We start from the raw sequence: 121,599 nt of genomic DNA, 5'->3' as shown, positions 1-121,599 counted from the left end.
AATTACGGATTGTATATGAAATAGTTCGTTAATGTATCATTATTCTAGCAGTGTTTCGAATATTTTGTGTTCTAATCCTTGACTTCTTGCAATGATTCAGGCCTGTGATTTTCTGGTTTCTTCAAACATCCCAAATTATGTGGAATTTGGAGTTGCGAATCAAACAAGGAACACTTCCTGCTATGCTCCATATCTATGATGTATTAGAAGATTCGAAAAGGCATTAGCAGCATCCTGTGAAGTGACTGAACGATGGATTATAAATTATACTTAAACGATCCATGCACAAACATACTTAAAGTTTGTTATCTAGGTCAATTTTAGCGGAGTTTTGAACTGCAGTAACATCATTCCAAGAAAGAAAAAGAGTGTATGTGGTAATTTAATATGGTACACACATCTACACGACCAGTTTCGTGAACTGCAAATAAGGAATACAAACCGGATCAAAGGGACTTAGAAATGTTATACGCAAAAGTAGAGATTTTCTTTGTGTGCTTGCATGCATATATCTCAACCATCAAGTTGAAGCTTCCTCATTCAATCGTATTCTCTTGGCACCTTTCTCTTCTCCTTGGTTGCAGACCATGTTTTCCTTTGCCTCTACCGAACACCTTTTGTAAGGTTTAAACCCTGTTCGACGACTCTTCAGCTTTCCTTGTCCAAGACCTATGCTTAGCAATCCCTCCTCCTCCTCATTATCTTTCACAAATAACACACTTTTCTGCAGCCCATCACAATCAGGACTGCATTTTTTGGTTTCAAGGGCTTCTTCATCTTTGCAGTCTGCATTGTTTTTGATGCTGTGTACCTGATTATCTGCATTTATCAAAGCATGAGGAGGTGAAAAGCTCTGTGGCAACACCTCCCTGGAGAATAGCGCCTGAAAGGCAAGCCTTCCCTGAAAATAACAATGGCATGAGAAAAGAAAAAGCAATAGATACATCTAAATACATTGTTATCTCTAATTAACTATCAAGATTTTAACTACCACTTTTCTAGATTTTAAATTTGGTAGTAAAAAACTTCTAATCAGATATCAGTTTAAAATTTATTTATCAAGAAACTAATTTAAAAAATAATAATTATTTCTAGACTAGATAAAGAGTCATACCCCTTGAGAGACCTCCTTCCAAGATTCAGTAAGGTTGGTAATGCTTCTACTACGACGATTATTAGGCTCTGTACCTAAAAGGTTTGCATCAGGTGTGTTCAGCTCTTCCTTTTCTTTCTCATCCTTCTCTTGTATCTCAGTCTCTTCACTGCTAGAGGTTGTGTTAGAACCACACGAGGAACGGTCCACGGGTTTTCTGCCGTTCATTTTGTCGGAATCGGGATTCTCAGAAATTGCTTGGTTCATCTCAGGATTAGTAGTAGCCTTTGATGCAGTATTTACATTGGTATCTCCCTTATCCTGAGATTCTGATGAAGAAACAACTGGGTGTTGAGCTTGCAAAACTTCTGATTGTTCTGGATCCAGTATCTGATCTAGCAAATGAGGGTTTTGTGGCTTAACCTCTCCTTGTTGGTTTTTGTGTGGTGATTCGCCAATAGTCATGGATGGAGCTGTAGTCGCTGATGCAGGAGGAAACGCAAAGGGAGTACACAGAGGAAGCAGTCCATGGGCAGCCCACCATACAGTGGCGGCGGCTACTGTAGCAGCCGTAATAGCCGTCACAGTTGGAGGCGAGCCAATTCGTGCAGATGGAAAACCCTGAGTGCACACTGGAGAATCAGAGGAAGCTTCTGCATTTGCATAGGGCCAAAATGTAGCAGCAAAACTTGCTGCAGCATGAGCAGCAGGGTTTTGCAGTAAGGTAGAGACAATAAGATTTGAAAAGGTGGAAGACATGTGAAGAAATGAATGGTAATCATCCTGGTTATGCTGTGTGAAGGGAGGACAAGGAGGAAATGATTGATGAACAGAGGACCGTTCTGTGTTATTTTGACTTTCAGTTATATTTGATGCAACAGAATTGGGGAGAATCTTAGGATGCACATTGAATATAGAGTCTTGAACAAGCATATCTGGGGATGGATTTTGATTACTGGTTCCGAAGTTCTCATCAACAACGTGCACAGGGACATGTCTTGGGTAATTCTGATTTCCTTGCATCCCATCTATTGTTAATGCACAATGAGGAGCATCTGTGTTCTCAGTTTGAACCAATTTCAAAGCACCAGAATTCTCCAACTTAGAGACTTTGCAGATGCCATTAGTCTTTTGTGTGTGGTTTCCATCATCATGTAACTCCAACTTGTGATTTTGAAGCTCATCAGTAATAAAAGATTCATTTGTTTCATCTAGAGTTATTACCTCTTTTATTGAAGGTATAAACTCCCTTAAGGCACATGAATTTCTCTGCGGCAGTGATACTGATGAACAAGGTGCCTCCTGGAGAATGGTAAATGCTTTCCAGCTGCTTTCGTCCTTGTTTTCTTTTAGGTCCACACCATGCTTCTGAAGGAGCAAGCAAAATAATTTTATTGAAATGGGGAAAAACAGATAGTTTGAATTGCAATTGAAGTATAAAAAGTAAAACAATATAACCTCTGGAAGTGGTTCTTTCTCCAAGTCCAATGCTTGTTTACCATGTAAAGATGCAATTGAAATGAGAGACTTTCCATTCTTTGCTGCATTTTGTAAGGTTGGGACAACAACATTGGTCTTCCGGGGATAAGGATTGCTAGGTTTTCTTTTTGGCCTTGGAGGGGGTATGTCTATATCAAGAGCTTGTCCTATTGGAACACCCTTTACAAAGGCCTCTTTCTCCAACTGAAGATCAAATTTGCAGTATTAACATTTCAATGCATTCAATAAAGCATAAAGAAACTATGCACATGGCCTTTTAACCATCTACAACTTTCAAAGAAAGCTAAGAAAACATCCAAAATTTCTGCAATCAAGTTTCTATATCCATATTATATGAAAGTCTTGTACTAATAAAAAGATTTTTTTATGAATAAATTTTAAATTAAATATTTTGAAGGGTTAATGAGGCTAAATTTGAATTTCTGAAAAACTTAATAACTGGCTAGTGGATTGTTTCAATGGTTGCAACATCTTCACTAAGCTCTGCAGAAAAGGAAAGTTAAGATTGTGATCCCTGGGACTTCTAAAAATACTGCCTTGGATGAACCAACCAAAAATAACTTTGCTGATCTAATCAAGGGTTCTGAACAAGCTCATTGGAAATTACTAGTTACCTTCAGTGTTTTTTACCAAATTAGTGAAATTTCATTAGGATATTAAGTAAATAGACAAACTTTTAAAAATTTATAGAATAATAAATTCTTTTAACAGTCACGATTTGAAAACTTCTGTTATGAAATCGTGCATGTGACTCACCTTGTCACCAGAATATATATATTTTTTTGTTAAAAATTGTTTTAGTATTTTTAATTAACTTATTGATTCTTATTTATTTAAAAAATGGTATTTATTGTTATTTTGAAAAATTAAAAATTTACTTATGGTTTTTAATTTTAAATAAATTTATATATATGTATATATATTAATTTACATATTTTTTTTAATACTGCGGTCTATATATTAAAATAATAATATTAATTTGAATTTAACGTAATTTGGAAAATATAAAATAATAAGAATGTAATTGATGATAAAAGATATAGTTGAAGATCCGTATACAAAACAAATTTTGAATAAAATGGTGATTAGTTTTAAAGAATAACACTTAAAAAAAAGTAAACAAATATTTACATGTAAGAGCTTGTCCTACAAGTTGATTTTTTGCTTGTCTTTTAGATCTTCATTATAGCTTAATTCGTGTACAAATTTGTGGTATGATATTGTTATTATCTTTATTTTCGTCTTCATCATCCACAGTTTCATGATCGACCAATGTTAAAGCATTGTGACTTTATAAATGATCTATAAATGACATTGAGTTGTATGTTAAGGATGGTGTCATTCTAGAAATCACAAACATATTTGATACGGTAAGAAAAATATTTTGGTAGAAATGAAAAAATATTATAGGTGTATGGAATTTGTTGGTATGAAGATTGTGCAAGAATTTTATGATGAAGATCTACATATTTGAACATTGTAGATGATTGAAGACTAGATTAATAACCACTAATTTGAACTTTGTTAATTTTTAATTAATTGTTATTATTCTGAATTTTTTAATATCTCAAACTTAATGTTTATAATTATAATTATCCAAAAATTGGATGCACTTGATTAGTTTTTATATATGTTTTTTACAATTTTATTGAAATTCTCAAATTATGTAATAGATTGTGGATTTAGGATTCAATGAACAATTTTGCTTCCTAAAACTACTTCTTATGACTAGTCCGCAAGGTTATTCCCTTCCACCTCATGATTTATATGCAGATGGCATTTTTATGTTTTCTAGGAGAAATAAAAGAAATCTCAAGCAATTCTTTCATTCTTACAGTAGGACATATGAGCAATGATTGAACACTAATAAAAGTCATTTTACACTACTGATAATTCTGCTACTTTCAGTGGAACAATTCAAGCTTTATTGGGATTTGGAAGAGGTTCCACTCATTTTAATTACTTGCGAGTGTCTATCTTTCTTGGTGTCTTAGGTCTCACTATCTCCAATCTCTTGCTGATAATATTTGTATCAAACTTGCTTATTAGAAAGGAAAGTTGCTTAACATGATGAGTAAAATTCAATTGGTTAATTTTGTCATCATTGGTTCTTTTAACTATAGCTTCCAAATTTATAAATGGCTTGCTAGCCCGATTAAAGATGTTGATAGTTGTATTATAAATTTTATCTATATAGGAGCTAATTGTGTTCTAGTAAATATGAAGGTAGCATGTAAGTTATGAATAATGAGGAAGAAAGTAAAGCCTAGTTGCTTCGTCTCATATGGGGTTTTTCTTATAGTCATTTGCCTTAGGCTATTTTGGTGAAAACCAAATTCTTAAAAAACAAGTATAATAAACTTGTTATTTATAAGTCCTCTTCGATTTGGTGGTGGCATGGCACTATTATTGATAATACTCATTGGATCGTCTGCAATAGTAAGCAAATTGATTTTTGGAATGATAGTTGGTGTTTCAATCTTAACATTTCTGAGTTGACTGGAGTACCTAGTAATGTACAAGGCCAACTTACTTTTGATGATAACTCTTGGTAATACTACAAGAAAATAATTGAATAGAAACAAAAAAATTAATTAGTTGTTATAGTGACTGAATTAGAGACTATTTTAGTCTCTAAAATGGTCTCTAATTTAGTCATATAGCAACTAATTATTTTTTGTCTCTAAAATTGATTTATATTCAATGATTTTCTTGTAGTGTAACTCTGGGATGGTAATGTGAATGACCAACTTACTTCTAAAGTTGTTCATGCTTGGGATGGTAACTTTTGGATTATGCCCCTTTCTTTACAAGTCATTCTAGGTTTGGGCAATCTAAATAATTTGATTCTCACTTATCTCTCTGAGGCTCTTAATGGGTCTTTGGATGATTATGGTGTCCTTAGTCAAAAAGTGGTTAGGACAATTTTTCACACACCTCATGGTTATGTTGTCTAAGGAAATTTGATGTGGGTGAATTACATTCCACTTGCAAAAACTCTTGTGTTGTGGAAGTTGTTACATAATAAAATAGCTTCGAATAATGATGCTCAATTTAAAGGTGTTCATGTGTATTTTATGCAATTAATAGTACGAGAGTATTCCACATATACTTTTTAAGTCCACCATGGCTATTAAAATTTGGTTGTGGCTTCAACAAGCTCTTCGTAGCTTTTTTTCTTTTTTTCTTCTAATGATATTTTGTGGTTTGTTAATGTTGTAGGTAACCCTTTGGTGAAATAAGTTCATTCAATAGTTATTACTTATATTATTTGGATGTTGTGGAGGATGAAAAATCATGTTAAGTTTCAACAATGTTTGAATGTTATTATGGTTATGCATACAATTCAGTGACATATAAAAGTGTCAGGCAATTCTTCTAAGAAAAGTATAAATAATTATATTATTAACATTTTTTATGTGAAAGTTCTTTGATATTCAAACACGATCTGGAAAGAAGTTTGGTATAGTTAAGTTATTTAGAGGATGCCTAATGTTGGTTGGAGGAAGGTCAACATTGATGGTGTTACTAGGAGATGTCTTGGTCATGTTGTTTCTAGTGTCATTTTTAAAGGAGACATGACAAATACATTGGAAGTTTCACGTTTTACATTGGTATCAATAAATCCTTATATGCATAACTCATTGTTGTTCTTCTAATAATTAAGATTTTTTTGACTCGTGTCTTTAGACATCTATGATTGGAGTGTGATTCTACTTTGGTTTGTCAAACTTTCTCTAGTCCCCAAATTGTTCCTTGAGTTCTTAGAGATAGATGGCCAAAGTGTCTTAAAAGTTACAAAAATATGACTTTTATGGTCTCTCATATATATTGTGAAGGCAACCACTATGTTGACAGTCTTGCTAACATTAAGATGGAAAATAAATTAAACTTTACTTTATTAGATATTTTACCTTTTATCATCAGTTTATATTTTATTTCGTAATGTGTATCAATTTCTAGGTTTTAGATTTGTATAGTTTTTTTCTTTAAGAGGATTGTTGTTTTGACCCATGTTTTTTTGTATTTTTTTTCTTTTATACATCTTTTCTTGTAAAGACGTATACTATTGTTGAACCTTTGAGTGACAACCTAACTCGGATGTCAAGGTTCATAGTTATGCTTTGCATGTGATTTTTATTAAAAATCTAATTCTTAATTAACTCAAAGAGATCTTGAAGACTAACTGAGAAAGGTAGAAACATATAAAATTGTACTGGTCTGTACCAAAAGGTCAATACCATGTCTCGACTCTCACAGTTGGGCCGACTGAAAGTCTCACGCCCGTGTGGGCCGACTGACAGTTTCAGTCCAATTACGCTCAATCAAGGTCGGTAAAGCTAAGCCGTCAATAAGAACTAGGTAATACACCTTTAAGCACGATCTACCTCACTAATTCGGCCTAACAAGGTAGGTTCATTAAAATAATATAAATAACACACATTTAAGAAGTAGGTACGTCATTAATTACTATACTCTGGCATCTGAGTGTCGAACCCCCTTTGCTGACTAGAGCGTCGGAGTGCCTTCTGCAGGTTCCCCCATTCGGTATTCCCTAGAAGACCAAGTGATCGAGCAATCGAGATTGGAAAAAGTAGCAAGAAGTTTGGAAGAGGAAACTGAAGCATAGACCGATCGCCCGATAAGAAGGAGAAAGACGAAGCTTCTCAATAGTTCTCTAGGTACCATCTCCCTAGCAAGAACAAAAAACAATCTTTGTATTGTTCTTTGTAGAATCCAAAGCTATTAGTTTCCTGAGAAAACTTTACTTAGCTTTACCTTATACATATTATTTTTTCTATTTCTGTAAAACATAAAACTTTTTTCCCCAATCTTTGAATCTTTGACAATATGACAATAGTATGAAGAGATTTGTCATTAAATTAATACTTGAGATATTGTTCAGAAAAACAATTGAAAGACTACTTGGTCTAGTAGCTTACAATAGAATTCTTATATTTAATATATTTATCAAAACTTGAAAGAAACAAACTAATATAATATCTAGTGCAACAGTTTTTAGATTTATAAAAAGATAGGGAAGTTGTTTAAGTGAGAAAGGCTTTTTAAAAACAATATTTTAACTCCCTTATTTGCACTACAAGAAAATCATTAAATAGAAACCAATTTTAAGAAACCAAAATAATTAGTTACTATAGTGACTAAATTAGAGACCATTTTAGGGACTAAATAAATTTTTGGCTTCTAAATTAGTTTCTAAATTGGTGTCTAATTAGTTACCAAGGTTTTAACTACCAATTATTTAGTTTTTAAATTTGGTAGCAAAAACATTTGTTTCTAATTAGATACCAATTTAGAAACCATTTAACAATAATATAAACTAATTTAGAAACAAACAATTTTTTAGTCTCTAAAATAGTTTTTAATTTAGTCACTATAGCAACTAATTATTTTTTGTCTCTAAAATTGGTTTCTATTTAATGATTTTCTTGTAATGATTGTTGGTATATGAAAACATTCTTCAATCATAGCTATAAGATTGACCAAAAGACTTTTCTTTTAACATCAATGTTCTCATATTAAGTTTGTTGAAATTATTAGAATTATTGTATTCGAAATATGTCCATTATACCACTAAATGAATTTTTCACGATTTTTCTTCAAAATGTGTTTGAATGGATATAGGAGAAAGAGATTTATAAATTATTCTCAACATTGACTTTTAAGTGATATAAAATTTCAAGAATATAAAAATAATGTGTTTAGAATGGTAGAAAGATGGAAAGAAGGAAGAAGAAGAAAGAAAGGTAAATGATAAGAATGTTTATGATTTTGTAAGAAATAAAAAAAGAGAAGTTTTCAAAAAATTAAGTAAAATTCACATTAAATATTTTTATTTATAAATGCAACATAATTAAATATAATATGTAACATAATTAATTACATGCTAAGTAAGATATCACATTTTATTAGTAGATGAAATTAAAACAGAAAAGGATGGAGAGACAGAATGAGTCATTTATAATTTTCTAGTCGTGTGTGGAACTATATATTCGTAGGTGATCTGATAGCAATCTCATAGTGGTGTCACGATTGGTCCAACAAATCTCATTAGGATAAGTTTTAATATCATATTAAGAAGTGAATTTAAGTTGAGTTAATTATAAAACTGACTTGTAAGCTGGGGATTACCCTCACTCATATATAGTAAATTATTGGCCTTATCTCTAGTTAATGTCAAATCTCCCACACAGGAAAATCAAAAGTTCTTACACTAACTTTAGTTTTTCTCTTTATTTTTTGGTACCAATTCTAATCATGCTCCTTGTCAAAATTAATATTTGTGGGAAAAATGGATTCCCTATTTTCTGTAAATTTTGTACACACTAAATAACTCCACAAAGCTTTGGGAATGGGTTAAGATTATGGATTATATGTTTTTAAGGATTTATATCGATCCACAACTACATACAATCCCAACCATAAAAAAACACTCCAGCCTTATCATAATTTCATTTATAAAAACTAAAAATCAAATAATAATCATTTAATGGAAGAATTTCACATTCATTTTGAACTTTCTTGAATTATTTTTCCACTAGGGATAGATTAATAGTGATGTTAGGCTTTTCATATGTAAGGAAGGAGATCACTAGAAGCTTGTGATATGGTTATTTAAGGGTATAATTGGTATAAATTTGCCCATGGTATGACCCTAAATTGGAGCTAAAAGCATATAAACAATGAACATTTCTCTAATTGGGGATTCAATATTCACCATCACTACCCTGGGTTAACATCATTATATCCCAAAATCATGTTTTACCATTAAAGTTTATCCTTTGATCCATTCTTTCTACCATTATTGTTCAAATAAAGAAAATCTCATTCAGCTAAATTAACACTTATTTACGACAGTTAATATACAAGTTTGAAACACTGTCTATCAAAATGCAGTGACATTTTTTAAATTAAAACGGATAGAAAGAAAGAGGTTCCTCTCACAATCGCTGTCTATACCCTTGTTATTACCCTAATTCGAAGCTTTGCGCCACTTACACTTTTGTTCTCTGCATTTTCTTTCTTCTTCTTCTTCCTCGCGCTCTCTCTTCAACTTTTTTGAACGTTCTCTTCACTCGCTGCCTTTGTAAGTTCTCCTACCATCATTGTTGATTCCTCCTCCATTCTTTCTATTAGTTCATTGCTCATTCTTCCATTAGTTCATTGTTTAAGGTTTTTGTTCATTGTTCCACTACCGCGCTCCACTTTCCCTCCTCCACCGCCACTACTACCTTTGTAAGTTCTTCTTACCCTCATTGCTTATTCTTCCACTTTCGTTCTCATCTTATTTTTCCTCCATTCTTCCATTGGTTCATTTCTCATTCTTCCATTAGTTCATTGTTTAAGGTTCTTACACTCCATTTTCCCTTTACCGATGTCGTTGCTGGCCTTCACCACCAACGCTGCCATTGCCTTGAGGGTGGTGTTTTTTTTTTATACTTTTTTATGTCTATATGTGACTTATAAATGACGATTCTAGAACAACCACTGTCTATACCTCAATAGAATAAACTATGTGTTAATAGACAATGATTTCAAAATCGTTGTCTAATTGCTAAAAAAAATCGTTGTCTTTAACCTTTTTTGCATTAGTGATATTGTTAAAGATCTCAATACAAATAATATTTTAACATATGTATCAAATTCTCCAAATATACCTCTATCAGTCGTACTTATCATTGCTTTTATTTATGGTTGCATTCTAAATCCTACAAATGGCACAAATAATGGTGCAATTGAACAAAAAAAAGGGGACTAGTTTGACCAAGTAATTTGAGATATTACTTGGCCAAACTAGTCCCCGTTATCTTGTTAACACGTTTATCTTCTTTAAAATCAACACTATAAGAAAATCATTGAATAGAAACTAATTTAAGAGATAAAAAATAATTAGTTGCTATAATGATTACATTAGATACTATTTTAGAGACTAAAAAATTATTGGTTTCTAAATTAGTTTTTATTATTAATAAATAGTTTTTAAATTGGTATCTAATTAGCTATCCAATTTTTTTCTATCAAGTTTAGAATATAAATAATTGGTAGTTAAAACTTTGGTAATTAATTAGATACCAATTTAGAAACTATTTATCAATAATAGAAACTAATTTAGAAACCAATAATTTTTTTAGTCTTTAAAATAGTATCTAATTTAGTCATTATAGCAACTAATTATTTATAGTTTCTAAAATTGATTTCTATTCAATGATTTTCTAGTAGTGCAATTTGTTTCCATATCAAAGTGCAGTTTTCTCTTTTCTTGTTTTTCTCACTTAAACCAAAGTGCAGTTTTGTCTCTTCTTTTGTTTTTCTCACTTCAACCAAAGTGCAGTTTTGTTTCTTCCTCTGTTTTTTCTCATTGTAACCAAATGGAATTTTTTCCTTTGTTTTTCTCATTGCAACCAAGTGAAATTTTCTTTTTTTCCTCTATTTTTTTTTGTCACTGCAACCGAAACTACAGTCTCAAATTCTCATCATTAAAATAACTTTTATACCCGTGATAATGACTCCCAAAAATGCTCTAGGAAGTAAGAGTGATGTTGCTTGGAAGCATTGTATCTCAATTGTTGGGGATACTAGAAAACTTCACTTGGATGTTGGAGCATGCAAATACTGTCAAAAGGTATTAATAGGAGGACTTTATCGATTGAAGCATCACTTGGATGTTGGAGCATGCAAGGATGCTCATGATGAAGTTAAGAAGTAGATGTGGAAAATTGTTGTTGGTTTGCAACAAAAATTAAATAAGAAATCACGTCTTAGTTTGGATGATGAGGAAATGGCAAAAGCTGGTGAGAAAAGAAAAAGCAGTGAGGAGGAGTCCATTCAGTCGAGCAACAACCCCAATGACAAAAATATTTTAAGAATAGACAAGCTACCATCAACAACATGTTTAAGAAAGGTCTTAGAGAAGAGGCATGTCAATCAATTGCTAAGTTCTTTTATAACAATGTTATACCTTTCAATGTGGCAAAGGGTGAAGTATTCACTGTTATGTTTGATTTGATTTCAAGATATGGTCTTGGATTTAAACCTCCATCCTATCATGAGATTAGAGTCAAATATTTGAAGGAGGAAGTTACAAATACATCACTTGCTCTACAATCACATAGGGATGAATGGAAGAAAATGGGATATACGATTATGAATGATGGTTGGACTGATAAGAAAAGAAGGGCAATAATAAACTTCTTGGTGAACAACCCAAAGGAAACTGTATTTCTAAAATCCATAGATGCATCTGTTATATCTAAAACAGCTAAGAAAGTTTTTGAGATGATGGATAATATTGTTGAAGAGGAGGGAAAAGACAATGTCATAAAAGTTATCACTAATAATGCAATAAATTACAAAGTTATTGGTCAAATGTTGATGACAAAGAGAAAAAAGTTATTTTGGACACCTTGTGTTGCACATTGTGTGGACTTAATGTTGGAGGATTATGAGAAGAAAATCTCAATCCATGAGAAGACATTAAGGTGCCTCCACGAGAATAAGGGAGCTTTAATTAGAATGTTTACAAGTGATGATTGGAAGTCTAGCAAGTTTGCTAAAACAAATATGGAAAAATAGTTGAAGATGTGGTTTTAGACCAGAATTTTGGGAAGAATATCATAATGTGTTTGAAGGGTGCATTACCTCTCATTGAAGTGCTTCGATTGGTTGATTTGAATCAAAAGCCAGCCATGAGTTTCATTTATGAAGCAATGGACCAAGCTAAAGAGAAGATACAAAAAGCTTTCAATGGTGTCAAAAAAAGGTATTTTATGTATTTGTTTGTTGAGATAGTGATTTTGAAATTCAAAACAAAAAACTAACTCAATGTAATATATTTTGGTTAGCTATTTGCCTTTGTGGAACATCATTGATGAAAGGTGGGATAAACAACTCCATAGGTCTTTGCATGCTGCAAACTATTTTCTTAACCCTCAAATGTATTATTGTCCTGGATTTAAAGCAGATTTGGAGGTGAAACAAGGTCTAATGGAATGCATAACTAGGATGGTGGAGGATGAAGATGAACAAATTCTCTTTGATGTTCAAATTGATGATTTCAAAAAACGAGCAAAAAGTTTTGGTTGTCCCGTGGCTACCAGGTCAATCAATTTAAAGATTCCATCAGATTGGTGGGAGTCTTATAGTGATGAGTATCCAAAATTCCAAAATTTTGTCATTCATGTATTGAGCTTGACATGTAACTCTTCCGGATATGAGCGTAACTGGAGTTCCTTTAAGATGGTAAGTTAACTTAAAATATATCTCTAGAATAAAATTAGTAGTGTACTAATCCACTAATTAATTATAATATTTGTCTTTGCATTTGTTTAGGTCCACACAAAGAGAAGAAATAGGCTAAAGCAAAGCACAATGAATGATGTTGTTTTTGTTATGGCTAATTCAAAATTAGCTAAGAGGAAGCAAACAAGAAAACCAACTCAAATTAATATTGATGATTGTTCATCTGATGACGAGTTGATTATGGAAGATGAGCATGAGCATAATGAAACACTTGATTTGGATGAAAACTTGGTTCCTATCGAAGTAGAGGAGGATAAATCTTTACATCGTCATGACTGATTTGAATGATGAAGGAGATGGAAACCATGAAGCTGAATATGAATTTAACTTACAAGATTATTTGGTTTAGATAGATTATTATTTTCTCAATGTTTTGTAACTAGTAAATGGTTACTCTTATCATAGGATGTGTTGTTTATACCTAATTATGTACTCTTTTATATATTGTGAGGTTCAATAATGAATTTCATAAATTTTGTAAGATCTTACAATCTGTGTTACAATCTTTTGATTTACAATTCATGTTGTGGGTTATGACTCACCTTTCCGTTTTCTTAGCATAATTGGGAGGTTACTTGCCACAATAAATTGTAATCAAATGGAGGTTTCTTACTACAATTAATTGTCATCAAAGGGAGGTTAATTACCATTAATTGTCTTTATTATTGTTGTCTCCTAGAACCACTATATATAGTGACTTCCTTCAAGCAATGTAACACACAACAACATACACTTGCTTCCTCTTTCTTTTCCTATACTCTCTATTTCTTCTCTTGGGTGTAAGTGCTTAACCCATATAGAGAGAATTTGTTTTAGGGCTATTAGCCTAAGAGAAATTCTTTGTACTCTCAGTACCATTATAGTGGAAGTTTTGGCTCTCTCGCCAGTGGTTTTTTACCTCTATTTAAAGAGGTTTTCCACCTAAAAATTTCTGGTATCATTCTCATTTCCTTGTCACTTTTATTTCTCATAATTTTTGGTTGAAATTATCACGCTTCCGCACACGATATCCCTACAAATTGGCATCAGAGCTTTTTCGATAATTCAACCAGGATTTGTTGTTCAACAATGTTGAAATTTGATATTGAGAAATTTGATGGTAAAATCAGCTTTGCTATCTGGCGAGTCCAGATGCTAGCTATTCTCACCCAGAATGGTTTAAAGAAAGTTCTGGCAGGTAAAATGACGAGGCCAACCACTATGACGGAGGAGCAGTAGGATGAGATGGATGAAAAGGCATTGTCTGCAATCCAGTTATGCTTGTCCTGTGAGGTCATCAACGAGAAAACTACAGCAGGCATATGGAGTAAATTGGAGTCTCTATACATGGCCAAAAGTCTAGCAAACAAACTTCGGTTAAAGGAGCGACTCTTTACACTCCGAATGTCCGAAGGTACTCCATCTAATCTCACCTTGATGAATTTAATTCTATCAAAATTAATTTGAAAAATTTGGATGTTAAAATTGATGATGAGGATAAAGCTGTTCTACTTATTGTTTCTCTTCCACCCTCGCATCGACAATTCAAAGAAATTATGTTATACGGTAATTATCTTACCTTAAGTTTTGATGATGTCAAGACTAATTTACTAGCCAAAGAAAAATTTGATACTCAAATTCATTCTGAAAGTTCTAGTGAAGGATTAGTAGTTAGAGGGAGAAACCAAGAGAAAGGTAGGAACACTAAACATAAATCTAGGTCAAAATCTAGAGGCAAGAACTCCAAATATTGTCATTATTGTAAGAAAAAGGGACACGAGATTTCTGAATGTTGTAAATTGAAAAATAAGCAAGATAGAGAAGATAAGGGAAATGGTAAACAACCAAAAAAATTTGCAGAAGCTAGTATTGTTGAAACTGAATCTGATGGGGATTGTTTTGTAGCTTCCATCACTAAACAAAGGTCTAAAAATGAATGGATTATTGATTCTGGTTGTACTTTTCACATGTCTCACAATAGAGATTGGTTTACCACATATGAACCAGTTTATAATGGTCTTGTTTTGATGGGAAACGATGCTCAATGCAAAGTTGTTGGTGAAGGAATAATCAAAATCAAGACACATGATGGAATTGTTAGAACTTTAACAGGTGTCAGATATGTCCCTGAGTTGAAACAAAATCTCATTTCCTTAGGCACCCTTGAATTTCATGGGTGTAGATACTCAGCTGAAGGTGGAGTTTTAAAAGTGTCTAAAGGAGCTCTTGTGTTACTAAAGGCAATTCCATGTGATAGTTTGTATGTGCTGCAGGGCTCAACAGTTATAGGTTCTGCAGCTGTTGCCTCAACCAACAAAGATAACACCAAGTTGTGGCATATGAGATTAGGCCACATGAGTGAGAAGGGAATTCTAATCCTCAAGAAGAAGGGTCACCTTGGTAACCACTGTACTGGAAAGGTTGATTTCTGTGAACATTGCATTTTTGGTAAGCAGAAAAAGGTTAGTTTTTCTAAAGCCATACACAGAACCAAAGGTACTTTGGATTATATTCATTCGGATCTTTGGGGTCCGCCAAAAGTTTCCTCCAGAGGTAAATGTCGTTATATGATAACAATTATTGATGATTTCTCACGAAAACTGTGGGTGTATTTTCTCAAACATAAGAATGAAGCATTTTCCATTTTTAAAGAGTGGAAATTATTGATTGAGAATCAGACTGGCAAGAAGATAAAGAAGCTAAGGACAGACAATGGCCTTGAGTTCTGTTCGAATGAATTCAATGATTTCTGCAAGGAAGGCATTTCCAGACACCTCACCATCCCAAAGACTCCACAACAGAACGGGGTTGCAGAAAGAATGAATAGAACTATCCTGGAGAGAGTTCGTTGCATGCTCTCCCATTCTGGTTTGAGCAAATCTTTTTGGGATGAAGCAGCTTTAACGACATGTTATCTGATAAATCGCTTTCTTAACAGATCAATTGATTGCAACATTCCAGAAGAAGTTTGGTTAGGTAACCCTGTCGATTATTCTAATCTTAAAATATTTGGTTGCCCTGCTTATTCTCATGTAAACGAGGGAAAATTAGAACCTCGTGCTAAGAAGTGCATTTTCTTGGGTTATGGCTCAGGGATTAAAGGCTATCGTTTGTATGACCCAGAATCTCACAAAATAATTCACAGTCGGAATGTGACCTTTAATGAAAATGTTATGCTCTCTTTTGTAAAAGATACTGTCATTTCCTCAATTGATACAGGTGACCAGGAAGATGCTCGAGAGAAGGTGGAGTTTGAGATTAAAACACCCGCTCATGAGGAAAATGTTCCCAATTGCTCTAGTACTCAAGATGATCAAGCCACTGCTATTGATGGTACAAATGAACATGTGACTCCACATGAGCAATGTCCACCTCAACGACGAGGGTTACCACAACCGTGGTCTATGGCTCAAGAACTTTCACAACAAAGACCTAGAAAACCAACTCAAAGATTAATTGTAGAATCCACCAACATTGTTTATGCTTTAACTATCTCTAGTGATGACTCAACAAAGTGGATTGCTGCTATGCAAGAAGAAGTTAAGAGTTTCTAAAAAACAAAGTGGAATTGGTGAAGTTACCAGAAGGAAGACGAGTCATTAGTTGCAAGTGGATCTTTAAGAGAAAAGAAGGGATCCTTGGTGTTGAGAGTACAAGGAATAAAGCAAGATTTGTTGTAAGAGGTTTTGATCAAGAGAAAGGTATTGACTTTAATGAAGTATTTTCTCCTGTTGTTCGTCATACTTTAATACGTATATTACTTGCTTTAGTTGCCTTATATGATTTGGAGCTAGAACAGTTAGATGTGAAAACTGCTTTTCTTCATGGTAATCTTGAGGAAGAGATTTACATCCAGCAACCTGAGGGGTTTGTTGTTCCTGGAAAGGAGGACCATGTATGTCGTTTGAAGAAATCTCTCTATGGCTTGAAGCAATCACCAAGATAATGGTATAAGAGGTTTGATTCTTTCATGGCTGGACATGGCTACTCCAGAAGTAGCTATGATAATTGTGTCTATTTTCAAAAGACATCTGATGGGTCATTTATATACTTGTTGTTATATGTTGATGACATGTTGATTGCCGCAAGAGATAAATCTTTAGTTAACAAGTTAAAGGCCCAGCTTAGTAGTGAATTTGATATGAAGGACTTAGGTCCTGCCAAGAAAATTTTAGGAATGGAGATCAACAGAGATCGTCAAGCTGGAAAACTTTTTCTATCACAAAAAAAGTATGTTCTTAAGATGCTTGACAAATTTGGAATGCGAGATTGCAAAGCTGTTAATACCCCAATTGTCGCCCACTTCAAGTTGTCATCAGATCAGTGTCCAAAATCAGATGAGGACAAAAGGCGCATGTCACATGTCCCGTATTGAAATGCAATTGGAAGTCTCATGTATGCTATGGTATGTACTAGACTGATTTAGCTTATGTTGTTAGCATTGTTAGCAGGTTCAAGCATAATCCAGGCAAGGCACACTGGGAAGCCGTTAAATGGATACTTCGTTATCTGAAAGGTTCTCCAGATCTTGGTTTGGTATTTGATCAACATAAAGCCGATCTCGGAGGAGCAGTTGGCTATGTTGATGCTGACTATGATGGTGATTTAGATCGGAGAAGGTCACTTTCAGCCTACATTTTTACCCTATGTGGGTCTGCTATCAGTTGGTATTCTTCACTTCAAGACATTGCGGCTTTGTCCACCACTAAAGCAGAATATATCGCTGCTACAGAAGGTATGAAAGAGGCTATATGGCTTCGAGGCTTGGTAAGTGAACTTGGTCTTCAACAAGATGTTCTTGTTATATTTTGTGATAGTCAGAGTGTTGTCCACTTAACCAGGAACAACAAGTATCACTCAAGGACCAAGCACATTAAAATTAAGCACCATTTTATCCGAGACATGGTTGATACAGGAGATATAATTGTTGAAAAAATTCATACGGCTGAAAATCCTGCAGACGTGTTGACCAAGCCACTTCCATCGGCTAAGTTCGATCATTGCCTGAACTTAGCTGGTATTATCCATACTTAATCAAGGCTTCATGGCGAGAGAGTGTTTCAGTCAAAGGCAAGTCAAGGTGGAGATTTGTGGGTTATGACTCACCTTTCCGTTTTCTTAGCATAATTAGGAGGTTACTTGCCACAATAAATTGTAATCAAATGGAGGTTTCTTACTACAATTAATTGTCATCAAATGGAGGTTAATTACCATTAATTGTCTTTATTATTGTTGTCTCCTAGAACCACTATATATAGTGGCTTCCTTCCAGCAATGTAACACACAACAAACAACAACACACATTTGTTTCCTCTCTCTCTTCTTATACTCTCTATTTTTTCTCTTGGGTGTAAGTGTTTAACCCATATAGAGAGAGTTTGTTTTGAGGCTATTTATCTATTAGTCTGAGAGGAATTCATTGTACTCCCAATATCATTATAGTGGAAGTTTTGACTCTCTCGCCGGTGGTTTTTTACCTCTATTTAAAGGGGTTTTCCACCTAAATATTTCTGGTATCATTCTCATTTTCCTTGTTACTTTAATTTCTCATAATCTTTGGTTGAAATTATTACGCTTCCGCACACGATATCCCTACACATGTTTATCTTTTCGATCATAAGTAAGATCTAGATTTTGATTCCCTTGCTTTTACTTGTTTGATCTAGTTTTTAATGTGGTTCCTAAAGACAAACTAAAAATTAACTCTAATTGCATGTTTATGTAGAGGGTATAGTTTTTATTAAAGAATCAAGAGAAAGAGAAGTAATTAACTTTAAAATTAAGTTGTGGATATAAAAAACAAAGAGTTCTTGCTTAAGGAAAATATATACAATAAAAATTTTAGCGAGAGAAATATGATTGACATCAATTAAGGAGTCTTCCATGCAAGGTATCAGGTGGATTTTCCACACACAAGTGTTTTGCATTTGTTATTTACTATTTCGAGAGTTTAAAATCAACCAGTTAAGATGCAGAACTACTTTGTGCCATTGAATGGGAATTTCATGAATAAAAAAAAATACCAAATTGATTAAGGAATCAGCAGCAAATAAAAATGAAGCATAAATTCTAATTATAGGACCACAACTTTCAATGTAAAATCCAAGGAGAGAGGGTACGGATTTACCTTTGAAAAGAATTTCTGAGCGTGACTTCTGATTTGCACAGCAGTCTTCGTTCCTATGTGCTCTGCACAACAAAATTCAAACATCAAAAAGCCATTTATGTTAATATATATATACACACAAACACGTATAAGGATTGATGGTGAACAAAATATTGCCTTCTATTCGCTGCCATGCTCTCCCGTATAGCTTTAAGGCTTCTAGAAATCTATTATGTTCCTCCTCCGTCCATCGTTCTCTTTGCTTTGTGATAGTATATGGTTTTCGTGTCTGCAATTGCCAAATAGCCACTCAGATCATAATAACAATTATTTGATATTTTAGTTTCTACACTTTTTTCATTTATGATGTTACTGGAGCAAAGTATTTGTTAGTGTAAACCCACCAATAATTTTGAGGAATGATAGTTTCCATTAATACAGGAGAATAACTCAACTTACCTTAATAACCACTTCTTCTCCAGAGGAGTAGGCGTCCATTAGAGGACGTGTGGCGCTGCTTCAGATCTTCCCTGACAAGGAGTGGGTAAAAGGAATATCTCCTTTCGTTTTTTGTGACATGGAACACAGCAAATGGTAAAGCCGTAGTGGTGAAAGTAAGCAGAAGCTGGTCACAAAGTGATGCTTCTGCAAAAGAAACACAAAGCAAGAACAATAGGTAGAGATCCGTCTCTTTTTTATATCAGCTATAATATCTATAAATAACCATTCCAATTCACAAGCCACACGCACGATATATAATAGAGATTAGAAATGACATGAAAAAGGGGGAAAAAAAGGGTTCGATAAATTTTAAGAATCCACCGCAACAGAGAGTGACGCTTCTCCGAAAGAATAAAAGAAAACTCTTTAATCAGAATCCTCACCAAAAAGAACTCCACAGCGCCAAAACCTTTCAAACGCGGAAACAACTACAATTAGTATATAACAAGAACACTTCCAACTTCCACGTTCTAACTCATAATTTCACTTCAAAATTACAATCTATCACTGTAAATAAATAAATACATAAATAAATAAATAAATAAATAAATACACTACTCCTATTTGGTTGCCGAGAACAATTAATCACAGAGCATAGCAAGAAGAAGATTAACTCATACGCAAATTCGGAAAGTAATTCACTCAGTGAAGCACGTAGAGATGCAGAATTAATCGTTATTACAGTTTCCGGCGATTAAATTTTCTCGGTAACCAAAAAGAGGGGAAACTGAATCTTTTTCGAAAAGAATACACAGAGAAGGTAGACAAGTACCTTGAAAAAAAGCCACGGGTGTTGCAGGAGCGATCATGCATGTGAAGAAGAAGTGGAATTCATCGGACACTCGGCGGAGGAGTCATTTGCGGCAATGGCGAATCCGAGTCTTAGGGATCGGAGGAAGAATTGAATTGGAAGAGAAAAGAAGAAGCGGAAACGGTAGCAAAAGAAGAAGAAGAAGAAGAATTAGGAAGGAACTTCAACTACAACGAAGCAGAAGCATCCACACGAACTGTGAAACAGTGAGAAGCAATCTCAGCCACTAGAATTTTCTCAGGATTTTTATTTTTTTTCTTGTAAAAACGAGTAGTCGTTTTAATTTGAGGCTGCTAAAGTGCGGAAGACTGAAACTGCAGGGATGGCGACAAGTGGCATGAATTTAGTGGCTGGTGGTGGTAACACACATCCTTGCACTTTTCCTAATTTCTTTTTATTGCTCTTTTTCAATTTCTTTATTATTGTTTTTTGGGGCCTTTTCCCCGAAACTCAAATCTCATCCACAAACTCCAACGCCTTGGTTTTCAGTCCGTAAAAGCGTTGCCAGCTGTCACATGTGGGCCCCTCCAGTTGCGTGGCAACGGCTTCTTTCACTCACCGGCGCACGGAGCGGCTCGCCACCTACTTCCGTTTTCTTCCGCCACGTGGCTCAATGAGCACCACCACGTTCGTTCTGAGGCACACTGCCACACCCATGCCCTTCTTTCACTGTTTTCTCTTACAATTTAACCTTTTTAATACATGTGGTTCCAATAAAATTAATTTTTCAAATATTAACCATAAATAAAAGACATCGTATCAATGAAAATAATTATAGTCTTACTTTAATAGTTTTAATTATATATAATCATAAATAAATTTATTGTTTCATATGAGATTGATATAATTGAATTTATTTTTGTGTTAACTATTATTTTTGTTAATTTTGTGTTATTAATTAAAATAAATATATTAAACTGATTTGAATAAAGTGTCTCACACCAAAATAGGAAAAAATTTTGTGAGCAATATCTTAAGTATAATTTTATTTCTACATCCTTAAATAAAAAAAATTATAAAAAAAATATAATCTCTTTAGCATTGATTCTTTTGTAATTTGAAAATAAATTCTACGGTTTTGTACAATTAAAGTTATATTTTCAAAATCTTATTGTGCTAATTATTTGATATTTTTCTTAGTTTAATTGTTGCGTTGGATATTAATTTTGAACGCATGTTGATAATTTAATTTTGACTTTAGTTAAAATCTAGTTGAGTTTTATGAATTGATTAAAGAGGTAAAAGATTAAAAACCTTATGAGTAAACGCATAAAGACAGGTAAGATATTAAATAAATTAGTGGACACACGTTTCATTAATGAGATTCTATTGTCTTTGGTTGATGCATGTTTAGTCAATTTAATTTTATTTAGATTATTGAATGAATGATATATTTATCAACCGATGAAAAATTTGTTTGTTGTTGAAAAAAATTGGGAATCAACATGTTTACTTTTACTTATTTATAATTTCTACTTTATTTTTTTTATCTAGCAATTTCAAATATCCTTCTATTTTCATTATTATTTTTAACCCTTTTGATTACATATAAGTTTTGAATACTAATTTAATTGAATTTACTATTTGATTTATTATGAGATAACTTAAAATCATATAACTATAATTATACTGTCATTTCTTGAATATTAGACGATATAACACTATATTAAATAGTTTAGCAGTTCATTAAATAGTCTACAGAATCTAAAACTGCATTAGATAGTCTATTCTAAATATAATTTTAATTTAATTTAACAGGACAACAACAACTAATAACTATTAAAATTCTATGGAAATAATTTTTAAAGATAAAAGAAACTTAGTGGATATAATAATTTTTAGAAAAATTGGTTGTAGAAGAAAGACTTGTTTTGCATTTTTGTGGCGCATGAGGTGCCATGTGGCATCTAACGAAGGGGGTAGACAGATTGTTAGGTTTTCTTGTGTTCGTTCATAATCTAAATTGCTTCTTCGATTTGAACCCAAAGTTCGGTTCACAACATACAAACATGATTATTAGATGGATGAAATTAAATATCGGAAAAATAGGAAAAAATATAGATTACACACACATTAGAAGAAGATGAGAATCGGATTATTACATGCGGATTCTTCAAACAAAAATAAACTAAATCAAATTAGAATCAACAAGACTAAATTGCATTATAAACTGATTGAATCGTTTTAAATAAAAAAAAGCTAAATAATTTTATTTTATTTTATTTTTCAAAGTGAATTGTGTTAAAATTAAACCACTAATTCAAATTAAATGAATTATAATTTATGTGTTTTAAATTATTTAAGTAGTTCAAAGAAGTTATAAGTATTTTTGTGTAACTCAATTTATCGGAATTTGTATTTCCCATATAACATGATTATAAATAATAAAGTAAATCATTAAAAAAATAATTATTATATTAATCAAATTATTGACTATAATAGTTTTTATTATTAATAAATAGTTTCTAAATTAATATTTAATTAACTACCAAAATTTTAAGTACTAACTAATTTGGTTATAAAGTTGGTAACTAAAATTTTGATAGTTAAAAAATATTAATTTAAAAATTATTTATTAATAATAGAAATTATTTTACATACTAATAAAATTTTTAGTCTTCAATATTTAATGTATTGTCTTTTATTTTCTTTTGTGTTATTGTCATTCCTATCACCTACATTTTTAAAATGGTGTAGAATTGATTTACGTGTCCCACGGTGAATCAAAATGTTTTAATCAAGAAAGATGTTTTCCAACTAAAACATTGAGTTTAGTAAAAGAATAATAATTTTCAACTGAGTTGTGTTGGAGATCCCACATCGACTAGAGATTAGAGTCTTTCATTGTATATAAGTGGGTGCAAACCTCACCCCATTGAGCTGGTTTTATGGGGTTGAGTTAGGCTTAAAGTCCACTCTTTCGTAATAAGTTGTTTTGCTTTTTTTTATCATGTGTCATTTTTTTTATCTTTTATTTGTTCTCCTCTTTTTATATTTGGTTATGTCTTCGGTCTTTTTCAATATTAAAAGTTAATTTTTTTTAAGGTCAAGTACAATGATACGAAGAGAAAATAATAAAATTACTATATTGAATATTTATTATTATTATGTAAGATTACTTTTACATTGGGTTTATTCCTATTCACAAAAGTTTAAAGACTATTCAGACCTGAACTATGATAGCACGTATACTAATTCAAATCCTAAACTCAACAAGCCTAAAATGCTCTAGAAAACATTTTGAAAGCATACTTTATTTGCATGGTACAGAAATTCATAACTAAAGTAAACAATTGGGTCATAACTAAAGTTGAAGTGTGAAATTAACAACAACATCAATAATACAAATATCAATATAACTACCTATAAATATAGGTTTTTTTAATTGACAAAAAAAAATATATTAATACTAGAGTAATTGGAGTACTCTACCAACAATTTCAAAATCAATTATAGATCAAAATTTAAAATTAACTATCAAATAGTTTTTGTTCCTGCTAGGGAGATGAACCTAAAGAACTATTGAAGTCTTTGTCTTCTTTCTTCGATCGGGCAGGTTGTTAGGTGTTTGGCTGGGATCCTTCGCGTCTTTCGTGCTTCTTCTTCGGCTCTCAGTCTCGGGTGAACACCGAATCGGGGTACCTGCGGAAGGTACTCTGACGCTCAAGTTAGTAAAGCGGGTGGTCGGTATTCGGGTAGATGCACAGTAATAAATGACGTACCTTCCTCCTTACAATGTATGTTATTTATATTATTTTAATGGGCTTACCTTATTGGGCCTGATTAGTGGAATGGATCACACTTATGGATGTATTACATAATCCTTAATGGACAATTTCTTCCTGCACCCCTATATTTTTCTTCCTGCACCCCCACAATTTTGTAAATTCCGAAACTGACCCCCACAATTTCAGAATTTGGGAGTGTGCTACGGATTCATCAATCCAGAAGTGAATCATGTTGCATTCCGGATGAGGGGGTGTTCTGGAAGCAAATTTTGCATAAATTATTGATTTCTAGATTTCTAAATCTAGAAGCCCAATTTCTATTACGGATTGGTGGATCCGGAATGATTTTTTTCAATTATGGATTCTTGAATTTGGAATGCATATTTTGAATTATGGATTGACGGATCCGGAATGATTTTTTCAATTATGGATGTTTTGCATTTTTTTTATTTTGGATTAACATTATCATTCATGTACCACCGGAAGCATCAATCAAGGAGATTACCGGATGCGTCAATCCAAAAATTTTCCAGAAGTGTCAATCCAAAAATTTACCGGATTTCATAATCCGGAATACAAAAAAAAATGTACAATTTATATAGGGACATTTTTGTCTTTGTGCAACCTTGTGGGAGTGCAGGAAGAAAATTGTAGGGGTGCAAGAAGAAACTGCCTTCTTAATGATAGATTAACTTCACTCACCTTGGTTTGAGCGTTAGTGGATTTATGTGTCAGTCGATCGGGTCGTCTGTGGTGGTTTCCCTCGTCTTGACCAGATTTTCCTGATCTTGGTCAGGTTTCCCTGATCTCAATCAGGGAGACCGAATCTCGGTCTCGCCCATACAGTACAGTTTTATTTACCTAAAAGTTATTCAAATTCCAAACAATAACAAAAAGAATATAAAATACATTCACACTATTAGAAACTTAATGCAAAATATTAAAATAATCAAAATTCAAATCAAAAGATAAATTTTGAAAAAAAATATTATTTTTCAACTAAGCAGTAAAATCTCAAATTAATAATAAAATCTTACCATTAAAAGAATATAAAGTAATTATGTATATGATAATGATTGAATTTTGAATAACTTACTTTTATTCTAAAAAAATCTAGAAGAAGAAATAAAAAGATATAAAAAAAAGGAAGGGAGTGACATACACTCGACTTCACTAAAAATAGTTTGTTTAATAACTAATTTAAATACTATTTTATAAACTAAATATTATTGGTTACTAAAAATATCTATTATTAATAAAAATTATAATATAATTAGATATTATATTTTTGATAGCTAATAAAAAAAATAATTTAAATTAAATTTTTATAAATTAATTTAAATAAATATGCATACTTTTTAAAAAATTATTTAATTATTTAAAACTTGAGTAAATAGTATGAAAGTTTGAATTTCTAAGTTGATATTTCTTTTTTTAACCTTTTATACTCATCCCTCACACAATGCACTCTGCAATGAGCAACGCACGCAACAGAAACACTCCGCGATGGCGATGCACTCCGCGACGGCCTCACACTCCACGATGACAATGCAGACGACCAATGATGCTTCTCTGTGTTAGAAATAATCCAAATTAATAGTGCCTATAAATAGACAATTCTTTGTATTGTTTAAATAAGAAGAAATCAATAACAGAACAGACTCTCTTCTCATATTTCTCACTGTGAGTTCCATCTTTTGTGTGTCTGCTCTAACAAGTGGTATCAGAGCTAGGTTTTCTTCTTCGATCCAAAGGTGCTTTCTGTTTGATTGTCAATGGGGCAAACTGGTGCAAACTTCATTGCTAATTTTCCTATTCTTGATGGAAAGAATTGGGATAGATGGAGTATCCAAATGAAAGCAATTATGGGGTATCAAGAAATCAGCGAAATTGTGGAGAATGGCTACACAGATCTGGTTGAAAGAGCAACAGAAGCACAAAGAGCCACACACAAGGAAAATAAGAAGAAAGATTGCAAAGCCATGGTCCTTCTTCATCAATGTGTTGATGATGCGCATTTTGAGAAGATTGCGGCAGCAAAATCCTCCCATGAGGCATGGCAGATTCTTGAGAAATGTAATAAAGGGGCTGAACAGTTGAAGAAAGTTCGATTGCAGACATTGAGGCGTCAATATGAATTGATGCAAATGGAGTCACATGAAAGAATCGCTCAATTCTTCAATCGAATAATAAGCCACACAAACGCGATGAAGGCTTGCGGTGAAAAGATCTCTGATCAGTCAATGGTGGAAAAAATTCTTAGAACCCTAAACCCCAATTTCGATCATATCGTTGTGGCGATTGAGGAATCGAAAAAGATTGAAGACCTGAAAGTGGAGGACCTTCAAGGTTCCCTCGAAGCGCATGAGCAGAGGCTCATGGAAAGATCCACAGAGAAGCCTGTTGATCAGGCATTGGTGGCCCAGATTTCAAAGAAAGGGGGCTATAATGGTAGAGGTGGATACAAAGGTCGTGGTAAGGGAAAGGACTACAGAGGAGGGAATCCAAAAAATATCCAATATCAAGAACGTGAGAAGATTGATCATGCTGAAAGTTCCTCAAGAAAAGAGGGGAACAATTACTGGCGTGATGGCAAGAAGAAGGTTGACAGAAAACGTATTAAGTGCTTTAATTGTGGGAAAGTTGGTCACTTTTCCAATGAGTGTCAAGCACCTCCAGATCAGAATGAACATAGAGGCAACCATTATGATGAAGCACACATAGCTAAAGAAGACAGTGAGGTAATTTCTGAGGAAAAACCTCTTCTTCTCATGATGATAACAAACCATGATTCCAGCTGTGATGATAAGTGGTATATAGATTCTGGTTGTTCCAATCATATGACTGGAAATCGAAATTGGTTAGTGAACTTTGATGAAACCAGAAAAAGCAATATTAGATTTGCAGATGATAGAGTCATACAGGCAGAAGGGACTGGTGATGTTTTAATCAGTGGCAGAAATGGCAAGAAAGCCATACTTTCCTGATGTACTCTATGTTCCTACCATGAATAGCAATTTGATTAGCCTTGGACAATTGCTGGAAAAAGGGTTTTCAATGAATATGAATCAAGGATTTCTGGAAATTTTTGATGCTGCAAATAAGATGGTTTTAAAGGCTCCTATGGCACAGAACAGAACCTTTCAAGTGAATCTGAAAACTGTTGAATCACAATGTTTCTCTGTTTCAATGCTTGCTAATGATTCCTGGCTATGGCATATGCGGTTAGGACATCTAAATTTTAGAGACTTGAGTTTGCTTAGATCTAAAGAACTAGTTCATGGCTTGCCTTCAATTCAGATTCCAAGCAAAGTCTGTGACAGCTGCCAAGTGAGCAAACAACCCAGAACTGCATTCAGTTCATATACTCCCTCTAGAGCTAAAGAGTTTCTGCAAGTGATCTACTCTGATGTTTGTGGACCCTTTGATGTCCCATCATTGGGAGAAAACAAATTTTTTGTGATTTTTGTTGATGAACTGAGCAGGAAAATCTGGATATATTTGCTGAAATTAAAGAGTGAGGTGTTCCAAATTTTTCAAAACTTCAAGAGCCTAGTTGAAAAGCAATCAGGGAAATGCATTAAGGTACTCAGGACAGATGGTGGAGGAGAATTTACTTCTGGGGAACTTGAAACTTTCTGCATAGAACAAGGTATACTGCATGAGGTGACTACACCTTACACACCTCAACATAATGGGATAGCAGAGAGAAGAAACAGAACCATTCTAAATATGGTGAGAAGCATGTTAAAAGGTAAAACTCTTCCACATAATTTTTGGGGAGAGGCAGCAACCACTGCTGTCTATATCCTCAACAGATGTCCTACAAAGAGTTTACATTCTCAAGTTCCTGAAGAAGTCTGGTCTGGTCTGAAACCTTTAGTGAAGCATCTCAGGATTTTTGGCTCACTTTGTTATAGGCACATCCCTGATCAAAGGAGGAATAAACTTGATGACAAAAGTGAGCCTATGATTCTTGTTGGCTACAACTCAACTGGCTCCTACAAACTCTATAACCCTGTCACAAGGCAAGTGATTTTCAGTAGGGATGTGTATTTTGATGAGTCAAATTCATGGAAGGATTTCAAAGCATCAACACCATTAATGAGCAAATGGATACTTGACTTGGATGACAGCAACACGGTTTCTCAAGAGACTCAAGAGAATGTGGTGAGATCACCACCATCCGTGAACGTTAGGCCATCAAGGGTCAGAAATTTACCTCCACATCTCACAGATTATCAACTGTTCTCTGCTAATGCTATCTCTGCAGAAGGTGATCTTGTGCAACACATGGCTTTGCTAGCTGATTCTGAACCAGTTCATTTTGAGGAAGCCATTCGTAGTGATATTTGGAGAGCAGCAATGATTGAAGAAATCAAGTCCATAGAGAAGAATGACACTTGGGAATTGGTATCTTTACCTGCAAAGAAGACTCCAATTTCTGTTAAATGGGTGTTCAAGACTAAGTTGAAGTCTGATGGTACAGTGGCCAAGCACAAAGCTAAGCTAGTTGCAAAGGGTTTTATGCAAAAGGAGGGGATTGACTATTCAGAGGTATTTGCACCAGTTGCTAGACTGGAAACTGTGAGAATGCTAGTAGCCTTAGCAACATGGAAAAATTGGAAATTGTGGCATTTAGATGTCAAGTCAGCCTTTCTAAATGGACCACTTGAAGAAGAAGTTTTTGTTGTTCAACCTCCTGGCTTTATCAATAAAGGGCATGAGGACAAGGTGCTGAGGTTGAAGAAAACACTTTATGGGTTAAAACAAGCTCCAAGAGCTTGGAACAAGAGGATAGACTCCTTCTTATCAGGCTGTGGTTTTCAGAAATGTTTAGTTGAGCATGGTGTCTATGTTAAATCACTAAATCATAGTGATATCCTGTTTCTTTGCCTTTATGTAGATGATCTCTTAATCACGGGTAGTACCACAACAGGAATTGATAAGCTGAAGCAAGATTTATAAGGTGAGTTTGAGATGTCAGATATGGGAACATTGTCCTATTTCCTTGGTCTACAGTTTGTGCAAACTGATCAAGGCCTATTCATGCACCAGAAGAAGTACATTCTTGAGATTTTGAAGAAATTCCACATGTTAAACTGCAATGCTTCAGAAACTCCAGCAGAGGCAAATACCAAATTGGACAACTGCAAAAATGAACCTGCTGTTGATGCTACTATGTATAGACAAATGGTGGGGAGTTTGAGGTTTATTTGTCATACTAGGCCTGAAATTTCCTTTAGTGTTGGTGTGGTTAGCAGGTTTATGAGTGATCCAAGGCACTCACATCTAGTGGCAGCAAAAAGAATCTTGAGATACTTGCAAGGAACACTGACTTTTGGCATCATTTTTCCACAACAAGAAGAAAAGGTTGAACTACACCTTGTAGCCTATTCAGACTCAGATTGGTGTGGAGATTTATTGGATAAAAGGAGTACTATGGGATATGTTTTCACAATTGCTGGGGCACCTATATCTTGGTGTTCAAAAAAACAAATTGTGGTAGCTCTTTCCACATGCGAAGCAGAATATATAGCTGCCTGTTCTGCTGCCTGCCAAGCATTGTGGCTATCATCACTGATTCAAGAATTGAAGTTTGAAACTGGAAGTGTTGTTGAACTATTTGTGGACAATAAATCAGCAATCGATCTTGCAAAAAACCCAGTTTCACATGGCCGTAGCAAGCATATTGAAACCAAGTTTCACTTCCTTCGAGATCAAGTGTCCAAGGGAAGAATCAAGCTCACATATTGCAAAACTGAGTTGCAGTTAGCTGATATAATGACTAAAGCACTGAAGGGTGAGAGGTTTAAAGAACTAAGAAAGCTGATTAGAGTTGTGAGCTTGTAGTTTGAAATTTTTAAACAGATATGAAGGCAGTTTTCTATCGTGATCAGTAGTTTTATTTTTTCTGTCATGAACAGTTGTATTTTGGATTATGGTGGGGTGTTAGAAATAATCCAAATTAATAGTGCCTATAAATAGACAATTCTTTGTATTGTTTAAATAAGAAGAAATCAATAACAGAACAGACTCTCTTCTCATATTTCTCACTGTGAGTTCCATCTTTTGTGTGTCTGCTCTAACACTCTGCTCCGAAGGAGGCCAATCTCTTCAAATTGTTTTATTGTAAGTTTTGATTCGTACTCCATTATAGCATTTTGCTTTTATTTGTGTGCTTGCGCGCAACTTTACTATCTTCTTCATCTTAAAACCCTAAATTATGTTTTCATGTTCTATTCTTCATTTACAATCTCTAAGAATCTACATACATACTTGCATAGTATATACTCTTCGTGAAGAGTTTCCTGCCCCCAAAAATTTGCACCTACAATTACCATGGTTCCACATATTTCTTAGCAAATAATCTTGCAATGGAAATATAATAATGTAACTTTGGTCAATGTTGTGAATATTAGAGCTGAACTCTCAAATGCTTCTATGTATTTTCATGAATTTGTTATAAATTTCGCAACTGCAGCTAGAAACTCAAATCACGATTGTGATTGTTTAGATTACAGAGAAATGTGTTTGTTCGCGAAATACATCAACAAACCCAATTTCATCCTCTTGATACTTGGGTTCCCAGAAAGATCCTTGACCCTCATGCTCTATTTACCAAGTGCGCTAAATTATCTAGTTGTTGGTTTTTCCGTTTAGCACCATTACTGATGTTGTTTTACCAATTTTCTATATCCTTGAATTATATCATGCCCCAACATGGGTGTTGACATTGTTAATGTCCACTCACGCCTAAATTATTTATTTTCCTAGGTAAGAATTATAAGTGGATAAGAGAATATATAGTGAGAGAGAGATGGAGAGGTTTGAATGTTGAAATTGCAAACTTGATTTAAGCTAGGCTGATGAGTCGTCCGGGTTCAGATCGATATCGAGTTGAGCGGTCTCGGATCAATGTCGAATCGTTCGGGTCCGAACTGATTTCGAGTCGAGAGGCTCCGGGCTGATATCGAATCGAGCGAGTCCGGACCGATGTCGAGTCGTTCAAGCCCGAATCGATTTTGAGTCGTCCGAGCCTGGACCAATATTGAGTCGTTCGGGCCTGGGTCGATGTCAAGTCGTTCGGGCCCGTGTCGATGTCGAGTTGTCTGGACCCGGACCGATGTTGAGTTGTGCGGGATCGGGCCTATGCCGATTCGTTCGGGCCCGACTCGATGTCGAGTCGAGTTGGTCCGCGTCCCGGTTGAGTAGGCTTAGGTCCAGATCGAACCAAATTAGTCTGTGTCCATATCAAAATGGATTTAATGTAATTGACAAAGTGGATTTAATCTAATTAACAAAGTGGATTTAATCTAGATTTAATCCACTTTAAATGGATTTAAAAAAAATTTAAAATGTTTGGTCACTAAATAAGTTTCTATATATTTTTGTCACCAAATTAGTATCAATAAAATTGGTTGTTAGTTTAGTTTCTATATAATTGGATACTAAATTAATTTCTATATATTTGATCACTAAATTAGTTTTTATTTAATAATCACTAAATTAGTTTTTATGTACTTGATCATTAAATTATTAGTTTTTATTTAATAGTCACTAAATTAGTTTTTATATATATAGTCACTAAATTAGTTTTAATTAATGATCATTAAATTTATTTTAATTCATGTAAATTTATTATCCATATTTTTTTAATTAGATTCGATCTTATCGCTAAAATAAATTGACAAAACTTAGTTAATCTAAATTTTAATACAGTGTATCAATTTAAAAATAATTGTACTTGGACAGTGGATTTAAATAGTATTTAGAACTCTTTGAATAATTGCTGACATAAAGATTCTTCCGTCACTCGTTTACTTCTCACTTAAGTTTTCTTTTTTAAGTTGTAAGTTGGAGGTGCTTCATCTTTATAAAATCCTTCAACAATAAAAAAATGTTCAATATTCAAAGTGTATCTTAAAAACTCATTAAAAGTGTACTTTAGACTTCTATAAAAAAATTATTTATAATATTTAATCATAAATCACCTATCCCAATAAACCTAATCTATCACATAGGATCTTAATTTATTTACTCTCAACTGAGTTTAAAAAAAATTCTTGCAACTACTATTATAAATATTTTAAATATGGCTTGTGGCGGTCACTTTAACATGACTCCACAGATATAATAGTAAAGTGGTGCATCTAACCACCACTTTTTTCAAATTAAAGTGCTGTATACCCCTCTAACTTTTCTAAAATAGGCAAGAAGAAGAAGAAGAATATACATTGGTTTTAAGTGTACAAGCTACGTGGAGATGGCAAGCCTTCCAAATTCAAGGTTCAATGATGAAGAGAAGAGGAAGGAAGAACAACAAACACAAGATGAAGAAAGCTTCTCGCGTGCCATGCAGCTTGTGAGTTCGGTGGTTCTTTCCATGGCACTGCAATCGGCGACGGACCTGGGAGTGTTTCAGGTGCTCAAAGAAGCTGGAGAAGGTGCTAAGCTGTCTGCTAAGGAAATAGCATCAAAGATTAGTTGCAGTAACCCACAAGCAGCCTCAATGCTAGATCGTCTCCTCGCACTTCTTTCTTCTCACTCCATTCTTCACTCTTCCCTCGTTTCCGACCACCGTGTTCCTCCCTCCTTTCACCGCCTCTACACCATCACTCCCGTCGCCGCATTCTTTGCTCCCAATTCTGATGGAGTTTCGTTGGGACCCTTGATGGCCTTAGTCCAAGACAAAATCTTCCTACAAAGCTGGTTAAACTCTCTCTCTCTCTCTCAACTATTATTATCATTTTATCTACCTTTCCATCACAAACATATTGGTATGTTTTAAAATAGGAGTGAGCTGAAAGATGCAACTAGGGAGGGGGGTATTCCATTCAATAGGGTTTATGGCACTCATGCTTTTGAGTATCCACGTTTGGACTCAAGATTCAACAAGGTTTTCAACACAGCTATGATCAATCACACCACTTTGGTGATGAAGAAGGTTCTGGAATCCTACAAAGGTTTTGAGGGCATAAAAAGAGTGGTGGATGTTGGTGGTGGTCTTGGAGTCAACATTAACTTGATCACTTCCAAATACCCTAATATCCATGGCATCAATTTCGACTTGCCTCATGTCATTCGAGATGCTCCTTCCTATCCTGGTATCATCCTTACACATTCCAATCCTGTGGTTCTGCAAAATTAAGAAAAAAAAATGTTCTTTTTGTCTTTTGAAGACTTATTTGGTAAATTTAGAGTTTTACAAGATAATAACATAAATAGTGTGTAATATATTTACTTGCTTAGAGTACAAACACTAAAATATATTGATTAAAAATTAATTTTAAAATTAAAAATCAATTAATTGTTATAATGATTAAATTAGAAACTATTTTAAAGATTAAAAAATAGATTAATTTTTAAATTAATTTTTATTATTAATAATTAATTTTTAATTAGTTAAATTTGATAGAAAAATCTAGATACCTAATTACATATCAATTTAGAAACTAATTTAAAAATTAATAACTTTTTTATCTTTAAAATAATCTATAATTTAATCATTATAATAACTAATTTTTTTTATCAAAAATTAATTTTTATTTAATAATTTTTTATGTTGAAAATAATTTATTTGTTAATAATATATGCTATGAATAGGTTGAGTTTTAAAAGCAAAAGGTACCTAATATTGCAGGAGTGGAACATGTTGGGGGAGATATGTTTGAAAATGTGCCTAAAGGAGACGCCATATTTATGAAGGTAAGTGTGTCTGTGATAGTGGAGATTTTGGTCAATTCATAATGATGGGTGCTGGGAAAAATATACTAGTATTTAATTTTAAAGAGGAGAGGAATCTCTCCTTTTATCAAACACCTTTTTTATTTGTTTTTTTTATATAATTAATACAAATTATGAACGTGTTCCTTATCTTGAATATGAATAGATATTTTAATCATTTTTTTTTAAATTTTAATTATAACTTTTTTTATTTTTTAATTATATATATTGTTGCATTATCATAGTAAATTATCAAGTGAATATTTTTACTATTTCATGGTGCAAGTATTTTTCTGTTTTAAACACCTTTCTGACTTCAGTTTAAACTTCTAAACATTCTATTAAAACTTTATTTGGTTTTTTATATAATTAATACAAACTATGAATGTGTTTCTTATTTTTCAATTCTTCAGTGTGCCTGGTCGTTGTCGTTTTTTCTTTCTAATTTCAACTTTAAAGTAGACTCTAAGTCGTTGATTTAATGTTGCAGAGAACACTTTAATTAAAATGTGGTTAGAAACCTTTTTATAGTGGAAGGAGGGTAGAAATTTGTTTAAGTTTTGTATGAAATATACTTTTTTTTTTTGCTACAACCGGCTCATGGGGTGAGAGGTTTGCACTCATTTATATGTTATGAAATGTTCTTATCTCTAATCGATCGCCCGTGCGTGTAGATATATGTTATGGGTGGTCCGATAACGGCCCGATAGCGGGTGGACTGATAAACCCAATAAATACTCGCTAAGATAGGCTCGAAATGACTCTGATACCATGTTAAGAAATGGGTTTTAAGCGTAACTCAACCCCATAAAACCGGCTCATGGGAGTGAGGTTTGCACCCATTTATATATTATGAAATGTCCTTATCTCTAGTCAATGTGGGATTTCCAACCTATAAGAAATAGAATAAACCATTTGTGATTTTCGTGGTTATTCTTTCTTATTTCTCAATGAAAAAATGTCAAACAAACAAAGAAAACTATTAAAGATAACATCAAAACTATTAAAGAGTTTAATTCAATTATACCAATCTGCCCTTTGACATTAAGTAACTCTGCAGTGGATACTTCATGATTGGAGTGATGAACATTGTCTAAAGTTGTTGAAGAATTGCTATGATGCAATTCCTGATGATGGAAAAGTGATAGTTGTGGAGGCAGTTCTTCCAAAGATAACAGAGACTAATAATGCTTATAAGGCGATTTCACAAATAGATGTTTTGATGATGACTCAGAACCCAGGAGGTAAAGAACGATCTGAAGAAGAGTTCATGAAATTGGCAAGAGAAGCTGGATTTAGTGGCATAAGATATGAATGTCATGTCAACATTTTCTGGATTATGGAGTTCTTCAAGTAGACCACAACATATGCTATGTTCTATGTCCTATTACTTTCTCAGATTTATTTCTAATTGCTTGTTTATGTGTTTTATGTTTGTTTTTATGCATTTTGAAGTAAGAGAACAAGCTCATGGTATGTAATATATTATGTTATATGCACTTTCATATTAATAAAATATTTGAAATATGTAAAAGATGATATCAGAGTCCACAAGAGTCTTCACTTTATTTTTCATGAACATAATTTTTTTATATTTAAACTTATGATTTAAACACTGAATAATCCCTCCTTGTATTAGAAACATGAGTCGGAAAATTAGGATCAATTCATTACTTATTTGATTCGAAACATATATAACTATTAAGTTTACTTTTCTTTTTGAACCAATTTGAGTAACCTATTTTGAGTAATCCTTTTAAAAAAAATGTCCAAATTTCCTAAAAAAATTATAATTATTTTTTCTTCATTATTTCTTCTAGATTTTTAGATGCTTATTAACTTTTAGCATATCATGTTTTTTCACTAAATTTTTTCTAGTTCCTTGCTTTTCTTATGGCTTACTTAAAGAATTAAGTTAACTTTTTAATTTTTAAACCTCATTTTGTCTTCAACCAACACACTATTTAATTCATGCATATTTCATTTATTGATCACGATAATATCATTAAAAATAGTTATTCTAAAATAGTGACGAGTTTTTAATATTTTGTATAAGAAATTTTTTATTTATATAGACAATTCCAAAATCTTATAAATCTTGCTACAATTTTCTCATATATATAATATTCGACCCATAACACTTTATGGTGGTTAATATGCTGATTAATATTTCATTATTTATTTTATTTGAACGACATGATTCTCTTTATTCATTTAGAAGATTATTTTGTGCTAAATTATTATTAAAATACTATTTAATAATGACAATTTAAGTCTTCGTTAAACACCAAAACTTACAATGATGTTTTCATTAACAACTACTATAAAACCATTTTTTTAAATAAAATAAAAATATATTCGTTAAAAACATATTTAGTTATATATTATTAAAATAATAATGTTTTCGTTGGGGAGATGAGACCTAGAGAAATATTGAGAGGCTTCGTCTTCTTCCTTCCTGTCGGGTGGTCGGTGGTCTATGTTTAAGTTTCCTCTTCCAAGCTTCTCGTTACTCCTTCCAATCTCAACTGCTGGATCACTCGGTCTTCTAGAGTTTGTTTGGATTACGGAGTGAAAATGAGGGAGTGGATTTGAGATGACTTGAAGGAAAAGTGTGAAGAAATTGAGGTTGTTTGGATTAAGATAAATAGAGTAGAAAGTGTAAAGAAAGTTTATGAAAGTTTGTGAGTGATGGGATAAATGTGATTGAAATTATATTTTTTTAATTGATAAAAAATTAATTGGATTGATTTATTTATAAATTAAATAACTTTAATATTTTTATCTTTATTTTTTATAATTAATATAATTATTATATAATTTTTTTTTATTTAAAAATATATTTATTATTATTATTTATATTTATTCTTATAAATAATTAATTATGTTATTTTATAATAAATATTTTTTTACAGTTTTAATTATATTTTTATATTTAAATTATAATCTTATTTTAAATAAAAATAATAATAATTTTAGTTTAAAATAAAAAACTAATCTAAACTATAAAACAACTTTCGTCGCAATTCTTTCTTACCACGCGAAGAAAGTTTTAAGCAGGAAACCCTTTTCGTTTTTCATGTTTTATATTATTTAATACGTTGTTTTTTTATTTTTTTTACTCACACATAGTAAATCTTCTTCTTTCCGTTTCCAAAAATAAACTGAGGCCTAGTGAATTCCGAATGGGGTACTTACAGAAGACACTTCGACACTCAAGTCAGTAAAGGGTTCGACACTCAGTTGTCAGAACACAATAATAAATTATGTACCTGCTTCTTGTTAGAATATGTGTTATTTATATTATTTTAATAGACCTACATTGTTGGGCCGGATTAGTGAGGTGAATCGTGCTTAAATGTGTATTACCTAATTCTTAATAACGACTTAATTTCACTGATCTTAATTAAACGTAATTGGATCGTTGGTGTCAATCCACGCCACGCCACCGTAGGACATTCATTCAGCTAAGAGAATGTAAGGATGAACACAAAAGAGATTTTCAATAAGTCGCAATTAAAATTGTAGGTATGATTACATTCTACATATAATTTTCTTACGACTAGTGTTTGTATGTGTCGAAATAATATTTACAATATATAAAAGGAATAATTATCCTATCATTTCTGGATTTGAACTTAGCATTACGTGTACATTTAGAATTTATTCTTGGGTACACAACTATATGCTTGCAGTTAACATGTCTTGGGTCTGCAGAACTTAGAGGTTTTAAATTTAATGCAGGTAAATAGATAAAATATTTGTAAGAGGAATAAGAAGACTATGTCACTTTTTTAGTTGAACCTTCTCCATTCTTTTTTCTCTTTCTTCGAGGTGAAATTTCACATGCACTATTTCCATTATTATCCCCACAACAAACTATTCTTTTATCTCTATCTTTTAAATAAAATTAAATAATTTTTAAATTTTAAATAATTTAAAACAATTTATCATATTTTAAAACTAAATTATAATTTGTTTATTGTAAGTTTTAATTATAAACATATAATAGAGTACTAGTTATAGTTATTATTTTACAATTTATTATGAATAAAAATCATATTTAAAATTAATAATGAATGAAATTAGTGGATAAAGTGAATAATATTGGTTATCATAACATTAAATGTTTAAATCATTACCCCTAATTTAAATTTATCTTTTATAAAAAAAAAATCACCTACCACCGTTAAATTATATGGAATTTGGAGTTGCAAATCAAGCAAAGAACACTTCTTACTATGCTCCATATCTATGATGAATTAGAAGACTCGAAAAGGCATTAGCAGCATCTTGTGAAGTGACTGAACGATGGATTATAAATTCTTAAACGATCCATGCACAAACAGTACTTAAAGTTTGTTGTCTAGGTCAATTTTAGCGGAGTTTTGAACTGCAGTAACATCATTCCAAGAAACAAAAAGAATGTTATACACATCTACACGACCAGTTTCGTGAACTGATAAGGAATACAGACCCAGATCAAAGGGACATATAAATGTTATATGCAAAAGTAGAGATTTTCTTTGTGTGCTTGCATGCATATATCTCAACCATCAAGTTGAAGCTTCCTCATTCAACCGTATTCTCTTGGCACCTTTCTCTTCTCCTTGGTTGCAGACCATGTTTTCCTTTGCCTCTACCGAACACCTTTTGTAAGGCTTAAACCCTGTTCGACGACTCTTCAGCTTTCCTTGTCCAAGACCTATGCTTAGCAATCCCTCCTCCTCATCATTATCTTTCACAAATAACACACTTTTCTGCAGCCCATCACAATTAGGACTGCATTTTTTGGTTTCAAGGTCTTCTTCATCTTTGTAGTCTGCATTGTTTTTAATGCTGTGTGGCTGATAATTATCTGCATTTATCAAAGCATGAAGAGGTGAAAAGCTTTGTGGCAACACCTCCCTGGAGAATAGCGCCTGAAAGGCAAGCCTTCCCTGAAAATAATAATGGCATGAGAAAAGAAGCAGCAATAATATAAACACATACACTGCATTAACACTTGATTAGATAAACAGTCATACCCCTTCAGAGACCTCCTTCCAAGATTCAGTAAGGTTGTTAATGCTTCTACTGCGACGATTATTAGGCTCTGTACCTAAAAGGTTTGCATCAAGTGTATTGGGTTCTTCCTTTTCTTTCTCATCCTTCTGTTGTATCTCAGACTCTTCACTGCTAGAGGTTGTGTTAGAACCACACGAGGAACGGTCTACGGGTTTTCTGCCGTTCATTTTGTCGGAATCGGGATTCTCAGAAATTGCTTGGTTCATCTCAGGATTAGTAGCCTCTGATGCAATATTTACATTGGTATCTCCCTTATCCTGAGATTCTGATGAAGAAACAGCTGGGTGTTGAGCTTGCAGAACTTCCGATTGTTCTGGATCCAGTATCTGATCTAGCATAGGAGAGTTTTGTGGCTTAACCTCTCCTTGTTGGTTTTTGTGTGGTGATTCGCCAATAGTCATGGATGGAGCTGTGGTCGCTGATGCAGGAGGAAACGCAAAGGGAGTACACAGAGGAAGCAGTCCATGGGCAGCCCACCATGCAGTGGCGGCGGCTACTGTAGCAGCCGTAATAGTTGTCACAGTTGGAGGCGAGCCAATTCGTGCAGATGGAAAACCCTGAGTGCACACTGGAGAATCAGAGGAAGCTTCTGCATTTGCATAGGGCCAAAATGTAGCAGCAAAACTTGCTGCAGCATGAGCAGCAGGGTTTTGCAGCAAGGTAGAGACAATAAGATTTGAAAAGGTGGAAGACATGTGAAGAAATGAATGGTAATCACCTTGATTATGCTGTGTGAGGGGAGGGCAAGGAGGAAATGATTGATGAACAGATGACCGTTCTGTGTTATTTTGGCTTTCAGTTATGTTTGATGCAGCAGAATTGGGGAGAATCTTAGGATGCACATTGAACATGGAGTCTTGAACAAACATATCTGGGGATGGATTTTGATTATTGGTTCCAAAGTTCTCATCAACGACGTGCACAGGGACATGTCTTGGGTAATTCTGATTTCCTTGCATGCCATCTATTGATAATGCACAATGAGGAGCATTTGTTTTCTCAGTTTGAACCAATTTCAAAGCACCAAAATTCTCCAACTTAAAGACTTCACATGTGCCATTAGTCTTTTGTGTGTGGTTTCCATCATCATGTAACTCCAACTTGTGATTTTGAAGCTCATCAGTAATAAAAGATTCATTTGTTTCATCTAGAGTTATTACCTCTTTTATTGAAGGTATAAACTCCCTTAAGGCACATGAATTTCTTTGCAGCAGTGATACTGATGAACGAGGTGCCTCATGGAGAATGGTAAATGCTTTCCATCTGCTTTCCTTCTTGTTTTCTTTTAGTTCCACACCATGCTTCTGAAAGAGCAAGTAGAGTGATTTTATTGAAAGGGGGAAAAACAGATAGTGTGAATTGCCATTGAAGTATAAAAAATAAAAAGATATAACCTCTGGAAGTGGTTCTTTCTCCAAGTCCAATGCTTGTTTACCATGTAAAGATGCAATTGAAATGAGAGACTTTTCATTTTTTGCTCCATTTTGTAAGGTTGGGACAACAGCATTGGTCTTCCGGGGATAAGGATTGCTAGGTTTTCTTTTTGGCCTTGGGGGAGGTATGTTTATATCAAGAGCTTGTCCTATTGGAACACCCTTTACAAAGCCCTCTTTCTCCAACTGAAGGTCAAATTTGCAGTATTAACATTTTAATGCATTCAATAAAGCATAATGAAACTATGCACATGGCCTTTCAAAATCATCTACAACCTCCAAAGAAAGCTAAGAAAACATCCAAAATCTCTGTAATCAAGTTTGAGAAAAGAAAAATCAAGTTTCTTATCCATATAGTTTGTATATCCATATGTTTTCCTATTGAAGTCATGTTCTTGGTTAGATTAATACAACTATACTCCTTATTATTTTGTGTTTTTTTTTTTTATAAAAGCAATATATTAGGTATTACTGTGCAACTTCGTATATATTGGTATCTCAACTAGACTGATATCTCAAGTAACAACAATCCTTTGTTATCACATAAAAAAATATTATTAAAAAAAAGAAAGACAATTAAAAAACTTATGGAAGAACTAGACTAAAACTCCCATGTTAGACTATATCTATTCATAAAAATTCTAAGAACAAATTAGATAAAAGATTATTATCTCAATAAAATAATTCTCTTTTGAATAAATTTTAAATTAAATATTTTGAAGTGTTAATGAGGCTAAATTTGAATTTCTGTTTTGGTATTTTTAATTAACTTGTTGATTTTTATTTATTTAAAAATGGTATTTATTGTTATTTTGAAAAATTAAAAATTTACTTATGGTTTTTAATTTTAAATATATTATATATATTAATTTACATATTTTTTTAATAGTGTGGTCCATTAATTAAAATAATAATGTTAATTCAATGTAATTTGGAAAATATAAAATAATAAGAATGTAATTGATGATAAAAGATATAGTTGAAGATCCTTATACAAAACAAATTTTGAATAAAGGGGTGATTAATTTTAAAGAATAACACCTAAAAAAAAAAGTAAACAAATATTTATATGTGAAAGCTTCTTCTACAAGTTGATCTTTTTGTTTGTCTTTTAGATCTTCATTATTCTAGCTTAATTTGTATACAAATTTGTGGTAGGATATTGTTATTATCTTTATTTTCATCTTCATCATCCTCAGTTTCATGATTGACCAATGTGAAGGCATTGTGACTTTATAAATAATCCATAAATGACATTGGGTTGTATGTTAAGGATGATGTCATTCTAGAAATCACAAACACATTTGATACAGTAGGAAACAGATTTTGGTTGAAATGAAAAAATATTATAGGTGTTGTTATTCTGATTTTTTTAATATCTCAGACTTATATGTTTATAATTATAATTATCCGGAAATTGGATGCACTTAGATTAATTATTAAAATTTTAATTATCAACTAATTAGACATTAGATTATGGAGTTGGTAACTAAGATTTTAGTAATTAGTTAGATACCAATTTAAAAATTATTTATTAATAATAAAAATTATTTTATATAATAACATTCTTTTAATATATAAAGTAGTATCTAATTTTAATTTTGTTTTCAAAATTAATTTCTATTTAATAATTTTTTTTTATCATTATAACGTAACTTGCATCAAGTTTTTCGTATTATATTAAATTATATTATATTATATATATATATAATATAAGGACAAAATAGCGTATATATACTCAGAAATTGTTCATATATCTTTAGTATCATATGTACATGTCTTAATCATCATTATAACAAAAAAAAAACTATTTAACCATTTCGTTCTAAACATATTTATTTATGTACCGATCGGTACCGACACCGAAACAAGTAACAACATCAAGAGTATCATAAGTAAGTAAGAGGTGTTAGCATCGGTTACCATTAGCATTAAATAAGAAACAAGCATCATTAATAGCCTTGATGAGCGTTAAAGGAATAAAGAATATCACTAATAAGCGATCATTAGCATTGAATAAGGAAAGATGTGGCATCTCCAAGGTGTAACAGATGGACAGGAAATAGACACATATAAAGGGGCTAGAGAAAGGAGAAATGTAGTTTTCAAGATTCCACCATAACACATCCATAACTCGTCAGAATGCAATCGCACATACCCTCGACCGACCGACTACCAACTTCAGAAGAAGGAGACTTGTGGAGATTCGAACATCGCCAGCATGCCTACGCCAAGTTACTAGTACTGTCTGGGCCCCTTATTATCCATATAGGTACAATTTAAAAATGAATTTTAGTTATAGTTCTATATAGGTTAAGATAAGTTTACTTTACCAAGCAAGTATTTTCTTTCAAATTCTCATTATTTTATATATTAATCTATTATTTAAATAATCAATAAAATAGTTAATATTATAAATCACAAACTAGAGCAAGATATTGTAATCAAATTCAACCATATCATTAAAATTTCAATTAAATTAATAAAATTCACTATAATACTTATACATAGATTGCTTTTATTATTTTAGTTCATACAATTAAATCAAATATATTATTATGAAATAGAGTCAATTTAATGAGCGAAATTAATTAGATTAAATTAGAAAATTACTTTATTTGCTTTTGAGTTATGATTCAATGGTAAATCTTATTTATTCACTAAAATTGTTAAATCCACTCGATTTATCAAAATTATTTTAGAATAAAATTTAGAAAAACTGGTTCTCGTCAAGAAGAGTCTCATCCACTAAGTGTATTATTAAAAATAAATAGTTGTGTATAATTTGTTTAAATTATTCTAGTCAAGAAAGATGTCTTCCAACTAAAGTTGTTCTCCTCTCTTTTTCTAATCATATATGTCCTTTTGTATGCTTTACCTGTTCTTTATACCCTTCTATATTTGGTTCTTATTTTCAATATTTTTCAATATGAAATGTTAATTCTCCATTTAAGGTCAATTTTTGTTATTCTAGCTATTATAATAATATGAGGAGAAAATAATTGGATTATTACATTGAATGTTTATTATTATGTAAGATTGTTTCCACATAAGATTTATTCTTATTTGCAAGAGTATAAAAATTACTCAGACTCGTCGTATGATACCAAAAGCCCCCAGCCTCAAAGCGAGGCCTTAGAGGCTAACTAATCATAACTTTTTTAGACGTAATGGACCAAGTTGCGCTCAACACCATGTCAAGTTAAGACTTGTACATGATTTTTTCTTCTTCTATTTGAATGGATCGAGCTAAGAGGTTTGACACTATGTCAAGTTAAGACTTTTACATGGTTTTTGTCTTTGATATAATGGATCGAGCTATGGCTTGGCACCATGTTCAATTAAGACTTGTACATGGTTTTTCTTCTTCTATTTGAATGGAATGGATCGAGGGTTTGGGCTCAACACCATGTCAAGTGAATACTCATACATTTTGTTTATCAATGGATCGAGGCCATGTTTGTCACCACGTCAAATACTCATACATGGTTTCTTTATCAATGGACCAAGGTTGTGCTCGGCACCACGTCAAGTGAATACTTGTACATGGTCTTTAATCAAGGGATCAAGGTCGTGCTCGACACCATGTCAAGTGAATACTCGTACATGATTTTTTATCTTCTAGTTGAATAGACTGAGCTTGGGCTCGACACCCACTCGTACATGGTTTTTATCAATGGACCAAGGTCATGCTTGGCACCATGTCAAGTGAATACTCGTACATGGTTATTTTATCTTTATTTGAATGGACTGGGTTTGGGTTTGGGTTTGGCACCATATCAATTTAAGACTTAGACATGGTCTTTGGTAGTTCTATATTTCCTAAATCTGTACAATCATAACAAATTTTATTGATTTTGTAAAAATATGCCCAACTTCTCTATGTGTCAAGGACACATATCAAACCAGAATATTTTATATCACGAAATAACTATTAAATTATGTGTAAATCGACAAAAAATTTTAAAATAAACATTTTTTTAAATGATATGATCCCTAACTACTTTTAATTTTTAATATAATAATTTTTTTACAGATTTTAATATAATATTTTATTTGATGGAATACTTTGGAAAATATACTCAAACTAACTTTATGTCTACACAGGAAATAGTATATGTGAGTACATGATGAACAGGAAATAGTAGAGGAGGGGAATTTTCTCCTGAGCACAGTAAGTTGTGGAGGTGTAAAGCCTTGCCTTCTACTTTATTCACTGCTTGGAGGGTGGTGGAGAATAGGATTGTTTCAAGGGTTAATTTGGTAAGGCGTGGAGTGGCGGTGGAAAATTCCTTGTGTTGTTTGTGCGGGGAGGAGGAGGAGTCGTCGTGTCACTTGTTCTTTGTTTGCAGGTTTGCTTGGTGTATCTAGTGTCTGTGCTTTGAGTGGCTTGGAATGTCGTTTGTTTTTCAAAAGGACCCTGAGTCAAATTTTGCACAATCCAAGATGACTTAGGCTTCTGTTTCGGTTAACGACGTTTGGGGTTCAATTTGGGTTGGCATCATGGTTATCAAACTCGCGAGTCAACTCGTTGACTCGTCCGAGTTTACGTGCCCACTTTGCCTTACCGAGTTAACTCGGTAGTAAACTTGTTTTTGGGGTAAACTCGGTGGACTCGGCGCGGACTCGGTGAAATCGCGGTGGACTCGCGACTCTAGTCCGAGTTGGCGAGTCCAACTGGGTTTTTTTTTAAACCCAAAACGGTGTCGTTTGTGTTTGCGTGTGGACTGCGTCATCATGTTCTTCTGTGGAGTGCGGCGGTAGATCGAGCGGAGCGTGCGATGGTCGCGGGTTGCAGGTGGTGGCGTCGCGGTGGTTGCAGGTTGCTGCTTGAGATGGGTGGTGTGAAATTAGGGTAGGGAAGGGATTAGGGTTCTATTTTTTTTATTGGGCTGCTGCAAAATGAAGTGGGCTTGCTGCACATTAGTTTTTTTTGGGTAGAAGTTGAATTTGGAGGTGCAGTATATTTTTTAAGGAAGGTCTGGGAGGGTGTGGATCAAATTCAAGTGAGGTCAATAGAACTACATATTCTAATAGAAGTAAAAATGCTCTAAAAAACTATTAATTTTTTTTATTAATTTTTTTTAATAGGAAAGTAGATTCTTACGAGTTTACGAGTCGAGTCTGGGAGTCGAGTCTACGGAGCTCCCACGAGTCTACGTAGACTCGCGAGTTTGACAACCTTGGTTGGCATTGTTAGCAAAATTTGGGTTGGCATTGTGAGCAAAATTTGGAATATTAGGAACTCGATCATCTTTAATAGTGGAGTGGCAGATGTGTTTGAGGTGTTCGCTTCGGTGCAAGTTAAGGTATGGTCTTGGATTCATGCAAAATCTCGTTTTTCTTATTTCCCATATTCTAGTTGGGTTTTAAATCCTTTGGATTATATGAGGTTGATTATGTAATGTTGGGTAGTGTTGGTCTGGTAGCCCATTTGACAAACTGGTAGGCAGACGTTCTAATAGGAGTTATTGTCAGGTATTTATGTATAAGGGTTGGACCACCCCTAAAGTGGATCCTATTTATTTATTTATTTTATTGCTGATAAAAATAAAACATGATGAGTAAGTTCGATAATCTTCTTAATTTTTTTGGAGATTCTCCTGAAACCTATTTTACCAACTCACACTTTTTAAAAAAAAATTACAGTTTAAACATATATAATATTAATTTTAATATATTCTATCAAATAAACTCAAACTACCTCATCAAAATTTTGGATAAAATTAAAATAAATGTAGATAAACTTATCTCAAACATAAACATCTTAATTTAAGAAAATAAAAAATTTGAATTCAAATTTTAAAAAAAATTTAGGTGAATCATAAATACCCTAGTTTAAGAAAATTTAAATTAATTAAAAAATTTGGTTAGTTTGGAGAATTGCTGGTTGTCAACCATCATAATGCATTAAAATCACGAGGAATTGATATTAAAATAGTAAAAATATATAATAAAATAGAAAAGAAATAATGGAATACACAAAAGAAAAGAGTGCATAATAAACTAAAATTGAAACGAAAACTAGTCAAATTTCTTGTTTTTAGTATACAATCACTGGGCAATGATTCCAAACAATATATTTTCATTCCTATTACTTCACAAACACGATATGATTTCACTGAAAATATCAAACTCACATATGATAAACATATGATAATTATTTTCATTATGTCTCATTAAAAAGCTTACAAAAACAAGACATAAAAATATATAAGAAAAAAAGTACATAACTTAAACACGAAGATTTGCGATATTTCACATCCAACATTTGATGTATTGTCTTTCCTTTCTTTTATATCGTTGTCCTTCCTATCACATGCATTTGTAAAAATAACACATGATTGATTTACCTACTCCATAGTGGGCTTCAAAATGTTATAGCCAAGAAGGATGTCTTCCAACTAAAGCATTCAGTTTAATCATAAACAATGATTTTTAGCCGAGTTGTTCTGCCTTTTTTTATTATTATGTCATTTTTTATGTTTTACATGTTTTCCATACCCTTATGTATTTGGTCATGTTTTTAGTTATTTTTTTTCAATATTAAATATTAACTCCTCGTTTGAGATCAATTTCCTTTATTTCAACTATTATAATAATACGAGAAGAAAATAATGGAATTGCTATATTGAATGTTTATAATTATATAAGATTACTTCCATATCAACTTTATTCAATTCACAAGAGTCTTAAAAACTACGTAAAAGTTACCTATGATATCACATAAACTAATTTCAAATCATAAACTCAACAAGTCTAAAATACTCCAAAAACATATTCAAGTACAACAATTGGATCATAACAAACTAAAAGTTGAAATGTGAAATTAATAACAACATCAATTAATACAAATTTCAACATTACTACCTATAAATATAGTTGTTTTTAATTGACAAAAAGAACATATTAATAGTAGAAACATATTAATAGTAGAGTAATCGGAGTACTCTAGTAACAATTTCAAAATCAATTATACATCATAATTTAAAATTAACTATCGAATAGTTTATTTACCTAAAAGTTATTTACATTCAAAAAAATAAATTCACACTATTAGAAACTTAATGCAAAATATTAAAATAATCAAAATTCAAATCAAAAGATAAATTTTGAAAAAAAAAATATTTTTCAACTAACGGGTAAAATCTCAAAAACTCTAGTAGATAAAGTTGAAGAATTAATAATATAAAAATTTCAGAATAAAAGTAAGTTATTCAAAATTCAATCATTATCATATACATAATTACTTTATATTTTTCAATGGTATTACGAAGTGGACTTTATGCCTAACTTAACCCCATAAAACCGGCTCAATAAGGTGAGGTTTGCACCCCTCACGCCGAGTGATAGCGGGTGACACGATAGGTCCAACACAAATACTCGCTAGGATAGACTCGAAATGGCTCTGATACCATATTACGAAATGAACTTTAAGCCTAACTCAACCCTATAAAACCGGCTCAATAAGGTGAGGTTTGCACCCACTTATATACAATGAAAGACTCTAATCTCTAGTCGATGTGGGATCTCCAACAAATGGTGAGATTTTATTCTTAAAATAATAAAAACAAAATAAAATCTATAAAGAAAAGGGAAAAGAAGTGAAATTTGAGAGAATGAAAATTAAAAATCTATAAGAAGAAATAAAAAGATATAAAAAAAAGGGGGAAGTTATGAAGTTTTAATTTATGTCAACACTTGCAATAGTTAATTTGGTTTTGTCAAACTTTTTTATAGTTCATTTTTACAACAATTTATTTTAATTCAAGTAAATTTATTATCCATAATTTTTTTTATTTAGATTCGATCTTATGGACTAAAATAAATTGACAAAACTTAGTTAATCTAAATTTTAATACAGTGTATCAATTTAATATTATGTATGATTAAATTGCAAAATAAAAGTATAGAACTTAAATTACGATATATTTTATAAAAGATATTTTAAAATAGATAAATTTATTATAAATATAATGTTATACAAAAAATTATCTATTAATTTTTTTTATTAATATAATAATAACAAGATAATAAAATTGAAAAACCAAAATAATTGGAAAACGAAAAAAATAAATAAAAAGTCGTGCTTGTTAACAAATAAAAAAAATCAGAAGTAATCTTTGCAAACACACCTTCAATGTAAAATTAAAAAAGAAGAAGTTAGAATCCATTTTTAGAACACAACTTTTTTACAAAATAAATTGAAAGTATCTTTTAGTATAACTTCGGATTTAAAAATAATTTTACTTTTACGAAGAAAGTGGATTTAAATAATATTTGAAACTTTATGAATAATGATTGATATGTCCTTTGTTCGGTTGATCATTTACTTCACTTTAAGTCTCTTTCTTTTTCTTTAAGCTGTACGTGCTCAATCAGAAATTTCTATAAGATATTTCGATAATAAGTAAGTGTTGAGTATTCAAAGTGTATTAAAAATTCATTAAAAACATATCTTATATCTCTATAAAAAGTTTATTTATTTATAATGTATAGTTATATATAATAAAAGAAATCTATTATATATCATTCTTATTTTATTTCTAAAGAGATTCCGTGGTCTCTGGAACTATATCTATACGAATTTAAGCTTAACTCACCCCCTTACGTGCTCAACACAAACACTCGTTAGGATAGACTCGAAATGGCTCTGATACCATATTACGAAGTGAACTTTAAGCCTAACTCAACCTCATAAAACCGGCTCATGAGGTTGAGGTTGAGGTTTGCATACAGTGAAAGGCTCTAATCTCTAGTCGATGTGAGATCTCCAACAATTTCTAATTTTAAAAAATTATTGCAACTACTTTATCAACTATTCATAAATGTTTAAAATTTAGGTTAGTCAGTGACTTTGACATAGTTCGAGAGATATAATAATAATAATAATAATAATAATAATAATAATAATAATAATAATTTTATAGGAACAAAAGTGGTGCCTCTAACCACCAGTTTTTCAAATTAAAGTTGTCTACCCTCTGGCATTTACCCATAATTTTTTTAAAAACGAAATAAAATTGGACCAGCTGTAAATTTCCCAAGACGTCCCTATCTAACTAGGAATAAATCATTTTCAATGGATTATGGGGTTTAATGTATGGATAATGATACATCAACAACTTCAAATTTTTCTAAAATTATTATATTTATAAATTTATTTTTTATTATATATAATTATTTTTAAATTCATTCTTTATATATAATTTTTAAAAGTTGTCAAATTATATTTTTTCTTAAAATTTTTTTTATCCCAATAAATATTAATATTTTAATTATTTATAATTTTTTAAATTTTAAAAATTATTTTAATATTTTTGCATTTTGTTGATATTTTGATTAAGGAAATTTTTTAACTTTTTTAATTTTTTATTATAAATATTAATATTTTGTTCTAAATGTAAAATGAAGTTGATTGTAAATGAATAAGGAAGAAGAAGACTGTGTACAAGGTAAGTGTAGATGGCAAGCCTTCCAAATTCAAGGTTCAATGGTGAAGAGAAGAGGAAGGAACCAGAAGAAGTAGAAGATGAAGAAAGCTTCCTGCGTGCCGCACAGCTTACGAATTCCGTGGTCCTTTCGATGGCACTGCAAACGGCGACGGAGCTGGGTGTGTTTGAGGTGCTGATAGAAGCGGGAGAAGGTGCTAAGCTTTCTGCTAAGGAAATAGCATCAAAGATTAGTTGCAGTAACCCAGAAGCAGCCTCAATGCTAGATCGTCTCCTCGCACTTCTTTCTTCTCACTCCATTCTTCACTCTTCTCTCATTTCCGACCACCGTGTTCCTCCCTCCTTTCACCGCCTCTACACCATCACTCCCGTGGCCGCATTCTTTGCTCCCAATTCTGATGGAGTTTCCTTGGGACCCTTGATGGCCTTATGCCAAGACAAAATCTTCCTACAAAGCTGGTTAAACTCTCTCTCTCTCTCTCTCTCTCTCTCCCAACTATTATAATCATTTTATCTACCTTTCCATCACAAACATATTGGTATGTTTTAAATTATGTCATTGGAAGTAAATGTTTCGTAGAGGATTTATGAACTGTGCAGAACTTTCAGGCTATGAACTGAAATAAGTTTCTTTATACATTATTAGGAGTGAGCTGAAAAATGCAATTAGGGAGGGGGGTGTTCCATTCAACAGGGTTTATGGCACTCATGCTTTTGACTATCCACGTTTGGACTCAAGATTCAATAAAGTTTTCAACACAGCAATGATGAATCACACCACTTTGGTGATGAAGAAGATTCTGCAATCCTACAAAGGTTTTGAGGGCATAAAAAGACTGGTAGATGTTGCTGGTGGTCTTGGAGTCAATATTAACTTGATCACTTCCAAATACCCTCATATCCATGGCATCAATTTTGACTTGCCTCATGTCATTCAAGATGCTCCTTCCTATCCTGGTATCATCCTTACACATTCCAATCCTGTGGTTCTGCAAAATTAAAAAAAACGATGTTCTTTTTGTCTTTTGAAGACTTATTTGGTAAATTTAGAGTTTTACAAGACAATAACATAAATAGAACATGTTACTAATATATGTTATGAAGCTATGAGGTGTGCAGTGTTAAAGAGGTTGAGTTTTGCAGGAGTAGAACATGTTGGGGGAGATATGTTTGAAAATGTGCCTAAAGGAGACGCCTTATTTATGAAGGTAAGAAAGTTTTGGTCAATTCATAATGATGGTTGCTGGGGAAATATAGTAGTATTTAATTTTAAAGAGGAGAGAAATCTCTCCTTTTATCAAACACCTTTTTTATTTGATATTTTATATAATTAATACAAATTATGAACATGTTCCTTATCTTGAATATGAATAGATATTTTAATCATTAATTTTTTTAATTTTAATTATAACTTTTTTATTTTTTAATTATATATATTATTACATTATTATAGTAAATTATCTATCAAGTGAATATTTTTACTATTTCATGGTGTAAGTATTTTTCTGTTTTAAACACCTTTCTGACTTCAGTTTAAACTTCTAAACATTCTATTAAAACTTTATTTGGTTTTTTATATAATTAATACAAACTATGAATGTGTTTTCAATTCTTCAGTGTGCCTGGTCGTTGTCGTTTTTTTTTCTTTCTATTTTCAACTTTAAAGTAGACTTTAAGTCGTTGATTTAATGTTGCAGAGAACACTTTAATTAAAATGTTGTTAGAAACCTTTTTATAGTGGAAGGAGGGTAGAAATTTGTTTAAGTTTTGTATGAAAGATACCTTTTTTTTTTTGCTACACTAAGGAAGGGAATGAACCATTTGTGATTTTCGTGGTTATTCTTTCTTATTTCTCAATGAAAAAATGTCAAACAAACAAAGAAAACTATTAACTAAAAAAAAGAAAACGATCTCTTTAAAGATAACATCAAGAAGATACTGTAATTTCAGAAACTGAGTTGTCGTGAGGGTGGATTAGGGATGTTCATGTTGAATATGAATAACCGTTGGTTGAAAAAAGAGTTTAATTTAAACTGATGCATGAGTTATATCAACTTTATTGAATGAGCTTTGACATTAAGCAATTGTACAGTGGATACTTCATGATTGGAGTGATGAACATTGTGTGAAACTGTTGAAGAATTGCTATGATGCAATTCCTGATGATGGAAAGGTGATAGTTGTGGAGGCAATTCTTCCAAAGATACCAGAGAATAATAATGCTTATAAGGCAATTTCACAAATGGATTTTTTGATGATGACTCAGAACCCAGGAGGTAAAGAACGATCTGAAGAAGAGTTCATGAAATTGGCAAGAGAAGCTGGATTTAGTGGCATCAAATATGAATGTCATGTGAATAATTTCTGGGTTATGGAGTTCTTCAAGTAGACCACAACATATGCTATGCTTTGTGCCCCTACTTCCTCTGCTTTATTTCTTGTTTATGTGTTTTATGCATTTTGAAGTAACAGAACAAGCTCATGGTATGTAATATATTATGCTATATGCACTTTCATATTAATTAAATAATTGAAATATGCAAAAGATAAGATCAGTCCACAAATGTTGAAGAGATTTTTTTTATTTAAACTTATGATTTAAATACGGAATAATCCCTCCTTGTATTAGAAACATGAGTTGGAAAATTAGGATCAATTCATTACTTATTTGATTAAATTTGATTCGAAACATATATATAACTATCAAGTTTACCTTTCTTTTTTCTTTTTGAACCAATTTGAGTAACCTATTTTGAGTAATCCTTTCAAAAAAATGTCCAAATTTCCTAAAAAAAATATAATGATTGTTATTAATTATTTCTTCTAGATTTTTTAGATGCTTATTAACTTTTAGCATCTCATTGCCTATATCATGTTTTTTCACAAATTTTTTTCTAGTTCCTTGATTTTCTTATGGCTTACTTAAAAAATTAAGTTATTTGATGGGTTTCAATATCTTGTATAAGGAATTTTTCATTTAGACAATTCCAACATCTCATAAATCTTCTACAATTTTCTTATATATATATATATATATATATTAATGTAACTAACCTTGATTGAGTATAATTGGATCGATGGTGTCGGTCGGCCCACACGGTATTGACCATTCGACCCTTACCAGTACACTTTTCCCCAGACTCACTCGAACCTAAGTCCCAAATTAATACTTGAAGCAAATTGCAGTAGTTAGGAATTGAACCAAAGAAACTTCAACCACTAAACCATACAAGTTCTTTGGTCATATTACCATTTTTATTATACTTATTATTATTAATACAATTTATACATATTATTATTAATACAATTTATACATATTATTATTAATATAATTTATACTTATTATTATTAATATAATTTATACAATTTATAATAATAATAATATAAATTATATTCATATTATTAATATTATATTCAATATTTATATTCTTAATATTATATTCATTTTATTAACATTATTCATAATATTGTTAATATTATATTCATATTATTAATATTATATTTTATATTATTATGTTATTAATAATATTGTTAATATTATATTCATATTATTAATATTATATTATTATATTATTATATTATTAATATTATTAATACTAGCGGACACACAGGCGCTCTCGCGCCTGTGTATCCGCATTTTTTATGTGTTCATTTATATTGTATTTATATTTAATATTAAAATTAAAATAAGAAAAATGTTATTTTTCACACATTTATATTAACAATATAAATTTATAATACATTATGAATAAAAAATGACATTATCATCATCATTATGTAAAATCATTATACCTTGATGTCAATTGGCTTAACCAATGCGAATGATTGATCATCCTTATAATTAATCATCCTTATTCAGTAAAGTGTGTTACTTGGTGCTGCCTTGTTATTGTTTGATTCTTCAAATGTCAAGTTAAATGAAGGAATAAATAAAACTATATAAAAAAAATTAAAAATAATAGTTATGAAAAGTTAAATGTTTATATAACATTTTTGTTACCTGCATTATTGATTGATCGAGCCAAATGTCGAATTGATTTCAATCTTCTTTCTCTATAACTTCTGCTTTGTGTAGATAGTTCATTTGTCATTTGTTCCATGGTCATTCTTCGTCTTATGTTTGCAATATTTAGCTTCAAGTTTGGTTTTGTCGTTCTACTCTTCATCGGTATTTATATTTTCGATTTTGTTGTGTAATGTATTAAAATGTAGAAAACTAATAAACATTAGAAAAATTATTTAAAAAATTCTAAAATATAAATCAAAACTAAAAGCAAAACAAATTATAAAAACACTGTTGCAAACCAAGAATCACTAATGCAATGCAAACATACATACAGCAGCAAGAAAAAAAGATTAGTATGTGACAGAAAATAGATAGCTAAATTAAAAATATTTTCAGAAAATATTTTACAAAATGTGAAAATAAATATATAAAATATGATAATATTTAAAAAACACTTTGATCTATATATTAAATATTGTTTATATAAATGAAAAAATATAATTAAAAAATATCTTCATATAATAATTCGCAAAATGTAAAAATAAATATATAAAATATGAAATTATTTAAAAAAACATTTTAAATTTTAAATTTTATATTTTAAATTACCTATATAGGGGATCTCCTCTTAACTACCATTTAAAATTTAAAATTTTGAATTTTAATTTTAATGTTTTAATATTTAATTTTGAATTTTTAATATTTAAGTTTTAATATTTAATTTCGTATACGTTTTATGTACTAATAAATTTTAAATTTTAAATATTAAATTACCTATATATAGGGATCTACTTTTAACTACCATTTTAAATTTAAAACAGTGAATTTTGAATTTTGAATTTTAAATAACATATATATATATATATGGGATCTCCTCTTAACTACCATTTTAAATTTAAAATAGTGAATTTTGAATTTTAAATATTAAATTTTAAATTTTAAATTTTAAATTACTTATATATAGGGGATTTCCTCTTAACTACCATTTAAAATTTAAAATTTAAAATTTTGAATATTTAATTCTTAATTTTTTAAAAAACTAAACCCCTAAGAAAACCATAATCCCTGCAACTCACCCATCACTGCAATGCCTCTTAATCACTATCCTTTGGATGGAAATTTTCTATATGTTTTCTTATATAGTAATACTTTCATTGGTTCAGTTTTTTCAGGTACTTAATTTCTCTTTCAATTTTTTAATTGTTCTATTTATTTGTGTGAGCACAATAATTATAATATTGTCATCATATAATGCTAAAAACATTCATAAATGAATAATCAATAAAAGTAAAATCAGAATATATACTTTATAGTTGAAAAACAACACTATTTCGTGGTTCTGGAACGGAAGTGGTTATGGAACTTGCGACTTCTGGTAATTTGAATTTGAAAACAGAAAGTTTGATGGGATAAAAGTGAAGATGATCGGGAGAAAAAGATGATAGAAAGTTTGATGGGATAAAAGTGAAGATGATCGAGAGAAAAAAATGATAGAAAGTTTGATGGGATAAAAGGGAAGATGAATAGGAGAAAAAGATGATAAAAAGTTTAATGAAAAGGATAAAAAGATGATAGAAAGTTTAATGAAAAGGAGAAAAAGAGGATAGAAAGTTTAATGAAAAAGAGAAAAAGATGATAGAAAGTTTGATGGAATAAAAGTGGAAGATGAACTGGAAAAAAAGATGCAATTGTAGAATGTTTAAACTCTTTGAGATATAAAATTTAAACTCTTCACAAAATGACAAATAAAATAATAAGATATAAAGATAGAGATAAAATTAAAATAAAATAAGATGGTAGTTAAGAGGGGAATCCCCTTTATATATAGGTATAGATTATTAATATTATTAATATTATTAGTATTAGTAATATTATTAATGTTATTAGTATTATTAATGTTATTAGTATTATTAGTATTATTAATGTTATTAGTATTATTAGTGTTATTAATGTTATTAGTATTATTAGTATTATTAATGTTATTAGTATTATTAGTATTATTAATGTTATTAGTATTATTAGTATTATTAATGTTATTAGTATTATTAATATTATTAGTATTATTAGTATAATAAAAATCATAATAATACAAATGAAGTTGACTGTTGTAGTGGTTAAATTTTCCCTTTGTCATTGAAGGAACCTGTGTTTGAATCCCATTCCCGCTTCATGGCAACACAATTAGGCTTCTTTTGTTGACTACGGTTTAAATTAAAGGATAATGGTAATAAAAACTATTTTATTCTTTTAAATGTTTCTTTCCTTATATTTAATAATTTTACTACATTTATGCTTAGAAATTGCCAAAAAAAAAAAATAATAGAGAGAAGCAAGCATGATGGATCCAATAGCATTGCACGGAAGAAGGATGAGATCTGTTGTGTCCGAAGGTTTTGTTTTATTTGCCGCAAAATGAGCGACAAACAATCAGACAAAAACCTCCAACAATGTTACCAACCCCTCGGGCAAAGAGCTGATCCAATCCAACGTCGTTCCTATTAACGATCCTGCCAGCATTTTGCATCGGACAAGATCCGATCCTCCATGAATCAAAATTTGTGCCTTGGAGTTTTTAATGTGGGCATTCAGGTCCTGCTTTCCCGTGAACGAACTAATATTTGAAAATACATAGCTTGTTGGAAATGGTTCATTCAGAATTTCCCCTGAAAGTGGTGTGAAATCTGGCTCCACTTCCTGCAATTCCCACCTTTTTGTCCTCCGATCTTCCAACTGCCTCTGCAACTCCTCATTCCGTCTTTGAAGTCGCTCTTGTCCTCTTAACGTTTCCTCCATCCGTACCCTTGTTTCTTCCTGCCCCCTTCTAAATTCCTCTGCACGCTCTTCATTTTGCCTCCTCATGGTTTCCATCATCTCCATCAGCACACATGTTGCTTCAGGCGGGGGCTCCTCGTTGGAAACCCCAATTGGCTCCTCTTCTGCCATTGTTCTCCTGGTTCCTCTCATTTTTTTTCCTCTATTTTGATTTTCTGGCACAGGAATAATTTTTCCTGCCCCACTAATGTGATTCCAATAGCAAAGAAGAGAACGATTCTTGACATTCTTAGGAATCAACTTGAGTTGGACAATTGTTAGGCACTTTTTCTTAGAATTGGATCAATATTCTAAGTCAAGAACTCACCAAAACTAGCACCAAATCCAAACTCACATGGAAGTTCCACATATTGTCAAATTGAACCAACAAAAAGAGGTAAAACTTAAAAACACCGAACAGAATTGGATAAGAATCAAATTGAACCGAACAAAATGAAATTAAAAGGCAAAGAACTGAAAATGATTGCTGGAAAATAAGAACAACCGAACCATAAACTCAAGAACACAAGACAGAATTTCAAGGAAACAAGCTTAAACATGAACAATTGAAAGAGAAGGAAGGAAGGAGAAAAGAATGCTCATGAAGATGGATGCAAGGTTGGATGATCACGCCACTAGAAGGATGGTTGCTCCTAGATGAGTGTGCTGCTGCCACTTGAGGACACCATGGATCCTTCAAGATAAGACTAGAGAAGAAGGCTCAAAAGCTCTCCAATGCTCACTCAAAATTTGAGTATAGTTTCTTTACTCTAAATTCCAATCTGAATTTTACAAAGGGAGCACCTCTATTTATAGCCTAAGGTGCTGAAAATGCAAGCTACACAAATTCAAAATTCCCTCCTAAAAGGTTTCTAGAACCAGCGCCAATTACAAAGCATGAGGAAGGTGTGACCTCTTCCTTCACTTTGGCACCTCCTATTCTACTCCTACACCTATCTACTAACGCACCCCCCTCCTAAAGCTCCTAACTAAAGGCTTAAAGATGCTATAACAAAAGAGGTTTCTAATGTTTGCCTCTAAGCACCTTCAACCAAAGAAATTACAAAAAGAGAAAATAATTGTCCCCTAGCTCCTAAAGCTTTGAACATGCTTCTTGTAAGCCTTTGAGGTGGGCTTTGACCTCCATGGGCGTCCTCCATTTGTGCTTCTACCTCTTCTTGATCTTGTTGATTGGCCTCCATGTCCACTTGAGCTTGATCTCCATCACCCACGGTGGGCACCAAATGTTTTAGACAAACGTAGCAATAATCTAGCCGTAGAACATCAATCAATAGGCTAGGGTAAGTGTACCATTTACAAGTGTGTAAAAGATAGATCTTCCTACTGACGCTCCTTACATATATTGATACATCCTATGTAACGTAACCCGATTCTGTCTTTACTGAGCCATTAATTATGTGTGATTTAGTGTAATGAATAACGGATGACGCACGTTTCATGTTAATGATAGGATTTCGATTCTCATATTATGCATCGAGCCCAAACCCATCACTCTACTGCCCCTTAGTTTCTAACGTAAGCTATTGAGACTATTATTATCAAGTTGAACCAGTTCAAGTAACGACCACCCGATATGCGTCGGTCCATACCCATCACTCTACAGATAATAAGTCACCAATTTCAATATTAATTAACTTTATCTATTAATTTATTGTTACATATAGATTCTCTTTTATTTCTCATTTACTTATCCTCTCTTTTATCTCTCATCTATTATTAACTTCATTCTCCTATTAACTTCATTATTCTTAAGTGCTATAAAGAAATTGAGTTTTCCATGAAAACCGTAATTTACAAGTGTATTTGCCATTCATATCATCTAATCAATTATTTAAAATGATAATAAAGTTCTTATCTAGCTAGCACACCATAAACAATGTTTAACAACAAATGTTATTTATTACCTTCAAATATTAATGCTAGCTCTTTATTTAAATACGCTTCCGATCGGATCTGGAAATAATCCCTTAAAACCTAAAAAATCTAAAATAATATAGCCATGCACATGCACATACACATGCATTTCAACTTTAAATATTGGAGAAATGTCAATTAAACACATGAATAAGTATATTATAAATAATTACAGAAGTTGAGTCAACTAGAATGGTTTATTTTCACCCTAAAATCTAAACAAAAATGTTGATATCTATCTGTTTGTTGTTGAATAGAAAGTAAATGAAAACTATATTTATCTTACATTTTAATTATATAAGTATAACCTCAACTTAAAAGCAAAGTGTTAGAAACTTATAACAGAAATATTATGAATTTGAGTTAAATCTAAAGTTGATTTAAACGTGAATAATAAAGTATCCCAGATCTAGAATAATAAAATATAAAGGTTTTCAATGGATGGTTTAATATATAGTGGAGAAGTTGGTGAGTGATTGCACGTGTTGAAGTGGAGATGGCAAATCTTCCAGATTCAAGGCTCAATGGTGAAGAGAAGAGGAAGGAAGAAAAAGAAACAGAAGATGAAGAAAGCTTCTTGCGTGCCATGCAGCTTGTGAGTTCGGTGGTCCTTCCGATGGCAGTGCAATCGGCGACGGAGCTGGGAGTGTTTGAGGTGCTGAAAGAAGCGGGAGAAGGTGCTAAGCTTTCTGCTAAGGAAATAGCATCAAAGATTAGTTGCAGTAATCCAGAAGCAGCCTCAATGCTAGATCGTCTCCTCTTACTTCTTTCTTCTCACTCCATTCTCAACTCTTCCCTCATTTCCGACAACCGTGTTCCTCCCAGCTTTCACCGGCTCTACACCATCACTCCCGTCGCCGCATTCTTTGCTCCCAATTCTGACGGAGTTTCGTTGGGGCCCCTGATGGCCTTGATCCAAGACAAAATCACCCTAGACAGCTGGTTAAACTCTTTCTCTCTCTCAAGTATTATTATTATTTTATGTCCCTTTCCATCACAAACATATTCGTATTCGTATATCAGACACACGTCTATATAACCCTGTAAAACACATATGATTAAGTGTCAACTTTGTGTTTTATATTTTATATTTTAGAGATTACACGTATAATGTCCATATTCATGTAGTATTAGTGTTGTTACTGTTCATGTTATAACTAATGTGAAATAACTTTGTTTATACACTATTAGGAGTGAGCTGAAAGATGCAATTAGGGAGGGGGGTGTTCCATTCAACAGGGTTTATGGCACTCATGTTTTTGAGTATGCACGTTTGGATTCAAGGTTCAATAAAGTTTTCAACACAGCAATGATCAACACCTCAAATTCGGTGATGAAGAAGGTTGTGGAATCCTACAAAGGTTTTGAGGGCATAAAAAGACTGGTAGATGTTGGTGGTGGTCTTGGAATAAACATTAACTTGATCACTTCCAAATACCCTAATATCCATGGCATCAATTTCGACTTGCCTCATGTCATTCGAGATGCTCCTTCCTATCCTGGTATCATCCTTACACATTCCAATCCTGTGGTTCTGCAAAATTAAAAAAAAAAATGTTCTTTTCATCTTTTGAAAACTTATTTGGTCAACTTTGAGGTTTTACAAGACAGTAACATAAATGTGTTTTTTTATCAGCAAAACATTGATAAATTAAAGGGAAAACTTGTCCCAACTGTTATACATATCCAAACCATCTTACTTAAAACAACAATTCCAAAATTAATTTGAAAATGATTTGAACCAGTTCATAACTTGAGATTACCTCCTCATTTCAAGACCTTCACAAATTGTTATAGTGCAGAATTAATTCTGCATCAGCTGCAGAAATAGTTACTGCATAATTATGCAGCTAAGTGTAGCATTTACTTTCTAATAATGCAGGAGTAGAACACGTTGGTGGAGATATGTTTGAGAATGTGCCTAAAGGAGACGTCATATTTATGAAGGTAAGTCTCGGTATGGGAAATATACTACTATTTAATTCGAAAAATATGGTTTGAAACTCTAAACTGATTCATTTCATAACACCTTACAATAATATAATAATATTTTAAATTAAAAGATAAAATAAATACAATTAAAATATTAATTTATTAAATTGAAAAGCACGTGTATTTATTTTTTATCTACTTTTCTGTTTTATCAAACACATTTTTTTTACTTTAGTTTAAATTTTGTTATCTTTATTATGAATAACATTTGGTATTCAAATCTGATGCATGCCGTATAGAAAGAAAATCATTTAATAAAAACTAATTTTAGATAAAAAAAATATTAGTTGTTATATTAACAAAATTAGATACTATTTTAGACATTACAAAAATTATTGATATCTAAATTAGGTTATATTATTGATAAATAATTTTTAAGTTGGTATATAATTAAATATCAAGGTTTTAAATACCAACTTTAGAATCTAAATAATTGGTTGCTAAAACTTAGGTAGCTAACTAGATACACTGCAAGAAAACCATGAAATAGAAACCAATTTGTAGAAACCAAAATAATTAGTTGCAATAGTAACTAAATTAGAGACCATTTTAGAAACTAAAAAGAAATTTGGTTTTTAAATTAGTTTCTATTATTTTCTATTATTGTTAAATAATTTCTAAATTGGTATCTAATTAACAACCAAGATTTTTGCTACCAAATTTAGAAACTAAATAATTGGTAGTTAAAACCTTAGTTGTTAATTAGTTTTTTTTTTTTTTTATCAGCAATGAATAAATAAAATTAAAAGGGATACTTCAGGGGTATCCCAACCCATATACAGAACCAGAAGTGGACTTCCTATATCATCCATAAAAGAAACTCTCCTTTATGGTTGGAGCAAAACAACCATAAAGTGAGAAAAAACATACCCAAAAATATAACCAACAAGTTACCTCAAAGCAACATTCAACTTTACCGAAACCCCCAGAACCGAGGCCACCTACATTCACCTCGCCACACGACAAATTACCCGTGCAGGGAATAACTCGCCATGTAGCTTACTCTGGTGAGCACTAAGTGCCACGAGGAGCAATCTCTGCAAAATCGCCTGCCACCAATGCTACTCGCCATGTATGCTCTGACCTAAGGAAACCCCGCTCTCGACGAGGATCCACTCGGGAAATCCCCTCGTCGACGAGCGAGCTGTTAATAGGTACTAATTTAAAAACTATTTAACAATAATAGAGAATAATATAAACTAATTTAGAAACCATTTTTTTTTAGTTTCTAAAATGGTCTCTATTTTAGTTCCTATTGTAACTAATTATTTTGGTCTCTAAAAATTGGTTTCTATTTCATGATTTTCTTGTAGTGATACCAATTTAGAAATTATTTATCAATAATAGAAACTAATTTATATACTAATAATTTTTTTAATCTCTAAAATAATATCTAATTTAATCATTATAGAAACTAATAATTTTTTTAATAATTTTATAGTAGTGGTGATTTATACCAACCTCATTCAATGTGCTTTAACTCTAAGTAAATTGTGCAGTGGATACTTCATGATTGGAGTGATGAACATTGTGTAAAGCTGTTGAAGAATTGTTATGATGCAATTCCTGATGATGGAAAGGTGATAGTTGTGGAGGCAATTCTTCCAGAAATAGCAGAGACTAATGATACTTATAAGGCGATTTCACAAATGGATGTTTTGATGATGACTCAGAACACAGGAGGTAAAGAGCGATGTGAAAGAGAGTTCATGGAATTGGCAAGGGAAGCTGGATTTAGTGGCATCAGATGTGAATGTCATGTCAACATTTTCTGGGTTATGGAGTTCTTCAAGTAGACCACACCATATGTTATTTCTAATTGCTTCTTTATGTATTTGCTTTTTATGCTTTAAGTAATATTTCAAGTTTTAACCATTACACTAGTCAAGTTTTATTGACACATTTTGATTATTATTATACTTATTATTAGTAAGATTGTCAATATTAATATAATTAATAATATAAAAATTATTAACATTATTAAATATTATTTATATTATTAAATATTATTCATATTATTAAATATTACTAATATTATTAAATATTACTAATATTATTAAATATTACTAATATTAATAAATATTATAAATAGTGTTGATATTATTAATACTAGCAGAAACAAAGACACTAAAGCGCCTGTGCATCCGCATTTTTTTTTATTATTACTATATTGTATATTATTATGTGTATTCATATCTTTTAAATATCAAATATTACTAAGTAAATATAAGATAAAAACATTTTCTCTCATCATTTATGAGTTTCAACCTACTTTTTTAATAATTAAGTTGTAGTAAAAAATATATTAAACAAATTTAAATTTATAACACAATAAACATAACCAATTTTGATTTGGTGTTACTAACATAAAACTAAAAAAGAGAAATATATTAATGAAAAGAAATAAAGAAGAAGAATAAGATGAGAAACTCCATAACAAACCTTAAGAAAATATTTATTTTCAAACCCCTTTCATTTCTCCGCAAGAATGTCATATTCAGAACGCATTCATCCTCCCCGTCGATGCATACATCAATAATGGTGTCAAGATAACTTTGTACATGTGCAGTATTCAGCTTTCGGTGTACGAAAATGAAAAGCAGAGTAAAAAAAATAAAAATGAGTAACATTAACAATTAAACAACCAAGAAAAGAAAACTCACTTACATATACTAACTCGGATGTGTGCTGTTCTTCTTACTCTTATCTTGAAAAATGAATCTTTTTATCTAATGAAAGTGATATAAACCGAAGAAATAAAGTGAGAAAGAGGGAGGAGAGAAAAACATAATAAAATTTTTTAAATATAAATTTAAATTGAAAAGAAACTGTGAGTGAAAACGGAAGAAATAAAGATATATTTCAAAAAACTAAATTCAAAAGTGTTTTAAGTTCAAAAACTCCACTCTAATAACTGTTTTAATATTTACAAAATAACTAAAAATAAAATTAACTTTTTTATATATAAAAAAAACAGTTATATATATATATATATATCAAAAACAATTATGAAAATATATAAAAAACAGTTATGCAGGGAATCCCCATTATATATAGATATAGATTATAAATATTATTAATATTATAAATAATATTAATTTTATTAATATTTTATAAATATTATTTATATTATTAATGTTATTTTTTATTAATTTTATTATATTATTAATATTATTTATAGTATTAATATTAATAATTTTATTATTATTATTAATATAATACTAATTATATTATTATATAAATATTATTCATTTTATAATATTAATAATATGTTATACTTATTAGTTATAATTATCATTATTTTTATTATTATTTTGATTTTATAATTAAATATTTTATAATAATATTTTTAATATTATGTATATAATTATTATGATAATAGTTTATAGGTAATAGAGATATGTAGGTAATAGTTGGTAGGTAATAATAATTGGTAGGTAATAGAGATCAATGAATAAAAGTCGTAAGTAATAAAATCGGTAGGTAGTTGGTAGGTAATGCTGAATTTACCAACGGATTCAGATCAGTAAGTAATATCCGTAGATAATGTTGTTTGTAAGTAATATTTATAAGTAATACTGAATTTATCTAAGAAAATTATTAAAATTCGGAAGTAAAAATCCATACTTTTTTAATTTTTTTTTTAGTGGATTCTTATTTTACCGAGGACTAGTGGTAGTAATTGATTAGTTAATTTAAATATAGTTATTTTAACCTCATTTATTTGTTGTTCGTAGAGATAAAGCTTGAATCTGATTATTGTTTCATGTATCGCTCTTCAGGTTTGTGAAGCGGTGGTGATTTTGAGCGTGGCAGTGGTGGTCCACGTGGCAGACAGGGAGCGTGTTTCTCCAAGAACAATTTTGGAGAATGTTGACACGAACAATTTTGGATTTAAAATTTTGTGGAAATATATGAAGAAGAAGGAAGAAGAGGAGTGTGTATATACACTAGTTTAGAGTGTAGAAGGTGGTGAGTGAGTGATTGCAGGTGTTCAAGTGGAGATGGCAAGTCTTCCAGATTCAAGGCTGAATAGTGAAGAGAAGAGGAAGGAAGAAGAAGAAGAAATACAAGATGAAGAAAGCTTCTTGCGTGCCATGCAGCTTGCGAGTTCGGTGGTTCTTTCGATGGCACTGCAATCGGCGACGGAGCTGGGAGTGTTTGAGGTGCTGAAAGAAGCGGGAGAAGGTGCTAAGCTCTCTGCTAAGGAAATAGCATCAAAGATTAGTTGCAGTAACCCAAAAGCAGCCTCAATGCTAGATCGTCTCCTCGCACTTCTTTCTTCTCACTCCATTCTTCACTCTTCTCTCATTTCCGACCACCGTCTTCCTCCCACCTTTCACCGCCTCTACACCATCACTCCCGTCGCCGCATTCTTTGTTCCCAATTCTGACGGAGTTTCGTTGGGGCCCGTGATGGCCTTATGCCAAGACAAAATCTTCCTACAAAGCTGGTTCAACTCTCTCTCTCAACTATTATTATCATTTTATGTTCCTTTTCCATCACAAACATATTGGTATATTTTAAATTTAATGCGGGTGATAAGTGTTGTGATAAAATAAAAGAATAAAGTCACATCATTGAGTCAAAACAGAGTTTGCTATTTCAGTATTATGATTGTATGCGATCTGCTAAATTATGTGATTGGAAGTAAATGTTTACAAGAGGATTTATGAATTGTGAGGCACTTTTGGGCACGTTTCTTCATTTGCTCAAGTGAAATAACTTTGTTTATACATTGTTAGGAGTGAGCTGAAAGATGCAATTAGGGAGGGGGGTGTTCCATTCAACAGGGTTTATGGCATTCCTGCTTTTGAGTATCCACGTTTGGACTCAAGATTCAATAAGGTTTTCAACACAGCAATGATCAATCACACCACTTTGGTGATGAAGAAGGTTCTGGAATCCTACGAAGGTTTTGAGGGCATAAAAACACTGGTGGATGTTGGTGGTGGTCTTGGGATCAACATTAACTTGATCACTTCCAAATACCCTGATATCCATGCCATCAATTTCGACTTGCCTCGTGTCATTCAAGATGCTCCTTCTTATCCTGGTATCATCCTTACACATTCCAATCCTGTGGTTCTGCAAAATTAAAAACTATTTACTTGCTTAGAGTCCAATACTTTCTTTGTTAATAATATATGAGGTTGAGTTTTAAAAGCAAAAGGTACCTAATATTGCAGGAGTGGAACACGTTGGGGGAGATATGTTTGAAAATGTGCCTAAAGGAGACGCCATATTTTTGAAGGTAAGTGTGGCTGTGTTACTGGGGATTTTGGTCAATTCATAATGATGGGTGCTAGGGAAATATAGTAGTATTTAATTTTAAAGGGGAGATGAATCTCTCTTATCAAACACCTTTTATTTGGTTTATAAACTTCTAAACACAACGAACGTGTTTCTTATCTTGAATATGAATAACAGTTGATTGAAACTTTGATTTATTCAAACTGATGCATGAAACTTATACCAACATTATTGAATGAGCAGTGGATAGTTCATAATTGGAGTGATGAACATTGTGTGAAGCTGTTGAAGAATTGCTATGATGCAATTCCAGATGATGGAAAGGTGATAGTTGTGGAGGCAGTACTTCCAAAAATACCAGAGACTAGTAATGCTTATAAGGAGGTTTCACAAATGGATGTTTTGATGATGACTCAGCACCAGGGAGGTAAAGAGCGTTGTGAAGAAGAGTTCATGATATTAGCAAGTGCAGCTGGATTCAGTGGCATAAGATATGAATGTCATGTGAATAATTTATGGGTTATGGAGTTCTTCAAGTAGACCACAACATATGCTATGCTCTGTTATGCTCTGTGCCCCTACTTCCTCTGCTTTATTTCAAATTGCTTGTTTATGTGTTTCATGTTTGCTTTATGCATTTTAAAATAACAGAATAATCTCATGGGGTGTGTTTTCATATTAATAAAATAAATTGAAGTATGCAAAAGATAAGATTAGAACTTTTCCATTAGAGTTTTCACTCTTTCATGAAGATAAATTTTTTATTTGAATTTATGATTTATGCACTAAGTAATCCCTAGTAGATCCAGATACATTATTGTAGATTCAGAGAAATTGATTTTAAATTATTTATTATCGTTGAAATATGTTTATTCAAAACTATAAAATTAAAAGAAAATTGTTTAATTTGTAGAAAATTTATAATATTTTTGACATGTGTTTCAACCATAAATTTTTAGAAAAAATAATACAAAATATAAATTTACCACAAGTGGAAAATAGAATAGGTGTTGGATATTTAACAAAGAGACGTGTGGAGACCATTAAGTCACCACCACAATTTTGGGCTAAGGAGATTGAAGGATATGGAATTTTGATCAGAACATTCATTTCTAGTTTTTCTTATTTTCTTATGTAAATTTGTAGAGTAGTGTAAATTAGTAATTTTTGTGTTTTTCTTATTTTCTTATGTAAATTTGTAGAGTAGTGTAAATTAGTAATTTTTGTGTAGGATTTAATTGGGCTTGTATTTGGACTTGTACTCGAATAATGTATTAGACTTATTTTCATGAACCATGTATTAGATCAATTAGAATAAGGTGTAAATATTCGACTTAGGTCAATTAGAATAAGGTGTAAATAGAAAAAGAATGTCTAGCTAAAGTGACAATTTGACTTCATTGGATTCAAATGCAATCCTCGATGAGGACATGAAGGTCCACATGGTATCTCTTTAATGAAGATGATCTCCACCAACTAAGAAAGGTTACTTGTCAATCTCTAATTTAAGAGGATTTACTCCAATGAGAGAAAATTTATTGTTATCATGGAGAGAATTCTCTCTAATTAAAGGAGAACACTTGTCAAGTGAGGAGTTTTTAGGTTAAACTTTTCTGAATTTTGGCATCTTTTAGCACTATAAAGCTCCTCTTCTAAAGGAGCTTAGATTAACTAGAAAAATGATGCCCAGGATTGTAAACAATTTGTCTTTTTTACTCACTTTAGCACACTATTTATTAGCACTAATGGTCTCACTTCTTGTGGGTCTCATTGACAACCAAATTATATTCTTCATTCAATTTTCTTCATCTATTTAACCCACACAATACATTCATCCAGCACCAAAAAAACAAAAACTAAAATTACAAAAAGCTATATGAATTCAACAAATAGCTATGTTGATCAAAATTCTCATTAGCTTTTTCATTTTACACCAAGTGCATTTAAAAGCATTAGTCCTCTAGAAGAGCGACAAGCACAAGGAGAAACAGTTTTGAATGATGATGGTGGAAGAGAAAGTCTAAGAATTAGCACAATGCACATTTCAAGAGTAACATCATGTTAAAGGAAATAATCCCATTGACTCCAATTTGTATCCTTAATGCTTCTATTCATGCCAATATCTTTGAACTTCTTTTCAATTCTTTTCAATTCATGACCTTGCTGCATATTTGGTTCACCAAGATTGCAAAATTTAGATTTATTTTTCTTAATGTTATATATAATATTATCTGAAAATGAATTGAATTTTATTGTTGGAGATCCCACATCGACTAGAGATTAGAGCTTTTCGTTGTATATAAGTGGGTGGAAACCTCAATCCTATGAGCCGGTTTTATGGGGTTGAGTTAGGCTTAAAGTCTACTTTGTAATATTGTATCAGAGTCATTTCGAGCCTATCCTAACGAGTGTTTGTGTTGGGCCTATCGTGTCACCCGCTATCGGACCACCCAAAATATACATAGTCCCACACACGAGTTGGCAGTCTCGGCATGAGGAGTATGTTGGAGATCGTGGGTACAAACCTCAACCCTCTCAACCGATTTATGGGGTTGAGTTAGGGTTAAAGTTCTGAGATAGTTACTTTACCTCTCGTAGGATGAACATAAAAGCATTCTAAATTTATGCAAGCATGAGATTGAAGAATCAGGGAAATAGGAAAGTAATAACAGTTATTGGGTAACTGTTAATTATTACAGGGTATTTATTGGAGTTTCTATGTTGCACGAAAACAAGAACGATGCTTACTCTACAAATTGAAGCTTTTTGCAGGAATCCACCTCAGCAGAGTACAAAGTAAAACAGAACATAAACATAAGCTTATATGCATCCTTCAATATTTCTTTCAAGGGTATAACATAACATAAACTTATTATTAAATATATGATTATTTCTATTGTTATTAAATAATAAAACTCAAGTTAAGAATGAGGTGATTAATAAATTATTTTTATTTAATTGCATAACTTTTCATCTTTCAATTTGTTGGTTTAAATTTAATATCCTTATTTATTTTTAATGGTGTAATATTTTAGTTATTTATTTATATTTATATTGGCATTTTCAGATTATGTGTGCAGTAAAATGAAATTAAGTATTTTTTTTAAAAAATCGATTTAAAAAGAACATATTTCTCCAATATTTGCAATTTAGGTGGACCTAATATTTTTATTGAGATTTTTAAATCAAATTTCAAGTTTTTCTTGTTGGTTATAAAAAAACATTTTGGTAGTTGTGGATAATTAATTACTTTAATGATAATTAATAAAATTCTTCTTGTGTGAGGGGCTGAAATAGTAGTATTAATCGGTTGAACAATTGATTTTTCTTCTTAAGTCAATCGTGTCGCCATCAAACTCGCACGACATCATCCCCTATCTGCTTGACGATGTAGCTGCACAACGTGGGTCCAGCACACAAAGCCCAGTTGTAACTGTACCGCGAGGCGCGGTCGGAGAAGAGGAAACGGGAGTGACGTTACCGCCCACCGAGAACGCCATCTTGAGCTCCGCTAGAACTGACCAGAGAGCAAACCCTACCTGCAGAGAAGCCTGTTGAAGATGGAAGCTTTGATGTATCAAATCCACATGAAGCCTAAAACTGTGCTGCTTTCTGGGTTTGGGTTTAGATTAGGTTGTTTAGATTAGGTTGTTTAGAATCTTTGTTAAGATCACTCCTTGAAATTGAAGCCTACACAAAGCTTGATTAAATCTATTTTAAGAAACTAAGTGTTTTTTCAAGCAAAGAGAAAAAACTAGTTGATTTGTCGAAATAATCGGTTGTTTGTCACTTAGCTGGCTGGATGTTTTGAAACTGCTTTTTGAATCAGTTATGTAACTGCTTTGACTCGTTCAACCGGTTAAATCGTGGTTTCAACCGGTTAAATGTGTGTTTTCATAACAGTTTTTTGAAAACCTATTTTAACTGATTCAGTTGTTCAAATCTGCCTTAAACGACTGTTTTTCAAAGGCTATAAATAAGGCTTTTGTTCAAATCAAAATACATAACAAATACAGCAAGTATTGATTCAGATTTGAGAAAGAGATTTGGTTTTTTTGAAAGTGTTTTAAAAAAGAGCAAGAGTGCTTTCAAGCTTTATAGTGGTGACAAGTGCTGATCATAGGATCTCTGGTTCTGGTTCTATAATTCCACGTGTTTTCTATCATTGATTAGTGTCTTGTAATTGTACTTCTTTTACATACTGTTTGTGTTTGAAATCCTGTAAAGACAGAGGTTGTTTTGTCTTGAGGTGTGAAGTTTTGCAAAGGGGGTGGGTAGACTTTGTGGGATTCAAAGTCACCTCTTTGTGATGTGTGGTTGTAATCTGTGTTGATTACTAGTGGAAACTCAAAGGTTTGTCTGAGAACTGAATGTAGCTTAGGAATTGAGTGAACTAGTATAAAATTTTCAGACACTGAAAACGAATTCTCCCAAGGAACTAGAGAAACAAAAGTATTGTCTAGCCAATCTTTATTCCCTTCAATGACTTTCGCCAGATTATCTGCATCTTCACAAGACAACAGTACGAAATCTTCACCAAGAAACACTAAATTCACAAAACCACATCCGCCCAAAAAGAGACTCTCCTTAATCGCTTGAAAAAATTGATTTCTTAGAAAATCTTCCAATGTAACTACTCTCCAACCACTCAGAATCGTCCATCATGACCCTAAAGATAGGCGGGGATTCATCTAAATGCTTCTGGACAGTAGCAACAACCTCCTTCTGAGAAGAATCACCACTCCCATTCTTTACCTCTTGTGCGAAAGTCCGTTGGTTCGCCTTTTGGCTCCAAACTTTTTGAGGCCCCTACGATTGCTTTTTGAAGTTACGGACTTCTCTTGACTACTCTCGCCTACTATATTTAGATATATTCACCCGTAATTTCCTATACACAATCCAAATAGTGTCTAGCTTTCTTTCCATCTCAAAACGTCCCTCGCCCCTTGAAACCTAACAAACCCAAAATGTTGGTTCCTAACGTTAAACTTCCTAGATATAAACACATCCAAAACTCTATCCCATCTTTAAAAAAATTTTCAAAAATCCTTTTCTTCATACTCATGAGAAAAATTAGTAAAGAAAAACGAAGTATCTGTCATGGTTGATGAACTTACATTTTCTCTCTCTCTACATTCTAGTGCACCAAAGAGACGTGAATCAAAGTCAAAAAGAAGCAGATCCGAAAGAAGACGTCTAACCGAAGTCAACCGGCGAGAACACAAATCATTAAAGACTATGAAAAATAAAATTATAATTAATTTTAAAAGATCTTTAAAACTCTATATGGGTTGAGACGTCTGTACGATAAAGCATTTTCATTGGATGGTATAATAGTGAAAAACTACGGTGTTACTGAGCGTGTTATCTGCATAGAGTACGAATAAGATATTTTAGACCTCTTCTTTATTGATCATAACTCTAACCCCTTTGTTTGACTTTATTAGTTTAAATTTCTAAACATTAATATTCAAACATTATTTGGTTTTTTTTTATGTATTTAATACAAAGTATGAACATGTTTCTTGTCTTGAATATGAATAATAGTTGGTTGAAAAAAGAGTTTAATTCAAACTGATGCATGACTTATACCAACTTCATTCAATGCGGTTTGACATTAAGTAATTGTACAGTGGATACTTCATGATTGGAGTGATGAACATTGTGTGAAACTGTTGAAGAATTGCTATGATGCAATTCCTGATGATGGAAAGGTGATAGTTGTGGAGGCAATTCTTCCACAGATACCAGAGAATAATGATGTTTATAAGACGGTTGCACAAATGGATGTTGCGATGATGACTCAGAACCCGGGAGGTAAAGAACGATCTGAAGAAGAGTTCATGAAACTGGCAAGAGCAGCTGGATTTAGTGGCATCAGATATGAATGTCGTGTCAACATTTTCTGGGTTATGGAGTTCTTCAAGTAGACCACATCATACGTTATTTCTAATTGCTTGTTTATGTGTTTCATGTTTGCTTTTATGCATTCTAATATATTATGTTATATACACTTTTCATGAAAAATAAGTCAATATTAAGCCTGTCATAAAGTTGTGTGATGTGGCTTAAGATTAAAATAAAGTTTGTTATGAAGATTTTTCTCTTGTCTCTTTTGCTTAAACAATAATAATTTTCACTTAATTTTTACATTCAAACTGAGTAATTAATCATTATTTGAGTAATGAATTTCAAGAGAAGAGATTATTATTATTGTCTCTCTTACTTAAATAATAATACTTTTCACTTAAGGTTAAAGTTTGCTTAAGCATCACTCTAACAATCTTTACGCTAAAATTTAATTATAGAACAATAACAATATATACATTGTTGTATTGTAAGGCAAATAGCAAAAATGTTTTTAATATAAAGGTAATGTTGAACTATTTTGAATTGGTATATGGTCTTAAGGTGAATTTTTCTAAGAGTAAACTTGGTGGGATTGGGATGGAGCAGTCGGAGATTCTCCACTTTGCGACAATTCTAAATTGTGAGATGATGAGAATTCCTTTTAAGTATTTGGGGATGCCTGTAGGGGGGTGTCATAAGAGGGGTGAGTTATGGGATGAAGTGGTTAACAGGGTAAAGAAAGATTTATCTCGATGGCGGGGAGGATATGCTTAATTAAGTCGGTCTTGTCGTCAATACCTTTGTTTTATCTTTCTCTATTCAAGATTTTGCCTATTGTTTTAAAGAAGATTGTGAGCCTGCAGATGAATGTTTTGTGGGGATGGGGGCTAGATGGAAGGAAGATTGTCTGGGTGGCATGGGATAAGGTTTGTAAATCCAAGAAAGAAGGAGGGCTTGGTATTATGAATGTCAGGCAGTTTAATTTGGCTCTTATGGTAAAATGGATTTGGCGTTTGAAAACGGAAACAGGGGTTGTGGAGGGAGGTATTGGAATCTAAGTATGGAGGATAGAGAGGTTTGAAGGAGCAGCGAGGTAATAATAGTAAGGTCTTTATGTGGTGGAGAGATTTAAGGAAGGTTTGAGGAATGGGGAAGGAAGTTTGAAGATCGTTTGAATTTGGAGGTCGGAAACGGGAGAGAGGTTATGTTTTGGTCAGACAATTGGATAGACTCAGAAGCCTTGAAGATTGGATTTCCAAGATTATTTTCTTTGTTTGTTAATAAGGAGGCAAATTTATGTGATTGTGGTATATGGGGGAACAGGACTTGGGAGTGGAACTTAAGGTGGAGAAGGGGTATGTTCGCTTGGGAAGAGGAGCAAGAAAGTCAATTCTTAGAGATGATCTCTACTAAGATGCTCGAGATGGAAACAATGGATAGATGTGTTTGGAAGGATAGTGATTCAATAGAGCTTTCAGTTAAGTTCGCTTATGGTTTTTAAAGGGGAGAAGGAAGTGAGGAAGACTCAAGAAGTTATAATTTTTTCTGGAAAATTAGGGCGCTTCCCTCAGCTCAAGTCACATCTTGGAGAGTGATTGAAAACAAGGTTGCTTGTAGGGTTAATCTGAAGAGAAGAGGAATCGAGGTCGAGAGTAATTTGTGTTGCTTGTGTAGGAGGTCAGAGGAGTCAACAAATCATTTGTTCGGCGAATGTAGAGTTGCTTGGCTAATTTGGAATCTTTGTTATGACTGGTTAGGACTAAGATCAGTCGATTTTATGGATCTTGGGTCTCATTTTGAACATTTCAAGATTCTGGATGCACCCACTTCAGTTAATCTTATTATGGGCAACTTGTGGATTGCGTTGGTTAGCGAGATATGGAGGCACAAGAATAACTGTTTATTTAAAGGTGGAGTGGTTGATCATACTGAAGTGTTCTCTCTGACACAGATTAAGGTTTGGTCCTAGATCTCTTCAAAAATACCGTCAGCTAATTTTTCATTCTCTGATTGGTGTCTAGAACCCTTGGTATGTATGCATTCAATTTAGTTTTTTATATTGGTTGATCTTTGTTATTTTTTTGGTTGATATGTAGATGGAAAGGTACTTTGTGAGCATCATTTTGCTGTATAAGGGTTGGACCACCCCTGAATTGGTCTCATTTAATTTCATTACTATTTGCTGATAAAAAAAACATAAAGCTCAAAATAACTAATATTACTCAAGTTGACCTTCACATACTCTTATCAATTTCAAAAAAACCCTAAACCTCAATGTCTATTTCTTTAATTTCAATACTCAAGCCACCAATTTAAAACAATAAGACTCATACAGTTTAGAAATCAATTTCAATTTTGAAAAGTTTTTATGTGAAAGTTACTAAATATCCAAATAACAGTTACAAAAAGTTAAAGATTCTTCAAATCTATACGTATGGAATAATAAAATCAAATAATATAAAAAAATTAATCTAGAGTTAAACTATTTGAGATGAACTTTTTTTTAAAATGATGAAGCTAATAATATAAGTTCAAATACCTTCTGAATAAGGAATTGAACAACTTATTTCTTAGCATGATGGGTTGATTTAGTTGGTTAATATGGTGATTATTGAATTTCTAGTTTATATATTTAATGTGTACAAATGGTATATATGTTTCACTTTTTAAGCAAGTTGAGAAGGGTGTCGAAATTTTATTTCGATTGGTGATATTTTGAAAAAATGCATATCTACCACTAATTGGGTTACGATTTGTTTTCCTTTTTAGAATGAGGTTTGAAGATTATTAACCTTCATCGTGAAAATAATATATATCTTCTTAAGCTTGCTTGGAACTTTGTTTATAGTAACAGACCTTTGTCTTTTCTCCTGAAAGTCAGGGTTCTTAAATCAAAATATGAGTTTAGAATGGTTTATAGATCCTCATATCTTTGGCCTGGAATTATACAATTTTATTCTCATATACTTGATTATATTTCTTAGACTATTGGTACATGTACTTTTATTAATTTTTGAAATGATAAATGGTGTTCTACTACTTCTTTAACAAATATTGTAGGATTTGTGATTGAAATATTCCCTTATCTCCTGAGCAGTTTGGTCGGCACCTAACCAAAGTTTTTAACTCAGTATAATAACGAACCTGAACAAAACAGTTCGGTCATTAAAACCTTGATATTAATTAGATACCAATTTAGAAACTAAAAAATATTTTAGTCTCTAAAGTGATATTTAATTTAGTCACTATAGCAACTAATTATTTTTTACTCTAAAATTGATTTCTATTTGATGATTTTCTTGTAGTGTATATTATTAAAATAATACAAATTTCATAAAGGAGTTAGCTTAAAGAAATCAAATTTAAATTTAAATTATGAGAAGACTTTTGAGACTCAATTCCTCATATAACACTATTTACATTTTTATTTTCCCATCTAACACCCTTTTGTTTTTATTTCCTTATCTAGCACCCTTTTGTTTTTATTTCCCTATCTAACACTATTTCAAAAGTAAAAAAATAAATTAAAAAATTAAAAAAATTGATAATTTTAATTTTGAATAAATTAAAAAAAATAAATATTTTTAATGTTTAAAATAGTTAGAAATATAATTAATGAATAAAGAAATATTTTTTACAAAAAAATAATAATAAATTAAAAACGTTTAGTTTAAATATTTTTTAAGAATGAAGAAAATAAAAAATTAAACCCTACACCAACATACAAGTTGAATCTATAAACACAAATGAATATTTGTATTTATTTATTATTATTGATGATGTAATCATGTTAATTTCAAGTAAAAAATACAGGACATAATTATAAAAAAAAACAAAGTAAATTAGTATTAATTAGTAGTTGACACCCATATAATATTGAAGCGTCTACCCTAAATGCAAAATCCTAAAAAAAAAATTAATGCAAATGTTATACTTAATGCTTAAAAATGAGTAGACACTATAATATTATCTATGTGTCCACTACAAATTAATATTAATTGATTTTGATTTTGATTTTTTTTATAATTATATCCTATATTTTTTACTTGAAATTAACATGATTACATCATAAATAATAATAAAAATAAATACTAATTTATGTTTATATATTCAACTTTTATGTTGTTGTAGGGCTTAAATTTTCATTTTCTTCATTTAAAAAAAATTAAACTAAACATTTTTAATTTATTATTTATTATTTTTATTTTTTAGAAACTCATTTCTTTATTCATTAATAACTATTTTAAACATTAAAAATATTTATTTTTTTAATCCATTCAAAATTAAAAAAAAAAATTATTATTATTTTTTTACTTTTGAAATAGTGATAGGTAGGAAAATAAAAATAAAAGGGTGCTAGATAAAGAAATAAAAACAAAAGAATGTTAGAGAGAGAAATAAAAGTGTAAATAATGATATTTGATAAATTGAGTCGACTTTTAATCAAGGTGGTAGTGATTGATTGCATACTTTAATATTTATTTTTCGTAGAAATAAAGCTAGAATATTATTGTTTCGTGTATTAAATAGTGGACAAATTTTATAAATATTTCAAATAATAAAAAATACATTTTTCAAAATTATAAAATTATCTTGTGCATAAATTAATTTAGAAAAAGATTGTAATTTTTTAATTCTTAAGTTTTGTATCAAACACCAAATTTTTGCCAAAATTATATTAATAAAGCACTAACAAACCATGACAAAATTGGAACTCCATTCCAACAATTTGACTATAAGAGATTCGAGTAATGAAATTTTCGTAATATGCATCACTTTTAATGAAAAAAAAGGTGAATTTTTGACCATTTATACAGAATCCGAAAAAACTTTGTGCATATTGTTTTAGAATAAATACATTACTTTTATCTTTATTATTATTATTACTAACTAATGAAAACACAGACCTATAAGTGCATTTTTATTTTATTTTATTATAAAATATTATATAATTAATATGTGATATAAATTTAAAATATTATTATAAATCTTACTATGTACAAAAACATGAATTTAAAATATATTTTATTCTTTATTTAAAAATATTTATATAAGGTAGAAATTATTATCCATATATATCAATTACTTTTAAGAAAAATTATTTATTATTTTAAAATAAAATAAAAATAAATTATTTATTTTATATAGTAAACAAATATATTTTTTTAAAGAGGAATAACTACACTTTTTTTCTTTATAAAAAAAATTATTATTAATATGTGATATAAGTGCATTTTTATTTTATTTTATTATAAAATATTATATAATTAATATGTGATATAAATTTAAAATATTATTATAAATCTTACTATATACAAAAACATGAATTTAAAATATATTTTATTCTTTATTTAAAAATATTTATATAAGGTAGAAATTATTATCCATATATATCAATTACTTTTAAGAAAAATTATTTATTATTTTAAAATAAAATAAAAATAAATTATTTATTTTATATAGTAAACAAATATATTTTTTTAAAGAGGAATAACTACACTTTTTTTCTTTATAAAAAAATTATTATTATAATAACTATTGAAATAAAATTATAAAAATATTTTTATTAAAAATTATTACAAAAATAATTAATTTTTTAAGTTTGTTGTATGCAATTTTTTTTATTGTGTAGGTTATTTTTTATTGGAAAGAATTATTTGAATTTTAAAAAAAATAGTTATTTAAAGGGTAAAATTGTAAAATTTGGATTCTTTATATTTTTTTTCAAATTCAAATTTCTCTAATTTTTTTAAATATTCAAAAAATTTAATTTAAAATAGTTTTTAAATTTGTTAGAATAGGAAATTATAATTTTTGTTATAAGAAATAAAATATTTTTTTGTTATTCAGAATATTGTACCAAATATCATAAGGTTTTTTAATATTGTTCTAAATCAGATATAAAATTTTATTTTTGCACTCTACATTACTATTTAATGAAAATTTATTACAGAAGTTATGAAAAGGTAAATCTTTGATTATAATGGAAAAGAAAAACTATTTATAATACTGATTCTACTTGTTACAAACAAAAATTACTCTTGACAAAACTATACCCTTAAAATACTCTTATAGAAAAACATACTCACTACAAAAATAAATTAATTTTAATGGGTTATTTTTTGCAGTTTTAACCCATGTTAAGTGTATTACTCGCGGTTTGCTTTTTCTCTGAAAGATTCAACGTCGCTAAGTGATTACTGTTATTCCCGACAATTTGAAAACCCCTACTATTTCCAACAGTTTTGAAAACCTTCGTTATTCCCGACTGTTTTGAAAACCCCCGCTATTTTCAACTGTTTGAAAACCTCACTATTTCCGACGATTTTGAAAACTCCCGTTATTTCCGGCAGTTTGAAAACTCCTATTATTTCTAGGAGGTGGATATATAAAAAATATGTGACAAATAATAAAATTTTTGAATAAAATAACCCTTCAATTTGTCTTTTTATTATTATTATTCATATAATGAGTAATATTATAATAAAAAATCTATTATTTTGAGATGAAGTACTGATGAAACCGAGGCATATATATATATATATATATATATATGTTTATATCATAAGTTAAATCTAGTTGGTCGTGATTGTGTTTTAGATTTGAATTAGTATGTGGTACTTCATCACTTATATATATCATCATCAAGATAATTTTTGAATGAAAATAATCAAGTCTTACATTGTAGAGTTTGTTCTGAACCTCAAATAATTGTGCAAGACTTGACTCATAATAATCCCATATATTTTTGGAAAATGTTTCCGTGCAGAACAAAAGTTTTGTACCTACCTCTAATTATGATTTTTTTTCTTGTTCCTTCATGGATCTACGTTCATAGAGAATATAATAAACTTATTTCATAAAAGTTATAATAATGAGAATATCATAAACATTGTAAACTCATTTAATTCGCATCAAAAGTAAAAGTATTAAATCCAGTACAAGTTTATTCAATTTATTTTTGCTAAATAGGAAAACATAAATTAATATTTAATACAACTAACTACCCAACAAAATAATATAATGAAGAAACATGGTACCTTCTAAGTAATACATTATCTTTTTTTTTATCAAGAGTACATAGTCTTTATAATCAACTAATTTTCTTGATCATTCCAAATCTTAAAAGTAATGCCTAATGGATTATTGTTGTTGTTATCAGCATTAGAAATGTGAACCTTTGAACTTTCACCTCTTTGCCTGAGATACTCCAAACCACCAGATTTCTTCACAGCTGCAACAGACAATGATGAAAGAATATGAGAATCAACTTCCAAACATTAACAACTAATGCAGAAACCATGTTTCAGGCTAAAACATTCTAAACTGAAAACTCAATTTGAGTAGTTAAGTAGGAACTCTCACCATCATAGTTTTCAACACAAAATTTTTGACAGATGGACTTCAACTCATTAGCACGATAACGATTTGCAAGAACCAGAATATATGGAACAAAATATATAGATATGTCACTACAAAATATTGATTCACACATGAGCTTCAATCTTGGCAAGTCAAACTATTCCACTACAGCTAATAACTTTGTCGGAAATGATTATGATATTGAAGAATAGGAGCATGATTGGCACAGAAAGAGCTCTTCATCTTCCATTAGAATATAGAGACTTTCATTTCACACATTAATACAAATATCAAAACAGATTCAAACTAACTCAATGCATTTTCAATTTCTTCCTTTTTTTTTTCATAAATCTCATTCACCATTTCTTCACAAATTCCATCTCTCACTGTTAAAACTGGGTTTCATTAACTAAATTCTAATATGCAATGGAAATACTGATACAATACTCTAATACATTATTGCATCACTCTATACACGTTACTCTATACACGTTACTCTATCGTATTTTCTTGTTAATATTTTTGTTAAAAATTACATATGTTAAGTAAACAGACAAGTCAAAGTTAGAGGTTAAAATTAAGTGAGAGATTTCTGTCTTACTTGATAGCTTGGTGAGTCCTCACGACTTCCTCCATTACATCACCAAATCTTCCTTCAATCAGTTTCTATCAGAAAAATATGAAATTAGTTTCTTCGTATGTGTACATAGTTTGGAATGATGAAATAGAAGAAGTTATATATTGACTCGCTCTTCCTGGAATACAACATTGCCACTCTCTTCCTGAAGGCTTGGAAAAGTGAATCTGAGCCAGAGTCAAATAGAAGATGATGATGAAAATAATGCGAGAGAAAGAGATGATTGCTAGATGAGGATGAAAATAGAAGACGAAATAGAGAGTGAAAGAAGAGAATGGGGTCTTGTTGGATTTTGAAAGTTGGAAATGAAAACAAAAAATGTGAGAAATAACCTAGGGTTGACGTTAGAGAGCATTGTTTCTCTAGGAGAAAGGAAGAAAATTGAAATATTTTACTTTGACTTATTAAAAAACTATTGATGTTTATCAGGGATTTAAGAAACCTCTACTAACAGTGTCCATTACCAGATGTTATAAAAACCTCCACGAATAAATCTCTATTAAAATAATAAATTTTTGTAGTGACTCTAGTAGAAAAAAAGACTTGAATTTTGATATAGTAGAATTTTCAAAAAGAACATTCATCAATAAAACAAAAAAAACTTGGGTATTGAATGGTCAAAATAACTAATTAGAAAATAAGTTTTGTTAAATTAAATAAAAACATATTTTCATTTTTTCTTATAATTAAAAAAAAAAAATTCAATAATCACATTACTCTTAAAAGTTAAGTTGTCAAGTGATTATTTATTTTTTTCAGTGACCAAATAAGCTTTAACCACTAAACCAAACAAATTCTTTTGTAATATTATGATTTTTATTATACTTATTATTATTAATGTGAGGCACTTGAAAATTTTCATAAGTATGTAGCTTAAATATAATTTAATAAAAATTATATTCAAACTTTCAAAAATTTAATTTATTTTATTTTAAATTTATATAACAAATAAATAAATTTAATGTATAAAAAAATTATATAATTTATAAGAAAAACTTTCTTTAATTTATACAAAACAATTAAATTCAATTTATACAACAAAAATTTATTTTAATTTATAGAAAAAAAAACTTAATTTCATTTATAGAACAAAACATATATTTAATTTATACAACAAAAAATAAATACATAATATTTTAAAAATTTAAATATGTATTTTTTTACCCAATTATTATTTTTCTACATCTTTCAATTCTTTATAAACTTTATAGGATAATTTCTTTAAATAATTTTAAATTAAACTATTAATCAATTTAATAAATTTAATTTAACTAATTTATATCTAAATACTTATTATAAATGAAATTAAATTAAAATAATTAATTTTAAAAAAATTTAAGTATTTTGTATAACATTTATAAATTTAATTACATTTTTTCTTTTACTCAATTATTATTTTTTAACATTTTTCAATTCTTTTTAAATTGTTTAAGATATTTTTTTAAAATAATTTAAAAATAAACACGTAATCAATTTATTAACTAACATATACCAAAATTATTAAAAAAATTAAAATAAATACAATAAACAAGTAAAAATTATAATATTTTTTACCATATTATACATTAAATAAATATAAATTATAGTCCATTTTTTATTTAAATCTATATTTACGTCGTCAGATTTCCAAAAAAATATACTTTTGCATCAATTTTGCATGGATTTGGTCTAAAAAAATCACGTTCACACTTAACTCACACATACATATCAAAATTAAATCACCGTGGAAGGTAAATGATCGTTTTTTAGTGGATTTAACTCATAGTATTATCCCTAACAGAGTAATAATGGATGGATTCCTTTACAAATAAGAGTTAAAGGATTTTTTTTTAAAAATTTGCAAATCATCACAAACAGTATTATCAATTTGATCATAAGGGTAATATATTTTATTTTCAGAACGGTCAAATTGAACAGCAGTAATTTAGTTTATTACTTTACTTTACAGTGATAACAATAAGCACAATATTTAGAACTTTATTTTACACTTATAATATGATCTACAATATTACATAATTATAAAATTTTTACTATAGTTATATAATTTTGTATAAAATAATCAAAGTACTCATGATCATTCTGATAAACTTGACTTCAACTTTTAAAGATAAAAAGTATCAAAATATTCTCACTAAAAATCAATTTTAGACTTCTTAAATTGATTAATTAGGAGTATTTTGACAATTTATACAAAATCTAGCCAATTACAGAAGAAATAGTAAAAATCATTTCCAATATTATAATTAACATTCTGCCTTATTTTTACATTAGATTGAAAAGATATTCCATTTTTATACTTTTATGACATCACAAAAACTTATGATAATTTTTCGGGTTTCAATTAAAAAACATATTTAAAAATTATTTTCAGACAGTAGTTAATTGTATGAATCATGATGGTCTTCCTTCTCAAATTTTTATTCCATTCTTTTCAATATAAACTTCTGAATAATTCAAAAGAAACCTATATATAACATATTGTAAAGTTAACTCAACAAAAAATTTACAATATATTATTAAAGAAAATATATATATTCATTAATGAAAACACATATAAAAACTATAAGAAAAAAAGTGGTTTGTTTTTACATTATTTGAGGTAAAATTTTTTATTAAGTTATTTATCTAAAGTTACACGCTAAACCATTCATAAAAAAAACATGTTCTTTAAGGATTTTTTAATTTCATCTTTTAGAATCTCGGTTAAATATAATGGGTTTAAGAATCTCCATACAATATCATAAGTTTCAAAACCTCCGTATAATATTTAAAAACATAAAAAAAAAATATCATAGATTTAATTTTAAAGATTTTAACTATAAGATAGAGGTTTTTAGTTCACAATTTTTTTATTGTTTATTGATAATTATTATAAGCCACATTAAAAATTCTGTGGTTTAAATTATCCACCTTTTATGACACATGATGTATAATATTTGTAAGTTACATTTCTAAAAAAATTTCCTTCTATTTTCAAAATAGAAAAATTTCCATATTTTTATTATTTTAGGTCACACTACTTTTCCCGTGATGCATTTTTTTTAAAAGTCATTTCACAAAAATGTAGCTTAAAAATCATGGCTAAAAAATGATGATCAATATTGATTCGTAAGTCATGTTTGTTTTACAAGAGAGTTACCATAGATAGTTTCACTAAAATAATAAATATTGCAGTAATTATTCATAATTATTTTTATTATAAAAAATACACATTATATTTACTTTAGCTAAACAAGTATCATTTATTTTAAATTCAGAGAAATTAATTTTAAATTATTTATTATCATTGAAATATGTTTATTCAAAAGAGAAAAATATTGCATGAACACATAAACAGTAAAAAAAATTACATTTGACACTGTTTATAATAATATAATAATATTATTAAATTAAAAAATAAAATAAAATATTAACTTATTATAACGGGAAATGTGTGTTTTTAGGGTTGAATGTGTTAATATATAGCAGCCTATTCAAAACTATAAAATTAAAGAAGAAAATTGTTTAATTTGTAAAAAAATACCTTAAAAAAAAGCACTGAAAAAGGAAGGTTAAGGATAAGATTTTTTCCCTTTATATATAGACCTCTTCTTTTTTCTTCCCTTCTCTTCTTTTTTCTTCCCTTCTCTTCTCTTTCTTGTCTTCGTAAGGGAAAGAAGAAGAGTAGTGTGTAAATATATACTAGTTTAAGGTGTGGAAGTTGTGAGTGATTTGCAGGTGTTCAAGTGGAGATGGCAACCCTTCCAGATTCAGAAATAGAAGATGCAGAAAGCTTCTCGCGAGCCATGGAGATTGTAGGTTCGGTGGTCCTTCCGATGGCAGTGCAATCGGCGACGGAGCTGGGAGTGTTTGAGGTGCTGCAAGAAGCGGGAGAAGGTGCTAAGCTTTCTGCTAAGGAAATAGCATCAAAGATTAGTTGCAGTAACCCAGAAGCAGCCTCAATGCTAGATCGTCTCCTCGCACTTCTTTCTTCTCACTCCATTCTTAACTCTTCCCTCGCTTCCGACCACCGTGTTCCTCCCACCTTTCACCGGCTCTACACCATGACTCCCGTCGCCGCATTCTTTGTTCCCAATTCTGATGGAGTTTCGTTGTGGCCCGCGATGGCCTTGGTCCAAGACAAAATCTTCCTACAAAGCTGGTTCAACTCACTCTCTTTCAACTATTATATTATTTTTTTTAAAGGATCAAAACCTTCAATTGATCTAAAGTAAAATCTTAAAGAAATCCAACACTTCACTCTTAAATTATACCAAAAAAACTAGTGATGATTCTCTACAAACTTTGTCATGGTCTGTGTGCAATTTGTTTGTCGTTGGTCACAGTTTTGACTCCTTGATGTTGCAATCTTTCATTCTCTCTCTTGCTAATCAAAGGGATACAATAGTTCAAATTTAATGCGGGTGATAAGTGTTGTGATAAAATAAAAGAATAAAGCCACATGATTGAGTCAAAACAGGGTTTGCTATTTCAGCATTATGATTGTATGCGATCTGCTAAATTATGTGATTGGAAGTAAATGTTTCTTCATTTGCTCAAGTGAAATAAGTTTGTTTATACATTATTAGGAGTGAGCTGAAAGATGCAATTAGGGAGGGGGGTATTCCATTCAACAGGGTTCATGGCACTCATGCTTTTGACTATCCACGTTTGGACTCAAGATTCAATAAGGCTTTCAACACAGCAATGATCAATCACACCACTTTGGTGATGAAGAAGGTTGTGGAATCCTACAAAGGTTTTGAGGGCATAAAAACACTGGTGGATGTTGGTGGTGGTCTTGGAATCAACATTAACTTGGTCACTTCTAAATACCCTGATATTCATGGCATCAATTTCGACTTGCCTCATGTCATTCGAGATGCTCCTTCCTATCCTGGTATCACCCTTACACGTTCCAATCTAAATTTAAAAAAAAAATATGTTCTTTTCGTCTTTTGAAGACTTATTTGGTCAACTTTGAGATTTTACAAGACAATAAGATTTTGCAGGAGTGGAACACGTTGAGGGAGACATGTTTGAAAGTGTGCCTAAAGGAGACACCATATTTATGAAGGTAAAGTGTCAGTGAGGAGGGAAATATATGAATAATAGTTGGTTGAAAAAAGAGTTTAGTTCAAACTGATGCATGAGTTATATTCAATGGGGTTTGACATTAAGTAATTGTACAGTGGATACTTCATGACTGGAGTGATGAACATTGTGTGAAGCTGTTGAAGAATTGCTATGATGCAATTCCTGATGATGGAAAGGTGATAGTTGTGGAGTCAATTCTTCCAAAGTTACCAGAGACTAATAATGCTTATAAGGGGGTTGCACAAATGGATGTTGCGATGATGACTCAGAACCCAGGAGGTAAAGAGCGATGTGAAGAAGAGTTCATGGAATTGGCAAGAGCAGCTGGATTCAGTGGCATCAGATATGAATGTCACGTCAACATTTTAGAGGTTATGGAGTTCATCAAGTAGAAGAATCTGTCTCTTATCCTATAATTATATGAAATAAAAATCAATTTTAAAGATAAAAAATAATTAATATTTTTTATCAACAGTGAATATATAAAATAAAATAAATGAAACATTTTAGGAGCGTTCCAACCCTTATACATGGATTATCTCTACAAATACAATTCACCGAAAAATCAACAAACACATATACCTAGGATACTTTAGTTGTAAGACATAAAAAAAAAATTGGGAGTTATAGTGACTAAATTAAAGAATATTTTAAAATCTAAATAATTGGTAGTTTAAACTTTGGTAGTTAATTAGAGAAAACTATTTAATAATGATAGGAACTAGTTTAGAAACCAAAAGTTTTTTTAATTTATAAAATGTTTCTAATTTAATCACTATAACGAACTAATTATTTTTTGTTCTTAAAATTAGTTTTTATTTCATGAATTTCTTTAACTGAGATAATTTCCTTAGTGTTATTTCTAATTGCTTGTTTATGTGTTTCATGTTTGTTTTTATACATTTTAAAGTAACAGAATAAACTCATGGTGTGTAATATATTATGTTATATTCACTTTTCATATTAATAAAATAAAATTAAAAAAATTAAAATATGTAAAAGATAAGATCAGACCGCTTCCACTAGAGTTTTCATCACTTTATTTTTTTTATAAAGAATATTTTATTTAAACTTATGATTTAAACACTAAGTAATCCCTCCTTTAGTTAAATTTGATTAGTATAGGTAAACATTAAGTTTTACCTTCTTTTGAACCAAAACTTTATGTTTTCAGTAATCCTTCTCAAAATATGAAAGTTTTTCACATAAATGACGATTATTGTCTTTTAGATTTTTAGATGTTTGATTAACCTTTAACATACCTATATCATGTTTTCTCATAAATTTTTTTCTAGTTCTTTAACTTTTTTTATGACTTACATAATAAACTAAGTTACTTTTCCTAATTTTTAAACCTTGTTCTTTCTTGAACCAAGTTGTTGTGCAATTTGATACATTCCATTTTTTAATATGGTATTATAGGTTATTTGAAATGAGCTATACTCAGATAATGATAAGTTTAAAATAAATTTTATAAGGATTTTTTCATTCATAGTCAATTCCAATATCTTAAGTTTTGCTACAATTTGTTTATGAGTAGTATTTGACTCCTCAAACTTTATGGTGGTCAACGTACTTATTAGCATTCCATCAATTTTTCTTTTTTATTTTCTTGACAGATTTGTCTTTATTATTCATCATTATTGAGTCCATTTAGGATGATAATTTTGTGCTAAATTGTCATTAAAACACTAATAGTGACGGTTTAAGTCTTGATTGAACTATAAAACTTACAATGACATTTTCATTGACAAGGTAACTCAATTTTACCTGTAATAATAATTCGTAGGTAAAATTTGAAGGTAGGTGAAAATTTATATATGAATCCAAATCCAGTATAAATCAATCAACTTAAGTGAAGATAGGTTGCCTAAGTAACTAATAAAAAAACACATGAAAATATGTCACCAAAGTTTCTTCACTCAAGTTGTATTTTTTTTTATCAACAATAAAAAATAAATAAAATAAATGTGAACCACTACTCAAGTTGTGTAATGTGGTTTGAAAGAGTTTTTATCACTTAAGCGTCTTACCCATGCTTTGTGTACTATCTAAATTAAAGCAAAATTATTTATCAAGATCTTTCTCACTCAAGCTACAATATGTTGCTTGATCAATATTTCTCATTACTTGAATTTTAAAACAACACTTTAATGATACACCCTTCTCTAACTTAAGAAAAAGGTAAATGAAAACTTAGTCAAACCTCCAAAACTCCATTGCTAAAGTGATCATCACTTTAGCGACCAATCATCATTTGAGCGATAAATTTCAAGAGAAAAAGAGAATTGTTATTTCTTCTCTCTTACTCAAGTAATGATATTGTGCACTTAATATTATAGTTATCGTGTGAGTCGAAAAATCTCAAGACTCAAATAAGATATGGAGAAAACAACAATTTCTACATAAAGCTCAAAACTCATCGAAAACCAATTCTAATAAATTTCATAGTCCTAACAAGGGTTAAACATAGTTTTAGACTAAGTTAAATAATATTTTACACTACAAAAAAATAATTAAATAACAACTAATTTAAAGATAAAAAATAATTAGTCATTATATTATTAAGTTAGATACTATTTTATAAACTAAAAAATTATTAGTAAATAGTTTCTATTATTAATAAAAATTTATAAAATATTTTTCAAATTGATATATAATATTAGCTACCAAGATTTTAGTTACTAACTATTTTAGAGTCTTTAATTAATTAAATAAGTGACTAATTTATAATGTAAAGTAATTATTATTAAAACCTTTATAAACTATTTATAGTTAATATTAAATATCAATTTAAAACTATTTTATAAACTTTTATTACTAATAAAAACTTATGTAGCCAATAACTTTTTATTTTATAAAATAGTATCAAGTTAATCAATATAATAATAATTATTTTTATCCAAATTAATAACTATTTAATTATTTTCTTATAACATTATTAATAATAATACTCAATTTGAACCTTACTTTCCATACCATCATCAATTTCAAGAATCCATCTAATTTCAGTACTCAAACTACCAAGTACACAGATCAATAAATCAATGTACGGTAAAATTGTTTTACAAATGTGGTTCTAGAGTAAGATCGCATTTGTAAATCAATGTGAAATTAATTACAAATGCGGTCATAGTAAAGACCGCATTTGTAAATAATTTGAATTGATTTACAAATGCGGTCTTACTCTAGAACCGCATTTGTAAAACAATTTAATTTCAAAAATGTCACCGCGTTTTTTGCAAATGCGTTTAAGCGCAAAGCCGCACTAAATAAATGGTCATTATTTTCATATTTTGTACTAGTGTTTCTTGAACCAACTTGTTGTGCTATGGTATTATTGGTCATTTAAAATGAGCTATACTCAGATAATGATGAGTTTAAAATAAATTTTATAAAGATTTTTTTCATTTATAGTCGATCCCAAGATCTTAAGTCTTGCTACAATTTGTTTATGCATAGTATTTGACTCTCGAACTTTATGGTCGTCAACGTACTTATTAGTGTTCCATCAAAATTTTATTTTTTATTTTTTTGACAGATTTTGCTTTATTATTCATCATTATTGAGTCCATTTAGGATGATAATTTTTTGTTATATTGTCATTAAAACACTAATAGTGACAGTTTAAATATTGGTTGAACTATAAAACTAATAACGGCATTTTCATTAACAAAGTAACTCAATTTTATCTGGAGTAATAATTTGTTGGTAAAATTTGAAGGTAGGTGCAAATTTATATATGAATCCAAATCCAGTATGAAATAACAAATTTTCTTGTATTGGTATTTTATTAATAACAATTTCAATAATTGTCTAAACCAATGCAACATCATTTAAGTGAAGATAGATGCTTAACTAACTAATAAAAAAACACATGAAAATATGTCACCAGAGTTTCTTCACTGAAGTTAGTTGTGTAATGTGGTTTGAAAGAGTTTTTATCACTTAAACTTCTTACTCATGCTCTGTGTAGTATCTAAATTAAAGCAAATCTTTCTCACACAAGCTATAATATTTTGCTTGATCAATATTTATCACGGCTTGAACTTTAAAGCAACACTTTAATGATAAACCCTTTAAGAAAAGGTAAATAAAAAACTTAGTCAAACCTACAAAACTCCATTGCTAAAGTGACCATCACTTTAGCGACCAATCATCATCTGAGTGATAAATTTCAAGACAAAAGAGAATCGTTAATTTCTCTCTCTTACTCAAACTGATGTTGTGCACTTAAGATTAAAGTTATCACTTGAGCATCACTAGAGCAATCTCAACACTCAAATAAGATATGGAGAAAACAACAATTTGTGCATAAAGTTAAAAACCAATCGAAAATCAATTCTAATAAATTTCATAGTCCTAACTAGGGTTAAACATAGTTTTGGACTTAGTTAAAGAATATTTTACACTATAAAAAAATCATTAAATAAGAACTAATTTAGAGATAAAAAACAATTAGTCATTATATTATTAACTTAGATATTATTTTATAAACTAAAAAATTATTAGTAATTAGTTTCTATTATTAATAAAAATTTATAATTTTCAAATTGATATATAATATTAGCTACCAAGATTTTAGTTACTAACTACTTTAGATTATAAAATAGTCTTTAATTAAATGAATGACTAATTTATAATTTTAAGTAATTAGTACTAAAACCTTGATAGTTAAGGTTAAATAATTTAAAAACTATTTTATAAACTTTTATTACTAATAGAAACTAATGTAAATATTAATAATTTTTTAATTTATAGATTAATCAATATAATAATTAATTTTTTTATCTAAATTAATTGATATTTAATTATTTTCTTATAGCGTTACTAATAATAATACTCAATTTGAACCTTACACTACAAGAAAATCTTGAAATAGAAACCAATTTTAGAAACAATAAATAATTAGTTGTTATAATGACTAAATTAGAGACCATTTTAGAGACTAAAAAAAATTCGTTTCTAAATTAGTTTTTATTATTGTTAAATAGTTTTTAAATTGGTATTTAATTAGCTACCAAGGTTTTAACTACTAATTATTTAGAATCTAATTTGATACCAAAAACTTTGGTAGCTAATTAAATACCAATTTATAAACTATATAACCATAATAGAAACTAATTTAGAAGGCAAAAGTTTTTTTTAGTTTCTAAAATGGTCTCTAATTTAGTCACTATAACAACTAATTATTATTTTTTTCTAAAATTGGTTACTATTTCATGATTTTCTGGTAGTGTTACATTACATATCATCATCAATTTCAAGAGTCCTTCTACACATCTACATTTATCTATTTAATTTCAGTACACAGACTACCAACTTCAATAATCAAACTATTGAAAGTTACTTTTTATCCAAGTAATAGTTAAAAAAAAGTTAAAAATTCTTCAAATCCTTGAGACCTAAACCAATATAATCAAATAGATACAAAATTTTAATTTGAAGTTGAACTATTGGATATGATTATTTTTATCAACTAACTAAAGTGTTTTGTGTCAGACCAAGGAGGGATCATGTCAACATCTATTTGTGTCAGACCAGTAGTCTTCTGTTTTTAATGCTTTCTTTATCAGTTTTCAAATGTCTGTAATGCTGAACAATATGGTTTTATTTTCTGAACTATTATGGTTATGGATTTTGTTTCATTTTTGTTTTCCCTATGCTTATATGATGTTTGATGAATCCAAAGGGGGAGAAAAATAGCTGCTGAAAAATAGCTCACCATGCTAGGTGAAGCTAGCTGAAACAGGGAGTTAATTCTGCACCTTAAAACCATTTCTCATGTTATGCAATACTGCTGTTTTTTTCTGGTTTAAAATCTGGTGCAGTGCAGGTTCTTAAAGCAACAAAGCTATGAGGTTAGCTATGGGAATTTGTCTCCATCAAACAGGGGGAGATTGTTGAAGATGGTTGCTGCCCCTTCAAGATTGTGTTTGATGAAGACTTTTATGTACATTTCATGTGTATTTTTGTTTTGCTTTAAGTGTGTCTTAGGCAGTGCTTAGAGGTTGTTTAAGAGGGCTTTTTGCTGAGTAACTCACCTCATAACCACTGGCCATGTGATAAGAACAAGCATAAGTTTTCTTAAACTATTTTACAAAAAACACGTTTACTGCATAAAAAATAAATCTGTTCTTTTCTAAGTAAACAAATTCATTTTTACACTGATGCCTTGGTTAAGTCTTGTAAAAAATAGATTTTGTGCATCATGTATTTTGACTAAGTCTTCTATCTTTCAAAACGACTGAGTTTTAAATAGTTAAACTTTCTCTGTTTTCGTTTTGAAAAATAAATCTGTTCATCTGTAAATGAATAGATTCTTTTTGTCTCTGGTGCCATGTCAAGCTTAAACGATTTTCAGTTTTATCTCAGCACCAGAATGGTTGACTAAGTCTCCTCACTTAACAAATTCTCTAACTGCTTTTGAAAATAAATCTGTTCATTTTATTTTCAATCTGTTCATTTTATAACAGCTTTAACTGTTTTTCAAAAATCTGTTATAAGTTGGTTTTCTATAAAATGCAAACTTGTTTCTGAGTTTAAAAGTTGTTCATACATTTGCAAAAACAAGTTTTGACAGCAGAGAATTAAGAGTTTACAAAGGATTAGCATTTGTTCTTAAAAGATTTCAAAAATCACAAAGTGCTTGTTCTTGGTTTGGTTCCAAAAGCTTGGTGTGAGGTGCTGCTACTGTTCTAGCAATCTTGCCTACTGGTTTAAGGCAGATCTTTGTATCCTCAATCAGGTGTAGTCGTTTCACTTCTCATTTCTTGTAATTGTTTGGTTGAACACTCTTCTTGATAGGTTTTCTTGGAGAGTGTGTGTGAGCTGAAATAGGTTTTTTCAGCAAGAGTACCTAAGTTCTTGTAGGTTTCAAGAACAGTGGGAATTGTACTTGGTTGTACTGTGTTTTAGTGATTTCCACCTGGTTTTGGTGAATACTGGATGTAGCTCAGTTGAGTGAACCAGTATAACTGCTTGTGTTCATTCTCTCTCACTCTCTGCAATTTCGTTTCTGCATAATTGATAAAACAGCAAAGAAATAAATCTGTTCAATTGAAAATAAATCTGTTCTTTCTGGGCGCTGTGCATACTGTTCTTAATTTCTGGAAAACTGTCTGGTTTCAATAAGAACACTGATAATCTGTTAAAGGCTAGTAAAACAAGTTGAGTGTGATAGATTGCCTCACTAATTGTCAAGCCCTTAACTGAACCTAAATCACATTATTTGGAATTAAGGTTTGCTGTTTTTGTGTTTCACTGTTTTTCAATCTAATATCAGTGTGTGTGCATCTGGAAAATATATCTGCATAATCTTGTAATTAACTAGAGAAACTCTATTCTTTTTAAGGAGGGAGTTGTAAATGTTGAAGAGGTTTTTCATATGACTCAGCTCAAGTCGTGGTTATGGATGAAGCATAGGACATATACCTTCAACTACTCCTTTGTGGATTGGGTACTTAATCCGTCTATATGCGTTAAAAGCTTTAAGTAACTGGGTGTGAGCTTAAGCAGGGTAGAAAGTGTTTCTTTGGATTTTATTTTAGAGGAGTTGTGTCTAGAAAAGAGGGTCCAAGACCCACTGCCGTGGTGCAGGCTCTAGTGCTGCAGGGGTTGGTAGCAGAGTGCTAAGAGGGTGGTTCTTGTGCTGGGTGTTGTGTGGTGTAGTCCTGACCATACAGGTTTCTGCAGGTCAAGGAAGGTATAGACAGGAAATGGTTCGGATTAGTGCTTTCTGGAGGATAGATTTTATTACTCTGATGCAGTAATTTAAAGCTTGATGCTGCATGCGGTGGTGTTTGGTATAGTTGTCTGCCATGAGTGGAGAGCAAGTCTAACGACCAAAAGAGTTGTTTCTTGTTTTTCGGTGCAGAGTGAATTGAACAGGTATAGGTTCTGGTATAGTCTATTGCTTTTTTTCAGGTCATGCAGCAGTGAGCTGGTGGTCAATCACAGCCAAGCACACATGTTTTTCCTCTGTTTAATGTGTTATGTAGATTCTATAAAAGTGTAGCTTTATCTTGTTGATGTTTTTCTACTAAGGGTTTCCTGGTAGAAGCTGGTTACAAAGGTGCAGATATGCCATATTGTATAGAATGTAAGGGAGAAGAGATCATGGAGTAGCAACTGCTTTCTCATCTGGTTTCTGCTTACCGAGGAAGGTGTCTGAGATGTTGTTGTTTTGCTTTCTGGTTAGAGTGTTAGTGGCTTGCTTGGTGGGCTGGTAGCAAGCTATGCCTATATGTACTAACAGGTTTTGTTTGTTGGTTTGAAGCAGGTTTTGGGGTTGTAATTACATAGCTCTTTTGGAACTAAGTGGTGTGTCTCTTAGTTAGCATGCATGTATTGTAGGTAGTTTTATTAGGAGTTCTATGTATACATGTTGGAAAGAGTTTCTTTTTATTTAATTAATTCATTACAGATAAAAAAAAAATCAAATATCAACAGAGAAAAAGGAATTGTGAGATTTTCAAATAAGAAGAAGATAATTTTCTAAATTAAAATATGATAAAGATGAAAGTGATCTTGAACACACAATAAAATTTGGTTTTGAAAAAAAAAAATACAAATGAAGCAAGAAATTTTAAACAAAAGAATGGAAAAGTGTGAGGCAGAGGAAACTTAAAAAAAAAATAAAGAATAATAATTAGAAAAATATATGAAAAGAAGAAATAATGATAAGGAAAGAATTGAACTAAAAGTCTATTTTTTTTATACAATTTTTTTGATCCATGCTAACTTGATGCAAGAAAAGGAAATAAATTAAGATTTATTTAAGTAAGTATAAATATTTTGAAGTTAAATCATAATTTTGATTTTCAATAATTCTTGATCTTCAATTTGAGTCTATCTTTGAGGGATATACTATCTCATTGGAAACTGTTGTACGCACAATTTTCCATCAAAATGAATTAAATTGTGGCGGTCTGATTTCACTGAATACCTAGCTAAAACACCGCATTCAGATAATATTATTTTGTCTACAACTATTTCTGCTACTACATATTTCATTATATTAATTTATAAGGATTGAAAAGCTTTTATATATCAAAAACCCTAATCCATGCAACAAACTTCTCAAGCTCCATCAAAGGTCAGAGGTGTTATTTATAAGGAAATTGGGTTTTCCATTTACAATTGTATTAATTTGCCAATCATCTAATCAATTATTTAGACTCATAATAAAGTTCTTAGCTAGCCACCACACCACCATAAACAATGTTTATTAAAAAATGTTATTTATTACCTTCAAAATATTAGTGTTGTCTCTTTAAAATAATGCCTTATAACTAAAAAATATTATCCTACACACAATAAAAAGCATATACTTAACATTATATTATAATAATATTTGAAAATTTAAAATAAATTAAATATAATTAAAATATTATTTTATTGATTTGTCAACGAATGGTTTTTTATTGTGGTGTTGACATATCAACACCCAAATTATTATAAGTATCTCAGAATAATAAAGTATAAAGGTTTTCAATGGATGGTTTAATATATAGTGGAGAAGTTGGTGAACGATTGCAGGTTGAAGTGGAGATGGCAAGCCTTCCAGATTCAACGCTGAATGATGAAGAGAAGAGGAAGGAAGAAGATGCAGAAAGCTTCTCCCGTGCCATGCAGCTTGCGACTTCCGTGGTCCTTTCCATGGCAGTGCAATCGGCGACGGAGCTGGGAGTCTTTGAGGTGCTGAAAGAAGCCGGAGAAGGTGCTAAGGTGTCTGCTAAGGAAATAGCATCAAAGATTGGTTGCAGTAACCCAGAAGCAGCCTCAATGATAGATCGTCTCCTTGCACTTCTTTCTTCTCACTCCATTCTTAACTCTTCCCTCACTTCCGACCACCGTCTTCCTCCCACCTTTCACCGCCTCTACACCATGACTCCCGTCGCCGCATTCTTTGCTCCCAATTCTGATGGAGTTTCCTTGGGGCCCGTGATGGCCTTACTCCAAGACAAAATCTTCCTACAAAGCTGGTTCAACTCTCTCTCTCTCTCTCAACTATTATCATTTTATCTCCTTTTCCCTCACAAACATATTGGTATGTTTTAAAATAGGAGTGAGCTGAAAGATGCAATTAGGGAGGGGGGTGTTCCATTCAACAGGGTTTATGGCACTCATGCTTTTGACTATCCACGTTTGGACTCAAGATTCAACAAGGTTTTCAACACAGCTATGATCAATCACACCACTTTGGTTATGAAGAAGGTTCTGGAATCCTACAAAGGTTTTGAGGGCATAAAAACACTGGTAGATGTTGCTGGTGGTCTTGGAATCAACATTAACTTGATCACTTCTAAATACCCTCATATTCATGGCATCAATTTCGACTTGCCTCATGTCATTCAAGAGGCTCCTTCCTATCCTGGTATCATCCTTACACATTCCAATTCTGTGGTTCTGCAAAATTAAAAAAAAAATGTTCTTTTTGTCCTTTGAAGACTTATTTGGTAAATTTAGAGTTTTACAAGACAATAACATAAATAGTGTGTACTATTTACTTGCTTAGAGTCCAATACTTTCTTTGTTAATAATATATGATGTTGAGTTTTAAAAGCAAAAGGTACCTAATATTGCAGGAGTGGAACACGTTGGGGGAGATATGTTTGAAAATGTGCCTAAAGGAGACGCCATATTTATGAAGGTAAGTGTGGCTGTGTTACAGGGGATTTTGGTCAATTCATAATGATGGGTGCTAGGGAAATATATAGTATTTAATTTTAAAGAGGAGAGGAATCTCTCCTTTTATCAAACACCCTTTTTACTTTAGCTTAAACTTCTAACCACTACGAACGTGTTTCTTATGTTGAATATGAATAGCAGTTGATTGAAAGTTTGATTTATTGAAACTGATGCATGAAACTTATACCAATCTTCAATGAGCTTTGACATTAAGTAAACTGTGCAGTGGATAGTTCATGATTGGAGTGATGAACATTGTGTGAAGCTGTTGAAGAATTGTTATGATGCAATTCCTGATGATGGAAAGGTGATAGTTGTGGAGGCAGTTCTTCCAAAAACACCAGAGACTAGTAATGCTTATAAGGGGGTTTCACAACTGGATGTTTTGATGATGACTCAGCACGAGGGAGGTAAAGAACGATGTGAAGAAGAGTTCATGAAATTGGCAAGAGCAGCTGGATTCAGTGGCATCAGATATGAATGTCATGTAAACAATTTTTGGGTTATGGAGTTCTTCAAGTAGACCATTATGCTCTTTACCTCTACTTCCTCTGCTTTATTTCTAATTGCTTCTTTATGTGTTTTATGTGTTTATTTTTATAATTTTAAAATAACAGAATAAACTCCTGGTGTGTAATATATCATGTTATATTCACTTTTTATATTAATAAAATAAAACAATTGAAATATGCAAAGATAAGATTAGAACGTTTCCACTGGAGTTTTCACTATTTTCATGAAGAATTTTTTTATTTATTTTGAATTTATGATTTATGCACTAAATAATCTCTAGTAAATTCAGAATCAATCCAATGTGTATTATGAAAACTTTAGTTAAATCTCATTAGAAACATGCATAATATCCTTCTTTTTTAACGTCTTGAGAAATCCTTCTAAAAATGTTCATATTTCTCAAAAAAAGGATATTTATTGTCTTAATTAATATTTCTAGATTTTAATAGATGCATATTAACCTTTTAACATCCTTTTCCCTATATCATGCTTCTTCACATAAAAAATTCTGGTTTTTTTTTATGATTTTCATAATCAACTAAGTTACTTTCCTAATTTTTAAATTCACTTTCTTCTTGAACATGTTGTGTAATTCATACACATTTGTTGATGATTTTTTTAGTGACTAAATAAAAATAATAAGGTATTTCATTAATACTCCAACCTTTATAGAAGACCCAGTAAAAAGTTCTTCCCTTGTCAAAGTTTATTCCCCTACACTTCTTTAAACCTTTCCAACTTTGTCTAACAAAATATGAGTATAGAACTGCTAAACAAAAAACAGAACTAATATGGATACTAGGTATAAGGCCACATATATTAGCCCTCCTTCATCTTCCAAAAAACACCAGCAACACCTGGCCCTCCATAATCCCACATACTTCTGCACCTTCTACAACAAGAGGTTGCACAACTTCTTGTCGTCCATATAGAGAGGATTGTAATCTGCAAGCTTCCCATAACAACATCCTTAACAGAGCTTAACAAATAACAACCAATACCTCTTATTTCCCTCCAGCTTTTTAATGAGTTCAGAGTCCTCCCATCCGACAGATTCCGTGCTAAACAGAATGCTTCTAATAGTAGCATGACTGCTTCAAAACCGCAGCATACTGAACCTCATAGCACATCTCTTCTGCCCTACTGTAGCTTCCTCATAGATTGACAAGATCTGTGTTATTTGGAAGATTTCTTCCGCGCGTCAGGGACTTACTACGGCCACTCCACAATCCTGTCCACACCTTATTCTTCTTAGAGCTCAAATGCACTAAATATAAGTTCTTGAAATGGAATCTCAGGTCCTTATATTGGACGAACAAAATATCTATTCATCTAAAGCATAGGCACCATACACGTTTGTGATGTTACCTCCCCACAATTGACAGTCTTGTGCCTCCATGTTCAGAAAATCTGTGAAGATAAGCCTTATCATTTCTTCTTCTTTGTAAGGATTCTCACTCGAATTTAGTTCTCCTCCATCTAAGCCACCATTTTCAAATTGAGTTTTCCCACCCTCCAACCTCACCCACTGTCAGCCTTTTGTTCAAAGATATAGAATGCAACCTCGAATACAACGAGATAAGCTTATTATCACCTGCCCAGACATCCTAATAGAATCTGACTTTATCCCCAAAGCCCACTTTCCAGACCAGAGCTTCTTTAAACCACCCTTCTACATTATCCTCGCCACAAACTTTAGACAAATCCCTCCACCACCAAGACTGGTACTTCTTGGGTTAGTGACGTTGACTTGATTCAACTCCATATTTAGAAATTAAAATATCCTTTCACTTTCCTCGTTCTTCACTCACCAAACACCATTTCCATTTGGCCAAAAGAGCTTCATTGAACTTTCTAATGTCTCTGACCCCAATCCACCTTACTTCATAGGTTTGCATACGTTTTCCGAACTGACCCAAGAGATAACTCTATTATCCTTTCCCCAACCCCAAAGAAACTTCCTTTGAATACTTATGATTCTACTATATACGGACTCTGACGCTTTATAGAAAGAGAGATGAAAGAGAGGTAAGGTTGTGAGCACCAACTTAATTAAGCAAATTCTCCCTGACAAAGATAAGAATCTACCCTTCCAAACACTAAGCCGCGTACTAATTTTATTCAAAACTGGCTCCCAAGACTCCTTTTTTCTCATATTAACACCAACTTCAAGACCCAGGTATTTAAACTGTGTCCACATAAGAGTACAGTTAAGACATCTTGCATAGCAATCAAGGTTACTCCTAACCAAATTAATACCTACCAACATTGATTTATGAAAATTAATTTTTAACCTAGAAGTCAACTCATAACACCTTAGAATTTCTTTCAGAGTGAACACATTAGAGTAAGAGTCTTTCTCACATGAAAATAGTGTCATCAATAAACTGAAGCACACAAGATTCAACCTCGTTCCTCCCCACCTTCACCCTAGTAAGCATGTTGGACTTAATAGCTTTCCTAACTAACCCAGTCAAACATTCAGCTACAACTAGAAAGAGGAACGGAGCTAGTAGGTCTTCTGCCTCAACCCTCTCAGAGGGTAGAACTCTTCAGTAGGACTTCCGTTAACCAACACAGACACAGAGGTAGACTCCATGCAACCTTTGATCCACTTGATCCATTTACTATGAAAACCAACATGTTCAGTTTATCTCATAAATGATCATTATTGTCTTTTAATTATTTTTTCTAGATTTTTATAGATGCATGATTAATCTTTAACATTTTTTTCCTTGTATCATGTTTCTTCACACACAAAAAATCTAGTTCCTTGATTTTCTTGATCGCTTACATGATGAACTAAATTATTTTACTAATTTTTAAATTCTATCTCTTATTGAACCAACAGTGCAATTCATGCACATTCTACTTATTGATCACGGTATTATAGGTCATTTGAAATGCATTATACTTAGATAATTATGAGTTTAAAATAGACTATATAAAAAATTTCTCATTCATAATCAATTCCAAGATCTTTAATGTTGCTACACTTTATTATTCATGTTACTTTACCCATCAAACAAGGTCTTCAATCTTGTTTTTTGGGAAGACGGTTGTTTATTAGGATCCCTCATCTTTTTTAGAATGAAGCTTTTTTTACTATGAATTAAAGTAATCATAGTACTTCTATTTATTTTATTTTTTATTGTTAATTATAGAAAATATTTTCAATCACTAATGTCTTATCAAAATTTTATTTTTTCATTTCGACAACGAGTTTATCTTTAAAGATTTTTTTAATCCTAGAAACCTAATATAACTAAATGAATACAAAGTTTTAATTTGAAGTTAAACTACTTGATTTGATTATTTTCTTTAATTAAAAAAAATAATTAATTATTATATTGACTAGTAGGTAAAACTTTGATGGTTAATGTTATATATTAATTTGGAAATTATTTTATATTTTTTATTAATAATAAAAATTATTTTAAATATCAATAAATTTTTAGTTTATATTATTTTTTATCTTTAAAATTATTTTTTATTAAATATGATGAAAATAATTATTCTAAACTGAAATATGATGAAAATATGATTCTAAACTGAAATATCATAAAGGTGAAAATAATCCTGTACATGTCAACGTCAATTATTGTAAAATAAAATTTGATTTTGAAAAAAAATGAAAAATGAAGTGAGAAATTAAAAAAAAAATAATGGAAAAGTATGAACGACAGAAATTTTTTTTGAAAAAAAGATATAAAAATAATAAGAAAATATGAAAAGAAGAAATAATGGAAGGAAAGAAATGAAGTAAAAGTTTATTTTTTATTCAATTTTGTTGATCGCTGCTAACTTGATGCAAGAAAAGGAAATAAATTGAAATTTATTTTAATATCTTAATATTTCATTTTAATTTTTAAATTAAGTGGTGGTAGTGAACACAATTTCTTTTATCTTATTTTAGTTAACAATAGTTTTAATTTGATTCATGATGACATGGAGTCATGTAAAAAATTACGTAAGAAAAACACACATGTTTAACTTAACCTTTAATAGTGATGTTACTTATTTGTTGATAAAATTACCACAAAAGAAAAATAACGAGAGAAATATTAGATTTATGTTAAAGTTATGAATAATCTTTTATTAAATATGGTTTACCTTTTAAATGTGTACATTAAAATTATCAAATGTGGATTTGGCTCTTAGGCGATGAGAAGAAAGATTTGTGGGAAAAAGTACTGGATTCTAAGTATGGAGGTTGAAGAGATTTTTGGGTGTAAAAGAATTGTAGATCATATTTTTTATTTTTTTTGTGGTGGAATTTGAAAGAAATTTGGTTTCTTGAGTGTTAGAAAGACAACTTTAGGATAATTTTATGGGAGGTAGATAACGAGAGAGAGATAAGGTTATAGGAGGACAAATGGACGAGAAATATGTTTCTCAAGGTCAATCTTCCAATGATGTTTTCCATTTGTTCTAATAAAGAAGCTTACATTTGGCTAGGAGGGGAGATGACAGTCAATCTAGAGTAGTTTTGGAAGTTGGAATGGAGAAAGAACTTGTTTGAATGAGAAAAGAATCAGGAACAACAGTTAATGTATCTTTTGGGAGAGAAAAGGATAAGAGAGGATAAGAAAGATTCTTGAATTTATAAATGGAATTTCCATGAGAAGTCAGGTGTTATTTATAAATGGAATTTCCAACTACAATAGTACCATTTCCTCAACACTTAATATTTTCTCTTAACCATTTTCTTTAGCAAATAAAAAAAATAGAAATACAAAGGAATACTCCAACACTTATAAAAAAAAAATCTACTCAATATACTACATCAAAAAATTAGATCCTATTATATATATATTTCTACATAGACTTATTCAAAATTTCACTATTTCAAAATAAAAAACAGATTCAATAAATCTAAAATAAACAAACTTAAATAAAAATAAAAATTATAAAAAAAATACATCAACTTAGTCAAAAGAAAAAAAAAATATGATGATAAGTCACCAATTTTAATATTAATTAATTCTTTATGTATTAATTTATTGTTACGTATAGATTCTCTTTTATCTCTCATCTGCTTATCCTCTCTTTAATGTCTCATCTATTATTAACTTCGTTATTCTTAAGTGCTATAAAGAAATTGAGTTTTCCATGAAAACCGTAATTTACAAGTGTTTTAATTTGCCAATCATATCATCTAATCAATGTTTAACAAAAAATGTTATTTATATTATATACCTTCAAATATTAGTGCTAGCTCTTTATTTACGCTAGCTTCCGATCGGATCTGGAAATAATATAGCCATGCACATGCATTTTAACTATAAATATTGGAGAAATGTCAACTAAACACGTGAATAAGTGTATTATGAATAATTACAGAAGTTGAGTCAACTAGAATGGTTTATTTTCACCCTAAATTCTAAAACAAATGTTGATATCTATCTGTTCTTTGTTGAATATTACTCAACAATTAAAAATAAAACATTTTAATCATAGAAGTAAATGAAAACTTTATTTAACTTACATTTTAATTATATAAGTATAACCGCAAAGTGTTATGAAACTTATAAGAGAAATATTATGAATTTGAGTTAAATCTAAAGTTGATTTTCACGTGAATAATAACTCAAAGAAAATTTAACCACTACACCAAGCAAATGCTTTACTATGATTATGATTTTTATTATACTTATTATTATTAACAATATTAATATTAATAATATGAATATAATAATAATGTTAATAATAATATCTATACATCTATACCTATATATATATATATATATATATATATATATTATATATATATATTATATAAAGGGGATTCCCCTCTTAACTGCTCTAAATTTTTTTTCCTATTTTATCCTTATATTAATATTTATTTTTATTATTGTATTATGGTCATTTTGTCATTTCTTATTCACCTCTTAATTGCTCTTAATTCTTTTTTCTATTTTATCCTTACTTAATAATTTATTGTATTAATTTATTTTGGTTATTTGGACATTTTATAATTTCAAAAATTAATAAAATAATTTTAAAATTTATTTTATTTGTTATTATTTAATTGTGGAGAGAGTGGAGAGGGTGGGGAGAGTGGAGAGAGTGATTAGTTACTTTTCTGTTTTAAAGATCTTTTTTTTTATTAAATAAAAAATTAAAGATATTTGTAATATTTTGTGGACCACTTTAGTAGGAGAGTGGAGATTTAGTACGTTACTTTTTTTTTTATTTAAACTGATATTCTCGATTACACATAACTCACGTATCCTACTTTCCACTTTCTCTCTCCTATATAGGTACCTACTTCCCACTTTCTCTCTCCACTACACATAACACATTCTTTTTTTTACCATACTTCTCACTTTTCTTTTCTCTTTCCTTTTCACTTTCATGTAAAATCATACTTTCATTTCTTTGATTAATCTTGCACTTTTCATGGATTGTTTGTGAGTTTTTGGAGTTTTTTTTTGCAGTGGCTTTGGATCCGTGATTGGGAAAATCTCGACAATGGTGTTCTAGGAGCATCTCTCCAAGGTTTATTTGTTTTCAAGAAACTATGCAGGTTTTGTTGTCTAATGATTATGAAGGTTTTGTTGTGTCTAATGAGGGTCTAGCCTATACTCAAGACTAAAAAACATAGGACCTATATTTTCTCAATATTGCACTACATTATAATTCAAACAATTTTAACTTTTTTGCTTTGCTTTATATTAAATTATAAAAAAAAATGGAAAGTGATAACTTCTCATACTCTAATTTCACCTTCGCAATTATAGAATAATGTTTTTTCATCATTACTCTACTTCAAATTTGAACAGTCAAATTAGTATGTAAAATGTTTCAATTTTTTATTTTATGCATTATCTTATTTTGGTTTATATTTTTTTTATTTTATGCATTATCTTATTTTAGTTTATAAAAAAATGGAAAGTGATAACTTTATATTTTTATTTATGAATATCTGATTTTTTTTTATGTTGTGGAACATAATTTAATAGGAGGTCTTTTAAAATTATTTCGTAAACCATAATAAACATAATTTTACTAAATTTAATGAGTTTTAATAATATTCAATCAATATGCATTTAAAAAAATATTTTTATGACATAATTTTCACAATCTATGTTAAAACAAAATGAGTATATATATGATCGTCTATATATTTGATTTAAAAGGTTAAATATTACTATAATCACTAAAACAATGTATTAATTAAGACCTAAGTTTCTTTTAGTTTGAAATACTAATTAAAATCAAACTATTATAGATTTAATGAATAGTCAAATCAGTAAAAATAGAAAATATTGATACATAATAATAATAATAACATTAATAGAAAAAATAAAAAAATACAATAATTATAAAAATAAAATATTAGATACATAATAATAAAAATAAAATATAGATATACATTAAAAACAAAAATAAAAAAATGCGGATACACCTGCGCGAGAGCGCCTGTGTTCCCGCTAGTATATATAAAGGGGATTCCCCTTTTAACTTCTCTTAATTTTTTTTCATATTTTATCCTTATATTAATATTTAATTTTATTATTGTATTATGGTCATTGTATCATTTCTTATTCCCTCTTAACTGCTCTTAATTTTTTCCCATTTTATCCTTATATTAATTTTTAATTTTATTATTGTATTATGGTCATTGTGCCCTTTCTTATTTTTTCTACAATATTTAATATACGTAGTGGACATTTATGAATTGAAAGAGAGGTGGAGGAACGGTTATGAATTGAAAGAGAGGTGGAGGAACATTTATGAATTGAAAGAGAGGTGGAGGAACGGTTATGAATTGAAAGAGAGGTGGAGGAGTGGTTATGAATTGAAAGAGATAATTTATTTTGAAAATTAATTCCATAATGAAAGAGTGTCTGTTGTATGAGAGAGAAATAAATTTAATAAAATATTTGAAATAAATGGAACAACCGTTTGAATTGAAAGAGATAATTTATTTTGAAAATTAATTGCATAACGAGAGAGAGTGTCTGTTTCATGAGAGAGAAATAAATATTAGGAAATGTGAGTAGTGGCCAAACGTGAACAATTTGATTATTACTGAGCGGTTACCACTTTCTTCAGTAGTTTCCACCGTCACCATTTACATCCACTTTCTTACGAAGGAATAGTTTTCACCAGTTACATTCACTCCCTTATAAGGAGTAGTTGAGCGGTTACCACTTTCTTCCACTTTCTTATAAGGAGTAATTTCACCCGTTGCATCCAAAGAAAAAAAAAAAGCTCATAAATTTTGACACATTTTGAACTCTCTTCCTTCACGCTCCATGTTCTTCTCCTACTCTCACCCATCTTAGTCCCTCTTCAATCACCACTGTACAACAACGACCACCATTGCTTCTTCCTTCTCGCACTTCCCAAAGCGTTCGAAGCAGAGACGTGTCTCATTGTTATATGATTTGAACATTTTTGTTTCTATTGCTTTCTTAATTTTTTTTTATATATATTTTTGAATGAATTTTAAGCCCAGCTTTGCGGGCAAAGTTTTTATGTCTACTGTGCTTTGATCTATTAGATATGTTGGAAGTTTGGTAATTTGTATTTAGTTTATTATTTTATTTTTTTCAACTTCTTTGCCATGGAAGATGTGGATTCAATTGATATGGTGATAGATTCCGCAACTTCCAACATACAACCATTTGCATTATGTTTTGACATTGTTTGCTGGTCCATTTTTTTTAAACCTTAATTTTAACCTTGATAACCTTACAAAGTTCAAGATTACACCCAAGTTTAATCAAAATTTAATATTCAAAAATAATAAAATGAAAATATAAAAAAAAATTAACATAAAATCTTAATAAAACTATTATCAATGATGCATTTAGATAATTTACATATCTTCTCATATAATTTAATATTTATTAAAATTATATGAATATATAAATAGTAAAAATGAAAAATGCGGATACAGCACATGAGTGCTCGTGTTCCCACTAGTTATTAATAATAATATTAATAATAATAATAATAATAATAATAATAATAATAATAATAATAATAGTAATAATATTAATAAATATTAATAATATGAATAATATTAATAAATATTAATAATATTAATAATATGAATATAATTTATTTTATTATTATTAATAATAATTATATTAATATGTATAAATTATGTTAATAATAATAAGTATAATAAAAATGATAATATGATCAAAGGATTTGTCTGGTCTAGTGGTTAACTCTTCCTTGGACACTGTAAAAACTTGGGTGATAAACCTGGCTGTTGCAGTAAAATAAACTATAAACTTAACTACAAGATTTGATTAGCATTTCTGCGCTAGTGATTATATTATATTGTGTGATTATTATTTTTTATTTAATATGTAAATGATTAATTAGTATCATATATTATTAAAATAATACAAATTTCATCACTACAAGAAAATCATGAAATAGAAACCAATTTTTAGAGACCAAAATAATTAGTTACAATAGAAACTAAATTAGAGACCATTTTAGAAACTAAAAAGAAATTTGGTTTCTAAATTAGTTTCTATTATTTTATATTATTGTTAAATAGTTTCTAAATTAGTATCTAATTAGCAACCAAGGTTTTTGCTACCAAATTTAGAAACTAATTATTTTGGTTTCTAAAAATTGGTTTCTATTTCATGATTTTATTGTAGTGCATAAAGGAGTTAGCTTAAAGAAATCAAATTTAAATTTGAATTGTGAGAAGACTTTTGACCATGATAGTGATTGATTGTATTTACTTTAATATTTATTTTTCGTAAAGCTTGAATATTATTGTTTCATGTATTAAATAGTATGTTTAGACAAATTTTATAAATATTTCAAAGAATAAAAAAATGCACTTTTAAAAATTAAAATTATCTTGTGTATAAATTAATTTAGTAAAAGATTTTAATTTTTTTAATTCTTAAGTTTTGTATCAAACATCAATTTTTTGCCAAAATTATATTAATAAAGCATTAACAAACCATGACAAAATGGGAACTCCATTCCAACAATTTGACTATAAGAGATTGGAGTAATGAATTTTTCGTTATATGCATCACTTTTAATGAAAAAAAGGTGACATTTTGACCATTTATACAGAATCCGAAAATTAAACTTTCTGCATATTGTTTTAAAATCAATATATTACTTTTATCCTTTTTATTATTATTACTAATTAACGAAAACACAGACCTACGTGTATTTTTTATTTTTTTACATTTTATTATAAAATATAATTTAGAATCTTACTATATATAGAAAAACATGAATTTAGAATATATTTTATTCTTCATTTAAAAAATTAATTATATAAGGTAAAAATTATCATCCATATATATCAATTAGTTTTAAAAAAAGAAGTTATTTATTATTTTAAAATAAAAAAATATTCAATTATTTATTTTATATAATAAACAAAATTATTTTTTAAAGATGAATAATTACACTTTTTTTCTTTATATTGAAATAAAAATATATTATAAAATTATAAAAATATTTTTATTAGAAATTATTAAAAAAATAAGTAATTTTTTAAGTTTCTTGTATGCAATTTTTTTATCGTGTAGATTATTTTTTATTCGAAAGAATTATTTGAATTTAAAAAAAAGTAGTTATTTAAAGGGTAAAATTGTAAAATTTGGATTCTTTTTCTTTTTTTTCAAATTCAAATTTCTCTAATTTTTTAAAAATTCAAAATTTTAATTTAAAATAATTTTTAAATTTGTTAGAATAGGAAATTATATTTTTGCTTATAAGAAATAAAATATTTTTTGTTATTCAGAATATTGTACCAAATATCATAAGGTTTTTTAATATTGTTCTAAATCAGAATTAAAATTTTATTTTTGCACTCTACGTTACTATTTAATGAAAATTTATTACAGAAGTTATGAAAAAGGTAAAGCTTTGATTATAATGGAAAAGAAAAACTATTTATAATACTGATTCTACTTGTTACAAACAAAAATGATTGTGTTGACAAAACTATACCCTTAAAATACTCTTATAGAAAAACATACTCTTGTAGAAAAAAGATACTTGAATTTTCATAGTTGAATTTTCATATAGTAGAATTTTCAAAAAGAACATTCATCAATAAAACAAAAAAAAAACGTGTTTATTGAATCGTCAAAATAACTAATTAAATAAGTTTTCTTAAATTAAATAAAAACATATTTTCATTTTTTTCAATTTACTTTTTTAATATTTTAATATATTTTTAATAAAATAAATTACAATATATTTTTATATGTTTTAAAGTTTTGTTAAATTAAATAAACACCTTTTCTTATTTTTATTTTAATCCTTTTTTATATTTTGCTATTTTTTTTATTAAATTAATTCATTTTATTTTATTCAAGATTTTTTTATTAATGGAACGAAATTTACGACAAAATTGTTGACTATGACCAACACGAGCATAAAGACTAAGACTAGTATAGAACCAAATTAATGATTATATTTTATTATTATTAAAGTAACAATATATTGATATCCTAATAAATTTAAACAATCATTTTATATCATTATTTTACTTTTGTTCCTATAATTACAAAATTTTAATTTTTCAATAACCACATTACTCTTAAAAGTTAAGTTATCAAGTGATTATTTAATAATAAAAGATCATTCTTAATTAAGAGACTTTATATTTATTAAATATTTTACAATGAACTAAAAGTATAACTAAATCATTTATAAATCAATTATTTTATAATCTTGAATTCGATTTAAACTCACTTACTAACATAATATTATTCAGTAACATATAGTAATGGATTAAAACTTTATTTTACACTTATAATATGATCTACAATATTACATAATTATATATTTTTTACTATAATTATATAATTTTGTATAAAATAATCAAAGTACTCATGATCATTCATGATAATCTTGCACTTCAACTTTTAGAGATAGAAATATCTTTAATTTTCAAAATATTTAACAAGAATCACATCTAAAAATCTAGAGAGAGTTCGATAAGTTTAGTAATAGAAAATATTTGCTGAACTTAATTTGTTAGCCTTTAATATTCTACAATTTAGTGCAATATGTACTTCATATATTTTCAAAAAAATCTTGAAAATTATTTATTATTTATGGAACACATTTCAAATTTTATCATCAAATTAATATTCTTAATGGTTAAAAATTATTCTCACTAAAAATCAATTTTAGACTTCTTAAATTGGTTAATTAGGAGTATTTTGACAATTTATACAAAATCTAGTCAATTACAGAAAAAATATTAAAAATCATTTCCAATATTATAATTAACATTCTTCCTTATTTTTACATTAGATTAAAAAGATATTCCATTTTTTATACTTTTATGACATCACAAAAACTTATGATAATTTTTCGGGTTCAATTAAAAAACATATTTAAAAATTATTTTCAGACAGTAGTTAATTGTATGAATCATGATGGTCTTCCTTCTCAAAATTTTATTCCATTATTTTCATATAAACTTCTGAATAATTCATAAGTCATGTTTGTTTTACAAGAGAGTTACCATAGATAGTTTAACTAAAATAATAAATATTGCAGTGACTATTCATAATTATTTTTAATATAAACAATACACATTTTATTTACTTTAGTTAACAAGAAAATTGTTTAACTTGTAAAAAAATACCTTACAAAAAGAAGTCAAAAGAGGAAGGTTAAGAAGGTAGGGGTTGAGACGTGTGTATGATAAAGCATTTTCATTGCATGGTTTAATGGTGAAAAAGTAGGGTTTTACGTAGCGTCTTATTTTACATATTCATCACTGTTAAGGATAAGTTTTTTTTTTCTCCTTTATATAGGCCTCTTCTTTATTCTTCCCTTCACTTCTTCTCTTTCTTGTCTGCAGGTGTTGAAGTGGAGATGGCAAGCCTGAATGGTGAAGAAAAGAGGAAGGAAGAAGAGATACAAGATGCACAAAGCTTCTCGCATGCCATGGAGATTGTAGGTTCGGTGGCCCTTCCGATGGCAGTGCAATCGGCGACGGAGCTGGGAGTGTTTGAGGTGCTGAAAGAAGCGGGAGAAGGTGCTAAGCTGTCTGCTAAGGAAATAGCATCAAAGATTAGTTGCAGTAACCCACAAGCAGCCTCAATGCTAGATCGTCTCCTCGCACTTCTTTCTTCTTACTCCATTCTTCACTCTTCCCTCATTTCCGACCACCGCGTTCCTCCCACCTTTCACCGGCTCTACAGCCTCACACCCGTCGCCGCATTCTTTGTTCCCAATTCTGATGGAGTTTCGTTGGGGCCCATGATGGCCTTATGCCAAGACAAAATCTTCCTACAAAGCTGGTTCAACTCTCTCTCTCAACTATTATTATCATTTTATGTTCCTTTCCATCACAAACATATTCGTATAATTTAAAGAAATATGTTTTATTAACACCCAATCTATCTGGTACTAATACAGATTTGACACTGCTGGCGTGATATTAATTAACGCCGGTAATATTTGATGAGGATTTGATGAGGATGTGACACTAATTCTATATTATAATATATGACACGTAGCACACAAAAAATTGGTTATTTGTGTGTCTCTAAGTGGTTACTTATGTGACGCACGCAAAACTGGTTACTCGTGTGTATAAGTGGTTACTTATGTGATGTTTATGGTCACCTACTCTTCATGAAAAAAAATTCATTTTTTTTAATAAGAACCATATATTACATCGATGAGATGACTTAACTGGTGTAATAACTCTACCAGAACTGGTTACCCAGCCACAAGTTCCTCCACATATACTGGCACACGCAAAACTGGTTACCGTCTTTCTGTAAGTGGTTACTTATGTGACGTTTATGGTCACCCACTCTTCATGAAAAAAAATCATTTTTTTTAATAAAAACCATATATTACATCGGTTAGATGACTTAACCGATGTAATAACCCTACCATAACTGGTTACCAGCCACATGTTCCTTCACATATACTGGCACACGCAAAAACTGGTTACTCGTCTGTCTGTAAGTGGTTACTTATGTGACGTTTACGGTCACCCACTCTTCATGAAAAAAAATCAATTTTTTTAATAAAAACCATATATTACATCAGTTAGATGACTTAACCGATGTAATAACCCTACCATAACTGGTTACCAGCCACATGTTCCTTCACATATACTGGCACACGCAAAAACTGGTTATAGTGTGTCTGTAAGTGGTTACCTATGTGACATTTATGACCCACCACTCTTTATGAAAAAAAAAATCAATTTTTTAATATGGGACATATATTACATCGGTTAGACGGCTTAACCGGTGTAATATGGGTCATTCTGAGTAAAAAAAATATATATTACACCGGTTGTTACTAATAACCAATGTATTATATTTTTTTTTACCCTATTTTGAAACTCACACTGCTCATTTGTGCGCAATCTCACTATGTCACGTTTGGAGAGCGTCAAATGTGTGTTACTATATTTTAAAATATATCATGACTCTATTTTAAATTATACCAAAAAAATATGTGATTGGAAGTAAATGTTTACAAGAGGATTTATGAATTGTGAGGCACTTTTGGGCACGTTTCTTCATTTGCTCAAGTGAAATAACTTTGTTTATACATTATTAGGAGTGAGCTGAAAGATGCAATTAGGGAGGGAGGTATTCCATTCAACAGGGTTCATGGCACTCATGCTTTTGAGTATCCACGTTTGGACTCAAGATTCAATAAGGTTTTCAACACAGGAATGATCAATCACACCACTTTGGTGATGAAGAAGGTTCTGGAATCCTACGAAGGTTTTGAGGGCATAAAAACACTGGTGGATGTTGGTGGTGGTCTTGGAATCAACATTAACTTGATCACTTCTAAATACCCTCATATTCATGGCATCAATTTCGACTTGCCTCATGTCATTCAAGAGGCTCCTTCCTGTCCTGGTATCATCCTTACACATTCCAATCCTGTGGTTCTGCAAAATTAAAAAAAAATGTTATTTGGTTAACTTTGAGTTTTACAAGAGAATAATATTAAGAGTGTGTAGTATTTACTTTCTAATATTACAGGAGTGGAACACGTTGAGGGAGACATGTTTGAAAGTGTGCCTAAAGGAGACGCCATATTTATGAAGGTACCTAATTGTCGGTAGGGAAATATAGGAGTATTTAATTGGAAAATTATGGTTTTAATTTTACTTCATAACATCTTATAATAATATAATAATATTTTAAATTAAAAAATATTAATTTATGAAACCTAAATAATTAGATATTAATTTAAAAATCATTTCTCAATAATAAAAACTAATTTAGAAACTAATAATTTTTTTATTCTAAAATAGTATATAATTTAGTTAATATAGCAACTAAATATTTCTAGTATTTAAAATTAGTTTCTATTTAATAATTTTTTAATAGTGATTTTATCACACCTTTTTTACATCGGTTTAAATTTCTAAACATTAATATTCAAACTTGATTTGTTTTTTTATATAATTAATAGAAACTATGAAGGTCTTTTTTATCAATATGAATAATAGTTGGTTGAAAAAGAGTTTAATTCAAACTGATGCATGACTTATACCAACTTCATTCAATGCGGTTTGACATTAAGTAATTGTACAGTGGATACTTCATGATTGGAGTGATGAACATTGTGTGAAGCTGTTGAAGAATTGCTATGATGCAATTCCTGATGATGGAAAGGTGATAGTTGTGGAGTCAATTCTTCCAAAGTTACCAGAGACTAATAATGCTTATAAGGGGGTTGCACAAATGGATGTTGCGATGATGACTCAGAACCCAGGAGGTAAAGAGCGATGTGAAGAAGAGTTCATGAAATTGGCAACAACAGCTGGATTCAGTGGCATCAGATATGAATGTCGTGTCAACATTTTCTGGATTATGGAGTTCTTCAAGTAGACCACACCATATGTTATTTCTAATTTCTTGTTTATACGTTTTATGTTTGCTTTTATGCATTTTAAAGTAACAGAATAAGTTTCTGATATAATATATTATGTTATATACACTATTGAGCCTCTACTCAAGTTGTGTGATGTGGTTTAAGATTAAAAGAAAGTTTGTTATGAAAATGTTTCTCAATCAAGCTACACAAAATGTTGTTAAACACATGAATGATACACACTAGTGTAACTTAAGAAAAAGTAAAAAAAATAATAATAATCAAATCTTGCTGATAAAAAATCTTGAATAATAATCATCATTTAATAGTAATTGGTTTCAAGAAAAGAGATGATTGTTATTGTCTCTCCTGCTTAAACAATAATATTCTTCACTTATGATTAAAAAAAAAATTTAAGTTTGTTTAAGCATCACTCTAACAATCTTTACGCTCAAATAAGATATAAAAAATTAATATATACGTAAAGCTCAAAATAACTAATAATACTCAAGTTGACCTTCAGATACTACCATCAATTTTAAGAATCCTCCTTGTAAATCTCAATGTTTATTTATTTAATTTCAATATTCAAGTCACCAATTTAAAACAATAACAGTCATACACATATAATAAATCAATTTCAGTTTAGAAAAAAATTTATGTGAAAGTTAATAAATATACAAATAACAGTTAAAAAAAATTAAAGATTCTTCAAATCTAAACATATTAAAAGTAAGAAGAAGAGAATGCATCTCACATTAGTGTCTGTAAGTGAGTTTTCTTTTTTTGGTTGTTTAATTGTTAATGTTACTCATTTTTATTTTCATTTTCCTACCCCGAAGGCGGAATACTGCACAAGTAGAGAGTTATCTTGATACCATTATTGATGTGGGCATCGACGGAGAGGATGAATGCGTTCTGAATATGACATTCTTATTCAAAAATCAAAATTGGTTATCTTGATACCATTGTTGAATAGGATTAGAAAATAAATATTTTCTTAAGGTTTGTTATGAAGTTTCTCATCTTATTCTTCTTCTTTTTTTCTTTTCATTATTATATTTCTCTTTTTTAGTTTTATTTTAGTAACAACAAATCAAAATTAGTGATTCACAAGAATGATGACTTAATTTCTTTAAGGTACAAAGTTAACTTGACATCATTGTTGATGTGGACATGGAGGATGAATGCTTTCTAAACATTCTTGCAGAGAAGAGGAAAGAAATTGGAAAATAAATATTTTTTTAAGGTTTGTTACAGAGTTTCTTATCTTATTATTTTTTTTTCATTATTATATTTCTATTTTTTAGTTTTATGTTAGTAACAACAAATCAAAATTGGTTATGTTTATTGTGTTATAAATTTAAATTTGTTTAATATATTTTTTACTGCAACTTAATTATTAAAATAGTAGGTTACAAGTCATAAATGATGAGCGAAAATGTTTTTATCTTCTTTTTACTTAGTGATATTTGATATTTAAAAGATATGAATACACACAATAATATACAATATAGTAATAATAAAAAAAATCAGATGCACATGCGCTTTAGCGCCTGTGTTTCCGCTCATATTAATAATATGAATATAATATTAATAATATGAATATAATTTATTTTATTATTATTATTAATAATTATATTAATATGTATAAATTATATTAATAATAATAAGTATAATAAAAATGATAATATGATCAAAGAACTTGTTTGGTCTAGTGGTTAATGTTTCCCTAGTCATTGGAAGGACTTGGGTTTGTGTCCTGGCTTGCATTACATACGGATTTTAGAGGATATGAATCCAAATAGAAATGATAATAAAATTGGGAATTTAGGGTTACGAAACGAAATAAATTCAAAACAGTAACAATAGAAACCTGGATAAAGGAAGGCGCCACAAACAAAGTTTGATAAGTCTAAGGATGATCGCCACAAGAATTGGTGGATTCTTGATAAGATCGCAAGATGCAGGGAAAAACCCTAGCAGAGAAACACTCTCTAAAATTGTCAAAATATTCATTCCCCTATTCTGAGTTCCAATAGTGTATAAATTACAAGTTTAGCTAGAGGTATTTTCTTGTTTGTAAGAAAATAAGACGAAACTACAATCCTTATATTTCAAGAAGGATCATTTGCCCCAGTGGTTAAGTTGATACTTTCCATCTGGTTCTAGGATCCAAACATGTTGTGCATGTAATCAATGAAGTCTTTTTAAGCTGTGGGCAATTCAACAATTGGGCCTCCAAAATATTAGCCACCTTGTGCTGTAAAGTCTCTTGGGCCTTTTTAAGCCTTCCTCTTGTCATGGGTCCGCCTAAGTCTGGGATGGCTTGGTCAAGTTCCTCCTTACTATGCCCTTTGGTTTGGATGTCCTCATCATTCCCTCCCTCTTGAGAAAGACTTGAAGTTAATTCCAAAGCTTCATCATCTGCAGTAAAAGGAGACAAATCAGACACGTTAAAAGTGTTACTGACATTGTACTTACTTGGAAGATCAATCTTGTAGGCATTGTCATTAATCTTTTCTAACACTTGGAAAGGTCCATCCCCTCTAAGTTGGAGCTTTGATTTTCTTTGTTCAGGGAATCTTTCTTTCCTCATGTGTACCCAGACCCAATTTCCAGGCTCAAAGATTACTTTCTTTCTTCCTTTGTTAGCTTGCTTAGAATAACCTTCAACCTTTTTTTCAATTTGTGCTTTGACCTGTTCGTGTAGCTTTCTCACATAGTCAGCCTTAGCCTGTGCATCTTTATGCTTTACAACAGAAACGTTAGGCATAGGTAACAAGTCTAATGGAGTTAAAGAATTTAATCCATACACAATTTCAAATGGAGAACAATTTGTTGTGCTATGAACAACCCTATTGTAAGCAAACTCAATATGAGGTAAACATAATTCCCAAGCTTTCAATTTTTTTTTTCAAAATAGTTCTAAGTAAGGTACCCAAAGTTCTATTCACTACCTCTGTTTGTCCATCTGTTTGGGGATGACAAGTAGTTGAAAACAAAAGTTTGGTACTTAACTTACCCCATAAAGTCCTCCAAAATTGAGTTAGGAATTTTTATCCCTATCACACAATACTTCTTGGTAGCCCATGAAGTCTTACTACTTCTGATGCGATCCAAAAGGCCAAGGAACCAGGTCAACAGGCGCCACCTCGACCCAAGAGGACTCTGAAGAAGCCGTTAAAGCTATTGGACTAATTCAACCATTCCAGCATATTTTCCTCATTTGTTGGTTACTGCATTTTCTTTGTTTTTAGCATCATGGGTATTAGTGGTTAGAACATGGCTATCATTTAGGAGTTTGTTTCAGTTGAGTGGTCATCATAGGATTAGTGGTTAGTTACGAATTCTGCATTAAATACTTGTAATTTTCATTAAGGGGATATACACAGAAAACTTGCATCAGTTCTTTTTCCTTTCTGAATTTTCTTAGTCTGGAGTTTAGCCTACTTACAAGCTGCTATCAACTTCCCTAAAAAACAAGTCAGCTACATGGCAAGCATCATCAATTTTTTTACAAGGAATAAAATGAGCCATTTTGGAAAATTTGTCAACAACCACAAAAATAGAATCTTTCCCAACTTGAGTTTGTGGCAAACTCAATACAAAGTCCATTGAAATACCAATCCAAGGGCTATCAGGAATAGGTAAAGGAGTGTACAAACCTTGAGGTTTGACTTTTGATTTGGCCTTTTTACAAGTAATGCACTTTTCACAAAAATTTTGTACATCACATTTCATGTGAGGCCAATAAAAATGTTCATGCAAAGTGTCGTAGCTCTTTTGAACCCAAAAGTGCCCCATTAGCCCTCCCTCATGTGCTTCTCTTACTAAAAGATCCCTAATGGAACATTTAGGAACATACAATCTTTTCTTCTTAAACAAATAACCATTGTCCTTAAAATAGCCATTGGTACTAAACTTTATGCAAGCATTATAGATTTCAGCAAATTCAGAATCATGTGGATAAATATCTTTTAAAAATTCAAGACCAAACAATTTTGTTTCAAGAGTAGAAATCAAAACATGTCTTCTAGACAAAGCATCAACCACAATATTTCATTTTCTTTTTTTATGCTTAATGACATATGGAAATTGTTCTAAAAATTCAACCCACTTGGCATGTCTTTTATTTAATTTTCCTTGGCATTTTAAGTACTTTAAAGACTCATGGTCACTATGAATCACAAATTCTTTTGGTAAGAGATAGTGTTGCCATGTTTGTAATGATCTCACTAAGGCATACAATTCCTTATCATAAGTGGGATAGTTTAAGGAACCACCATTTAATTTCTCACTAAAATAAGCAATTGGATAACCTTTTTGCATCAAAACAGCTCTTATACCCACATTAGATGCATCACATTCAATTTCAAAAGATTTTGCAAAGTTTGGTAATGCAAGAATGGGGGCATTAATCAATTCATGCTTAAGGGCGGCAAAGGCTTTTTCCTGTTTTTCTTCCCATTTAAACCCAACATGCTTTTTAACAATCTCATTTAGGGGTGCTGCCAAGGTGCTAAAATTCCTTACAAATCTCCTGTAGAAACTAGCTAGGCCATGAAAGCTCCTAACCTCACTCAAATTTTTAGGGATAAGCCATTCTTGGATAGCCTTCACCTTTTCATAATCTACCTGAACTCCTTTGGCACTTACCACAAAACCCAAGAACGCAATTTGTTCAGTACAAAATCTGCATTTATCAAGATTAGCATACAACTTTTCTTTTCTAAGAACATTCAAAACAGCACACAAATGTTCCTTATGTAATTCCAAACTAGTGCCATAGATCAAGATGTCATCAAAATACACCACAACAAATTTGCCCAAAAATTCTCTCAAAACATGGTTCATTAATCTCATAAAAGTGCTTGGGGCATTTGTTAGCCCAAATGGCATCACACGCCACTCATACAATCCATATTTTGTTTTAAAGACAGTTTTCCATTCATCCCCCTCCTTAATCCTAATTTGATGGTAACCACTTCTTAAGTCAATTTTTGAAAATATACAAGCACCGTACAGTTCATCTAATAAATCATCTAACCTGGGAATAAGGTGTCTATACTTGATGGTAATATTATTGAGTGCTCTACAATTTGTGCACATCCTCCAAGAACCATCCTTTTTAGGCACCAAAATAACTGGAACAGCACAGGGGCTCATTCTCTCTTACACCCATCCTTTGTTCATCAGTTCTTCTACTTGAGTTTGGATCTCCTTTGTCTCTTGAGGGTTGCTTCTATAAGCTGGCCTATTAGGAAAAGATGCTCCTGGAAGAAGGTCAATGTGATGTTCAATTCCCCTTAGGGGTGGGAGTCCTCTAGGAACATCACTTGGAAACACATCCTGGAATTCCTACAACAAAGAATCAGCACTAGGAAGAAAATTAATTTGATTAGAATGGTCAGCAACCAAAGTATTATTTTTGCAATAAAGTAAGTAAAGGGGTTTGCTAGAAAGTAACAACTTTTTCACTTCATTCACTTTCAGCAATCCACTCATTTTTTTCTCTTTTTAGGTGTTTCACTCTTGCTCTGTTTAGGTATTTCACTCATCTCTCTTTTCTCTTGGACTCTCTTTTCTCTCAATTTGATTTGATCCTCACACACCTCTTTAGGAGATAAGGGTTTGAGAATGATCTTCTTATTATTCTGCATGAAAGAGATTTTATTGGTGAAACCATCATGAATAGTCTTGGTGTCAAACTGTCACGGTCTCCCTAACAAAATGTGAGTTTCCTCCATTGGAACCACATCATACAAGACATTGTCATTATATTGTCCTATGGATATGTTCACCTCCACTTGCTTACTCACTATCATCTCTCCATCTTCACTAAGCCATTGAAGCTTGTATGGCCTTGGGTGCGGTTTTGTCTCCAAATTCAATTTGGTAACTAGTCTTGAGCTAGCTACATTGGTGCAACTTCCTCCTTCAACTATGAGTGAACATATTTTCCCTTCAATGGAACATCTAGTATGGAAAATATTTTCCCTTTGGGTTTGGTCCAAAGCTTGCATTTTGCTTCCTAAAAGCCTTCGAATCATCAACATATCACCCTCCAATGCATCCAACTCCACCTCTACATCCTCCTTCTCTTCTTCACTTGAAGGTTCACTATCTATTTGTCCATTTGATAACATGTACATAGTTTTTTTTGTTGGACATTCTGCAGCATAGTGTCCCCTTCCTAAGCATTTGAAACATTTTACATCACTTGTCTTCCTTTTAGGTGGTGAATTATTATATCTATTAGATGACTTCCCACTTGAAGACATGGTCGAACTTGAGGGAACTCCTTTATCATTCCAGTTGGAATTATTATTATTGTTAGAACTCCTCCTCATGATTCTTTTCCTCTTGAGTTGTTGTTCTACTTGGTTAGCCTTGTGCAACAAGTTCTCAATGTCAACATACTCTTGCAGCTCCACAACATCCCTAATATCGTAGTTCAGTCCATTCAAAAACCTAGCCATGATTGCTTCGTTTTCTTCATTCATTCCATCTCTAATCATAGTTACCTCCATCTCTTTAAAATACTCTTCCACACTTTTATTTCCTTGAGTCATTCTCTGGAGCTTGAGTTGCAAATCCCTATTGTAGCCTGCTGGAATATATCTCTTTCTCATAATCCTTTTCATTTCTGTCTAAGATTCTACCATGGGTTCTTCAAATCTAGTTTTGTCCCTTTGGTATTTATTCTACCAAGTTAAAGCATAATCTGAAAATTCAGTTGCTGCCAACTTCATCTTCTGTTCCTCATTATACTCATTGCAAGCAAACACATGCTCTACTTTAATTTCCCACTCCAAGTAAGCATCATGATCACTTTTCCCATTGATTGTGGGAATATTTAATTTTATTCCATCAATTCTCAGAGTTCTTTGTTCTCCCTCATTTTCTCTTCTCCTCCTCCTATCTCCCCCTCTATTTTCTGGATTTACTTGTTGTGCTTGCTCCATTTGATCCAACCTCTCATGGAGTCCATCACTTTGTTGTTTCATTATCCTTTCCAAGTGTTGTGTTAAGGCTTGCATCTGCAGTTGAGAAAGTCCACTATCTGACGATTCCCCTGCCATGCTCAAGTAAACAGATTACAAATAACAATAAGTTTGGGCCTCACACCACTTTCTCACGTGTTTACACTCAACACTCGTGTTTCACACAATAAGGCTTTTTTTTCTAATGATCACACTGTCTTTTACCACTCTTTCTCTACTTAAGGTTCTTACAAGAATCAAGCAATCGATAATCCATAATCACTTTCAAAAGTAGCAATCAGAATCAATTAAAAATAATAGTAAAAAACAAAATAGTGAAGATCAATTTCATTATCAACAAACAAGCAAGACAATTAAAAAACAGCAAGCAAAACAATATATAGAGAAAATAAAATATGTAGACATGCCACTTTTAGAACTTTTAACAAACATCAAGTATGCACTGAATCAGAGCTATTTTTTTCTTCTCTTTTCCTCTTGTTCTTTTTTTTTCTATTTCTGTTTTCCTCTTCTTCTTCCTTTTTTTTCTTTTCTTTTTTTTTTCTTTTTTTTCTTCTATTTTTTTCTTTTTTTTCTGTTTCTTCTTTTTTTTAAAAAAATAAAAAATAAAAATGAACAGTACCGTGAACAGTAATGAGGAAAAAAATATATTGGATGCACAATTATATTATGACTCAAACATTTGCTCTGAATACCAACTGATATGAATCCAAATAGAAATGACAATAAAATTGGGAATTTAGGGTTACGGAACGGAATAAATTCAGAACAGTAACAATAGAAACCTGGATAAAGGAAGGCGCCACAAACAAAGTTTGATAAGCTTAAGGATGATCGCCAAAAGAATTGGTAGATTCTTGATAAGATCGCAAGATGTAGGGAAAAACCCTAGCAGAGAAACACTCTCTAAAATTGTCAAAATATTCGTTCCCCTATTCTGAGTTCCAATAGTGTATAAATTACAAGTTTAGCTAGAGGTCTTTTCTTGTTTGTAAGAAAATAAGACGAAACTACAATCCTTATATTTCAAGAAGGATAATTTGCCCCAGTGGTTAAGTTGATACTTTCCATTTGGTTCTGGGTTCAAATCCTACTTGAGGAAAAAATAATAATATTATTCTATCTACTTGAGGAAAAAATAATAATATTATTCTATTTTTAAGGATCCAAACATGTTGTGCATGTAAGGCTTGGTCAAGTTCCTCCTCATCAGCAAGCAACCTTTGATCCATTTGATCCATATACTATGAAAACCAGCATTATGTTCCCCTATTATTGTCTTTTAATTATTTTTTCTAGATTGTTATAGATGCATGATTAATCTTTAACACTTTTTCCCCTATATCATGTTTCTTCACAAAAAAATTTCTAGTTCCTTGATTTTCTTGATGGCTTACATGATTAACTAAATTATTTTACTAATTTTTAAATTCTATCTCTTATTAAACCAACATGTTATGCATTTCATACATATTCTACTTATTGATCACGGTATTATAGGTCATTTGAAATGCGTTGAATAATTATGAGTTTAAAATAGACTATATAAAAAAATCCTCATTCATAATCAAGATCTTTAATGTTGCTACAATTTACTCATGGTACTTTAACCATCAAACAAGGTTTCCAATCTTGTTTGTTGGGATGACGGTTGTTTATTAGGATCCCTCATCTCTTTTAGAATGAGGTTTTGTATTATGAATTAAAGCAACCCTAGTACTCCCATTTTTATTTTTTTATTATTAATTATAAAAAATATTTTCAATCACTAATTTCTTATCAAAATTTTATTTTTTTCATTTGGACTAGGAATTTATCTTTAAATTTTAAATCCTAGAGACCTAAAAGAATATAAGTAAATGAATACAAAGTTTTAATTTGAAGTTAAATTACTTGATTTGATTATTATTTTTAATTAAAAAATAATAACTAATTATTATATTGATTAGTAGGTAAAATTTTGATAATTAATGTTATATATCAATTTAAAAATTATTTTTTATTTTTTATTAATAATAAAAATTACTTTAAATATCAATAAATTTTTAGTTTATATTATTTTTTATCTTTCAAAATATTTTTTATTAAATATGATGAAAATAATTATTCTAAACTGAAATATGATGAAAATATTATTCTAAACTGAAATATCATAAAGGTGAAAATAATCCTGGACACGTCAACGTCAATTATTGTACAATAAAATTTGATTTTGAAAAAAAATGACAAATGAAGTAAGAAATTAAAAAGAAAAGAATGGAAAAGTATGAACGACAGAAAAATTTAAAATCAAAAAAGAAATAAAAATAATAAGAACATATGAAAAGAAGAAATAATGTAAGGAAAGAAATGAAGTAAAAGTCTATTTTTTATACAATTTTGTTGAACACAATTTCTTTTATCTTATTTTAGTTAATAATAGTTTTAATTCGATTCATGATGACGTGGAGTCGTGTAAAAAACTACGTGAGAAAGACACACATGTATAAATTAACCTTTAATAGAGATGTTAGTTATTTGTTGATAAAATTACCACAAAAGAAAAATAACTTGAGGAATATTAGATTTATGTTAAAGTTATGAATAATCTTTTATCAAAGGTTTAGCTTTTAAATGTGAACATTAAAATTATCAAATGTAGATTTGGTGCTGAGGGCATGAGAAGAAGGATTTGTGGATTCTAAGTATGGAGGATGGAGGGATTTTTGGGTGCAAAACGAATTTTAGATCAGATTCTTTTTGGTGGTGGAACTTGAAAGAAATTTGGTCTCTTGAGGGTTAGAAAGATAAGTTTAAGATAATTTTATGGGAGGTATGGAACGGGAGGGAGATAAGATTATAGGAGGACAAATGGGCGGGAAATATGTCTCTCAAGGTCAATTTTTTGAGGATGTTCTTCATTTGTTCTAATAAAG

The 121,599-nt window shown here is 30.5% G+C and overlaps 10 protein-coding genes and 1 pseudogene across 13 annotated transcripts; 8 read left to right on the top strand and 3 right to left on the bottom strand.

Moving 5' to 3' along the window:
* Positions 1-355: 355 nt before the first annotated feature.
* Positions 356-20,695, bottom strand: LOC137822971 (protein LATE ELONGATED HYPOCOTYL). 2 transcript variants are annotated; one of them, XM_068628028.1, is made up of 8 exons: positions 20,272-20,695; positions 19,883-19,908; positions 19,458-19,643; positions 19,176-19,287; positions 19,020-19,081; positions 2,552-2,776; positions 1,115-2,461; positions 356-901 (listed from the first exon to the last, which is right to left on the bottom strand). In XM_068628028.1, the coding sequence occupies exons 3-8, from the start codon at positions 19,494-19,496 to the stop codon at positions 521-523; spliced, it is 2,166 nt and encodes a 721-aa protein (XP_068484129.1). In that variant the 5' UTR covers positions 19,497-19,643; positions 19,883-19,908; positions 20,272-20,695; the 3' UTR covers positions 356-520. The 2 variants fall into 2 exon arrangements, with proteins under 2 accessions (XP_068484129.1, XP_068484130.1); XM_068628029.1 differs by lacking the exon at positions 19,883-19,908 and having other exon boundaries at positions 20,272-20,582.
* Positions 20,696-25,813: 5,118 nt separating this feature from the next.
* Positions 25,814-27,025, top strand: LOC150025322 (uncharacterized). Its single transcript, XM_090295723.1, has one exon. It carries the CDS (start codon positions 25,814-25,816, stop codon positions 27,023-27,025), a length of 1,212 nt encoding a protein of 403 aa, XP_090151849.1.
* A 5,124-nt stretch (positions 27,026-32,149) lies between these two features.
* On the top strand, positions 32,150-35,303 carry LOC137822087 (isoflavone 3'-O-methyltransferase 4). The gene is made up of 4 exons (XM_068626992.1): positions 32,150-32,750; positions 32,835-33,145; positions 33,682-33,746; positions 34,825-35,303. The coding sequence occupies exons 1-4, from the start codon at positions 32,305-32,307 to the stop codon at positions 35,119-35,121; spliced, it is 1,119 nt and encodes a 372-aa protein (XP_068483093.1). The 5' UTR covers positions 32,150-32,304; the 3' UTR covers positions 35,122-35,303.
* Positions 35,304-38,266: 2,963 nt separating this feature from the next.
* LOC137822472 (protein LATE ELONGATED HYPOCOTYL) lies at positions 38,267-40,655 on the bottom strand. The gene is made up of 4 exons (XM_068627358.2): positions 40,563-40,655; positions 40,226-40,450; positions 38,792-40,135; positions 38,267-38,704 (listed from the first exon to the last, which is right to left on the bottom strand). The coding sequence occupies exons 1-4, from the start codon at positions 40,653-40,655 to the stop codon at positions 38,321-38,323; spliced, it is 2,046 nt and encodes a 681-aa protein (XP_068483459.2). The 3' UTR covers positions 38,267-38,320.
* A 9,003-nt stretch (positions 40,656-49,658) lies between these two features.
* Positions 49,659-52,266, top strand: LOC150025321 (isoflavone 3'-O-methyltransferase 4-like). The gene is made up of 4 exons (XM_090295354.1): positions 49,659-50,175; positions 50,363-50,673; positions 50,860-50,924; positions 51,809-52,266. Exons 1-4 carry the CDS (start codon positions 49,730-49,732, stop codon positions 52,103-52,105), a joined length of 1,119 nt encoding a protein of 372 aa, XP_090151480.1. The 5' UTR covers positions 49,659-49,729; the 3' UTR covers positions 52,106-52,266.
* A 6,676-nt stretch (positions 52,267-58,942) lies between these two features.
* On the top strand, positions 58,943-62,291 carry LOC150025320 (isoflavone 3'-O-methyltransferase 4-like). Its single transcript, XM_090295355.1, has 4 exons — positions 58,943-59,410; positions 59,660-59,970; positions 60,351-60,415; positions 61,960-62,291. The coding sequence occupies exons 1-4, from the start codon at positions 58,965-58,967 to the stop codon at positions 62,254-62,256; spliced, it is 1,119 nt and encodes a 372-aa protein (XP_090151481.1). The 5' UTR covers positions 58,943-58,964; the 3' UTR covers positions 62,257-62,291.
* A 1,937-nt stretch (positions 62,292-64,228) lies between these two features.
* On the top strand, positions 64,229-71,753 carry LOC150025319 (isoflavone 3'-O-methyltransferase 4-like). 2 transcript variants are annotated; one of them, XM_090295352.1, is made up of 4 exons: positions 64,229-64,913; positions 65,206-65,516; positions 65,650-65,714; positions 65,957-66,424. In XM_090295352.1, exons 1-4 carry the CDS (start codon positions 64,465-64,467, stop codon positions 66,251-66,253), a joined length of 1,122 nt encoding a protein of 373 aa, XP_090151478.1. In that variant the 5' UTR covers positions 64,229-64,464; the 3' UTR covers positions 66,254-66,424. The 2 variants fall into 2 exon arrangements, with proteins under 2 accessions (XP_090151478.1, XP_090151479.1); XM_090295353.1 differs by lacking the exon at positions 65,957-66,424 and adding an exon at positions 71,347-71,753 and having other exon boundaries at positions 64,407-64,913.
* An 11,394-nt stretch (positions 71,754-83,147) lies between these two features.
* LOC150025318 (isoflavone 3'-O-methyltransferase 4-like) lies at positions 83,148-85,163 on the top strand. Of its 2 annotated transcripts, none has more exons than XM_090295832.1 (4): positions 83,148-83,703; positions 84,131-84,441; positions 84,554-84,618; positions 84,734-85,163. In XM_090295832.1, the coding sequence occupies exons 1-4, from the start codon at positions 83,294-83,296 to the stop codon at positions 85,028-85,030; spliced, it is 1,083 nt and encodes a 360-aa protein (XP_090151958.1). In that variant the 5' UTR covers positions 83,148-83,293; the 3' UTR covers positions 85,031-85,163. The 2 variants fall into 2 exon arrangements, with proteins under 2 accessions (XP_090151958.1, XP_090151957.1); XM_090295831.1 differs by having other exon boundaries at positions 83,168-83,703; positions 84,545-84,618.
* An 8,899-nt stretch (positions 85,164-94,062) lies between these two features.
* On the top strand, positions 94,063-96,025 carry LOC137822085 (isoflavone 3'-O-methyltransferase 4). The gene is made up of 4 exons (XM_068626990.2): positions 94,063-94,624; positions 94,706-95,016; positions 95,228-95,292; positions 95,557-96,025. Exons 1-4 carry the CDS (start codon positions 94,134-94,136, stop codon positions 95,851-95,853), a joined length of 1,164 nt encoding a protein of 387 aa, XP_068483091.2. The 5' UTR covers positions 94,063-94,133; the 3' UTR covers positions 95,854-96,025.
* A 12,632-nt stretch (positions 96,026-108,657) lies between these two features.
* Positions 108,658-111,861, top strand: LOC137822092 (isoflavone 3'-O-methyltransferase 4). Its single transcript, XM_068626996.2, has 4 exons — positions 108,658-109,117; positions 110,403-110,713; positions 110,840-110,904; positions 111,398-111,861. The coding sequence occupies exons 1-4, from the start codon at positions 108,690-108,692 to the stop codon at positions 111,692-111,694; spliced, it is 1,101 nt and encodes a 366-aa protein (XP_068483097.2). The 5' UTR covers positions 108,658-108,689; the 3' UTR covers positions 111,695-111,861.
* Positions 111,862-117,181: 5,320 nt separating this feature from the next.
* Positions 117,182-118,339, bottom strand: LOC137822471 (uncharacterized; annotated as a pseudogene).
* Between the last annotated feature and the right edge of the window lie 3,260 nt (positions 118,340-121,599).

This window comes from Phaseolus vulgaris, chromosome 9 (assembly GCF_051622355.1).
Source record: "Phaseolus vulgaris cultivar YP4 chromosome 9, ASM5162235v1, whole genome shotgun sequence".
NCBI classification, from domain to species: domain Eukaryota; kingdom Viridiplantae; phylum Streptophyta; class Magnoliopsida; order Fabales; family Fabaceae; genus Phaseolus; species Phaseolus vulgaris.
The sequence above is the reverse complement of the archived record's forward strand: the minus strand, read 5'-3'. Positions and strand labels throughout refer to the sequence as shown.

Bases quoted from the DNA above. Each gene is read 5' to 3' on its own strand.
- LOC137822971 (XM_068628028.1), bottom strand. From the start codon at position 19,496: ATGGACGCCTACTCCTCTGGAGAAGAAGTGGTTATTAAG. The intron at 19,082-19,175 runs GCAATATTTTGT...TTTGTTGTGCAG, and splicing joins AGCATGGCAGCGAATAGAAG to AGCACATAGGAACGAAGACT. The intron at 902-1,114 runs GTATGACTCTTT...TGTTATTTTCAG, and splicing joins GGAAGGAGGTCTCTCAAGGG to GGAAGGCTTGCCTTTCAGGC.
- LOC150025322 (XM_090295723.1), top strand. From the start codon at position 25,814: ATGGGGCAAACTGGTGCAAACTTCATTGCTAATTTTCCTATTCTTGAT.
- LOC137822087 (XM_068626992.1), top strand. From the start codon at position 32,305: ATGGCAAGCCTTCCAAATTCAAGGTTCAATGATGAAGAGAAGAGGAAG. The intron at 32,751-32,834 runs GTTAAACTCTCT...GTTTTAAAATAG, and splicing joins AAAATCTTCCTACAAAGCTG to GAGTGAGCTGAAAGATGCAA. The intron at 33,747-34,824 runs GTAAGTGTGTCT...GTAACTCTGCAG, and splicing joins GAGACGCCATATTTATGAAG to TGGATACTTCATGATTGGAG.
- LOC137822472 (XM_068627358.2), bottom strand. From the start codon at position 40,655: ATGACTTCAATAGGAAAACATATGGATATACAAACTATATGGATAAGA. The intron at 40,136-40,225 runs GTTATATCTTTT...TTGCTCTTTCAG, and splicing joins AGAAAGAACCACTTCCAGAG to AAGCATGGTGTGGAACTAAA. The intron at 38,705-38,791 runs GTATGACTGTTT...TATTATTTTCAG, and splicing joins GGAAGGAGGTCTCTGAAGGG to GGAAGGCTTGCCTTTCAGGC.
- LOC150025321 (XM_090295354.1), top strand. From the start codon at position 49,730: ATGGCAAGCCTTCCAAATTCAAGGTTCAATGGTGAAGAGAAGAGGAAG. The intron at 50,176-50,362 runs GTTAAACTCTCT...ATACATTATTAG, and splicing joins AAAATCTTCCTACAAAGCTG to GAGTGAGCTGAAAAATGCAA. The intron at 50,674-50,859 runs GTATCATCCTTA...TGAGTTTTGCAG, and splicing joins AGATGCTCCTTCCTATCCTG to GAGTAGAACATGTTGGGGGA.
- LOC150025320 (XM_090295355.1), top strand. From the start codon at position 58,965: ATGGCAAATCTTCCAGATTCAAGGCTCAATGGTGAAGAGAAGAGGAAG. The intron at 59,411-59,659 runs GTTAAACTCTTT...ATACACTATTAG, and splicing joins AAAATCACCCTAGACAGCTG to GAGTGAGCTGAAAGATGCAA. The intron at 60,416-61,959 runs GTAAGTCTCGGT...TAAATTGTGCAG, and splicing joins GAGACGTCATATTTATGAAG to TGGATACTTCATGATTGGAG.
- LOC150025319 (XM_090295353.1), top strand. From the start codon at position 64,465: ATGGCAAGTCTTCCAGATTCAAGGCTGAATAGTGAAGAGAAGAGGAAG. The intron at 64,914-65,205 runs GTTCAACTCTCT...ATACATTGTTAG, and splicing joins AAAATCTTCCTACAAAGCTG to GAGTGAGCTGAAAGATGCAA. The intron at 65,715-71,346 runs GTAAGTGTGGCT...GTAATTGTACAG, and splicing joins GAGACGCCATATTTTTGAAG to TGGATACTTCATGATTGGAG.
- LOC150025318 (XM_090295831.1), top strand. From the start codon at position 83,294: ATGGCAACCCTTCCAGATTCAGAAATAGAAGATGCAGAAAGCTTCTCG. The intron at 84,442-84,544 runs GTATCACCCTTA...CAAGACAATAAG, and splicing joins AGATGCTCCTTCCTATCCTG to ATTTTGCAGGAGTGGAACAC. The intron at 84,619-84,733 runs GTAAAGTGTCAG...GTAATTGTACAG, and splicing joins GAGACACCATATTTATGAAG to TGGATACTTCATGACTGGAG.
- LOC137822085 (XM_068626990.2), top strand. From the start codon at position 94,134: ATGGATGGTTTAATATATAGTGGAGAAGTTGGTGAACGATTGCAGGTT. The intron at 94,625-94,705 runs GTTCAACTCTCT...GTTTTAAAATAG, and splicing joins AAAATCTTCCTACAAAGCTG to GAGTGAGCTGAAAGATGCAA. The intron at 95,017-95,227 runs GTATCATCCTTA...CTAATATTGCAG, and splicing joins AGAGGCTCCTTCCTATCCTG to GAGTGGAACACGTTGGGGGA.
- LOC137822092 (XM_068626996.2), top strand. From the start codon at position 108,690: ATGGCAAGCCTGAATGGTGAAGAAAAGAGGAAGGAAGAAGAGATACAA. The intron at 109,118-110,402 runs GTTCAACTCTCT...ATACATTATTAG, and splicing joins AAAATCTTCCTACAAAGCTG to GAGTGAGCTGAAAGATGCAA. The intron at 110,905-111,397 runs GTACCTAATTGT...GTAATTGTACAG, and splicing joins GAGACGCCATATTTATGAAG to TGGATACTTCATGATTGGAG.